Source organism: Chamaea fasciata, unplaced genomic scaffold (assembly GCF_029207755.1).
Source record: "Chamaea fasciata isolate MVZ Bird 193981 ecotype frontalis unplaced genomic scaffold, bChaFas1.0.hap1 SCAF_8, whole genome shotgun sequence".
Classification (NCBI taxonomy): domain Eukaryota; kingdom Metazoa; phylum Chordata; class Aves; order Passeriformes; family Sylviidae; genus Chamaea; species Chamaea fasciata.
The window spans coordinates 25,437,501-25,539,885 of record NW_027094093.1 but is presented as its reverse complement, the minus strand read 5'-3'; the positions used below and the strand labels follow the sequence as shown (position 1 = coordinate 25,539,885).

The 102,385-nt window shown below is 38.9% G+C and overlaps 1 protein-coding gene across 1 annotated transcript; it reads left to right on the top strand.

Moving 5' to 3' along the window:
- The first annotated feature begins 53,488 nt into the window (after positions 1-53,488).
- Positions 53,489-87,427, top strand: GYPC (glycophorin C (Gerbich blood group)). The gene is made up of 3 exons (XM_066190218.1): positions 53,489-53,726; positions 79,221-79,271; positions 81,556-87,427. The coding sequence occupies exons 1-3, from the start codon at positions 53,693-53,695 to the stop codon at positions 81,750-81,752; spliced, it is 282 nt and encodes a 93-aa protein (XP_066046315.1). The 5' UTR covers positions 53,489-53,692; the 3' UTR covers positions 81,753-87,427.
- The last annotated feature ends 14,958 nt before the right edge of the window (positions 87,428-102,385 follow it).

Genomic DNA, 102,385 nt, shown 5'->3' with positions numbered 1-102,385 from the left:
ATTTTGCATTTTTTTTATTGATGCCCCTAGTACGTATCAATAAATATATTTGCATAGTAAATTTATATTTTCCTGAAATACAAGTCTACTTCAGAAACAATGCTTGAACCAATTGTAAATAATCTGCTTTGAAAACACCAAATACTTACTTCTGTAATTTCCATAAAATTTCAGTTAAAATATGAAGAAAAAAAGCCTAGGGGGAGCGGAGAGGGATTTGGGGGAAAAGAAAGATTATTAAAATTCAGAACTCTGTTTAAGGGGTTTTTAACTTCTTTTCTTGCCACCCCTAATTATCTGCAGTTTTGGCTGAGATCTATGAAAGTATCTGTATGTTTAAAATAAATATGCATCCATATCTAGCTGATTCATATGCTCTTTCAGAACAGCTTTATTCTTTATTCTTCCCCATCTGTTTCAGGGATGAAAGGAACAAGAACACAAAGTCCATACAATGGCTTAAAAAACATGTATTTTACTTTCTTTCACTTCAGTCTAGTTCTGCCTCTGATGTCAATTCTTTAAGATAAATACTAAGGTAAAAATCGTAAAAACTCTGAAGAATTTTCCTATAGTTCTTGCCACTCTCAGTGGTGCTACAGCCTTCTGTTGAAGATTTTATAGTAATAAATTCCTCTTTTAATTATTGAAATTGCTTTAATTATTTTTTTCTCTGGAGATAACTATGTAAAATAAAACAAAAGAATTATAATTGATCAGGAGATGCAATCCAACCTAACATGAGATTTAAGATTGTCTCTAATGTAGTCAAATGAAAATCTATTTCCGTTCCACTGTGACCTAATGCCAAAGAAGCATATAATTGGAATTAGAGTGAACATAAGATTCACAAAATTATCAGAGTTGTGATACTTATTGTACTGAACATCATGGTATTTGTCTTGACGAACTACAAAAGAATATGAACACTTCCATCAGAGACATTTCAGAAATCATGACAGGCAGTTTCCTTGCACGGATTTAATCCTACATGGCCCAGTGTCCATGATAGAATAGGCTGGAGTCTAGACTATAATCCTTGGCTGCTTTTTTTGAATTTAGAAATGAGAAATATAAATGAAAAACTAAGATCTTGTAGCAGGTCCACTGTGAATATAAATCAGTAAAGCTCAGCCAAAGCAGAGTGAGCTGTTTTGATTTACAGCTGGGAGGACTGTACCAACAAATTATATATATGGCAGAACATGGGAAAAGAAAATCAGAGAAAAGAAAATAATTTGGTTTTAAATACAAAAATATGTTAATTAGAAATATTCAAGTCTGTCAGTTAAAATTTACAGAAATCCTTTTGGGAGGAGGCTGGCGAGCAGTGATGCAGCAAATAGCTGTTTTCCATCACTCGCTTGCCTCTTAACTGCCCAGAAATCTGGGAATTATCCTTATCTTCACCTCATGAAGGGACGGATAAAATGCTCCATCATTCACTGATCATGAGTAGTGCATGGGCTGTAAAGACACCACCTAGAACACACCTTCAGTTATGAGGATAAACCTGATGTGGCTCATAAGGCAAAAATGTAATAAAGTAAAATAACTGCTGCATTAAAGCTAAATAAACAAATGTTGTTTCACACGCTTGATGTAGTTCCAAGATAATAAGACTGAGGAATCAGCTGGCAAAAAGGTATTTATTCTTTATATTCACTTCAATGGTATAAAGAGAGGTCTTTTATTTGTCACATTTTCATTTCTTTCCAGCAGGTTTTCCATGAGTAATAAACCCTTGACTTACTTACAGTTCAATAGCACTTTGTAAATTAGAGCAAATCAAGTTTTACCTAAATTATAAGAATGGTTGTACAGGATATATGAGGAGTGAAAGTGTGCAAAATCCCAGAAGCAGGCTAGTACTTGTCATGCCACTGTTAATCAGTTTTGTGAGGTAATTTTTGTATTTTCTTAAAATTTAAAGAGATTTCTTCTGTTTTCACTAGTTTATGAGATTTCTGAAGCTGGCTTAAGAAATTATAGCTTACAATTTTCCTTCCAGTTCACTGGAAAAGAAAAGCGACTTTACACTGTCTGATCATCCAATTCTAAAATAGCCAAGCAGAGCCTTTTGACATTAAATAGCTTTGATTAATTCATCAGCTGATCAATTTTTCCATACATACAATGGCACTATACTATACTACACACATATTCAAGATTTTAAAATAATTTATCTTTAAGTTGGTGCCAGGAATCTCTGTGCCTCTCTGCCGGATTGATTTTTGCCAGGCCACGTCCAGTGGTGGCAGCTGTGCGCAGGAGGGCAGGTGGGCAGGATGAGTGGGGAGAGATGCAGGGTGAAGTATCTGTTTGATTCAGACTTGGACTGTTTCACACAATTTCACAAAACAACAAAAAAAAGTTTGTTTCTGTTCTATGGTAGAATGAGAACAAATGTGAAAGTTTATGGGCAGAATGGACCCGGTTATATCCATGCCACCTCTGCTGCTCACAGCTCCTGCTGGATGGAAGCTGAAGTGATTCCTCAGAGAAAAGGGGGATGTTGCTGAATCTGTCAAAGGTACTTCAGATTATAGATATACTATCTCAAAAGATTGCAATTTTTAAAAGAGCCACTTGCATGTTTACAGTTCTTTTTTACCCATTACTTTAAATAACTTACTAATACCTCGCTGTTGGTGTAAAATAAAATTGCTGTTTAAAAAATTAATGACTCTTGAAAAGTGTGCAGCACAGATTTAAAGATATTCTTTCAGAGATAAAATCCTCTGAGTGTCTGTCAATGGTCAGAAGACACAATGCATTAGAGACTTAAGCATTAACAAAGCATTTAATAAATTATGCACAGTCAGTTCCAAAATTATTTTTAAAACCATTTAAAATGAAAATGCTTCATAAAATAATTTAAAAATGCACACCTTCAGCATATTGTCCTGCATGGTTTAGACATGTTTTTACTTCCTAGTCACATCTAAGGCCATTGTCTAAATTTCTCACATAGACTCATATTGTGGAGTGAAAGATAAAAAAACCCTCACTTTTTCTGAACTGTGATTCTTTTTCACTTTAATACTTCTCGATTTGAAAAAAAAAAAGCAAATAAAAAAACCCCAAAATCCAGGAACACATTTCTGCAAAATTTTAGTAATTACTGTCAATCCAAAATTTGCTGAATTCTCAAATGTCTTTTTCAAGAACCAAGAGCAAAGATAATTTTTGCACTCCATATATATCTGCTTGATTTTCTTAGAATTCTATCAGGTTGCAATTGTTGATGAAAACCAGAATTGTCTCTGTCTTGCACTAAAATGGGGCTTATAGGAACAAACAACAAAAGAAAAAAAAGTTGCAGAGACACTGTGTTTCCAGTCACTTCATGTGGGAGGTAGGTTGTAATCACCATCATATTGCAGTTTTCACATGGCAAGCAGAACTTGGTTCAATCACAGATGCTTGAAAGACAATCTTGGATATCGAAAAGAAGTAAACAGGGAAAAGAAAAATTTTGATAACTTCCATGTGTTCACATTTGGTTCCAATTTTTGTCTTTCCACTGTGGATATCTTTCTACAGCATCTAGTGTGGGCTGAGGGAAGTGTGTGTGTCTAGAATTACCCTTACCAATTTGTTTAATTGGGATTGCAAAGTAAATGGAAATGTAAAGGTTGTAATAACACAAAGAACATCAATAGCAAGTTCTTATAGTAGCACAGCAACTGTCCTTTAACAGAGTTGCAGAAAAAAGGGTTGCTGAGAAATGAGACTCAGTCTGGGACATGTAGGGAATCAAGCTGCTGGGAAATTCAATGCAACCTGGTCAGAAAATCACTCTATTCAGTTTTACACCAAGCAGCAGTGCCAACGAGGAGGGCTTCAACAAGCTAAAGTAAGTCTTTGCTTCTGCTTCTCCATCACCTTTCAAAACAGTAAACGTGATCTCTGGTGTGTTTCTACACCATATCACAACACACACCATAGAAGTCTCTGTCTTCATCTAGTCCTCTAAATTCTAGTGTACAACATTTGCTTCATTAAAATGAGACCAAATCTATGTAGAGCAACACAGATTCAGTCCTTCTCAGGCAGAAGTGTCAGCGAGGCAGTGGAGTTGGTTCACAAGTGAGGCCTGAAGGGGACAGGTGAGATTCTGTGGTGTAAAAGGGACTTGTTTTGCTGCTTATGGTATGGCCCAGCCTATCAATGGCCAAACACAACACAAACACAAAGGATGGTCCAAGTGCTTACTGCAGAGACTGTTCCAGGCAAAAAGGACATCTATTTATTCATTTCCCACTAGCCTGCTCCTGTCAAAGTAGATAACGCTTGCCTTTAACAGGAGATGAAATTTGCCTGCTGGTTGGTAGGTTATTGAATTGACCTTTGATTTGCAGGGATACATTTGGAAATTTTGCTTCTTGAATGGGATTTCTCCTAAAAGATATAAGAAATGCCTCCGAGGGTATTTACAGTGACTGGTTATCTGGTGTTGACATTAATTGTGCTGGCATATTTTGCTGAACAGCCTCAAGTGTAACATTAGCTGAACTGTAAGACCCTTCCATATATAACAGTCTAACTTAATATACTTCATAGATGTAACCCCTGCCTTGTGCCTATCTCTCAGCTGAAAGAATCAGGGCAGTTTTATACAGATATCTCGTGGGCTGAGCCCCGTAGGTGCATTCATAATGATTAACGATGTGCTTTTATTTGCTGCATATCTGTACACAACATCAGCTTCTTTTTTTTTTTTTTTTTAATAAATCTGGTCTCCAAAGAGAATAAATAACTTTTCAGCAAATATATCATAAAAGCAAAATTTCTAACATCCTATAGCAGAGCTCAAAACTTTCCATGTTACAGATTACACATGGACACAGTCCTTTCTGAATCATGTTTATATAGTTTTTTTGTGGTATTTTATCTATTACCAGTATTTAGTTAATCACTTAGAATGCTATCAATCAAAAGTGTTTGGCATGAATTCTGATGTAAAATGAAACAATACTTTGGCCACATTTTTTTCAGTTTTGACCAATTTAATATCTTCTTTTTCTGTGGTATGGGATTGTACTCTTTCAACTCTAACTTACAACTGCAGAGAGCTCAGGGTGCTGCCACTGTAAAGAGTAATGTCAATCTCCTTGTGTGGAGGTGAATGTGGATCAGCACAGTCGAGTGTGACCACAACGGCATCATGTCACAGCAGGCCATTCCTGTCCTGGGTGGTGTGATGGGGTGGGGAGATAACTGTAAAGTTACGACCTGCAAGTTGTAAGTGCTGGAGCTTTTGTGTTAACACTCACTACCAGATGGATTGCCCCTTCTGCAGATTCCCTTTTCCTGTGTCTGGTAAAAGTTGATTGAGCTCTATTAACCTGGTAACATGACAATTTTATAAGGCATTGGTGATAATACATTATAAATTTATGGAGTTATTGGTATTGGCATGTTAACTGAATAAATGGAATATTTGTCATTAAAAGGTTGAGCATCTACCACTATCAGCAAAAAGAGACACTGCAGTTAAATAGGAGAACACTGTGGATTCCCAGTCTCTTATGATTTTTTCCTGGGCATTCACTAACTGCTCTGTGAGACAGAAACTGCAAATGCTGGTGATGTGTGGGTTTGACAGCGAATAAAGTTATTTTCCTCATTTCTTATAAACAACAACTAGATAATAGGACACAACTGACACCAAACATTCTCTGTTGTAATCTGTCACTCAAACAAAATAATAGCCACATATCACACAAGGAGACATGAGCATGGCAGGTCATTAATATCATCTACCATGCAGCAAATTGCTTGTCATGCTTCCTTTATACTCATTTATGACTAAAGAGGACTGTTTGAAATGAGAAACAATAAATATTTTTCATACAGCTTCATTGGTTAATAAAGATGAATTCCCTAAGTTTCTTACAGCGCTGACTAGTAGCATCAAAGAGAAAAAAATTAGGGATATAAAAGAAGGTCATATACAAATTTATGATCAAGGAAGCTTCATAGACTTTGACAATTTAATATTTGCTTTAAAAATTTGTATGCATCTTATATCATTTATTTCCATTCAGAGTTGGATGATGTCATAAAAGAAATTAATCATAATCTTTGATATCCATGTCAAAAAGTAGCACATGTCTAATTAAAGGTAGACATTAATATTTTTGCCACTCCAAAAACTTCATACCATTACAAAAAAAGAAGAGAGAACTGTACAACTCAGGAATGACATTAGGATAACTCACTTGTTTTTCTTCAGCTGCTCTTTTTTTTTTTTTTTTTGAGAGAACTTCATGTGTGGCAATACTACAGAGTCAAATTTGGATATTCTCCTGATGAAAATGAATAAGTAATATTGTAGCAATAATTATATGTTAAAATTTTAAAGAAGTGCAGAGACCACACAATACACTGAGGGTGGAACAGATCATTGTACTTGCTAAAGCAAAAACACAAGAAAAATGTGTCATGAAAAAGTGTTTTCTTTACAACCTGATGTGTTTCTTCCTCACCAGTCTTTCTTTCCCTCTGTCATTAAGACATTTCATGTTTTCATCTCTGAAGTATCAGAACATACTATGGGTTGGGTTGGATTGGTTTCCGCCAAGTTCTCCAAGAATGGTTATCAATAGGAAGTAGGCTGGATTTAGTTTAAACTCTCTCCATGGTCAAGACACTCAGCTTGACAAGGAATGCTCACTAGCTGCCAGTACCTTTCACTCATATAATGTTGGAGACATTTTAAAGTACTTTCATGATGAAAGGATGTATATTAACCAGCTCTATCCCTCTAAGACTACCAGATCATTTTGTTGGATATAACTTCATGCAATATTCTGTAATACAAATAAATATACTGTGAGTTCAGTGCAGGAGCAATTTCAGAGAAGTAATTAGACTGCTGTATAATTCTCAATTTTTCTGAATTTTCCTCCTTCCTTGCTGCTTCTACCTTTTTTTAGTCCTTTCATTCTCTATTTTGTGAAAATTCTTTTCTTTGCTTTCTACAATAATATTATTCCCACTGGTTTTTTTTTTCCCTGGGAGCTCTACTTTTAACATAAATCTCATGTGGTTCCTGGCAGTTTGTTGTGGTCAGTTGTAATGTCAGAGTGCTTTTGATGGCATCTTGAGTGGAAAGTCTTAATGCTCAGATCTAAGGAGGTATAATTCTTTTCCTCCTTTCTGGGGCTTGCCACCATCACTGTAATCATAAAAGGTTCCAAAAAGAATAAAAACAAAGACATGGTGATCCATCAACAATTGCTACCTATTAGGCTAAGGGAAGTGTACCTAATTAGCAAACTCCCCAAACTCTTAATCCTCATTCTCCAAAAGTTTAAACTGCTTCCAAGTTATACAAATCTGAAATGCAATGACTGCTTCATCCTACGAAACTGGAATTTTCTTTGAGTTTAAAAGGAGTATTGTGAGTGTGACAGGTTCCCAAGCATCCTAAAATTGATGTACCAGACACTCTGCTGTTGCAATTGATCCTGTTTCATTGATTTCACTAACAATATTCCAGTTTAATGATGAAAAAACAGGTATAAGGTATGTTACTTATGTTATAGTCTCTGATGGATTGATTGGTGTCTATTGATGTTACTGGAATTTGTGAGGAACAACATCAATAACCTAACTCCCAGAATTGAGATAAACAGTATCTTGTAGTCCTGGCTCTACCTTAATGAACTTCTATAAATAACAATTTTCTCCTTTGATTTTTTTCTTAGAAATATGCCTCAGAATATTGTTGGAATAAAGTATGTATGATACTGGTGTTTGAGTTTCTAAGAGAGATTATAATGAAGAAGCACGGATGCAAGATTAAGTTATAAAATTATGTCAATAAAGTTTTGCTATATTGTGCCCTTTTTTTCAGAAAAAAAGATCTCCCATTACTTTAGTAAGCTACAGATCTAAAAGAAATCCTTGTTTCAAGGACTGTTTTAAAAATATAGATTCTTTGACTGAGTCATCATCCTCATAGACCTAAAGCAGCATATTAATATTATGGCCTAGGTTGAGCAGAGGTTGTTGGGGATTTTACAAGACTATCTCCAACAACCTCTTCCTTTAAAAAATCAGTATGTGATTCTATTTTCTTCCATTTTCCACAAAATTAATTATTATTAGAAATATCTAATATTTCTATTAAGTTCTCTGAGTGAGTTCTCTGCTATGTCTCTTCCAAAAATGTCCATCATGTGTAGGAACTGGGGGTGAGGGGGTGTAGAATGCCTCAAAATCTAACAATTTTAACACACACAAAAAAATAGGTACTCCATACACTTTAGACCAACTTAATTTTTAATAGATGAACATAAAATAAACTCCAGCAGTGGCATGAGGTATAAGTTTACTGGAATGACAGTGTAAGACACAGCATGGACTACTTATATGCACTGAGAACAGGCACTTTCTGAGGCATGAACAAAGTGGCAGGACAGTTCAGGGTACCATTCTCCCTGACATCCACTGAGAAAGCATCCACTTTACAGTCAATAATTACCTGATACATCTCCTTGGCTCACTACCATTCCCGTAAGAAGAATATAGCCTGGCCCTGAGTGACCCTGGCACAGCCACACACCATAGTCCTACACCACACAGGGATTATAGCTTATTTTTAGACAAAGTGATGTACACTGGATGTAGTTCTCAGTGGGAGCAAGTTGGACAAGCACAGCACTGCACTGATACAACTGTACTTCTTCCAGTCCTTGAATAAGCTCACTGAGCTCTGACAAGGCTTCTCTGATGTAGACATGCTCCCAAGTCAAAAAGAAGTTTCTACAGTTGTGCATGCACATACACACCTGTAGTTATATAAATATATGTATAAAAGAAATGCATTTTTATTCAGACTTTTCTTTAAGTCGCATTGAACTACTATTCAGAAGAAAAAAATGGCTTTCATAAAATACTACATGACCAGTAATAATCTTTTTATTCATCATCATTTGCCTTGGGTCTAGAAATGTGGTGCTGACACACTTCTGTCAAAACATCCTCTGGAAACTAAATCAAAAACCCAACAGGAATTCTATTTAGCAGTAGCTCGCCTCACCACAATGTACTGGTCTGACTTGTTTGATAGTTTTCTTTTTCTATTCACAGTGAGGACATGGACAATTCTCAATTTATTTCCATAAGGACAGCTAAGTGTGCTTTGGAGAAGGGTGGTAGGACATACTGATAAGCATGAGATTTGAAAAGAAGGGCTGGTGAGGTTTTATTGATTCTCTTTTTTTTTTTTTTTAATTAAAATTTTATGGAATTCAAGAGCACAGCAAAAGAGAGAGCTTACACTGAGCATTTCAATTTAAAGCCACAGCTTCTAAAGAGGTCACTTTTCTTTTAGAGTATCATGGCCTGTCACAACCAGGATCTCATTTGGCTCGTTGATGTTTTCAATATTTTGTATGAAGGTACCAAATAAAGGTACCAAATACCTTCATAAAAAACATCATTCAAAAAAATCTCAGTGTAGATGATCATGTCTTGAGGAGGTATCAGTTTTCTAAATTCATTAACAGGACAAACATCCTACCACTTCCCAAAATGTACAGAACTGTACAGAATAAAAGACTGAGAAACAAAGAAAACAGCATACAGCCAAAACAATACAAACAGAATTTATTGATCATGTGCCCAATTTAAGTCAAGATGACTTTGCTACCAATAAAATGTGACCATCTCCTCCATATTTTTGCTCCTAATCAAGGAAACAATAATGTTTTGCACTCAATACTGTTTCTTTTGGAGTTTATTCCTTGGGGCATTATTCTTCATGCTGGAGACTATTAAAGCAGCACATCATAGAAGGAAACATGTGCCTAACACCAAGTAGACAAATCTCACCTTCAGAAGTATTGCATCAAAAAGGCTCAATTTTAAAATGAAAGCAGAAGCAAAATAAACCCAAACCCCAACAATCTGGATTTACTGAGATCATGAGTCAGATTTCTGATTTTTTCCCTTTCTTATTAATTTAATCTACTATTCACTGCTCTACTCTTTCTTCACTAGACAATTTCATATTTCAGAGTTAAATCCTTAGATCATAGTGCTGACAGCTGCTTTCTATCAATGGCTGTGATCCAGTAAAGAAGTCAGGTTTCTAACCAGGGAATATTTCCTAAACACTTCTAAGGAAAAGCGATAAGTAGATTATATAAGTCTGGCAGTCAAGCCTCAGTTCTAGCTCTGAAAAACTCCTCAGTACATTCAGAAATCTTCAGACATGAAAATTAAAGGCAATGAAAGTGAGAATAGTTTACACTTGGCAGGTGCTGATTTTGGGATGAGACATGTTGCACAGCAGGATGATGGATTTTGACTGAATGAAATAGATAATTATAGAATGGTAGAAAACGACTGAGGATACCACTAAATTGAGATCTTAAAAGGACAGGTAAAATATATGTTTGCATTAATTTTTTTCCTCCACTTATTCCTTGTTCTACTATTTTATCCATCCTCAAAGGCATAGTTATAGCTTAATTATCCTTTCAATTTCTGTTGCTGAAAAGCCAAATGCCTTGTCTCAGTTAATCATTTTGTATGGTTTAAACCACAACACTGATTAAACCACCCTAGAGAAAGAGAGATTGGATACCACAAAAGCCAAATGGATCACCCTTTAGATTTACCTCTTTTTCCTCTTTGACAAAACAGAGAACCTTTAAACTGGATATCTCACACAGAGTTAAGGTGAGATGTATCGTATTCACAGTAGTTATTCATGAACATGCTCTTTTTCTCAATCAAGATAACATAATCTATCCCTCAGGTGAAAAGTATAAAAATCAGGAGTGCAAACCTTTCCAGATTTGGAATAGTGTCACTGTTAAATATAGCTTTCACTATCAAGGTAATTCTCATATGAAGAGCAGCCATATTATACCCTGCTATGGAAGAAGAATTGCCCTTGAATATGAAACTAGTATTTAATGAGTCATCATTATAAATCACTTTACAGAAGGTGGTGAAAAGCCATTCATGAAACTGATATAATATATGTACATGCTTCTGAACATGCACAGCAGGCAAATTTCCTGTTTGATATTCACACAGACACCTAGAAGTGGCATCTTGCCTTTTCCTCTCCCATAAGCAGCAGACACAAAACTTTCTCCAATTCAAAGCTGGCTTTAACCATTTCTTGGAAAGGGACAAAGACTCCGTCTAACATATAATCCTGAGGTTGGAATTTACGCAACCTCTTAGATGGACAGCCCTGAGAAAGTCTAGATTTTTCATTGGATGATATACAGACAGAAAGGGAGAATAGATTTCATTAAACAGATTAATGAGTTAAGGTTTCTAGAATCCAAAGAAACTTGATCACATTCCTGTCTTCTGCAAGCCATTATCCATTATGAGGCATGTTGCTACGGAGATTTTGAGTGTTTATTTATTTGCTAGTTTTATTTTGGGCTTAAAAGTGAATTTCAGGACTGACTACCTTTCCTGGCCTCTGTATGTGTGAGCAGCTCTAAGAGAGTACAGTGTTATTTCTGTTCCCTTTAGTAGATGGACAACAAATGAGAGTAGCACAAATGCTTTCCAACTCCCGCTTAACCAAATTCATGTGACCAGAATCTGTGGTTTAGAAGTGAAGAAAAACATGCACCCAGCCCCAACAGCAGAGGAACCACTTCAGTAGGGCCCCTGTGTCCATCAGTTATTCTATCTGTAGTTCTGGAGCCAGCTGGGTGTCAGTTACCATAGGTCACTCTTCATCAAAGTGCAGTGTCATGTCAACTGCTCCACACAGGCTTCCATGTCCTACACACCTGATGAGAGTTGGCCTCTGAGGGTGGGATCTCTGGCTCTATTTTAAATTACACAGGGTTTTTCTGTCCAAAGATAACACTATAGACACTCCAGGTCAATCATTCAAAAGTGCACCAACTCACTTTGAATTGAAGATGAGGCTTTTGGAAAAGCTGTGACCACACGTTTTTAAAAGTGTATTTCTTACACTATGAATGTAGCACTTCACAGTGTACTGGAGTTGTTTTCTACCGTTTTTTTTCCAGAAAACTCGGACCAAGTACTTTCTAAGTCAAGGTATTCATGATAGTTTTTCATACATATTTTTTTCATCCTATCACTAGTAGCTATCAGCATATATAAGGAGCTAAGAAAAGATCTAGAGATCAAAAGGATTTTAAATAATGGGATTACTATTATGCAAACTGTAGGGTTGTTTTTTTTATTAAAATAAAGAAAAAAAAACAAAAACCCAACCCCCCAAACCTTGTAAAACTGAACCCTTAATCCCTTAATGGAACTTTGTGTTTTTCTATTTCTACTTCAGAGAAATCTTACAAATATAATAGACTGATGGACTCTAGAGACGTTGTTCTGAAAAACAGAAATTAAATCTGAGGTTTCAGCAATAGTGTTGCAAATGAGTCCAGGTTGCTTTGTCTTTTTACGGGAGAGAGCAAAGAAATAAAGCAGTCTGTATAGAACAGAGCAGGTTCAGCCTGCCACTGGCAGGATAAATATAAAAGATTTCATAGTGAAGATTGTGACTGCCAAGAACACTTGATGGCTGTTGGAAACAGGGCAAGTGGCACTGACTCCTTCTAAATGAGATGGACACAAGCAATCATTTATCCTGTCCAAAGGTGTTTGGGAGGCATCTTTGGAGAGGGGATATCCATTCCCTCTGATGGCCATCTTAAATTAAATGCCTATTTTTAGGAAGACTAAAACTAGCTGAAATTAAATCAACATGTCTATGAAAGCATCCCTGGGACAGTATGGGTTACTGTTGATACAGGTTAGTGATGAGATCAAATGAGGAGGAAAAGGGCATGCTACTTAATAAAAGATGTTTTTGTGTATATTTAGTTCTCAGAAGTCCAGTTCATTACAGTTGTTTTAAAACCTGAGCTTTATGATAGTGCTGCCCCACAATGCCTATGGCATTTAAACTCTCCTCTTGCATTGATCTGTCCAACAGTACCCTTCATTCACACACAAAAAATGACTGAATCATTATCTTGCCATCAAAAGAAGTATTTCAATGACTTTCCTTCAGACATGAGCTACCCTTTGTAAAAGAAGTTGTCAAAAGGCCAAGGCCAAATGGCACAATTTGTAAATAAAGCTGTCACTCAGTCCATGGGGTCACAAGAGAATTGCTGCAAACAAATTGTTTGCTTTCCACTCAGTTGTGGCAGAAATTGTTATCTTAAAGGATACTAAACACTTGGGACAGGGACATGTGCCACCTGTGACCCCAAGAGATCCAACTCTGTCCTGTCCTACTTTGTCATTTTTCCATTCACAAACCCAGAGACAGACTCCAGCCAAGCATCTTTTCTGGCTATGAAAAGTGCTGCTGGACATCTGTGTCTGTGACCCAGCAACTGAGAAGAGAATAGGAAGCCATACCAAGAGCAGTACTTTCAGGGACAACAGAGTTTCCTGTCTTTTTTTTTTTCTTTCCCTGTACTAAATATGGAGGAAGGTTGGCTGAGTCCAGAAAGAAAGCTGGATGTATAAAGAAGAAAACGCTAATTGTTCCTAGCCCTTCAAATAATCAGTGAGAATAAACGCTGATTTTTTATCCTCTGCTCAAATCCATCTTTTAATGGATCTGTTTTTCTGTCTGTAATTCTCTTTATATTTATTTTGTGATTTTTTTTTTTAAGGCTCATCAAAACTAGAATGAATAAATGGAGCTGGGAATCACAGAACATGAAAAACATATAATCAATGAGTACAGAGCAGGTAGACACTGGTACATTGTAAGGGGACAGAGGTAATGGTTTCATTCTTTCCTAGCAGGTGTCTTCAGCCTTTTGCTATCTGATTAAATTGCCTTCCTGTTTTTTAATGCGTGTATATATTTGTCAAATTGCTGATCAGTGAGGTGCTCGGAATTCCTACGAGCATCCTGAAAAGCTCATGACTTTTAACATTAGAAAGAAAACATAACACCAAGGTTTCATTTTCCCATAGTGCTGGTTCACAGCTCCAGATTTGACCACAATATCTCCACTTTTTTTTTTTTTTTTTTTTTTTTTTTTTTTTTTTTTTTTTAATTGCTAGGTACATCTGAAGGGTTTGGAATATCATACTGGAAAGAAATGTTAGAAACAAAATTTAGCCTGGACTTCAGCAGTTTCCCAAAACACAAATTGCATTTCAAAGTGCAGCCTGCATGAAACACATATTGCATGGTGGAGCTGCTATCTGAACATACTCAGGTTGAGATCTCAGTCTTCTTGGTGAGCAGTAAATCCTGCAACCCTCAGATTCTACGAATGATATCATTTAAAGAGTGCGATTTTATTTACCCAACAACTACCTGTTTGGAAAAGTCAAAAGCTTACAGTAATTAAAATGAAAAATAGGTTTGAAACCTGATAACTTTTCAAAACCTGAAAGTTTTAATCTCTGTTTTGCTTTCTTAGTAAGAAAAACAATATTAATGGTTGTTTAAAACTAGTATTGAGTTCTTGATTCATGCTAATTCTGAATGGATTTGACAACCTTATGTAATTCAGGACTGCAAGTTTATAAAGACTAAAGTTGCATCTTGTTGATTTGATAATTTTCAAGTCTAATATTGTCTGCTGCCTTATTCTGAAAGTTAACTTTGTTACCTGAGGGAAAGGTGAATAATCCATTAGAAATCCCATTTAGTGCGGGTGCACTCTAAGTGTGGAAGAAAAAGTAGAATTATCAAAAGTCACTATATATAATAAATTGAAATTATTCCTACAGGCAAATGGATATACAGCTAAGAGCACAGTACACATAATCCAGTTATAAATATAAATGTGACTTTCTGCTTTACGGTTAAAAAAGCAATGTTGATATTAATTCTGAAGACACCCTTTTTATACTCATAAAAAATATAGCAAGTCTTCAGTAGGATTTAATAAATAATAAACAGACAGCAGTCTAGTGGATGGAGGTGATTAATAACCAAAAGGAAGAGACTAAATACAATATTTGTGTATAATTAAAACACTGAGCTACTGCTGGCTGATTTGATTAATGGCACCTTCTTAATTATAAAGTGTCTTTACTTATAATTTAAGACTACGACGGAACGTCTCTTGTTCATCCAGAAGCATGATGCAGTGGAAAGATGAAGTATTTTATTATTTTTCTTGCATAAAGATGAGTTCTAATATAAGGCAAGCACAGCAACGCCAAAGTGCATGGGAGGTTAAGGAATCTACAGGATAGGACTCACAACCAGTAGATGGCACTCATTTTATTTAATTCCATTCTACAAAACTAGAGCAAACTTCCTTTCTCTTCTGCAATTATTTAATTTTATTTTTTAAGATAGAGAGCTAGTTTTACTGAAGAAAAATAGAGTTTCAGATAAAATATTTAAAGATCTGATCTCAGAGTAGTTATTAAAGGGGGCAAGCAGGAAGGTTCAAAGTGCATCACAACTTCCAAAACGAAATTTTTAGTTGCAAAACCAGACAAGGAAAAACAATATTAATAACTTCATTTCATTATCCTCAGCCATGTATGCTACTGCTTCTCCCTCTTCTTCCTGAAATCTACTAAAACGGCAATGGCACCTGGAATGTCAGAGAAACAACAAGCTAAAAGCCTGTGTTTCCTAGAAATGTGTAAAGATCTCGAATGCAATGAAGGAGATCCTGGGTTTGATGCTGATCCACACTGTGCATGCACCTAGTTGAGCAGTCCAGTGCCTCCCAGCCTGGAAATCATTGTGAATTTCAGGTTAGTGATGGTGTGGTAGTGAGGACTCTACCTCATTAGAGGTGATCCATTTGACTGATTATATTAATATTGAAGTAGTTCGGTAAATTAATATTTTGTTCTCTGATCTCTTGAGACTTACAAAGACAACAAGATTAAATAAGCCACCTAACACAGAATTAACTCTCTGGTCACCAAAGCAGTGTAGGTTTTAAGCAGTGTGTGAAAAACATTTGCACTGCTATTTCTTTCCCATCCTTTCCTGTATTTCACAGAGGACTGCATCTGTTTGGATAAAAGTGGGTAAGAATTTTGCTGCCTCTCTTAGGGAACTTGGTTGGGTGCTTCTGTCTTACGCAATATGAAATACTACTGAGATGACCAAACTACTCCTAAAATCTTATTTCCCAGATGATTTGCCCAACGGAACTCTGTGCTACCACCAGTGAATTGCTCCAAGCAAGCAAGCTTGGCCATCTTGAGGCAAGTTTCCTAAATGTAGAGCAGAAACCACCACAACTACTAAACCTTCCCATTCCAGGACTGATGGGTGATGAGTGTCAAAAGCCAGTCAAGGCTATACTGTGAGAGCATTAGAAAAGAGTTTTCAGAGCAATGATTCAGATTATTTCTTCTTAGTGTCACGTGGGAAACAATTATTGATTACTGAAGGTTTTATAAACAAGCCCACATATTGTCACTGTGGGTGGCATATTAATTATTAAGCAAACAAGAGAAAATAAATGTGTGCACAGTATTGTTATTACAAGCAGTAAGAGCCATTTATCATGGTGCCATATGAAATCAAACTGAACAGAAGTGATAATTGAATCCCCTAGTGAATACCATTCCTCTGGCAGAGGATCCCTGGGAAGCAAGACCATTAATTGATTGCCTTGTACAATTAAAAATGCAGAAATAAACCTCAGCATTTTTTCACCTATTTCAGTGAAATGTATCAATTAATTTATATCAGTAGTGTTATTTGGTCCAGATTAATAAAATAGATAGTGGTATTTTAATATTATATGTGGTTTCTTCATAGCAAAATATTTTCTTTGTTCTAGACAGCATCAGTTCAAGACCAGAAAGAAACCCAACTTCTTTGTCACAAGATCGCCCTCCTTTTTGCATCAGCATTACCTGGTGCTGAGTAATGGAAACTAAGAGATTGTCAAGGAGGCTGGGAATCCAGCACCCAAAAACTCAGACCAGGGCTGCTCAGACAGGATTGCCCACAGCTGAAGAAAAATACAGAGGTAACAGTTGCTGCACAATAAATTCATCTCAAATGCTTTTGCCATTTCAGAAATAACATTTCATCACTGCATTTAGAAGAAGTGAAAAATATGACTCAATAACTGCAAACCACGTGAAAACTTTTCAAACACAACTTGTATTTACAGGCATTAGAGTGAGATTATCTTAACAGCTCAATGGCCCTCCATCAGCCTAGATGATCATTGAAATAGAAATCTTAATGAGTCAGCTAACATGCAATGACAAGCTGTCTCCTTCACAACATTTAAAATGCGTCTGTTTATTCTTCAGGCTCTGACAGAAGATAGGATGTGTTATATGGGAAAGGAAAGGCCCTGAATCCCAATTTAAACTTAGTTGCAAAGTGCTATTGTAATCACGTTTCAATTGATAATATTTTATGAGCATGAAAAAAGTAGGGACTTTTCTTCAAATCTTCAGGAAAGACTGCTAAGAAAAAACTGACTCTAGAAATCTTGCAAAGGTCATCAGGTCAGGAAACAGAAATAATGTAATGTGACTTCTCAGAGCAATTTCCCATAATCAATAAAGTGAAATTTTTTTCACTGTCTTAAATACTTCTTTCTTGTTGAACCAAGGCCTGAGCCACACTATTTGTGCCTTCTAAGAAACTACATCTTCCACATCTCTCAGACCCTGGAGTGAGGTTTCCACAAGAATATGGTCTTTTCCTTCAGACTCTTGTCTGATTCTTTGGCTGTATGTAACTGTGTTTTGACCAATGTCATATTACCATCTTTATCTGCTTCTGAGAAATTTTGGTATTTACTAACTCCAGAGGAATACCACTGTGTAAAACAGATAAAGCCTAGTCAATGAGTATGTGTTCCCTCCATGCTATTCTCAACTCCTTCTGCTGGATAACTTCACTTTCTGCCCCAGAACAAGGAATTATCCCTTTCTTGTTCAAAGTGCTGGCACAGTTTATCTCCCTGAGAATCTTCTTCTTAATGTCAGCAGAGTTAAATGCTCCCTCATGTCCCCTCTATATATTGTTACAGCTTGAAAATTTCTTCTCACTCTTCCACAGAAAAGGTTGTCCTTGCCATCTCCCTTCCTCTTTGGGCTCCTAGATTTTTGTTCTTCTCTAAGATCCTCCATTTATTACTCATTCTTCCTGACACCATTTACCCTGAATTGCTTTGACTCAAGAAACCAGATGTGTTAATTATTTACTTGTCTCAGTTACCTTTTTTTTTCTGTTGAAGAAACATATATATTTCAGGATTACATCATACTCCTGAAATGCTTAGAAATTAAAGGAATTCCATGGACAGAAGAAAAGAAGATAATTCTCTAGATCATCAAAGTTATTTTAAACAAAAATGTTCATTGTATGTGTCTGATAAATTTGTATAATTTAGATTTTGTAAAAGTATTTATGTACATAAGCATTTAAGTGGCTTACTGGACTGCAGGCATGTCATAGCAATGAATTCTTGTGGAAAGTAGTCCTACAGCTCTAGTTGCCACCTTAAAAGAACTCTCAGTCTCAGGTTTCCAGAATAATCCTACTTGGAATTTTTTTTTTCAGCAGAGCTCTACTTGCAGATAAAACACTGAAAATAAAATAAAGCACAGCCAAGTAGGCTAAATTATATATTTTTGTGTGAAAGACAACAAATTCTAGGCTATCACTTCTTTTTGTCTCAGAATGAAAATCACTTTGACATAGATGATTGCTTAAGAGCTTTGAATCTGGATCTCAAATTTTGAGGAAGAACAGAAGGAGATGGATTGGACAAAGGGAATGGTTTCCATAAACCCTGTGCTACATTTCAAAAGACTGTTCTGAGAATATGGACTTCCCCACCACAAAGATATTCATGGAGTGAAAGGGGTCCATCCTAAAAATGTGCCTGTTACTTAGCCCTGTAAAAAATCTGGACCCAAATCTTTGAAAACAAACTCACTGCAAGATTAAGTCTTTTTAAGGGATCCAAAGTGGTCATCATGGCACACATTACAAAAGGTCAGCCTAGTTTTACTAACTCCTGTGTCAAATTTACTGCGGCAAACTTAGCACCTTTGTTAAGCTGAACCAAAGAAAGTGAATTGCTGGCAATTAGCCAAAATGAAGTGAGAACTACTTAGTTTCTCCATCATTTTAATACTTGTATTTTATTGCTGGTGTAAATAGGTTTATAACCTTCCGTTATGAAGCGCAGACATCTGTTCAGATTAGCACTAAACATCTGGTTATTCCAACAAAGCATATAATTATATTTAATGGATGAGAAGTGTTTGATGGATTGCATCCAAGTATCTGAATAAGACAGTTATGCATAAAGACTATTTGCATGGATTAACTTGACAGGCTAACAAGACACCGTAGAATATTATTTTATCCGATAGTTACATTGATTTCAACTGATGTTATGCATTGCAGGGGCTGGCGACATTTATTTTACATACAATCACAATTTCTTTTACTTTTCTTTGAATTGCCACAAAATGCAGAAATTTTTATTTGCTTGGTGCAACCCCCTAACACTGCAAGACTCTTCTGTGTTGTGCTTTGACTATGGGTTGTGTTTTCCAAAGTTAGCATTAAAGATTGGAAGAAAGAATCCCTCTACTTCTTGCCCTCACATTCTATTGTTATCCCCTAGAAGATGTTTCTGCCAGGAAATATTCCTTGCACGTAAAAAAGTTGGATGTTTTCCAGCTAGTTGATGTGAGCAAGTAGCTCACCAAAAGTGATACAACAGATTGTCTTAAAATGATAGCTATAGTTCTAGAAACATTAGTAGTGTAATTCCTCCAGGATTACTTATTTTCGTTAAGAATCATGGCACAAAAGTGGGAGTGCTCTCGTTACATTGCAAAGCATCATTAATAGAGGATGATCTAAACAGGAAGAGCTGGATGACCTTGAAAATGCTAGGAGAACTGGGATAGAAAGTAATTAGAGTACAAGCTTGCTTTCTTGGAGACTGACAACAGGTTATGGACATGAGGTCAGGAATGGGAAATCACAGAGAGCAAGAAAGACACTGGGTGTCGTGGACAACATTTCAAATTACATCAAAACTTCAGACAAAATCCTGGCTGGCAATCAGGCAAAATTCTTCTGTTATGAACTGAGAGATCTGAACTGCATGATAAGAGGAGTTTGTCTTTAAAGTTGGGTGCTGTTCTGGTCACCTGAATTCAAGGAGTACAGGATCCAACAGGAGACATAAGAGAACAATAGGTTGACTGGGGGCATGGAAGGCTTATCTTGTCACACACAGATAGAACATTTTGTCCCTTTTGCAATAATACAAGACAATTTGGGAGATTACAGAATTGATCCCTATAAACACATCATGGGGAGAAAATAAATCTCCAAAGAGAGAGAAGAGCCAAAGGAGCTCTTCAAACTGAGTGATAATTTGGAGCCATTAAAACTCATTGATAGAAGCTTGCCTTGAATACATTAAACTTGTAAATTAGCAGAATTTTCCTACCCATTCACTAGGTTAGCGAGATTGTAAAATTGGCTTTCAGGAAAATCAGTGGGTAAACAATTTTAAGACAGATGCTAGTAATTTTTAAGGGAATTACATGGCATTGCTCTCTATAATAACACAGGCTGGGTTCAGTGGCAGAAGATGTCTTTGTAAGCCACATGTCTTGTGTCCCAGTGAAAGCAATAATGAATGGAAGTGCATTACTCCTGAATCACCACAGCACTATCACCTCCAACCACTGCTTGGTTATTGACATTGAAGAGATAAATTGAGTAATTCAATGAGTGTTTGGCAAATATCTTTAGAAAACTGCATGTCACTGTTTAATAATACAGTGCTTTATATGTTAGATATTTTTAAACCAGAGGTAAAGAAAAATATTGTGGGCACTTTTCTAAAGGGAGGGATTATAAATGTGATTTACCTTGTGAGATCAATTGAATGACGGACTTACCCCATGACACTGTGGACTGTATGTCTGGAAATAACTTCTGCAAATGGTGTCAGTCTCAGCTAGGTACAAGGACTTGCTGAGATTAATTTTTTCCCATTTCTTCCTCTGAGATAGGGTATCTACTTGCTGCCCTTTATTCAATACACATGCTCAAGCTATATTAGTTCATCTTTTACAGAGGAAGGAAGAAACAGAACAGGCTCCAAACCCACAAACATTTGAGAAATAAATCTTGCATAATATGTTTTCCTTCAGCAATGTTAGTTCATCGAGATAGATAAAAACATTAGGTGGGGATGTATCCATGTTGATAGGAATATCTTCCAAAAAAACAAGCACCAAACCCAACCAAACCAAATTAAAACCAAGTGAAACCCCTCCCAAAACCCACCATACTTAAAATGTGTCAAGTTAAAAAGTGATTTACAAAAACTTAGTTGATCCTGAACTAACATTTTCCTCCCTAAGAAACATCAATATCTGAACCTTATTTGAAGCAAAAAAAAATTCTGAATTGCATAATGTACTTTCACATTAAAATTCCAGTTCCCTTATAGTACCAATTAAAGCATAAAACCCAGTGCACATGAGCTCAGATGTTCATGGAAAATTCCTGTCTGCTACAAAGACACAAAGTCCTGGATTTCCCATCCCAATTTAGAAAACTTCATTTTTCTCATCAGTATTTATGTGTGATGAATGAACAAGTGATCTCTTTACTTTTGGTGACTCACAATTACTTTCCATCATAGCTGATGTAATACAGACAACCGCTTAGGTTATCCTCATCTGTCATAGTTGATTAAGAAACCTGTGTCTTTGCTTGAAAATTACAGGCCCATCTCATTTTTTTGAAGTCATGAATTTCATAGGTCTTTCCTACTTTCTCAGGCAAATTACTTTCTTCTTTTTTTTTTTTTTTTTTTTTTTAAGATAATGTTAACAACCTACTGGTCTTTGGCAATCAGTCTTTTGAGGAACAAATACAGTTCAGAGAGGTATGATGTGTAATACAAACTGGAATTTAACAGTTAAAAGTTTAAGGTTGGCCAAAGTTTCTTGTCAAAGTACTTCAGTACAAAATCAGAAAGTTGAGTCATAAATTGATTAGCTTTGAAGTTGATATGTTTCTAGAGACAAACCACTGATGATTAAAACTTTTTGGCCAATTGTCTTGCAATAATTTGTGTCAAAGCTCGAGCCATAAGCCCAGTTTCCCAACAAAGAAGTCATTAACTAGTCCAGTCTTTACAACTGGAGGGAAAAACAGGTTACAAAAAGAATGCAGAAACAATACAGCTCAGACAGACAAAGTGGCATAAGAGAGCTACTGCTATAAGGTATTTTAACTGAGGTAACCCAGCTCCTATGACACTTTAAAAATTAAAAGTTCAGTCCTGGCTCTGTTTGCATGCTAAAGATCTTCATGAACTGAAGGGAAGCCAGAATGAGGCAATCTGAACAGTTTGGATTTCCATCCTGACTCCATCACAGTTTCCTTCTGTTTCCCAGCAAATAATATGGTTTCCTTATGCTATTGCTCCTACCCATGTAAAAAAAGGACAATGGCAATTCATATTTTCCATTGCTGCAGCAATCCAGGGCATACCTATCTTGAGCCTAGGGCTATTTTTTACCGTCTTTTTAAGACACACATTACAAAAGTATTTCCATGGGTTTGGTGTTTCTTGGTACTGAAATGATGCAGATTATATGTTCACCATTTTCCTGAAGTTCCTTCATTTGGTTCTGAAACAGGCGCTTCTTAAAATACAAGATTTTTTCAAAAAGTGCTCTAAGATACCTGCTCATGGCAGGGTGGTTGGAACTAGATGACCTCTAAGGTTCCTTCCAACCCAAAACCTTCTATAATTCTATGAAATATTTTTAGTCATTTACCACAGGAAACGAATTCCAAAGAGCTGTTATTGCCAGTCTACTCTTCTTTAGAATAGGACTGAAAAGTTATTGTTTGTTTACTTTTTTCTTTTGATCTGATGGTGCCATTAAATATATTTAATGCACTACATTTAAATGTTTCTGTGCTCGTCTGCATTGTGTGTGTTTAATAAAAAGAAAAAGAAAGAAAATTTGCATAAATTCAAGCTTTCAGTCAAGTCTTCAATCCTCCCAGTGCTCAGTATTTGTACTTGGCTGTCTCCACAGGCATAAGACTGCCAGTGCTCATTGTTTTCTCAACTCAATCCAAATCATTTCCTAACAGACACCAGCTTCAAATGGCCAATTCTCAATGCATTTTTGTTTGTGATAGTCATTTTTGCCATATACTGATAAAGATAAGTGTCCTACATGCACCCTGCACACAATCATAAGTACTTTTTTTTGTATTCCATCTACCAAAATATCTACACAAATTTTCTATCAGCTTTTGTATCTGTGCAGTTTTAACTACCCACCTCAAATTGCACCATCTTTCTAATAACTTTGTATGCCAAGACAGCACTTGAGATAATGGTAGCAAATCATTCAAGAATGCAAGATGAACAGACAGTTCTGCTACAGCCCCGTTGGAAATGAAAATGAAATAATTTGCATGGATGACATTATAGAGGCTGCTTAATACAATAGTCATACTAAGTGAACCTTTGATAGAGGAACTCAGTCTTTTAAGTGTCTAATGCAAATCTGGTGAAGTAAAAACATTCAACCGTTAAGTGACTTACTGAAGTTATCATATAAGGAGCTGGAACTGTGCTTGCACAGAGATGTTAGACTGAAATGAGGTAAAAATCTGAATTCTATCCTAATTGTGGAATGTCTTTAGGTAAGTGGTTTCAGTCCAGGTCAGCAAATGTATTTCTGTTATTGTCTTCCCAGTGCTACTTATTTAACTATTTTCACACTGATGCCTAAAGAGGCCATCTGGAACAGAGGCTGAACAGAGTTAGACGAATAAAGTAAGTATTTATAAAATAATATTTATCCCTAGGATCAGCATCCACTACAAGCAAAGATATAAGAAATGCCTTGCTGATTTAGCATCAGGGTGTCTCTATCCAGAATCCAACACTAAACTCATGTGAACTCGGGACAAGGAAAAAACAAAACAAAACAAAAAGGTGATACTTCCTTCCTAATACTTTCCTCATCTCCAATTTAAAATTGTTGGAGGAAATGAAGAGTCATCAAGCATGAGATTAGAAAGAAGTGTAAAAAAAGAACAAAATGGCATTTGTTATGATATCTGTGCAAGACTTTGAAAATCTATCTCAAAATACGGTAATTTTCAGAACAGTTTCATCAGAGACACCTCTTTTATTTCAATACTGTTCCAGCCCTTCAGAAGCCAACCAATCTAATCTTTAAATTCAAAAATTAAGGTCACATAGACACTGATACCTGTCCAGGACACTGTGACATGTATTCTAGTAATAGTAACAGGAATAGGTTGGGAACTATAATGTGCTTTATTTGGTAAATTGGAGATCTTCCTGAGAGCAACTGACCCTTGCAACACCCCTGCAATGGCTAGGGCAGATCTGCAGTAACTCACCTTTCTAAAATGTTGGTCATCTAAACAATGATTTAATCCCAGGCAATTCAATGATCTGTGTTATTGCGGAGGTCATACTACACAATAACCTCTTCTACAGGCCTGTGACTTTTTCAGATGCATATTCACTGATAATATGGGGACCCTTTTTTAAAAAACAGAACAGGATATTGTCCTGTGGGACTGACCTGGCTTAGCAAATGTTAAAGATCCATTGTTATAAAATTTAAATATAAATATACAATAATTGAAACCAGCAGAAGAACTGCTTCTCTGTTTCTGGATAAAATAAGGGATGAAAGAGTAGATAAAAGTGCATCTCTCTCTTTGTCAATGGGTCTGTAACTGTGAAAGAGTTTCCTTTCAGAATAATTAAGATATGAACATTTGTTTCCTGGAATGGAATTGTATACACTTCTCTAACTTCAGTAAAAGCTAGCAACAAGCTTGTCCGTGATGCTCTGTAGCCATGCTTAAGGTCATGGAACTTTCAAGAACTTTGCAGCGGGATTCATGCAGCACCCATGGCAGAGGATGACAAGGCAAACCAAACAATCACATAAGTTGCAGGACTGGGTGTGGGTAGTGGTGATAACAATCCTCACTTCCCCTTGCACACAGAGGCAGCTCCCAGCAGACTTCGTTAAATAAATGAGAGACCTGAACCCTAACTCTTGAGGTGAATACCCCAAGCACATGGGAAAGGGAGACCTGTACTGGAAGGAGTATTTGCCCTTGGCAAACTGATTTATCCCTGCCATGCAACAAAATCAGTGCCCAGGCACAGATCATGCCTTGGGTGACCTCCCTCCCGCCTTGTGTAACCTCCCTTCTCTGCCACAATGCACAGGGCAGTGCATCCTCTCTGTATGCAAAGCAGTTTAAATTTCAGGTGTCCTGTGCTAACCCACAGCTGCCCTCATGGCATAATCTAGAAAGTTCTGTCTGGGCAAGTACCCTACTTGTCTTTGTCAATATTCACACATTGCAAAAGCAAATGAGCTATATGGTGGTAGGCACAGAGCAAAAAGAAAACACAGAGGTTTTACTTCTGTGTTCACACTCTTACCTCAGTGCTGGCTCACCCTAAGATATGCTTAAGCCTGTGTCTGAATAGAGATTTGCAGCTACACAGAGTAGGTGTGAGATAAGCTGGGGGAGAATGGAGGCAGTCAAAGCATGTCTACCACATCATGCAATAAAAAGAGTATGAGAAAATGTAACTAAGGATTCACCAGCAAAGCCATATGTCCTGTGAAACAGCTCTTCTTACATATAATTCCGACAAAGTCTGATACAAGCCCTTTGCAGTTTCTGGGGGACACAAAATCCTTATTGTCATGGCCTGAACCACTTTTTCTGTGAGACACAGCTGTCTCATTCCAATAGTTCACACAGCTGCCCCTGTGGTATCTGTGGGAATAATCCTGTGGAAGTGCTTTGTGTTCCACACCAGTAACTTCACAGCTCCTTTCAATCCCTCCACTGGCTTTGAGTTTGTTTTATTGAGGCAGTACCTCCCAAAATTATTAGAGCAGCACAAGAAGAACACATAGAAGCCGTGAAACCCTGAAATCAAGTGCAGGCGAAAGTAAGGAAGAAAAGTGGGTGGGGGTAAGGGGTATATGTGTGCATGCATGGAATGGGTAACAGAATTCATCATAAATAAAAAGAAAAGATTTTAAAATGCAACACCGTAACTGTAATGCCACCTGTCTGCTTGAGGTGCCCACTTCTCTCAGGGCCACAGCTTCAGTGAGCAGCTGTTTTCCAATTACAAAAGGAGACCACACTAAGAAAAAGCATTCTCTGCAGAAGCAGCATGAGTTGAAGGTTGTTACTCACCAATGTGTATGATAGGCCAAATATCCAGCCATGGTGCAAAGGCTTTTTGCAGTGAGCAAATACGTATGTGTTGGCATGTGGGAAGAAAAATGAATGAAGATCCATTTTCTGACTTCATTGGTTTTCTACCTGAATCTAAATATTTTATGCGACTGCATGGACTCTACCAGTTGACCACAATCTGAAAGCAGTTTGGGGGTTCCCTTGCTCTCTCTCTCAGGTGCTTTTTCTCTTGAATTTCTTCAAATAAGTGGAAAACTAAACTTCTTCAGAACAAGCTAAAGTCTTAACCTTAATTATATTAGAGATAAAAGATGTGCTTTTAGTGATCCCAACATCTAAAAAAGTATAATGGAATAAATTTGTCATCATCACTGAGGTAATCTAACATTTTTCCCCAAACAGTATTATCAGGACAATGAACTACATTTTCTGGAAACCAGAATGAGCAGTTCCCACCCTGGAAAGCTTAGATAACAAGGACCAAGGCACATCCAAGGGGGATTGAGATGCCTCAGACCCAAATTCTCTGCAAGAGTATTGTATGTACTGAGAGATGCCTCATAAAAAATTGAGTGTGAAGCATGGAACTTGCTCAGGGGATAATCATGGCTAGAAGGAAAATGCCTGGGGAAGATACAAGTGGAGATTAAAGAGACAGGCAGAGGCTGAAGTGTAAGAATCTTTGCTATGGGGGACATGCACTATCCTAGTGTAAAAATGAGAGATGCCTTTTCATTTGGAACTAGAACTTACCTGCACTCGACAGAGTCATTTTAAGGATTGTTTCATCATAAGAGAACATACACCCATGAGGAAAAACCCGTGGAGGAGGTGGAAAAGCTTCTAGTAAGAACAGAAGGATCTGAGAATCAGAGGTGATAAAGAAGTAGAAAAGAGTCACTATTCTTCTAGCTCCCTGGATAACTGAAGTTGGGAAATACATAATTTGAAAACCATTTTATTCATTGAAGACTATCATAATTTTAAAAGCTTCTAAGCATGACAATAAGTACACTACATTTTTGAAGGAACAGAAGATTTTGCAGTTTATTAAGAGAGTTATTGAACTCCAACATTAATTACTTAACTGGTAAGACTAAGTTCAACAACTTATTAAAAGAATACAGGTATTGGGCTGTCCATGCAAGACAAATAGGAAAGAAGTATTACATCAAATAGGAGAGAAGTGGCATGTCTAATACAACTTTACATTAGTAATCCTTTCGATAAATTGTCACTAAAATTTTAGAAAAAAATTGTACTTTGAAATAAATTGAAATGTGATAAAACTATACCACAAAGCAAGTACCATATTTTTTTTAAGAGAAGAATATATTGTGTGAGGTTCTCCAGGAGTCTCACAGCCTGAGTTATGAAGAACCTGGATGATGGAACGAAGAATAGATCTCGAGGTAATGTCATACTGGAGGCAGGTTTAGTTTAGATGTTAGGAAGTTATTCTTTACTGAGTGATGAGACACTGGAACAGTTTGCCCAGAGAACTGTGGCTGCCCCATCCCTGGCAGTGTTCAAGGCCAGGTTGGATGGAGCCCTGAGCAACCTGGTCTAGTGGAAAGCATCCCTGCCCATGGCAGCGGGGCTAGAACTAGATGAACTTTAAGGTGTCTTCCAACCCAAGACATTTTATGATTATATGGTTCAAATGGTTACATGTCAAGAGCTGGAAATTGTTAGCGGCTTCTTCATGTCTCTGATAATACTGTGCAAGCTTGGAGATTCAGTGCATGAGGGGATTTTCCCTTGTCCTGTTTTGCTTTGGAAATTATTTATTTAATATGTATATTTTCTTGAAGGGCAAAAATATTTGTTTTGTTTTATTTTGTTTTCATGGGAGAATATGATTTTAACTGTATTAGCAAAGATTCAAAATCTTGATTTTTGAATAAGCAAGGACAATTATTGAAAATATTGGTATATAATAAGAAGCACATTCATGCCAATTGGTATATAATAAGAAACACATTCATGCCAATGGAGAAATAAACTATCAGCTTACTGTTCCCTACAATCATGTAAATTTTTTTCCAGGCCTTGTATCTTTTTAAAAGATATATGGTTGACAGATTAAAAGAGAACTAACAATATTCTGTGTTTCTTTTCCACCACAAAAAAAAAAAAATAAATTGATCTGAACCCATTGGCTAAAATCAGAATGGCCATTTACAATGAGAACAGTTTCTGTCTCTCTATGTTTAGCTTTATTTTAAGAAGAGCTCTCTGTGATTTGCACTTTAAGGTTATTTCTCTCAAATCAGTGAGATTATAGGCAGCATATTTCATTGACTCCTTCTATTCATTAGGTTTAGGTCTGATGAGTGAGGAGGAAATTTTAACTTGCGGACATAGATTTTGGTTCCTTTCATCCTTCTGCTGAACACAAATGTTTTTTTGTTAAAGGGTTTGTTTTTTTTTTTTTAATTAGTACCACAACTGAGACCCTTGAATAAGTGCACCACTGGCTGTGACAGTTCTGAAGTCCTGACTGCTGGATGCACCCCTTGGCCATCTCCCAGCTGGACACAGTGACAAAATTCTATGTTTAATTCCCTGGATTCCTCTAGAAGGACATACCACAGACAAGACCAGGCGACAGAGACTACCCAAGCTGCAGTGTAGACATAGTCATGGTCCCCACATAACTGCCCTGAGTCCCAGCACCACTGAAGCACCACCACATCACTCAGACAGGAAGGTGATGTCCATCTTTGGCACCCTGAAACACCACCTGGGAACACCCACAATCCTCTCCCTGTGACTGTGTACTTCATAAAGGCCACAGGATCAGGTTTAAAAACTCTGTTTATGTTGCTCAATGTGGGGTCCAAATGTTTGGTACTTGCCAGGATTGCTCTCTGCAAACAGCTCTCGAGCCTTCACATTGTGACTTTATGAACTTTTCTGTATTTCTTTTCATTTTTCTTTGAAGTGCAATTTACATCACAGACAGCAGTGGGAAGCTAAGAACTCACAGATCCCACAGATTTAATGTTAGTTTGCTTAGGAAAAGGATGGAGGAAAAATTGCCTAAAAACTAAATAAGCACTTTCAGATTAATAAATATTAATAGAAAAGCTTTCTGCTTATAGAGCAGCTTCCATCTGGAGGTCTTGCCTGGCTTCATAAATATTAACAATCCAGTCCTATCAAAATCTATCAGGATATTTCCACTGGGAGTCTATGAAAATGGGTCTTGGTGTTAAGTTTTTATGGTGATTATCTTTTTTTATCACTTCTGATTTAGTAATCCTGTTCCTTCTTGGATTTTGTCAGGCATTGGAGCATGTTCTCTGAACAGGCCTCAGCTGGAACATGTATCTTTGATTTGGGAACTTAAATATCCCTGAAATTATATTTTTTCAAGAGGGGGTGGCTTCCCATGTGTCTGTTTTTCCCTTCCTTTTCAAGCACGACGTAAAGCTGGTCAGAAAAGTGTTATCAGGAACAAGCATATCTGCCTCAGATGGAAATACAGGCTACTTCTGAATAAAGGATGCAAAGTTCTTCTTTTATTTCTTGAAGTCCCTGTCCCTTAAGTATTTCTCTGTTGCCAGTGGTTCCTGTGCTGCAGAAGGGCTCTGATCAGCAGCAGCATTGATGCGAATAGGGGACAGACCTTAATTAAAAAGTGCTCAGAATGAGAAGGTAGAAGGTGTTGAAACACTTTAAAGGGATCATATTTGTCAAAATTGGGTTTTCTCTTCTCAAGGATTTTTTTCCTTGACTTTGCCCAAAAGCAGCTCTTCTGTGAAGAGCCAAAGCCCTGCAGCGTGAGGTGGCTGGATGTGGACCTCTGGGACAGTCACAAGATCCTGGATAGTTCCAGAAGCAGAACATGTGTTTCCCATGACACAAGGTAACATTTGGGTTGTGAAGTCACCAAGAGCCCAGAGTTGCCACCCCATACAGAAAACAAATATAGTCATTCAAATAACGTGTTTTCACATTAAGGTACATTTTGTTTGCTTGTGCAGGTTATTTTCTTCTTCTATTCTCTCTTGCCTTTCTTCTTGCTTCCTCAAATATTAAGTCATTGAATAATTTCTCTCAGGGCATCCACAGTGCCAAAAGAAAGACTAACATAACTCTGTGGAGCAGGAATTTTCTGCACTCTGGCTGGCTGTTGATGAAGGGTTTACTTTGTTTTCATTTCATGGACGCGAGGACTACTCTAGAGTGTGACACACTGCTGGACACTTTCCTGTTTTTGCAGTTTCCAGTGGAAAGTATCTGGGTTTAAAGTATTTTTTTAAGACTTTTGAGGGTTTTGCTACTAATTTTAAACAATTTTGTCCTTTCATGCTTGATTTACTTTATAGCAAAACAAATATTTGAGACTGGATGTTAGCAGGGAAGACTGTGAGATTGTTTTCACTTTTCCCACTTCCTTCATCCCTAAATGAACAAACACATGGTCAAGTAACAAGTTCACAGAAGGACTTGGCAGTTATTTTGGAAAAGAGGGCAATAATGAACAAAGTAGCATATTGATTAAAAAGGTCAAACAAATCATGACTTGTGCATTCAAACAGGAATCTAAGAGTCAACATTGTTTTAAACAAACACGTTAAAAAATGTTCTGAAGTAGTCTGATTCATCATGCTTTTAAAACAGAAAAACTCAGAGAAATTTAATAAAGATCTTTTTAGAAAACCACTTCTTCACCACAAAAGCCAGAAGGTTCATGTTGTCTGCAAGGTATCCAAATTTGGAATCTGGATCAGAAGCCAATATCCTTGCTAGTAGGCAGGGAGTGCGACAATCATTTCAGTTGCCTTTTACTCAGTGCTTTGCGTTATTATTTTGTCCTGAATAAATGGTTCCACAAGTGAGCTGGTGAAGTAAATTGCCTTTAATTGACACAAAAAATGAATTGAGAACAAAAGGACCTTTGAAGTTTAAAGGAGAAACGTTAGGTTCTGGTCTTTCCTTCCTGTATCTGGAAGTCCTGAATATCTTGTAGAAAAACATACACACAATATAAATGCTGCAGCAGCTTTGTTTGCTCAGAGAATTTGCAGACTGACTCAGTATAAAGTGAATCCCTTCTCAGCTAATACTCCAGCTGAGCCCAGGGGGTGAAATTATGTGATAACTTTGTAAAGTGCCTTCCATGGATGAGGCTTACCTTCAAAATCTAAGTATTTTGCTATCATGTATCAGAAATTATTCTTTTATTTTATGAAGTGGTAGCTAAAACCAAGCCACATGTGGCTCCCAGAACAGTGACCTGAAGCACATAATGTTCAAAGGGGGGTTAAAGGATTTGTGTCTGTTTAGTGAAGCAGGAGTAAGGCTAAGATTCTTGCTGGCAGTGGCTGCTGTCTGCTCTTATGATACCTGTGCTGTGTCTTTTGAACCAGGGACCAGCAGCACAGACTGGGACCGGGGGCCAATTGCTCAGGTAAGTGTCAGAGATCCAGAGTCACAGACAACACAACTCAGCCAACTGACCTCTTTGCTGCTTCTGCTGACTGAAACTGCCAACTTTAATTCAGCCACAGAGCAGCTAGAGCAAGGAGGTCATTGCACAGAGACTGGCCATCAGCTGCCAGGCCCTAGCAGTGCTTGATTCCTGCCCGACCCGACTCATTTCCTAGATGTGAAAGAGCTTGCACTACACTGACTCTTCTATGGGTAAGCCAGTCCTGCCTTACAAGCCTGCCTAGAAATATAAAAGGCTTTAAAATAACATTGTCTAACTGCTCGGGATTTGACCTCTGACAGTAATAAGAGAGGCAACCTTACATGAAAGTAAACAGCCTGAACCTTATGAAGAGCGAATTCAGCACTGAAATTTCACCGTCAGGTTTCATACCACAAAGAAAAAAACAGCTTACCTACCTCCCTACGCTCTCAGAAGAACATTTTCCTCATCCTACCCCAGTGTCCTGGTCATTTGGTAGGGTTTCCTCCTCAATAATCACTTTTTTCTATTTTTTTTAACTTTCTCCTTTTTCTTAATTTTTTATTTCAGAAGAAAGCAAAGAAAACACAAACCAGCTGAATGGCATTCAGAATCCAGGACCTCTCCTTTAGTCCCCCAGTGGGACATTTATACCAACATTCCTCCCTGGACTTCCTTTTTCTGCATCTTTGAAGATTCATTAACTCCAATAAAAACATTGTGTCCCAAAGCATTAGGTGAAGCAGCACAAACATCTGCCCCTGGCACTCGGGATATCCTTCCCTCCCAATCAGGGCTACTGAGAGCAGAGTGCTGTGGCGTTGAAGAGTTGTGACAGAAAATTCTCCCAAGAAGGCAAAGAGAAAAAAGAGGGTGTCAGAACCAGGATTTTGTTGGAATGTATTCCTTGCTCTAACACAGCTCCTCAAGACCAGGGCTTGTGGTGTTTGACGTTTCACATCCTCCTCCTCCGATGTGTTTATGTAGGGTTGACTCAGCTCTATGGACAAAAAGTGAAATCTCCCCTCACAAGACTTTGTGGTGAGCCACCCACCTACTCAGATGTGCAGCCCAGGCAGCCTGAAAGTCTCTCATGTAATGCAGAGATGAGTTTATTTTCTGTTTCTGGCCTTTGGGCTGTGAAGAGTACCTTATGCTACAGCACAGTGTCAGAGGGATGTGCTTCTCCCAGCACACCTCTGGCTCGTGAGACATCAGTCCTTGTGACAGAAGCTCAGGGCTGGAGCAATCTCCTTTCCCTTGCTGGTGACCAGAGCTCTTGTTCTTAATACCACTTATGGATAGTGTCTTATCTTTAATCCATAAAGAAGACTGTTTGAGCTGCATCTGGGAGTTGTGGAGATGAATAGATGTTTATCTGAGTCTTTCTCTTTCAGGATGCCTTGGTTCAAAGATAGGGGATGGATGCTAAATGTTTTGTTTGTTTTCTGTGGAAAAAAAAAAAAGGCTCTGGGGGGTTTGAGAGACTTTAAACAAGAAGTAAGGAGGCTTGAGTCTTTACATTTTTCTTGAAAGTAAGAAATCAGGAGGGCAAGAAGTGAAGCAGGGTGAAAAGAGTAAACAGCTATGCCAGGCAATGGAGAGAAGTAATAAAGAACACCAAACTGGACATTAAGAAAGGGGAAAACTAATAGTTTTCCAAAATGGAAACACAGTTCTACATTCTTCAAGCCATTATCTCTTTCTCAAGGGAAATATTTAAACAGTAAACAGAAAACAAAGATACTGTGATATCTCAGGATATCTTCCAGCAGATGACTGCATGGGGCTCCATCAGTAGTGGGTAGTTGTCCTACATGGACAGGGATTTGTCTGTGCAGGATGTCCAGGCCATCCCTAGGAAGGGAGGATGACTGCCCATCTCCTCACCCTGGGGTTTTGGCCCTCGTACAAGCTGGGGTCCCAGAGCTGCATAGGGAAGAAATTGGGATGACAAAATTATTAGGATATTTTTGGTTGCCTGTCTTGCTGGTTATCCAGGCATTGCTCTATCCTTCCTCTTGCTCTTCCTGGAAATCAGGAGCAAAGCAGTGGCTGCCAAATTCTCCAATCACTTTGCCTCAGTGATTGCAAAGCTCCTCTCAGTGGAATCTAAGAGGAAAGGAAAAAGCCAGTGCAAGTGTTAGGGATCCCAGGACATCATCCTGACCCCTTCCTTTCCTTTCCCATGGAAATTATTCCAGCTGCTGTTTTTGTGTTTTAGCTTCAGGGTCTTTGTGTTTGGGCCTCACCATGATGAAAATTAGCTCTTCAAGTACAAAGAAGAGAAGGGGAAGATAGCAATACTAGCAATACTAACAACAACAACAACAATAACAATAATAATAATTTGGAATATGTTATATTGCAGAATTATTCAGAGATAAGACAGCTGGCAATGGAAAAAAGGGCAGGAAAATATTCTGGTGTTCTTTTAAATACCAAGGCCTAAGATAATCAGAGTTTTTCCCAGGGAAGAAAAAAACTTTCTACTTAAGTTGCATTGTGTTTTCTTCTCAATGCAAATAAAAAACCCCAGAGCTCCTGCTGACATCAAGAGATTCTTCACAACAAATGCTAATACAACGTTCCTCACCTTCCAGAGACGGGCTTTAATTTTGAACAGAGTTTGTGAGTGTTCCCAGTTTCACCCCCTCAAACTCCATAAGAAACTAATCCAAGCTACAGCCTGGAAAGGCAAACACCCACTTTAAATTAAGGTTTTAAAATCCTCTTTATGACTACTCAAAAAAGAAACAGAGGATTTGTGTTATTGTCATTATATGACTTGAAACATAGCTGGAGAATCTAATCTGCCACCCTGCCTTGCAATGCTAAAGTCCATTAAACCAAATTAATTAACCAAGGGGAATTAATTAATTCCTTTTGATACTACCAAGTCTGAGAATAAGTCTTTTGAGTTGTTTTTAAACTTTCAAGTGGGCAGCTGTGAGAAATTATTTCTTTTAAACAAACATGAAATTTAAAAAATATGCACGCTGAAAATAATGTTTTCTGTGTATTGATCTAAGACTACTTAGGTTTCCTCCTCATGTTGTGATTTTTCCTACTATGATCTTTTTTCCTCTCTACCATTCCTGATGTTGGGGTAGAATATAAACATTATTTTATTGCCTTGGCCCAATGCAAGCCAAGGCAATAAAATGTTTAGAAGAGAACCTAGGAATGGAAGCACGTATGGAGGCAGTGAACTAAGGAGCCCTTTTCTTCTCCATTAACACTGACCGATATAAGACTACCTTTACAGCATTTTGCTTCTGTTACTTCTTGTCTTGGCTCTGCAACCACAAAAAACAGCATCTTTCTATAAATTAGTATATTTGTGATCATATCTGCACTTAGGTGTCTTTTCCTTAGGCCAAGGGCATAAACCACTTTTTTTTTTTCTACCAGCATTTTATTACAGGCCATGTTAATTAGAGTAATGATCATTCACTCAATCTCCCCTGAAGTTTTCAGCTGCTTCACATTTTTTCTATAGTGTAGTGTAGAAAGCTCTGCATTGCAGTTCATGTGAAGCCTTGTCAATGCTCAGATAACTTTCTGCATTTTATGGGTGATATTTCTGCTTCTGTGCTTGCTTTTCCCATGACATCATGAATATGACATGATTTGTTCAATTGTTGTAACTTCTCATCTGTCTGAAGAACTATTACTTATTCTTCACCTTATCTTTGGGCTCTTAATTTTTCCTATCTTTCTTTCTCTTTTTATGTTATGCGATTAGAGTTTTTTCCCAACCATGTCACCAATGTACCAGAATTAGTTTTAATTCTTATCTTCTTCTCTGGTATCTTTGCAAGTGCCTCTACAGTTTTAATAAACATAAATTCTATTGCACTAGGAAGGTTATTCATGAAAATGTTAAAAGAATTGGGTGATATGCCTTCAGAATTACAGGCAAAATATTATTCTTTTTGAAGATAGAATCACTGAAACACTACTTTTTCTTTCAGTTGATATCCACTGGATATATGATTTCATCATATAAGCCTCCTTCTCTCCCTTCATTTTCTTTTGCTGTCTCACAAAGTCCCTGTGCATCCCTTTCCCTCTCTCATGTGGGTTTTTTTTTTTTTTTTGGGGGGGTGGGGGGGTTGTTTGGGGTTTTTTTGTTTGTTTGATTGGTTTTTGGGGTGGTTTTTTTGTTGTTTTTGTTTATGTTTTGTTGTGGGGTTTTTTGTTTGGTTTTTTTTTCACAACTGAGGACAGAGGACAGGAACAGGAAAATTCCCTTTGAGGTTTGACTGTTCAGTGTTTCTCACTGCCTGACTCTAAGTCTGCTGGACCCCATTTCTCCTGCTTCTTTGCTTTGCTGCTAAGCTGATACAAAGTGCACAAAGCAGCATCTCATTTTTTTCCTGGGGCCTGGTAAAATGCATTTTCTTATTAAAGAACATAAATAGTTTCCTACTATTGTCCCACCAATGATGAACCCAGTCATTTCCTCTTTCCTGGATGAACAAAGTAATTTGTCCAGCCATGCCAGACTCCCCTTGCCTTATTATTCAGAGATAATGGGAACAAGGTACTTGAGGGGTAGAACAAACCAAAAATCTAGTCCAGATATATTAGTAGAATTGAGCCAAATAAAGAACTGAAGTCTAGGCTATTCAAAAACACCTAATGCAGTAAAATCCCTTTTCTGTTGTTGTTGTTGTTGTGTGCCATTCACTGTGGTTTTATTGTGACTATTACATTTGTATATACATACTTGCAAATCCTAGCTAACCTTTCCAGGCCACATTTAGACCACCTACTGCAGACGCAGTCTATATTATTACATCTATCGCCAAAAACAACAAGCAGTATAAACACAGAAGATAAGAGTCTCTTCACAGATGAGATGCACATCATCTAACTTGTAGTCTTCAGGGTTAGAATCCATATCTGAGGTTTTCTAGAATCCCCTTAGAGACAGTGAACAGAAATAGGAATCTCTCAGTGGTGTTTTGTCACAGTCTAAATTACATGTTGCAAAAGGACTAGATGAATCATGGCTTGCAAACACTTCTTGCTTTCCCTTAGTCATAAAATGAATCAACATGATTGGTATATCCACCAATATCCAGACCCTTCCTCAGCTTCACTGCCCTTCTTTGGACCTGCTCCAACACCTGAGTGTCCTCCTTCTAGTGAGGGGCCCAAAACTGAACTCAGTGTCTGAGTCACATCTTGTCCCACTTTTCTTTGCTGACCTGATGGGAATAAACACAGCCCCTGGAAGTGTCACCATTCCCTGGAGGCTGTATTAAGTGCTCAAACCCCTTCTCTTCGTGCTAAATGTCAGCAGAGGGGTAAGACCCAGCTGGATAATGTCGGATAACTCTGACTTTCAAAACTGGGTCACAGAGGACAAAACATTAATTAAAGTTCATTCGACTAACTTTACTGTGAGAGGCAGCCTTCTGTAAGTTGCCGCAATGTTTTACCAGGAAAGTGAAGACATTTATCAGGCAAGGAACTTTCAGAGTAAATCACTTTAAAATAACATAAAGCATGTCTTTGAAGGTATAATACAGCACCCTTGGAAATTCAGGGGAGTGGATGTGACTTACACAGATTTCAGTAGGATTTAATACATCACTGTGCATGGGCAGGTGGTGAATGAGGTCAGTGAAGGCAGAGAAAAGAACCAGGGCGCTTGGTATGAAGAAGACCAAAGATGTAACATTAAAGCATTGCAAGTACACAGAAATCATTGCTGGTAAACACAGCATGAGAATCTAAAGAAAGGAAGGGTCTGTTGTTATTTATCCATGCTTTTCTTGGGCTTAGTTCTGGATTGGTACAATAAATGGTAGCTCTGGAAAAAATGATGTTTGGTCAGGATACACAGGCTCAGAGCCTCAGTTGGAAGCAGTCAGACCTTAATTGTACTAGTTGAAACAATTTAAATATTAGAAAATTGCAAATAGTATTCGCTAGCTGGGGAATAACAAACTGATGAGGTGACAGATTTCCAAGATTTCAGAAAGATGAAAAATAAACCCTCAATTAAGCAAGACTCCTCAATTTCTTTTAAAGGAACTGGTGGGGCTGTGAATGAGCAATACAGTAATTACATCCATGTATATTACTCAATATTTATGTGTTACATACATACAGAACCATTAACAGAATCCAACACAGAGCCAGGCCTCAATAACACAGCCCCTTGTAGATGAATGGATGGAGGGTGAACAGCCTTATGATCTGAAATGAGGAGAGGCCACAAAAACCTCAGGAGAATAAATACTCTGAATACAGGGAAGGAAACTGCAAGGTGATTTCACTACCTTTTCAGATACCTTAAGAGAAAGTGCACCTCTTTAGAGTGACCCAGCTGGTTTGCCTCTGAGAATCCTCTTAAACATTTGCTTTCCATGGATCAACTCCAAAAATAGAATGGGAAGGAAAGATCTGCTGTTTTGAAATAGGAAAAAGCTGTGAGATGGTCTCTCATTTCCAAGGACAACCTGAAAGCAAGCAGCAAGCACTCAGCTTGCTTCACAAAGTGGAAAAACACATCAGAGAGCCCAGAAGAGGCATAAAAGAAACTCCTGTCATTTTGGGACATTTTGTTTAGAACTATTTCCCTTCTGATCAGACATTTAACATTGTTCTATATCGAGTGGCTGCATATTCTGCTGTGTTAAGGGGCACAGACTCTACAGCTTCTGTAAACTTTAATGGCTATTAGCATGGTCTAAGCCAGCACAGTGCAAATGTGTCACTGAAGACATGATCACTTTGCAGCCAGTCACATGAGATACAACTGGGCAGATTACACCAGTCTTCAGCACTTAGAGGGGTTGAACTGTGTGAAACTTGCTGATTGAGGCTGGTTTCTCTTCTGGCCTCTAGATTATGACACCACAAGAGAGAACAAGTGCCCCAGAACTGGGATTGGTCCCACTGTGAATGTGGTGTGCTGGACCTACACATGCTGAAAAGAGAAATATTTGGGTGGCTGATGTACAAATGACACCATTATTTGCATGCATTAAGTGCGTAATTTTTTAGTGCACTCACTTTTTTCCACATTATATCCTAGTTGACTAGTGTATCAGCAAACCTCACAGATAAGAATTTCTGCCATAATCTTCACCTCAAAGTTTTCAGTTATTTGGGATCTTATTATTTATTTCTTTTGCCTTCAGATATTTCTGCACAGACAGGAATTACACGAATTTCCATGTTTGATATAGAATTATCTAGACACATGAGTTTTAAAATTATGAAAAATATTCATCATAGGAAAAGGAGTAATAAAAGACATCTCAAAAGGCGAATTATGGTTCAAGCTTTTTGCCAAGACAGTTTTTACTGATACACTTAGATAAGCAATGGCATATCTATATATGAAAAACTATAGCAAGTTCCTCTGCATAAAGGAATAATAAAATACCTGCCCAGACATCAACCAAGCAGCCTTTTTCAAGTGAAAACATCCACCAGCACTAGTCTGGAAAATGAATACTAAGATACATCATTGATATTGCTGGTTTGGAACCCTTCTTTCGGCCAAAAGGCTTCCAGCGACATCAGCATTGGTCTCCATGTTTTTCTTCATTGTGTCCCAAGGATATATTCCCTTTCTGATGAAATGCACACAGACCTTTTTTTCCAGAGTCTTCAGCCTCATCCTGTGACATATGGACCCACTTTGACACAAGTTCCTTCCAGAAACTTCAGTGGAATTGCACATCATTTAATTCAAACAGGAAATTTTGGAACAGGTGCTCTCAGCTTTGAAAAGAGACGCCTCATAAATAGCATTCAGACATTAGAAAACCCACAGACTCCAGAGGATATCATAAAGCATAAAAGGAAGAAACATTAATACATTGTTTGGAGAAATCTGGTGTCAAAAAAAAGGAGTAGATATTAAAAGCAAACATGAAAAAGAAATAAGGGTTGTTTTGAAGAGTTGCTACAGTGTTAAGCACTGGGAAGCTGTAAAACCTCCTCAGTCATTCTTGCTGCTTCATTTTCCTCCTTTGTTACTAATATCCAAGCTACTTCAGTGATTTAATTTTACTTTATTGCACTGCTTTTCCAGCCCTTCTAATGAGATAAACATTTCTGACAGTGTTGAAAATTGAGGTGACAACCATTTTCAAGACAGACCAGACACAGAATATGAACTACGCAAGTTATAAACAAAAAAGGAGGAGGGGAGAAAAGAAGTATATTCTGCATTCCTTGGAGGCAGACCAGGGAAGAAAGACTCCAGCTCTCGATGCTGAGAAGCATTTGAGGCAGTGGGGAGTTGGCTCAGTACATGACTATCCATAAATTTGGTTACAACACAAAACTGACTTTCTGATTACATTAAACAAGGGGATGGATGCCTTTGTGGTTTATGTCCTCAAACTCTGCTCAGGAGGATGACTGGTCTGAACGTCCTGGTCGACCTTTACAGGGCACATAGAAAGGGCCTGCTCTGTGTGGGGAGGGCATGCCGTGAAAAGCTGGTTTATTCAGTGGAGCTATGTCCAGCAGCAATACAACTGCAGGAGTGTAGAGTTCTGCCAGAGCTGCTTTCCTTTCAAGAACTCCACACGGTACTGGCACACCTACGCCGGTTCCTGAATGCTGAAGGACAGAGACAGACAGATCATCTCATTCAGAGGTAGCTTGGTGTGCTTTATTACACTCCTACACCCAACAGAATAGGCTCAGTCTCTCTCTACTCCTCCTTTGCCTGTTGCTAAAAGGAGAATTTCTTCTCCACTCCTTTTTTTCCCCCCTTTGCATCTTCTTCTGAATCAGTTTACAACAATATCACATGCTAAAATTCTTCAGCTACTACTATTTTTATCATGTTATCTTCCACTAAATCTCCTATTTCTCACTTTCAGGCACCAAACTGCCCCCGACCCCCTCGTTTGCCATATATTCTGTCAGCATAACCTTTGGTGGTAACACCACATCCTTCTGAGAGCATTTTGGGAAAGGAACAACAAACAGGTTATTTTTGGTAGAGCACATTTCGTCACACCAGGGAAGAAGAGGTTACACTGCAAGGACAAATATTTCATGATTTCCAGGGGACACCAATCTGTTTAGGAGCTGTAAATGCAGGTGCAAAGAGAGCTCACGGCATCATCCACAGCAGGGTAGCAGAGAAATCCTGTAGTGAACTAGTCTGTAGTGAGAAACTTTGATGGCTTGGTCTCAAGCTGAGAAAAGTAGTTGTACTGAAATCACAGAATAAAGTAAAAAACAATATATCTTCCTACTCAATTGTTCTCTCTGGGTAGTTCCTAAGTATTCTGAATACCAGGTCAGAATCTCTTTTATTTGCAAGTGAGTCCCTATTGCTTTACATTAGCAGAGAATTTGGCCTTCTCTTTCACACAGGGATGGGTGATATTAAATCTAATACCTAATATCACTCTTGGTTGCACAGTGATAAATCTGAAGTTACTCTACTCTTTTGAGCTTAGAGTACTGAGTGCAAATCCAACAGGATTGTCCCACTTCTACAGAGAGATAACAGAAAATAAGCTGTGCTTTGGTACAGTAAGAACAGAAGAAAAATACAGCAAAATTACTAACTTTGGACATAAATTACTTGGATTATACAAATATAAGAAATTAAAATCTTCAGAAGCAAGGAGAGAAGAGTTAAGACACTCTGCCTGGAATTGCAATCTATTTTCTTTTCCCAGTAGAAGCTGCCCTGGACCTGATATGCCAGCTGCTGTCTGATATATGTCTCCTGCCTCCCCATATGCTTCATGTATATGCTTACATATCACTTTGCAGTCAGCCAGCAGCTTGGAAATATCACAATGATGGCTTGCTTGGTGACACCCCACACCCTCTGTGCTCATGACTGAATGTGTAGGTCCCAAATCTACTTACATGCACAAAAAAGCAGAACAAAGAGGGTGGTTTACAGTGAGATTCTTGAGCAGTGCTACAACAGTGAGCTCTGGAGTGAGCCAATAGAGATGTGTTCACCTGCCTGGGGCCTGTAGGGACTGAAGAGACATCGCAGTTGTGTTGTTGGATACTCTGCCCTTTACAGGCCATAGATTTTCACTGGCTGATTCACAGATTAATATCTTCAAGGCCACTCAGGCCACAGACTGATATTGAACTAATAACTTACATTTGACTCATAAATCTTTCAGGAAGGTGTCTGCAAATTTCAAGAAATAGAAAAATTCACCCATTTTCTCACTGCTTACTTCCAAATCTTGGTTGCTAAAAAATTGTCTCATTTTTATCACTTGCATTGTTACAGAGCAATTGCACAATTGTTAATACTCATTAAAATTTACTCCACTAGATCAAAAACCTCTTTTAGATTTTTTGCTTCTCATTGAGATCTTTGTGAGCAATAAACTTATTGCTTCTTTCTGATAAGCTAAACAGGCATTTCTGCAGCAAGGCCTTGGCCTTGTATGAATCATGAGCCCAATATACTATAAGATATTTATCTGCCATGCTTTAAAGATGGAAAAGCGAGAGGTCTTCCATGCTGTTGCTTCTTGTTCTTCAGCTGTAGACAAGATCACAGAAGCTGGCTCAAGCCACCAATTTCCAAAATAGATGAGGTCAGCCATGGGTTTATCATCACAGACTTTTTACAAAGAACTACAGCTGATGAGACATTTTTGTGGAAGTGGTAAGACACATTCAGTTTCAAGGAGTCAAAAGGCCTACCCAGGAATTTCAGCCAGTATATGAAAGGGAGCTAAAGTCCCTGTACAGTCAACAGAGGAAAATTAAATGACACCAAAAGGCAAGTTAGTAAGGCTAAGAGACATATTCCTGTGCTCTCCTTCAACAGGTAACCTCTGTTTCTCCATAAGGTGATCAGACCTTCTCACACTCAGTGGGTTCCCACATGGATCTCCCAGCCTGGAAACTGTGGGGCTCAGGAAAACTCCAAATGTGAATCCAAGGAAATCCTGTATAACAAACATTCTGCCTTCACAAAGATTAATGCACTACTCAAAACAGATGCCTGGTAGTGGAAAAATCAACGAAGAATGAGCTCTAACCACAGCACTATGCCATGACCCCAGTGGAAGGTTAACTTCTCAGTAGAGTTATCAATATCTGTCTGAGGCAATGACATCAGCTAAGAGTAAAGTGGACGTGAGCTTAATTCTCATTGTACTTGTGTATATTTACAAGGAGACAGACCATGTTGATATCATTTTTATTCTGACATAAAATTTTTTACTTAATTCATGTCAAACTAATGTGACTTCTAAATGAAGGAAAGCCCCTAATAGCTCAATATTGTTAGGTGTATTTCTCTTTATAGATAATATTTGCAGTGCAAGATGCTTTTAAATCTTTTTTCCCCAGTGATCAAAAAACTCAGCATTTCCAACCTTTTCTGGCAGTTCATTTTAGATTATGTTCTATTCCTCTAAGGAATCCAAATAATAGGTCTGTGCCAGAAAATGGCAATTTTGCAATATCAGCTCACTGGCAGAGTACAGAGAATTGTTAGAAACACATGATCACAGAATCACAGAATAGTTGGGGCTGGAAGGAACCTCTGGAGATCATCCAGTCCAAGCTTCCTGCCAAGGCAGAGTCACCTAGAGCAGATTACACATGGACCTCATCCAGGTAGGTTTTGAACGTCTCCAGAAAGGAGGCTTTACAACCTCCCTGGGCAGCCTGTTCCAGGGATTATCCACCTTCAATGTGAGAAAGTTCTTTCTCATGTTGAGGTGGAACTTGCTTACTTGTGTCTGAGTTCATGGTCATTACTCCTCATCCCGTTGCTGGACACCACTGAAAAGAGTCTGGCACCACTCTTGACATCCAGTTCTGAGATATTCATACGCATTGATGAGATCCTCTCTCCTCTTCTCCAGACTAAACAGGCCCAGCTCCTGCAGCCTCTCCTCTGATCCCACACTGGAGCAGGGGAAAGGTGTGAGGAGCCCTCCCCTGAGGAGGAAGGAGCAGCAGTTATAGCATGTGATGGATTGACACCATTCCCTGTCCCCTTGTGCCACTGGTGGGGAAGAGAGAGAAAAAATCAGAAGTGAAGTTGCACCCTGGGAAGAAGGGAGGTGTGAGTAGAAGGTTGTTTAAGATTTGGGTTTCTTTCTTATTATCCTACTCTGATCTGATTGGCAAATTTTTTTTTCTTTTCCTAAGTGAGGCCTGTTTTGCGCATAACAGTAACTGCTGAGTGATCCCTCCCTGCCCTTTTCTTGATGCACAAACCTTTGTTGGGGGTTAGGTTTGTTCCTTCTTTCTCTAAAGAATTTTTTCCCCATAAGTTACCAAGGAGACCAAGTGTTGGATACTTGAGAGTACTTAACCGAAACAAAGGGGTGAACAAAGTTGGAAGGGGGAGATAACGCAGGTAAAAGACAAAGCTTGAGGCAGCTGCGCTGCGAGCTCTTCTTTTTCCGGCGTTCGGGGAGAGAGAGAACGGCTGTTGCTGGCTGGAAGAGTTTCACTGTGGCCAAAGGGATCCAGTCCTGGGAAATCTACTATCACCAGTTCGGCCTGAATCCAGAGTTTTCTCTGCCACCCGCGGGAGCTGGGCCGGCCCTGCCTCGCCTTCAGCTTCTTCGGCGCTGCTCCTCTTGCTACAGCGTGACCCTGCACCCCCTGCGCTGCCGGGACATCCTGCCCCTGCCTGCCTGGACACCCTGCCATCCCAGCTACCAGCCCAGGACTTTTCCACTGTTTCAGCTTGGTGCTCTGAGGATCCTGCAGGGACACCGAAACCAAACTGCCCTGGGTTTTGTGAAACAAAGCCCTCAAGGTTCTTGGTACTGTTTTCATTTGTATTTTCTGTCCCCTGACCAGCTGAGAAGAGGAGGGTTGGGTCAGGTTTGCTGGGCACCTGGAGTCCATCCAGTGCAAACCCACCACAGCAGGACATTTCAGAGGACATCTGAAAATTAGTTTTTGAAGTTAAAAAAAACCCAGAAGATTGTGGCAGGTGAAAATTCAAATGGTGGAATATTGATAGAGAGTGTTAATTAACACAGGGTGTTTATTCGTGCTACATAGTGCATGTAATCAGTTACACTTACTAAATGAGGATTTGATTGCCCACTGTTCCAAAGAATAACAGCACTTTCACATCATAAAGACAGGGACTCTGTCCATTTGTATTTGCTAAGTACAAGCAGAATGGCCTCTGGGAGGAGCACAAAACAGTACCAGAATAGAAATAGCAATTTTAAATATTCGTAGAAATGCTACAACATCCTTTATGTCTGGATCACAGGAAAGAAGGGTGTTGTTTTTTTTCTTAGGGGGGAGAAAAATTTTTGAATGTGATGTCGTTTTGAATGTGATGTAGTCCATTGCATCTAATTTTAGCCACAGAATGAATCATTTCTCTGGAAACTTCTATCTCCTCCTTTGACTCCAGAGGGTATGCAGAAGACTAGGATAAATTATGTGACTGATATTTCAAACACAAAAGTTACATAAAATGACACAAATCCCTTATCTTTAGAAAGTTTCTTCAATAGACTGCCTCATTGTAGAGTCTAATTAGGAAATTTAATTTGAGTGATGTTGTAGAGGAAGAGTCCATATATGAATATTTATAGGAAGCCTTCAGTAATCAGAAAAATCTTTCAGCATGCTTTCAACTTGTAACAAGACCTAATAGTGTGCTTAAAATTAAGAGGAATCTTTGTGCTTTCTTCAATCTTGGTAGCCATAAGGGCATTCTTCAGTGCTTCCCCAATACAAGTTTGAGCTCCAGAGATGAATCAGCAGTGTAGCATTGTGCTACACAGCATTACTCCAGCTTTTATTTCAATGTTTGAAAAAAACTGACAAGATGCAGGGATCCTAAAGATTTCTGAACTAAGTTTTCTCTCCAAACTTCCTGATATAAACCAATTCCATTCCTGAACTCTCCCTGTAACATTTTTTCAGCCTGACTTCACAAAAGAGAATTCATATTTATCTGCCTCATAGAGAAAAGATATGTTTAGATTATTCAGATATTTTCCCTGTAGTTATGTTTATTGTTCTGAATTATAACTTCCTGGGCAGCTCTTTGATTTAAAAAGGAAGAAAACTATTTCCAAATAAAGCATTGTGTATTTCATAGTACTGAGTTTGCTTGTAGCTCACTTCAAGAAAGGAATAATCTCTATACTTACATATAATATACATACTCCCTTTCAGCACCTCACCTTTCCCTTGCAGCTTAATGCCCACCATGTCTAACACGAACACAAGGACAATAAAAAAGTAGATCTGCTTGAGTGTTGCCTAATTGACAGCTGAAATCTTCAACCACGTTCACACATGTCATTTAAATAAGGTTTGAGGAAGTCCATGACATTGTACCCAAAGGGAAACATTTGGACTTTGCATTAAACAAGAACAAAACTTATTGTGCAATTTCCCCAGCAAAAGCATTCTTTGTGTGTCCCAGTGCCCGAGTCACTGTGAGCGTGAGCTGTTGCAGTTGGGCTTGTTGCCATCCCAGCATGTGCATTTTGAGAGTTTTTAGCCTTGTTTTGTTTCTTGCAGCTGTATAAGCTCCTGCTGAACATCAAAAATCTTGAACTAGTGCCAATCAGATACAGCTGAATTGCCTGCACTGCAGTAAGAAAAATTATCAGCATGCAATTTATTATTAGAATAGACCATTCTAAATTTTTACTTCCATCACAGCAGATAGCTATATCCATTTTTGTATAAAAAACTCACTCAGCACAAATAAAAGGAACAGCAGATTAGCTGGCTTTAAAACCATATCCTATTTTCAGCTGGACTCACTGGAGAGTGGACCTCAAGGATAGCCATGTCCAGGGCATTTAGTTGCACTTGGGGAACTCTTTCTCTCCCACACCATGTATAAAACCAATAAAAACAAACTTCTGAGGAGGAACCTCACTTCAGTGAGATTAATATTTTATTATTTGAGAGAACTACAACCACCCATTTAGCAGGGGTAAGCAGAAAACAAAAAATTATTTTTACTGTAGCTGTAAGTTTACCCCAGGGCTCCCCTGGATCCTATACCAATGGTGTTTTACGAGTTGTTTAAAATAAAGTTTAAAAGACAACAAAACAAACAAAAAACATCCACCACAAAAAAAAAAAAAAAAAAAAAAAAAAAAAAACCAAACAAAAAAAAAAAAAAAAACGCCAAACACTACCAACATAAAGGCATTAATGCTTTGCATGCAGGATATAGTAACCACTTGCCACTTTGGGAATTATCTCCAAGAGCCTAAGAATTTGCAAGTGTTACAGTGTAACAGTCAGGAATCAGAGAACACACCCTGAGGGACCTTGGGAGGACTAAGGTCTGTACTAATCCCTTGTAAGACCTTTCCTCCCCTCACAGTGCCATGTTATTAGTGGGAGTCTAGTGAACTCCATTAGGATTGCTGACTGCATCCTCACTTAACAAAGGAAGCAACCTAAGTCTGTAAACGCAAATATCCTCACGATAGTTCAAACAACTTGCAGAACTAAAGAAAAAATTATTGAGGTTTAAGGTTCCTTTAAAATAAAACCAACTCAAGTCACATTACGTATGAGAAAAATGAAGTTCAAGCCTCCCTTGGGCTAAAAATTTTGAGGAGTTATTTTTAAAGCAGTGATAGGGGCAGTGCTAAGCAACAAAGTCCTTGGGTCATCACACACGTCCTTATGGAGCCCTAGTTTCATTCAGTGTAACTGTGACTTTACCACATGTCAGCTTTGTGCTCAGATAGTGGGTCGAAACACTAAACTTCACTGAAGTATCTCTGAAGAGAAGGGAAGCACAAGATTTTTGTTCTTGCACTTATAGAAGAGAGTAATCTTAAGCTGTTGCCTTTTTCTCTGGAGAGAATAGTACATGGAAGCTAAAAGAGCAAATGCCTCAGTGTTACTATATTTTAGGAAATATCATCAGCCAGTCTGGCTGAGTCGTTTGGCCAAGTGCTGTTGCAAGGCGGGAAGCAGACTCAGGAATGGATTTTAAGCACACAAACTTATCCAACACCTTGGATGTAACCCAGTTACTGCTTTGGCCAAAGCATTCACACTGTGATTAGAAAGATCTCTGCTTTGGATGTGTCACCTCAGTGCCTGATACATCCGGGCTGGAAAAGGGTAGAACAGGCTGTAGCACTTGCTAAAGTACGGGAGATCCGGTCTCCCAGAGGGCTCAGGCTGGGACAAGCCCATCATTATGTTACACAAGGACAGGCCAGATGCTATTCTAGCAACCTTTGAGAGGATTTTCACCTGCACTTAAATAGCCACAAAAGCAAAATTTAATACTTGGGTTACAAAACACAGCAGGCTCCACAATCATCAGAATTCCTGACTTTCGATTTTCTGTCCACATCGGAGTTATCACAGAACCACAGAGCATGCTGAGTTGGAAAGATCATCAAGACCAACTCCTGACCCTGCACATCACCATCCCCAAGAGTCACACCATGTGCCCAAGAACATTGTCCAAATGCTTCTTGAACTCTGCCAGGCTTGGTGCTGTGACTGCTTCCCTGGGGAGCCTGTTCCAGTGCCCAGCCACCCTCTAGGTGAAGAAATTTTCTCTAATATCCAACCTAAAACTCCCCTGATACAACTTCAGGCCATTCCCTTGGGTTCTGTCACAGGTGACTACAGAGTGATCAGTGCCTGCCCCTCCTTGTCCCCTCACGAGGAAGTCATGGCTGCAGTGAGGCCTCCTCTCAGTCTCCTCCTCTCCAGGCTGAACAGACCAAGTGACCTCGGCCACTCCTCACACAACTTCCCCTCAAGGCCCTTCACCATCTTTGCTGCTCTCCTTTGGACACTCTCTAACATGCAGCAACTAAAAAACCCAACTTATGGAAATTATGCTACAGTAACACAGTCCCATCTGTGTAAGGAAGAGTAAACGTTTTCAGTCAAACTGAAGGTCCAACTACACCAGATCTTCCAGGAATTATGACTTCCAGTGTTTAATTCTGCTTTGTGGGAGCAAGTCTTCCCTTTTGTTTTATACTGCAGAATTATTCACTTTATTTATCATTCTGTTCTTTTGTTACGAGAAATCTCTGTGCCAAGGCCTGCTCTGATTTCTTGAACTCAGCAAGAGCTGATAGTATGATTCACCCTCTCCACATCTACCCAGATGACATTACCACTGTTCCAAATATGCACTATCAAACTGCATGTCAACATCCTGTTGACTGCTCTAGAGTGTGAGCATATGTGCTTTCCAGTGGTGTTGGAAATTAGATTGGAGAGGAGCAGTGGCTCTAAGACATTCTGTCTGATTTTGGACATGACAACACTATAGAGTTACATAGACTCTGCACCACTGTCCACTGAACTCTTGCCCTTACACGTCTTCCCACCATGGTGTCATTAAATGCATCAAAGTTCATGGAAAGACAAGCTCCAGGCTACACAGCAGGTGTAGAGCCTCCTTATATTTCCATTTCACAGAGAGATGGCACATTTTGAGAAGTATTTGCATTGTAGTGACACTGGAGGCTCCCCTGAGTCCAGACACAAACGGAAAAGAGTTTAGCCCAAATAAACTAACAGATTAAGTGGGGACCTTAAACAAACAGGCACACTACGTCCTTTAACTGCAAATAATTGTGCGATAAGGCCAAGAAGGGACTATACGTGTTCCAGGGATAAGAATATATTCCAAAGGTTCAAGCAGAAGTCAGAGGAGTGGTAAAAATAAAGATAAATGCCTGAGATGCAAAGTAGGAAGGAGAGTTGATCTCTTATCTCCAGGGTAAACTCTTCTCTTTTGGCCTTGTATGAGGGTCAAGAACTTGTTGAGTGTTATGAATGCAGACAAAAATTTCCTTCTCTGTGTTCCAAGGATTTCACAATCCTGTTGCACTTAAAGTCACAAGCTGCATAGGCAGCACATAAAATATGAGTTATACCAGCATCATAGTCCATCATGGCTAAGTCCATATTGACCCCTTTTGCATCACAAAGGTTTCAGTCTCCATGACTTTACACCAGACCTGAGATGGTCCACAGAGTCCATGGCAAATATTCATTGCCCTTTCAGCACAAAAATAAATGGGAAACAGAAAGGAAACAAGTCAGGAGGGAGAATCCACCACACAAGGTAACAAATAAATAAACTGTAATTCCTTCCTGAGATGGAGAGGAAGATAATCAGTAGAAAATAGTATTTAATGGGATGTCCAGAGCCAAATGCATTCCTGTGAAGAATCCCTCCTTCAGGTTTCAGCCTAGCAGCCAAATATCTGCTTGTCCTTGACCTCCACAAAGTCTTCAAAATTTGGGATTCCACCCAACCTCACACAGCTCAGCAGCTTGGCATGTTTAAGACAGCCTGGAGTGTGTAGCCAGCAAAGGAGAGGAGAAAGCAAACAGAACCTCTCCGGCCAGCTGGCCAGGTGACCATGGCACACAGCCCAGTGGGACACTGAGCCACTGGTTCATCTGAATGTGCCCACCAATGCTGTCACAAGGCCCATCTTGGACTCACAGCCAGGCACAGCTGCTGCTACATGCTCTCCTCAAACATCTGGGTGATGGATCCAAACACCTTCTCTGAAGCTTGCAGGCTGTGCAGGGTGGGCAGTGAAGGACATCACTGATAGCTTTCACTCAGCCTCCTTCAGTCTTAATATTGCCTTTATAGGATGAGATTACAGATTTTGCATTATGTTTTGTCATGAAAATCCATCAGAGAGAGGGATTTCTAGTGGGATGTCCTGCTGTTATAAAGCATAACTTCCTGACGAGAGCCTCTTTCCTTTGTTTTATTTATTTATTATCCTCCTAGCACAGCCTAAACCCTCCCTTCCTGTTGGGAACAACAGCTGCAGCATACAGCATCAGCTTGCCAAGCCTGAATGACTGTGAAATATCATTTATCTTGGAGCAAGATAGCATCAAAGAGAACAACCATGTGGGCCTGACCATGCATTCATTACATAGTTGTGCTTAGGAGGAGTAGGATAAATTGCAGTATCAGAGGCAAAAGAGGTCCCACTTCTGAGCTAACAGTCTTGGACCTGAAAGCACTGTCACATCTGAAAGCACTACTGAGGGGAAAAAAAAAAAGGATTTTTCATTTCTTTACTCAGAAAAAGAGTCTTCCAAAGGCTGGAAATGCAAAAGTATTTACCAGGGCAGGTAAAGCAACACTTCTGTAGGTTAATGGGAACACCACGGGCTCAAGATGAAGTAATTGGCTGATGAAAACTACAGAGCTGACACACACATTTCCTAGCATACCTATTATCCCACAGACCTGGTGAATCCTGTATGAACACCACAATCCTGAGATAAAAATTACTTTTAAATATCTTTCTGTTATCTTCTCCCTTTTGGGGAGCTTTTGTTTTTTTTGCCAAAAGCAACTGCTATTTAAAGATTAGGACAGAGTTCAGTCAAATTGAAAATTAATGAGTAATCACACATTTTCCCTACCAGCACTCCACTCCCATCTTTTGATCTGGGTTCCTTTGGTGCCTCCTGTCCCTCATGATCAGATGGCTGTGAGCATTGAGATGCTTTTTGTTCAGTGCCCAGTCTCAGGCTCCCCCGGAAGCATGCTGGGCTACATGGCGTTTCCCTTGTCAACATCACATATTTTCTATTAATGATGAGTGGAAAAGGTCAGGCAGGTCTCTTTAATGGACTTTCTGAGAGCAAATGGCTTTGGGAAATGGCGCTCTGATTTCTGGGAACCCCAGTCTATTCAATGAGCAAAGAAAGCAGTCCCAAGAAAAATGAAGATAATGAAGACAACAACAGGGGACTTTGCCTTGTGAGTTCAGATCTGCCGGAATCCTCCTACATAAACCTGGGTATAACTCTTCCAGTGATTTTGGTGGTGGGCGGAGTAGTTTTAATAAGAACACAGACGGATGCAGGAAGTGTTGCACACATGCAGAGGAGTTAAGAACCAGGACCTAATCGTGCATGCCATTTTGAGTAGTTTGCCACAAAATTCCTGAGACGGTCCAGGCCACTGGCTCTAACACAATAAAGCCACCACTACCACCCCCTTCACATCACCTGCAGCAGCTAGGGAATCTTTTCTCAATAGACATTCTGAAAATTCTTAAGGATCACAGAATCATAGAATCATTCAATGGTTTGGGTTAGATCATGTAGTTACAACCCTCCTGACATCTTACACTTGACCAGGTTGCTCAAAGGCCTCCCAACATTTCCTTGATCTTGATGATGAAAGATTTAAATGTAAAAACTTCACATGACAACAATTCTCATGCCTCAGAAGAGAAAGACGCAATTTTTACCTGTGCACATTGTGTTTCTTACACAGAAGAAGCAGTAACCAAAAACATGCCCATCAGTATTTTCATAGAGAAGCTATCAGGTGTAAATGAATGTCACGCTATAGAGCTGAAGCCAGTGCAGGAATGTCAGCACTTTTTCCTATTATTTCCCTGTCTTTGTTTTGTGCCTTGCTTTGCTCTATCATTCAGTGTTCCAGAGCTCTCTACCATGAGCCCAGAGTATGGAAATGCTGACCGAAGTCGTTTACTGCATCCGTGTTCACAAACAAGCTGTTAGTTGCCGTTGACATGCAAATAAGTCACTGTTCTTTCCATCCTATAGCTCTTAAATAAATACTCCAAGCCAAGTTCACAGCACGGATTTCTTGTAGGAGGTCACTGAGATGATTTCACAGAAATATCCTGTGACAATTTTGCAAAACAGGATGGTCCCAGCCTGAATTTCATTACTCTGTTTTTTCCACTTCCATCCCGATGGTTACTGTGTTTCTGCTGTCACAGGCAGGCTGTTAATTCAACCTGACTCCATAACAGACACCAGGAAAATGGAAACTTTTTCCGCTCTTCATAGTGTTTAAGGCACATGCGTTAAGAATTACTAGTATTCTGGTATAACCTAGTCCATGTCAGCTATGTACAGGCTGTGTATGAACACTAACAGTGACTACATGACACTGACTGCAGCACAGCATGCAGACAGCCAAACAGCTAGTTTTAAATGGCAGCTATATAAACAAGGCAGCTGGCACTCTAGTCCAGGCTGAAAAACTAGCAGTGGAGTATGCAAATCAGCCACTGTAGCTAAATATAATATAAAGTACGATATAATATATGTAAATATAATATGTATAATATAAAGTACAATATATAAAAAGTATAATGTATAATATAAAGTATATATGTATAATATAAAGTATAATACAATATATGTAAATATAAGTATAAATACATCTTATTTATAAATACCACCTGCCTGTACATTAAATTAAAAATACCAGGACTAGAGAGAAACCAGGTGTCTCATCTTTATTCTACCAAAGGCAAACCTTGGGGCAGAGATTAAAAGTTTGCCAAAGGTGCCATGGGAAGCCTGTGTCAGAGCCATGGCTGGAGTTACTTGTGCCTCAGCCTGTGCTGTAGCCAGAGGTTCCTCCTTGTTTTGAGCACAGTGTAGATTCATGATATATGCTGATGTAACTACTTTGACCCAGTAAATTCCATCCTGAATTTTTACCTGTTGGAAGGACAGAATCAGTCAGACTGTGAGTGTTAAGGGGGATGATGAGCAACGAAAATTGAAAGTCCTACTTTCAATCTTACCTACTAATGGTAGACATTTTAGGAAAGGGAGTCAGCAGCAAGTTTTGCACTTAAATAACATCCACAGAAGTGGACAGGGTTTTGGGAAGTGTATTTAATAGGTGCGTCTAGATTTGGCTAAGAATGAAAAGAGCATTTTCTTTCCACTGGTTGCTGGCTAATAAAAGCAAAGGGGTGGAATACATCCAACTTGCAAAACTTGAATACAGTTACTGCTATCTGCAAATGGGTGCCCCTCCCCGCTCATGTGAGCTACACAGGCAAAAGAGAATGACACATGTGCTGTTTCCTTTTCCAGTTGTAAAGGGGTCAGGAGCCAGGCAAGGAGAGCCCGAACAAGAGGAGCATTTTCCTGGGTTCTTCCAGCTGTTCTGTTCAATCCCGCCGTCACTTCTGAGCAGGGAAGAGAGACTGTCAACACAAATAAGGCATTTTTCAAAGGCGTAAATTATGAGTTCCCAAAACAATGCGACATCTCAACCACGTGAGTACCAGTACCCCCCCCCCTTACAGTAAGAGTGGATTTATCAGCCCGTCGCTTAAGGAAAAGATTGTCTAATGCAGCTCGTATGGAGGTGAAAAAAAAAAAAAAAAAAAAAAAGGAATGCCTGAGACTAATCCTGAAGGGGAAAAGTTGTGAAGGAGGTTTTCTTTCTTAATTCTTTGTGTTTGTGTGTGTGTGTGCGTGTGTGAGGGAAGAAAATAAACAGGCTCTGCAAACTCTGGCTCCCGAACAGGACCAAGCAAAGTTAGTAACGTTTCTGCCTCAACCCCAGCTTAGAAAAGTTTCATTTGGATGTTTTCCCCTACCCCCGCCTTCAGGAATGAAGTTATAGAGCATTTTGAAAGCGTGCTGACGCTCTCCTTAGATAGTAATGGGGCTGCCCAACTTGCGTTTAGAGTCTCAAGCTGTCTGTGTGTAACATGAGACTCAAGCCACAAACTGACAGTCTATATTTAAAGCCACAATGTGCTTCTGCTCCTAGAAATTTAGAAACATGGGCTTAAGGACAAACAATTTGGTTTTTCAGCAAGAGAGGGTACAGGAGGGCAATAACTGCTTGCATAACTATGCATATTTCAGTAAATTTTAAAAGAGAGAATTTGGCCCGAACAGTCAAGTGAGCACAGAAGCTCAGCTGCAGTATGGTAGTGTTCATTTTAGGACAGTATTAAAAAGAAAGGTGAAGGAAAGGGGGTGAATTATAATTTGATAAGTTGCAAAAAAACCTCGTGAGTTTTTGGTACTGCAATATGTCTTTTTTTTATGGCTTTAGTGTGATCTTTCTTGCTTTAATTCAAGAAAGTACTTTTGTTTTATTTTTAATAAATAAACTGCCAAAGCAGAATTGTTTATCATACCATAGTATCAGTAATAAAGGCAGAAAGTACAGACAGCACTGCTGGCAGCAGCCTCCAATTCAGGGTTTGCTTCAGATACTGGTGTAAGGGTATTTGTTCTGTATGGCTGTAGACACTGACAATATTTCCCAAGCTTTGAATGAGGCAGGCTGATCCAGCAGAAAAGACACAGCAAGCAGAATCTCTGGAATCCCAACCACCAATTTCTAATTACTCTTTAATCCTTTTTGCAGATTCTAATGAACAAGAAAGATTAGATGTTACCTTTATATTTTATTCTACTTTGTTCTGCAGTTTAGAAATTACAGCTTGTTTTCTATTGCTTGTTTTCTGTTATAGCCAGGAAAGATACAGGCAGGCTAATTCAGCCTTCTGAGAGCTTGGGTTTGTCAAAACTTGTGTAAATTACTGCTGTTGGTGCTCTCCAAGCATGTCCAGGAGGGTGATCATGACTCACCGAGGTTCTTCTTGTGTATTGTGAAATATCAACAAGGGTCCCGACCTAATCTTGTATATTTAGTGACAGGCTTGGCCAAGTGACAGATCCAGGACCAGCTCTACAGTCCTGAATACATTACAAACAACTTCTCTGGCAGACCCAGGTTGTCAAACCCCACAGAAGGCCCTAGGGGGAAACTGGATGATGAGGAGTTAGTGCCCCATGGGGCCTTTTGTCTGCTCATAATAAAGAAGATGCATCAGATTCTCTTGGGTTTTTTTTCCAAAATGTGGACAGGAATTCTCAACTTGAACTATTTTAATATCATATGATTCTCTCCAGGAAAATAAAATGCTTGCAATCCAGCTAGAAGTATTCTGGCGGAAAAAAAGTCACAATGTATTTGGTTTGGTTGGGGTTTTTTTGGTTTGGTTCTGTTTTGTTTTAATTAGATGGATCAAATTTATAGAATAGGAACAAAAGTTAGAGGGAAGTCTAATAATACCATATCTCTGTACAATACAAGTTTGGTGCATTGAAAATGGTTGAGGTTTTGAGGGAAGATCTTTTGGAAAAGGGTCTTATTTCCTAGTAAAATTCCTGCAATTTTGGCAAGGAGCAAGACAAGGAACAATTGAAAGTTCAGTGTATTGACAGGCACTGAGCAGCATGGACAGCAGATGTTTGCCAGAGAGGCAGAATAATTGGGAAAACAAATTTGCTTCATAGCCACAGTGAAAATCTTTGAGATGGGTGTGAAAATGCATTAAAAAAATCATGAAAAGCTTTTGACTATACTGAACATATTAATTCTTTGCTGGATACCTGCAGGTGAGACCACAGAGCAGCTGCCAACTGATGTAAACTGAACAGTGTTAAGTTACCTAATTGCTCATGTACTTCGCTTATCTCCTTGTCTTCACCCACAGCTGATAAGGAATTTTTATTCATTCTATAAATGCAGTATGATCCTGTCAATCCAGGTTGGAGCATGCTCTGTTTCAGATTTTAAATATTCGGCACTGTGAATGCCTCTATATGGGGATGCCCCACCATCTCATGTTGGGCACTTCCCATGCCCAGCTCAGATATCCACCACTCAGATAACTGAGTGGGCTCTCTGTACAGAAATGAGGGAGAGAATAACTCTGTGATGCATTTGCTTCCTGCTCAGATGTACGAGCAGTAGCTGCCTGACTTAACTATGAAACCTGAGGAACTCCACAGGTTTGACAATCTCAATTCAGCTGGCAGTTTTTGCCCTCTTCCTTTTAGGCTGCAGTGACCCTATTTTGAGGCAGTGGGACAGCTCAAGTGAGGTGAAGGATTAGGACAATAAACGTCATCAAGTCAAAGATTCAACCTGGTGAGGCTGTGATCCGTGCAAAGCCATCTTTACGGGTCAAAGGTGTTCACTCCTTTGGAGAACATGCTCTGCAATTTCCAGGATTTCATCTGTACCCAGCAGGCTGGGAATGTTTATCTGAGGTCTCTTATACTCCAAATGCCAGCTGTCAACGGAGTAAGTGGTTAAGGAGAGCAGTTTGTGGAGGCTTCTCCTCCTCATCACCCATCAACAGATAATGTCCTCTTCCTGGGGGGATAGGGAAGCAGTGTGGTGTGTGCAACACAGAAGAATTGGCCCAAAAGGAAGACAAGAAGCAAGGCTGGTCCTCAGGCAATGCCCCAGCTGCAGAGGGAGGAAAAGGGGGAGGAAGAGAGTGAAGCAAAGCCAGTTTCCTGAGCTGTGTGCACTCTCTCTGCATTGCAAGCTGTCCTCCAGTAGTGACCCATGCACTGCCCTGCTTAGGGGAGCAGAGTCTGGTGCTGCCTCTGTTTTACAAGCAGGAGGTCTTGGCTCTATCAGCCCAAGCTTCTCCACCTGCCCCCATGACAGAGCTTCTGGCAAAATGAGCCATGTCTGTGTGGGCTGTCCCCTTACAGAGGCTGAGACCTTGCATAGGTGGTCTCAGTTAATGGCAGAGTGACTTCTGGCTGGGAATGGGGCATGTGGTTCTGAGAACAGCCTTGCTACATCTTTAACTCATAATGAGATATATTTTGGAGCTGCAAACTGGTTCTTTTATATGTTCCTGGAGCAATACCACTTGTCTTTCCCACAGGGACTGTGAAAAGCCTTGAATGAACCCTTTAGGTTTTTAATTGTGTTAGTCACACCTTGGCAATATATGTGATTTCACTGCCCTAAATCAACAGAAGTGCTTGCCTGTGACAGTAAGTGATAAACAAAAACAGAGGCTATTGATTATGGAAATCTGGTCTTCACTGGTAATCCTGTGAGCATTTATGTACAAGGAAACCTACAGATTTTAATAACCTCTCATTTTTAGCACAGAAATCTCAAAACATATCCTACAAGCATTTATGTAAATTGAATGTCTCTGCTTGTATGTTTGTTTCCCACCACTGTGCATATGAATTGGAAAATTTGGCTTTATACCCCAGGGCTCTCCTGACACCCTCATTGTCTGACATATTTATGTGAAAGTATGGCAATTGAAAGGCTCAGAATGCACCTGAAATTTCAGTAATTAACAGCAGAAATGTCAGCAAACCACTGAGTTGGAGAGAATAGGGAGGATGTCGACCCAAATAGGAGTCTGCTGTTTTAAAATACACAATTTTCAGCATTGCTGGGTGTCATTAAAAAAAAATTACACAGTCGATGTTAAAGATTCAGGTTATGGCTAGTTGTGTGCTTAAGCCTGTTAATATTACAGAATTATGCAGCGACTGCATCTCATTTCTGATACTTCTGCACCTTTCTTTCTAGGCTCTTGTGCAATATACCCCGTATCCCATCACTGTTCAAATGACTGAGTCCAATCAGCAAAGTCTTTTGTAAAACATGCTTTCAGGACTGCATTGTCTATTGAAAGTCTGTTTGTGTGTGTGCTCTGTGCAGTGCCTGTCTCTATTGTTGGGGAGGGATTAGTATTCCTATAGCATAGAGAACTTCAAGCCAACAGAGGGATCTGATTGTGCTAGGTGCTGTACAGTCACCTCTTCTTCAAAAGGCTGGTAAAGAGGAGAGATTACAGGTGGGAGAGAAATGACTACTCTCCACAGACACTGCTGGTGAGGCAGCTTTTAGCTCGAAAAAGCTGGGGAGGTAGGAGTTGGTTTGTTTCCAGTAGATTCACTGGGGCAACAGCTCTTTGCTTCCCACTCCCTAATTTTGTAATGCATGCTCAGGAAACAAACATAGCTTAGAAGTCATTTAGCAACTGGCCTGCTTGTTTCCCACAGAAACACCAGTAAACTTTTGAAAACAGCATTTAGCATAAGTAGAAACTTTGTTTACAATTTTTTTGCTTCACATACAAGTTGTGTTAGAAAATGCATGAAAACCCAGATGCCACAGTGACAAGAATATAGGAACACCTTAGGAGGGCAAGTATTGGGGCAGCAGACAATTACTTACATAATTTTCTGAGTCAGATGAATCTGACAGCATTACCCCAGTAATGAGTAGATGAAAAATTCACCAGCTGCTAAGCATTTTGAAAAACTACTTGGAGAATGGAGAAAAGTGTCACTTAGAGAAATCGGGCTTTGTTTGCCAACAATTTATGAACACAAATGGAGGAAAGGCCTCTCTTCTCTGGATAATTTATTTCTAACTGATAACTCGACTGCATCAAGTACCAACACTGCAATGCTATAACAACAGACATGCAGCTCATAATTTGAGGCTGAAATAGGATCTAGACTCCTCTGTTTCTCAAAAAGTAAGCACAATCTAAACACACCAGATTCCTCCTATCTCTGCTATGTTAGCATGGAAATCAAATTCACTGCCTGTGCTATACTGCTCCACTATTGCAGATGTACCTTGCACATGTAGTTTCACCAATGAGACAGCTGGCTAAGTGATTTTCCTCTTAATTAATCATCTCATATGCAAAGGAGGCCAGTTTCTCATATCTTCTTCTCTTCTGACATATGTTTCACCACAGGGTTCTTCCTGATGAAGCAGAAAACTTCACTTAAAATCTCAATGGGTTAAACTTGTTCTGCTGCATTGGAGTTTTAAAGTGATTTTTCTTTACTTTCCTCTGCCTCTCTTTTTCATCTTAAGGTGGAAAAAAATTCAGTTATTTCGTGAGGGTCTCTACCTCTTTTTTCTCCAGATAAGCCCTGAAACAGAGTTAAGCTTTTTATCAGTAAGTTGCAGGGGGGCTTTTGAACACACCCTGAGACAGTTCTTTGTTATTGTGAGTGATAAATGCCTATTTTACTGGGGACTACATGTTTAAAATATCTAGTTTTATGAGGCTGTCCGCACCAGAAAGAACATGTGTGACAAGGTCACAGCCATGCAGAATCAGACATCAAATCCTTACAGATGTGCAGGTGTTTAGAGTTGAGAGCAGAGACTCTTTTAGTAACACCAAACCTAGAAAACAGGTTTGAATTCTGTCTATACACACATAAATACACACCCAGAATGTATGTATATACAATATACCCTATATCTGTATGCATACGTATACAAAGACACACCCTTTCCAGTACTCATGTGGCTTTATTTGTTCAGATTTATATTCCTCTTCTACCTCATCTGTGCTGGAAGAATTTGGTAGTTGCATCTTTGTGACAGTTTTCTAGAAACACTGACCATATTAATATAGTCATACTGAAATTAGAGTTATTCTTTAAAAAAAAACCCTTCTTTGGAAACAAAATACTTATTCAAGAATCAATTCAATCATATGACATAATTCTGTGTCCCCCTCAAACAGCTGAGAAGATTAATTTATACTGGAAGAGATCTTACAGAACTGTTATTCCAGTTTAACTTTTTTTTTTTGGATAGGCAAACTTCTGTTGTTCATCTCATTTTCTTTGAAAAGTGTTTTTACTAAGACAAAAGCAAGATGCTTCTTCTCTGCTAATTGGATGTTTCAAAAATTTCAGTCACTTAAGAAGGAATGAAATAGCAGGGCTTCATGGCTGACTTTACATAAACCAAATGATGCTTAGGTGAGAGAAATAGACCACAAATCACTTAAACACAAGTGATTAAAGAGTTACATGTATGAATGAGTAGAGGGAGAACATATTTCTAGTGGATTGTGAGGAATTACCATAAAAATGTAGTCATCCAAGAGTTCAGGAAACTTGTGTACATTTCCAAAAATTCTGATGTTTAAAGTGACATGCTGGATTTTTATATTTTATTTCTATCTTCTGGAATATGTTGTTGAATTCTGCTTTCAAGATTTTCTTAGCATGTATTAGGGCTAGGAGTTTACCAATTTATTATGAGACAGCCTAGCCTTTTATTCCCAAAACTTTATAACCAGCACTCATGAGCTAGCTGAGGTTGTTCTTCTATTGATGGTTCACGCAAGCGTAATGAGCACAGTCCCAGCCCCATCCAACAAAGCAAGCAGGAAATTAAATCCTTGATGCATCTGTGGCCTCTCTCACGCCTGCCCTCTCATGTTGTCCAGTTCAGATATCCTCTGCACCTCCTAATCCTACCTGTCTGTCCCTTTCTTAGCCCACAATAAGTGGTCATAGCTGAACATGGGAGACACGCAGGTCCCAGCTGTTAAATGCCATTTCCCCCTTCTCTCAAGGACCTTCCACAGTGCAGCCAGTGGGAAGGAAAAAAAGAACAGGACAGGAAGACATAGATCTTTCCCTGTCAGCGTCTGGGCTGAAGCTTTGTTTCCTTTGAGAGTTGGCCTCTCTTCCACTCTCCCTCTTCTCTGTTGATTTCTCTTTGCTCTCTCATCTTCACAGCTTACTATGAAACAACACCTCCCCTCTCCAGATCTTTCCTGTCATCACATAGCAATTTTTATTTACAACTGGGACATGGTTTTTACATTCTGAATCGCATGATTGGGAGAGATGATTATTGTCTGTCTCTCTTGAATTTCCATAATTATGTCAACAGCCTTTGATTTTTGGACTCTACTGCATAAAAACCTAGTTTTTCCCACACTGAACTTATAGGGACGTTTTTTAGTTTAAAGAAGCTATGCTACCAGTTGCTGGTGGAAATTAAGCCCTTGGTGGAGAGAGGGGCTACACAGAATTAGGCTGTATCTCTCTCTACAGAAAACCTTGCATAAAGTGTTGAGTACACCAGGAAAGAAATCTGCAGTTGGGAACCAAGTTCCAGCTTCCCCTTTGCTTTGGGAAAAAAAGGGTTTTTTCATTCTTTTGCAAAACCACTCAGTGTGCTCTGAACACTGTCACTTTTCTAGTTACTCAACCTATCTATGCTCCAGTCATGAAGAATGGAGTGAACAACTTCTGCTAACATCACCAAAGCCAAGAAGAGCACCACCAGGTCAGGGAGAAGGCCAGGCTGGCTGGGACTTTGAGCAACGTGGTCTAGTGGAAGATGTTACTGACCATGGGGATATGGTTGGAAACAGATGGTCTTTAAGGCCCCTTCCAACCCAACCCATTCCATGATTATATTATCCAAAGGGTTCTTGGTCGGTCCTTCTTGTGAAGGCTGTGTCCACCTAATGTGAAGAAATGAATTCTTTTGAAACCTTGCTGATTGCCTTTGGCACTTTACCATCTCCCACTCAGAGCTGTCATACCTACAGCTCAAGCAATGGGTAGTGACTGGACCTATGAACACGCTTTAAAAAGTGAGAAATACCCTTCTATCTTACCTTCTTTATAACTGAATGAATCTGGCTCCTCAAAACACCTCTTCCCAAGTTAACCATCCCACACCCTGACCCAAGAACCCATATCTGATTTGTACTTGCTGTTCAGGGGATAATTTGTAGTTACTACAAATCCAAGCTATTACCACAAGGGTAGTGAGACATGGTGACTTGGTATGGCAAGAGATGGAAAGGATGGTATTGTACAGCCCCCAAAAGAAGCTGTTTTTTTCACACCCTTGGTTTTCTGAGTCTTTCCTCTGTTTCCAGCTCTAAAATTAATGTCTCCTTCCTACTCATGATTAATAGCAAGCTTTCCACTCACATCCTTCCCATTTCTTCTTGACAAAATACAGTCTTCTTCATTGCAAAAGTGTATCCCTTTTACTTTGTTTAGTCTGTAAATTTCTCAGGGCTGAATCATCTCTCCCTCCATCTCCTTTCTAAACAAGAATCACCAAATAATTATTTGACACTTTGGTGATCATGTGGTTCTGACCACATCTGTCTTCCCAAGTTACCTCATCAAGCTGCTGATGCTGGATAGAGATTTCAGCCTCCTGAAGCATGAAGATAAAATGCAAAAAACAACCTTAAGTATGACATCAACTGGTAATGCATATAAAGCTGGAAAGACTTTAGGGGTTTCTCCTTGAAAATATTTTTTCCCTAAACACATTTATTTGTATTCTCTGAGATAGTCTCTAGACTGTGGAGATCAAAGAGAGCTGAAAATCCAGCAGGGTTTTTAAGTGCATTAAAGGTATACCCTGTTTCAAAGCCACATGCCCGAACATTTAAGCACCATGGCAGAAATGAAGTAGCAGGTGGTAAAACATGTAAACATGATTGTTCTAATCTTAATACTTTTCAATTTGTCAAAGCCTAACTGTGTGACAAGGAGCCAAAATAAAGGATGCTGTGGGCACATGCAGACACACACGAGAGCATAAAACCCAAGGACACCAGCCAGCTTTGGGTTTTCCCTTTCAGCCACATTTCTGATCTATCCTTGTATTTATGATCTACATAAATACAAGGATATGTATTTACCAGACTTATGTGGAACCTGGCAAATCTAAGCATGGAGTGCTTCTTGGGAGATTTGAATATAGAAATTTAATTCCCTGCTGCACTTCTTTTTTGCTGAGGTAAAGTATATAAAATACCATCCACCATAAAACGGCAGCATATTGTAAATGTCTGCATATTGTGAAAATATATAGAGAGACACAGTCTATAACATTCCTCACTAAGCAACTTAGCAATATAGAAGAATTTTCAGGTGCTTTCACAGAGTCAAAGTGAGACAAAATGAGACTGTTTTTCTTTTTGCTACTCCTAAAGAAATGAGAAAATATTAACAAGTGGTGTCCACCAGATCTAACCCCTCTCCTACCATAAGTTTTGGTGCATGTTTTCTGTACAGCTCTAAGTAGAAAACTTCATCACCTGAGATCACCTGAGGTCCTGGCCTGTAAACAGATAGTCTACTATTTCACTGTCCTTCCGATTTCTGCAGAGTTTCTCAGGAAACACCTTACTTATTGCAAGCTGCCATTGCAGAGCTGAAATCAGTGTTGTTGAGATACTTGTACCCTGGAACTTGAGATTGCTCATATTGATTTTATTGGACTTTGTATCAGAATTTGCTGATTTCAGATCTTAAGTTTTTAATACTACTCTGCTTCAAATGCTTTGGTTTAGCTCACAGCAGTCTTGTCTACTATCACCGAAGATTTTAATGAAGGCAAGGTGATGTATTAATGGTAACTAGAACTCTTGTAGGAAACACTGTTGAAGACTGGGGTAGTGGGGAGCAAATAAAGATAAACTGATCCTGTATGCTCCCAAATAAAACTCCCCGCTGATTCAAGGTTCTTACACATTAAGAAGAGATGTCTGTGGCTCCTGAGCTCATTCCCCCTGTGGATTAATGATCCAAAAGGAGACTCTTTGTACCAAGGAGGAGTAAATCACCCTCCTGCTTTTGGCAGGCAGGAATATAACTGGGGAGATAAATGCTTTTACATTTCTCAGAACTTTGCTGTTGCTCCTGGGTAAAAGATTTCTCCTTCTGGAATCCATTAAAATCTGTGAATCTCAGACAAAGACTCTTCTTCCTCCTCCCACCTTCTGTGTGAGATGCTTAATCTCTGCATCCTGGGGACATAACCATTTGTGAGCTGGAAACAGAGCACAAGCTGAGCCCTTCTGCTCTCGAGGTACCTCCTCTGGCTTCCTTTGCTTGCAGTGAATGAAACCTTTCATTTTGACAGCCTCTGACTTGTGTCAGAAGGTTCATGACTGACTGAAGCAACAATGGGTTGATAGAGAGGTATGAAACCCTTTAAAATGTGGCATTGCTAAATAAATAAAGATCAGCTTTAAAGAGGGGAATAAATGAGATGAGGTACAGCTGCATGACTGTTTTTAAGAAAAAAATGCAGCCTGGACTTTTCCTCCCTATTCCTCTCCACGAATTGCATTTCCTTTAAGGAAAAGGTCATGCCTTCTTTCCCAGGCTGCTGCAAGCCTGCCCCAGACAGGAAGCATATCCTGTGTCCTGTTTTCTCCAGAGTCCAGTAGCAGAGCAGACAGGAGTGTAACTTCCATGCTGCTGCTCCCACTGTGCTGTTTTTAAGGGACCTGAGAACCAAATCTCTGGGTGAATCTTCCCCCCTCTCAATCGTGGTGCAGCCCCAGGGCTTTGCAGAGCTGGCAGCTGCTGAAGATGGTCACAGGGAGAAAGGCAAGCTCCCTTTGGAGGTCTGGATAGCTATTTTTGTCAGATATGAAACTGCAGCAGTCATTGGGGGAGATGTGGGAGGGGGAAAAGCACATGTTCTGTAATTGAAGATTGTGTCTGTGGTTTATTCCAGAAGAGAGGGGTATATTTTTCCTCATTGAATTAGAAAAAGAGACTTGGAAACTGTAACAGGCTGTAACACGCCATTTTCCACCCAAGTGATTTCCTTCACAGCTCACACCTGAGAAGAAGCTGAGGATCAGCCCTCCCCAGTCATTCCCTGCTGCCTGCAGCATACAGCAAGGTCCAGGACTTGTGGGTGGCTGAGGGAAGTTCACCAGTGAAATATGCATAAATGTGGGTGTTCTGCTTTGCAATTGATTTTGTTTTCCACTACTTGGCACTTCAGGGCACCAGCTTGCTGTCTGTGGACATGAGCATCCGTATCCCTTAGAGGATAATTTTCTCCCACGCCCCCTTCCACTGAAAATATCCTTGGTGAGATGTAGCAAGAAATGCAAACTCCATCCCTTAACAGACACAAAGCCATAGCATGTCACCTGTCTCTCCAGACTCCCAAGGCCACACACATCTGTCTTTTCCATTCCCCAACCTTGCTGGGATATTTCCAACCCATCTTCTAGCTAATGGGATTTTCCCTGTCCTTTGTTTCACTGCCATTGCACGATGAAGTGGTGTCGTAGCATGACCAGAGCTGCCTGTGTGTCTCCTTTATCCCTCACCAGCTGTTAGGTTATACCAGCATTAAGGAAAAGAGGCTTCCTTTCCCAGGGACAATGCCACCTCTTCTCATCTGCCACAGAATCCGTGACAAGTGATGGCCAATGTGGGTTTGATCCTGATGATGCTGGGTTTTCTTGACTAACCAGGACTTAAAAGCTTTTTCATCTCTGCCCATGGAAGTGCTGCACTGAGCATGGAACTGATGGGCTGTTTTACCCACTAGAGCCAGCAGCAGATGCTTAATGGAGAGTTAAAGCACAGGCCAACCATCAAGGGATCTGAGGAATGGGAAAGTTTTGAGCCAGAATTAGTAATTCAGTGTTTAAATGGTTGCCTTGGGGTATAAAAGCTCTTGCATTTCCCAGAGTTTCTCATATGAAACACTTTAACCTCCTGCTCACATCCAGACTCGGCGCTTGGCGGGACTGAGCCTTGTCTGCCACTCCTCTTGAATGAGGTCTTTTAACTTGTACTTGAAAGAATTCAACCTTTGAATCTCAGCATTACTGAATGTGCAGCTGGTGACAGGGAGCAGGGAACTCCTCTGTCCAGTTCTCCCAGGTAACTCCAGTGCCTCCAGGAGCGTGTGACCATGACTTTATCATTTTGTCCCCTCCATCTGTGCAGCAGCTTCCCACCCCAGCAATGATAAATAAAGGCTTTTGTCTAAAGTCAGCTCTGCAACCCAGCACAGCAGCACAAAAGTGCTGGTAAACCTAGCCCCTGTCTTGGAATGCAGCCAGGGTAGGGAACATCTCTGCTACCCCTTCTTCCCTCCTCATTAAGTGGACCTCCTACTTCTCAGGCAAAAATATCTGGTGTAAGGTCAAAGCCAGAGTGCTGTGTATGACCCTTCTTTAAAAAGCATGTGCATCTCCTAGGGAGCATTTCTTGCTGACTGTCTCCTAAATGGACTCTCAAGAGCAAAGAAGCTAGAACAGCAACCCTTAGAGCTCCTGCCTGTGTGTTTAACATTTGTGGGTGTAACAGAGAAACAGGGAAAGACCCCCACATTTAACGTTGTGAAAGAAGCCTAGTTGATTTAGAAAGACAGATATTCAGGTCTTGTGGAAGAAGGAACTAAATTTCACAGAGAGGCCCTGTAAAGCTGGGACCTATGGCCCGTTTTATCTACTTCTTTAAGTTTTCTATTTCATCTATACAGACAGAACAAAAAAAAAAAAAAAATGCAAAAAGGAAGTGGGCTTTACTCCTCTCTTGTAACAGATATATACTTGTGTCCAAACCTTGCCATGGCATGAAGTACAGCACAGCTCCCCCTGAAATAAACTGCAGCTCACACATATCTCAGGGTGGAACTTGGCTCTTAAACAAAATTTAATGGGTGTCTGCTCTGGCTGAACTCTACTTATGACTTCATATTTTCCAGGGCTGTGCTACTGCTGTTGGTTTGTTCATTTTTCTTTTTTTTTTTTTTTCTTCATTCTCTTTATACTAATAGGTGTTTCAGTGGGATAACTTGACCTTATGAGACTGTTCCAAGGCATACTTCTCTGGAGGCAGTGATAAATAGTTTTGGTATATTATGAAAGTGCTTTGAGAAATTTGCAAGGCTGTCTCAAGACTGCTTGAGAAGGCAGACTTTTGCAACCTGTTAGGCAGCATCAACGGGGGAATTAAACTGGGAAGCTGGAAAGCAGAGAAGGTGGACAGAGGCTATACATTATGTTTCTGGCTTGATTTTATCATGTTTCTCGTGCTCATAAAATGTAGTTATCAAAACTTTCACCATCGGCCCAACTGAGCAGGTGGAATGTGTGGGAGAGCCGATTCCAAAGGAAGCAGAAGCAGTTTAGCAGTTAGAGCTCTTGCAAATCCCACCTTGTATGTGAACCACTTGGTGTTTCACTTTGTGTGTTGGAAAAGTGCCCTGCCTTGAGCCAGCAGGGCTAGCAGTCACTGCTGCTGCTGCTTGGCCACAGAGCCCCATCACTGCCTGTGGAGGAGCAGTAGCCCTGAAGGGAGGATGGCACAGGGTAACAGCTCTTCCCTGAGGTCCCAATTTGACAGCTGAGTGAGGGAATGAGAATTATCTTAGTGCATTCCAATATAATCTTACCTAGGAAATACCAAGCCCAACTTTTCCATGGCCTTCTAGAGCTACTGTGGTTCAAAGGATTCACTGGACTCTGAATGTCTGGAGTTCTCTGCTCTGCTCAAAGCACTCTAGAAAAGAAGTCTCCACATTTCAACAGCTGCTTTTCTCTTTATGCTTTTCTTATAAGGAACTTGCTTTCCCTGCGTGTAGATTTATGATGTATTTCAACCACACAAAGGACCATTCCTGCTTTTTGCCCTCTCTGTCTGCACCTAGCAAACCTCTCCCTGTTAATGGATCAACTGACAGTCAGACTGCAGGTTGACTTGGATCAATTTGCTAATGAGTAAATAACCCTCTAAGTAAACAGTAAATATGAGTAAATAAATAAATAAATATTAAATGGGGGAAGGGGCTTTCCTTTCCGTGAACTGTTTTTCTGCTTGGAAGGAAAATGTTTAGGAACAAGAATGCCCTTTGCTGCAGGAATGTAGCAGCCAGCTCAAATCACAACAATTCACTGTCAGCTTTCCTGCATGGACATTTCATACACTTAGGAACAGCCCAAAGGCTTTACAGTAAGTGAAAAATATGTTGATCAGAGAAGTACCATAGCAAGCATTTGTTGCTATTGAAAACTACCAGACCATATTTCTTTGCTTAATGACACACATTAATCCTCCATTGAAATTTCCAGGGCTGTCCAAGCTGAATCTGGCTTTAAAGGTTTAAAATACAGTCCAAACTATAAAAAAGCATTCTGACCAAAAAAATAAAAAAATAAAAATAAATAAAAAATAAAAAAAAATAAATAAAAAAAGGAGCTGGAAAAAAATCTCAGCAATGTTCCTTTTTTTTTCCTTTGCTGTTCAGAGCACTAAGGATGTCATCTACAAGCTTTGAAACAGTTTCAAAAACATGGCATTTTTTAAATTAGTGACCAGAATATGAATATTATCCAAGTACCCACTGCTACTTCTGTTTTCAGTCCAGTTTCCTAATGAAATGAGTCTTATGTGTTCCTGCTGTCTATCTGTCTGCCTAATCATCTGTTCATCCATCTGTCAGTTCTCATCAAGAACTTTTGGGTCCACTGACCAGTCTCAACCAGATTTGAAAGATAAACAAGAGCCTCAGAAATTATCATCATTTTCCAGGTAGCATGAAAGTCAACACTGTCTACAGAGAATGATTCACATGAAAAGTAACACAAAAAGTACTCCTTATTAGGAGATTACACTAAATTAAGTTCTTTTCTATTTAAGAATGTAGTAGCATCAAGATTTGGCATGATTAGTTTCCTTCCATAAACATGACTCCAACTTCACAGGCAAAACAGAGGGTAAGACCCCATTTAAGCACCTACAGGAAGGTATCAAGCCCTTCTGACCAGGGCATGTTGAAAGCTCTGCAAAAAAAAATTTGGGTCTCACTACCTCATAGCAAGGTTAAGCCCTCAGCACAAGATTTGGAAAGGGATGGTTAAGTAGTGCTAACAATAATGTTTGGGATTTATTTTCCCTAATTATAGACTCTAGAAATCTAGGCTTCTTTAAGCTATTTTAAATTTGCTTATTGGTTGATGGGAAGGAAATTCCCACACCATGCTCCAGGATTCTCTACACTGTGTGGAGGCTGAATAGATCTTGCAAGAAGGCGTGTCAGAACAGGACAGAACAGAATAGCTCCAGTTCGGAGAGACACACAGCTATCATCTCGGCCAACTAGCTATTAGTATCCTCCTGCAGCACCTGTGGAGACAGCTGAGATCACACAGACTCCTTTCCAGCAGTCAAACATCTAGTCAAGCTGGTTATTAGCCTCCCACCTACATGGTCATTGACATTTGTGTTGCATTAGGAGAAAGGAACATTAGCAATAAACTGTTAATGAGTTTCACAACAATATAAGCCTGTGCTGAAAAACATTCAGTATATGGCTTCAGTGCAGGTCTTTTCATGCTTAGCCCCGTTAATGCGTTCAACATGCTATTTTTCAAATAGTGCCAGAGAGTTGTCCAAAAATAATACACAAATGATCCTTTTTCCTTTTTTTCCCAACAATTATTGCACAGTCTGTCTAGAATTATTCAGATGAATGATAGATGGTAAAGAAGTTTTGCTGAAATTCCTCAACTCTGTTCAGACAGCTTGAACTGATACATAATTGCTTTTCAGGTAATAATGTGGCCTTTGTCTTTAGAGCAAAAACACAAAAGAAACCTACATATTCATTGAAGAAACCTTGGGAAATAAGAAATGTTGTTGCCCTGAGCTACTATTTGCCTTGCAAGTTTCTAAGGTGTTTCAATATGTTTTATTTGCTTTGTTTAATATGCTCAATATTCAAAGCATTTGGAAGATTGTTTCCACCACAGATATCTCCATTAATAATATTAATCTCGTCTGTGCTCCAGGAAAGATCTCTGTGTCCCCCAAGAGCATATGCTAAACATCCTGACATTTCCACTTGCAACACACAGTAGACAGTGCCTTAGGCAAGCACTGGTGTATGAGCTGGATGGAGCTGAATACAATTCATATCAAATAAGCCAGGGGACAGAGCACAGACACCTCCCATTTCCAAGAATTATCACCTGTTGGACCGCTTTGCTACAAAATATTGACAGTGGGAATGAGCATAAATGAAGAAACCTACCCATGTTGGGAAAATTATTATACTTTTCTGAGTATAGGAGCCTGGTGCTACATTCTTTGAACTCTTAGAATGTTATCAGGCTTTCACCAGTTTCCAGGTGGTTTCTAGGTGACATTATGTGTAGTTTGATCATATCATCTCTAGTTTAAGCACAAGGTCACGCTTTTTCATCTCAATGAGAAATAGACATTTATCAGCCTCAATAGAATAATGGCCCTGTTTCTATCTCAGCATGTCTGTCTTCATTAAAATGAGTTTTCTGCCAGCAACAGAGTCAGTGAAACACTCTTGCTTTTGGATCTATGTCTCTGCCCCCTAAATCTCACCCCCAGTACACAGAGTCTCCCTCCCTCAGCAGCTCCCCATGGGGAGGGGGAGCAGCAGGGCCTCTGGATCTATGTGCCTGATGGCTGGAAAGCTCGTGGTTACTGCACAACTGACTGCTGCTAAACAGAGCTAAAAAATGCTGAGTCTCCCTTTTCTCTCCAGTCCGCAGTTTTCATGAAAATTGCAGCAGACCTTATCTTTGCCTACTTCTCCTTTAAAAACAGTTGGAGTTGAATAATGGAGTCAAAATTTGTGAAGGATAAAAGGACAGTCAGGCAGATAGCAGGAACAGAGAAAATCAGTGCAACAATGCTGTTAAATATATTTGATGAAAATGTTTAAAATTCTAACAAGCAGTTCTGACTGCCTTAGTTAAGGGGAATAATTTTAACTAATGTTTGTCTGAGTGCCAAATCTATAAATGCTTAGTGCCATGTCCATAAAGAGAGTATGTTTCAAACGTAAACCAAACCCTAATCTTTAGAAGTTATTTCAGTCATAAAATCAAGCACAACAACATTAAGACACAGAGATCACCTTATCCTCTTATGACACAATCAAAAAGCTTGAGAGTCATGTCTGAGGCTGGTAGATCTGTTATGTACAAATTAAAAGCTTGTCTTGGTAAATAATTACAAGCAGTTTAGCAGTTAAGTTGTCTTACTGCTTTTTGTAATCACTTACACAAGGGATTGGGAAGGAATAAACACCTACTCCCAGATCTTTTGGCCTCTGACTTTTCACTGAAAACTAAAAAAAAATCTGACTCAAATTTTTATGCTTATGTTTTTAACATGAAAAGTTTAGATCAGTGGCGTATGCTGTTTTCATGAACTGCTTCTTAAGAATTATAAGATAAATATCAGTTACAGGTTGTGAGATGGGCTTTCACTGTGTCCATGGTCAGCTGCTTTGATTACCTATGATCATCTGCAACATTTGCAATGATTAATCAGTTAAGCCAGCAACTCCTGTCTATTCAGCTTTGACCTCAGTGAAGCAGCAAATGGCTGGTTTGTTCCCATTTTAATTCGACAAAAAATGAACAGAACTTAAAATTGTTGACTTTGGAGGAAAGTCGGTCAGAAATTAGCAAGAATCATCAGATTCACTGGATATTTAGTGTTTCTTTCAAAACCTCCCCAGTTATAAAGCCTTCAAAATGAGTACTCTGCTCTGATGAAGAGGAAAAAGGTGGGAGGAGGAGAGGCAAAGGCAGGAAAATGTTCTGATTGTGGACTGTACATGACAGATTGATTCATACTCCATTTGTCACTCCCTCAATGAAACAATTCCAGGTCAATTTATCTTCCCCAGGAAGATGTTGTATATGAGCTGGCTTTGACGGCTATAGAGAAAAAATGTAAATGATGGCCTGGTTACATTAACCTGTTTCCATGGAAAAGTAAGGAAATTTTGTAGTGATATAACTATACATATGAAACAGACAAAACAGTCAGAACAGTCAGGCAACTTCCAAATTGCCACATGCAGCATTTTTTTAATAGATTGGACCTTATTCCAGGTTCTCACACTTCAGGCACCTTTGTATGATAAGAAGGCAACATTTGGTCTTCAGACATTGAGCAGCTTTCTCATAGGAGCACAGCAAAAACTGGTCACTACAACATTTATAGTACTTCTAAGAGGGAATTGCCGTTTTAATGCTCTTACTAGATGGACTTAACTGCCATCAGAATCGGTGGTAGGTATTCAGCAACCCTGAGCAATGAATTAAAGTCTCCAGTAACTTCAAACTAAAAAAAAAAACAGCATGTGGTTCAAACTGAGAGGGGAATTTGAGGGCACTGTCAGTTCTTTTTCAGTTCTTTTGGGGGATAAATAGAAAAGTTAGTTTAAAAAATCTGTGTGGTTTTAATTTATATAATCCTTTAAAACATTTTTTTCTTTTTTTAAATTTGATATGTGTTTTTTATTTCAAAATATAGAATACCTGTTCCCTTTTAAAAGATGTGTATAATTTTTACCCTAAAATAGCTTCCCACATTTCATAAATGTTTTCTCCTTTTGCCTCTTATCAATGAGGGATATTATATGATTACTTACTGACAAGATGACCTTTAGTGTATCTCTCCATCTCTGATTTTCCCCTAGACCCAATGGCAATTCAGCTTCACAAAAGAAGGAGAAACTGTGAGTGAAGCCATTACTTCCACAAACAGTGTAAAACATATTTTATCTTCTTCATAACGTTCTAGAATGGTGAAAAACTATTTTGCTAACACTGTATACTAGAATCAAATGCAATTATAATTATGTGACAATCCCAACCTAATTAAACTAATTTGATAATTGCTTTTTATCCTTTTTATATTATAAAGTGTCAAAAATCTTGAACAGACCTTTATTTGAATGAAACTGAACTTTGTTTGTTTAGAATTAATGAGTACTTGTTAGCTGGGATGACAAGAGAATTGGGCCCAGAGCATTTTGATTTTGTAGGTATTTTTAATCTGCATGATGTAACTTACGTTTTCAACACAATCCATTTACTTGCCCAAAAGATCATGTGATTGTTGTTGTTGTATGACACCATTATTTTCCTTATAATAATTTAGTATACAAATGGCAGCCAAATTATTCTGTCTCTTTTCCAGATTGACAGATGAGAAACTGTTCCTTAATTTTGAAAGAGCAGCCTTAATGTGTTTCATAGTCTAATGGGAGATGGTGATGACTTTTTCAGCCGAATATGTCAAATTGATGGGTTCAGGCTGGTGACCCTTCGGGAAAAGAGATGCCAGCTCTGGCAGGGCACTGCACACTCACTGGCAAATATTAAAATAGGTAATGACCTTTTTCATTCAGAGTGGCCTCAGTGTGATGCATCTGATATTGTAACGGGCCAGAGAGCAGCTTGAGCAATTAACATATTTCTAACATGAAGTTTTCAGAAGTTGGTTCAACTCATTTTTACAGATGCAGCTGCAGTGAACCAGTTCTAACTATAGCTTGTAAATTAAATCAGTGTGCTAAGGTTAATAGATTAATGATTTTCTCATGAATGCAGTGTGTTGGCAAGGCACAAATATAAACCAAAGGGCAAGGAGGACATACCACAGTTGCATAAACAATGGAGGTGTTAAGACTTCATTAGTTTTTCTATACTGAGTGTGTGATAAGAAAAGTCTTGCATCAGTGGAGAAAACAGGGACACATTAGAACTTGCTTTTCCAGTCAGGAGGAACAATGACTGCAGACGAGCATACAAAGAACAAATAAGACCCCCTGGGAAAGGTACAGTTATGCTAAATACGTTTTTATATAAAGAATATTTTTTAAAAAATTTAATTGCAGTAGTTATAGAAGGGGTTTTTAACAACTGCAAAAGCTGCCTGGTAGACTCCATATACTCCTCAGTGCTTTCAGAAGTTTGTAATGTTTTACTGAACCCAGTCAAATGCCTTAGTATCATCTTTAGTGAGGCAACTAGAACCTCACTTAAGTTCTTTATGTAAAAAGGGAGTCTTCTTTTTAAATTACAACTTTTTAAAAATAAGGAAAGATTAGTATGGTATGTTGGGCTAGGTAAGTAGATACAAGCCAAAAAAATAGACAAAAATCTACTAGACTCTGTATTACTGTGTAAACTGTATTTCATTCATCTTGTTATAGGCAAAATTCTCTTTCAAAGGTATGGAAGAAAGGAAGAAAAATCAGTACTGAGGTAAAAGCTTCCTCTGGATTCCATCTCTTTCTGGCCTGAATCATGAACTGGATTCATGAACTATCATTCAGTTTGAACATCTCCCTTGTTTACTGGACAGGCATGGATAGATAGTACGAATAGATGAATAGATAGTACAAAACCATTAAACATTTAATAGCCAAATTCTAAAGACACATTTCGGCCTACAGATAGAGACTGCATACACACCACTGCCTGCAACAACTCGGTCAGTATTTGGGGTGGTCCTGCAAAGCAGATCCCTGGATACACTGAGATAAGGTTGGGTTGTTCCCATTAGCAACAGTTTTTCATAAGTGATTAGGTGATCTGATTCCAGATGAAATCTTCCTTTGTGTTTCCTAGTCTGCATGCCTAGGAAAGCCCTGAGAAGGAAATGTCTGCCTTAAGGAGTTCGACCCATCCCATCATTCATGTGGATTGAATGAATTTCATGGGCTTCGTATGCAATGAACGGGCACATCGAGAGAGAATGGGTTGCCCAAGAAAGCACTTAAAGACCTCCTTGAGTGTAATTTAACAGCCAAGGCTTTGTCTGAGATTGTAACCTAGCAGTCAGTAATGGGGCATCGTGATAAGAGATGCTGGGGTTGATAAGAATCAAAAGCACAAGCTTGTGGAGGAAAATCCTGAAAAACAGGAGCAGGAGCAGCGCTTCCTGACTGGCTTTGAGTGGCCAGTGCTGCTGAGTCGCTTTGATATCTACACATAGATACCTGTATATTCACTTAGCCTGACAAACTCCAAAATGCAGGACCACCCACAGCTGCATGGGAATCATGACATGTGGTGTAATCTCGGGCTTTCCATTCTCTACTCAACACCACCAGCTTTAGTCTGGAACTTTATTTTAGGAAATTAGAGAGGCCTTATGAAATTTGGGGTAAGGTCTAGGTTATACCGTCAAATTGCCCTTGTGGATTGAACGGTAGAGATTTGGCAGTTCACACCAGTAGATCAGATCTATCCTGTAGGGTCATTACCGTGCATTCCTGTCAGATGTGCTAAGTGGGGATCCCTTTGCAGGTATGGTTTTCCTTTCATGCTTTTCCCATGTGTAAATCTACAGTAATCAAACATGTAGGTGCTTAAATTGTTAACTAAAGTCCTGACTGCAAAACCACCAAGAGTGCAAATACTGGATTTTTTTTTTTCTGGAAACTAATTTAGCAGACAAAAATTATGCCTGAAAATTAGAAAGCTTGAAGCTTTCTACAGGTTTATTCCATGTGTTACTGATAGTAGCCACAGAATCACTTAAAAGTATTGTTTCCTGCAAGGAGCAAATCTAAACTGTGAGCTTTCTATGCTGAATGGGGAAAGTATGTGGAGGACAAATATGCCCTTTCCCATCACCATATAAGTTGAACAGTTTGTCAGTTGGAATGTCTTAACATGTTTAGGCTTCTAAAGTAGCTCGCTGATAAGTCTTGCATCTTTATCAGGACTGTCATAATATCGTGTGTCTTAAAGACTTGTTTTCTGGTGTCACAAAATCATGCCAAAACCTCACTTTACAAAGCAAATTTAATCCTCAGCATTGTAAAGAAGAACTGGAAAGATCTACTTGAATATAGATCTCAGAAATAAAGAGATTTAATCTCAGATATAAAATAAAGTGTAAATAAAACAAAAATTCTTTTAAAGCCAAAGAATTTTGGGACAGAAAGTGATTTATGACTTTTGCTGGTTCCGATTTGCAATTTATGGAACAAAAGAAATCATTACAACTGTCAGGAAAGTGCATAATAAGAATAGAGGAGTGCTGAACCTTAAGCAAAGATTTTCACTGCTGGACCTGCCTGCTTCAAAAAAGTGTTCCTCAGCCAAAAGCGAAGAGGATAGTTTAAAATTAGGAGGGGGAACCTACTAAAATTCCTTAAAAATCAAATTTTATTGGAAAATTTCACCTGGAAGAGGTAGTTTAACAAATTTACCAACAAATTTAGCATGAATAAGTCATCACTAGCTCTGTTAACATACAAGTCAGTTGTACTGTGTGTGCTGCCTGTGAAGCACAAAGCCAGAGGTCTGCTTGCAGTATTTAAGTCAGGAGTATTTCTGGGACTTTCACAGGCTGCTGCTTTCTCAGCAGGATGTGATTGTTCAGAATGAGACAGGTTGCAATTGTCATTCTATTGCAAAAATTCCTTATCTGTAAGTTTATGAGCAAAACTGGAATTTGATGAATTTCAGGTCATGACACTAAAGCATTTCTTTCCCATCGCTCTGGCTTTTAGAAACATACCTTCTGACAACAGACAATTTGATTTGTGTGTTCTAGTCTTGATTTAGTCAACTTATTCTGATGGCCAGAAATTTTATGAAAAACATGTTTCCCCACAATCCTTTGATTTCTGTTTGTCATGGTAACCAGTGGCAGTAAATAACAACGGTATTTAAACACTTTCAGAACCAGATTGTAGCTGGACAAGGATAGCAGAGAGAGGAAGTTTTGCAAGGACAATTTAGCAACAGAAAACACAAAAGATGTCCTTGAAACATAGGGAAACAATCAAAACAGGTGCAACATCATTTATTGAAACACAGCACTCTGCACGTGAAGAAGAGCAGAATAAATAAGGTACAAGAAGGCCAAAGCCATTGCTGAGGTAAAAATTCCTTCAGTAGGCTGGATGTCTTTTTTTTGCCTCAGAAAGTGAAGATTCAGTCCTACCATAATGCATGGTATTTCTGACACAGGCTGAGTTTAGAGAGGCCATGCTGAGGTTCGTGGCTAAGCATGGATTCCCTCCTGGACAGCATTGCTGTTCCACACCTGCTCAGGGAAGGTGGTCTCATTCCATCAGATACGCCTTGCATGTTCCACAGTCGTATTTCAGGAAGGACCAGACTGCTTGAACCTTGAACAATGCCAATACTTTCACACTTGCCTAGCAATACTGTAATATTGCCATGAATCACATAGATATTTTCGGACAAAGTGAAATTTCAGAGAGATTGAAAGAGGGATAAAGGGAGCCTCTGTGCCCTCCATCAACATTACCCCAAAACTGATCTGGGGAGCAGACCTTGACCATCTGGTTATAGCTGCAATGTTCTGGCACTCTGATTGAGGCAATAAAAGGCTGCCTGGGAGGACAGCAAACCTGTTCTGCGGTCAAAAGGGGACATTCAAAGGAGTAGTCAGGCCCTGGTTCTTGTAGCAAAATGGGAACTGTGGTGAGAGAAGCCACATCACTGTGTCAGCTGGTTGCTGAAGGGCACAGCACTGCCAGCTTAACAGAGCAGTGCCAGCTATACCATAGCTCAAGACGAGCCCTGCTTTCTGTTGCAAGCTTAGAAAGATGGCAATGAAAACCTTTCTGCAAAGTGATGATACTGTAATCCATTATCAAAAAGCTCTGTGATGGCAAGTACTAGAGATAAGGCACCTGCTTATTATCTGAATCTAAGAGGCACCTGAGAATGCCAGGTACGAGCAGAGAGTTACTCATAAACCTTTTTTAAATTAAGGGGATAATAATTTGATCTGGAATTAATGTTTGGCAGCAAGCTGTGTGGCTTGGGAAGCACTTTGGAATTCACACCTTCGAGTATTTGATTGCTGTAGAGGAGCCTGCTTTTTTGGCACGCAGCATGTATTTGGTGTTTAAAGAAATACAGAGCATTTTGACCTTGAGGCAATTAATCTCTTCTGAGCACGTGAGTTTTGAACAGACATAATAACAGTATTTAAATTACAGAAGATGTACTCAATCTTTCTATCAGTATATAGATGGAAGAAAATAAGCGAAGGATCTTTGGGGGAGAGAAAAGTACTCTTACTTTCTAGAAAAAGCACTTCCCATGTTTGAGAAGAGGTGAACCCTTTGAATCTCAGCTCTCCTCGTTTTGTTGCAAACTGATGTTAAGAGACTGGATATGAGCAAGGAGAAAACTACTGATAGTGTTTTGTCCTTGAATCATATATACAGATATAGCAAAAGGCATCCCAGGTGTCAGCCATAGTGGTACTCTGGAGTTTATAGAAGGATCTGGAGTCACATTTTCACCTTTTCCAGAGAACTTTTCTATGTACTGCATTTACCAAAGAGAAATTTAAAAAAAAAAAAAAATCACATAAAGCCTTTTTTCTTGTTCCAAAGCCAGTATAATTTAGAATTATATAAATCATACAAAACTAAACAAAGACATGAGTGTCCTGTCATTAACCTAGCATAGCATAGAACTCAAGGAGTTTATCACCCTCTCAGATGTCCGCATAACTAGGTGGGCTGATATTGGTGGCATGAAATAAGGAGCAGAGTTCTGCTCAGAATTAGGAGTCCTGATCAACTAAGTAGAAGTCAGTGAAGAAATGCTTGTCTTTATTTTTTACTTTTACTTGAGGTCTATATCAAAAAAATTGAGAGAAATATACTCACTGGTTTTTGGGAAAATTTTTCATCTCCCCTTTAAAAAGCTTTGGCTATTCATTAGTTGTTTTGGGTATTCTTATTAAGTGCTATAAGTAAGACCAAAGTGCAACTCAAATTCTAGTTGCTCTTTCATCAGCTTATATTTCAGACCAGTTTCTTACTTCTCAAAAAAACGTGGTCAGGTACTTCTCTTTTGCATTTATATTGTAAGGGTTTTTTATTTGTTTGTTTTTTGTGGGTTTTTTAATAAATTATAATGCAAATGATGTCATTTGATTTATCAGCACTGAATTCAGACTTACTCTAAGTGGGGACTGTGTTTTATACCACACACATGAGAGGCTTGCTGTGATTTCAAATGTTAGCTGAAAAGAAAACAAATGCAAAGATTAAAAACAGGACATTGCAGATAAATATATATTAATTGAAATCAATACACACAGCATAATTTGCACCAAATCAAGATCCAGACCATACTCTGAAGAGCCATAAATGGGAAAATAAATAGACATCAACCTTTTTTTTTTTCCCAAAACTACCTTTCAGAGAGTAATCACAGTACCTAAATGCTCCTAATTTAAGCATTCACTGGAGGATGTTACAGGTAAGTGATCATAACAAACAGTAGGTGTTTCCCTGAGGGCCATAATGATTTGCATAATGTGCTAGCTATTTCTTTTCCAGTGTTATGATGGTAGAAAACTGTTACTGTAAGGCCAACTCTAATATGAAGTTTCATAAATGTCTTTTGCTAACAAGAAATATTAAGTTCTGAGTTTCACAGGTTAAAATAATACAACACCACCAGTGCAGTCACTGCTCCTCCAATACGATCCAATTTCTTTCTTAAAATTAACTTTTTTTACGTTCTATTCTATTTATAGATGGAGAGGTGGAGAGCCCCACAGCTGGAGCAGATGTGGCTGTTATTGGAGGTGAGTAGCAGACCGTACTAAGCAGAACCATAAGAATTAAAACTGCAGGTTTGTTGATTTCTTGCATTTTGCAAAACCCCTACTTTGCTGACAAGACAACAGGAGCAGCACAATTAGAGTTAATTAGGCCAGTGGGAAATCTGCTCCCAGAGGGGCTATTGGCAAGATAACAAGATGAGATAATGAGCATAAACCATATACTGAGCAGTACCACTCTCATCCGTTCCTCATTTTAAGACAAAACACCAAACAGTCCAACAGAAAAGTCAGTCTCTGATTTCCTTCAGTATTCACTGGGTCAAGCTTGTCCTTTAGTACAGAACTGGTGTAGCACATTTGATTTGAGCCATGTTAGTTTATACCAGTTGACCCTTTATCGTTACAAAATTCACCACACTGTGTTTCCTGGTGTTCCATTAAAACTCTCTCATGCATTTAAACTAAATACAGTTGTCAGAATAAATGAGGAAAGCTATGTTCACGGAGTGAACCTGTCTTTTTATTTTTATTGTGTTTGTTCATTTCCATGCTAACACACTAATTTCAGTCATTCACAAGGGGCTATACCAATCATTAGTGCAAATTGGTGAGGTTCTGCTATATTTCCCTCAGGTCCCATCTCCTGTAACTTTAATTTCAGCTTTCTATGAACAAGTAGCAGGTAAATTGATTTGTACTTAGTCCCCTAGGCTTATTAATACTGTGCTACATCTAAAGCCTATTAGAGCCTCTTGTGTCAAGGGATACCAGTAAGGTCCTAAAAACTGATGAAGCCCACATTGCAACCATGATATTATTTTAAACTTGAAGTTCTTTGTATAAGGAATTTCATTTTTGCTAGCAGTAACTTCTCACTCCAGAACCGAGCACCATGAAGTCTGGAGGTTAATGTTAAGGCAAATCTTAAAAGACAGAGTTATAATCTTTATTTAACCTGCTGATATTCTGTCTATTCCTATGTTTTATGCCAGTAGGGTATCCCCACTCAGTTTATTGATGCTGATATATCTAAAGCTTTGGAGATACCTACTCTTGCCACTTATCTTGAATATAAGATGCAAAAAAGAGGAACTCTCTTTTCTTCTCCTCATTGTCTCTGCAGAGTAGTAGGCCTTTTCAGGGAGCAATTCTTCTGACAAAACATAAAATTCACTTCTAAAAGAAATGACCACACACACACCCCCCCTTCACTGACAGCAGGGGAAGCCCTAGGAGTGTTCTGTTCTAGTTCATTTTATTGTGTATTTCTTTAATGTTTGGCTTATTCCTGGATTCATATGAATATAGAATCAGCTCAGTATCATGTACTCACTCATACAGAATCACAGCAAAAACATTTATAAGCACATCCTGGATCCATGAAAAAAGTTATGTTTAAAAAAATACAAAAGTCACACAAGTTGGATAAACTTCAAAATACTTCATTTTTTTCAATATTTATGAGTGAATCATTTGATCTGGGAGGAAAGGGATAAAGTTTGTAGGTTTTTTAAGAATGGACTTGTCATGGACTTGTCATTCTTTGGACTTGTCAGGACTTGTCTCTTTTATGGACTTCTACCTTTCACAACGGAAAAGGATCTTGAATTTACTTTCTTTCACTAGGTGTGTTTCCATTCACCGTTTAGTCCTATGCACATTGGGGTCATCCATAGAAATTTTTGTCCACTCAACACATAGCTGGAAATTAGCCTTAGTCCAGGAGACAAGAAAGATCTACCCAGAATCCCTTCCTTCTGCCAGGTGTGACTTCCAAATTCATTACAATCAAACTTTCTTAATTAGAGCACAGAATGAAATTGAAATGGCAGCTTGCAAATAGAGATTCACGCAACTCCTGCTATTTGTTGAATGTCTACTATGAAATACTCAGTGCCCTGAACATTTCCTGACATTGAGAACACTTGAGAAGGCAGGGTTGGGTTGTCTGCAACACTCCCCACCCTGGGTGTATGCCAGCAGAAGAATGAGAGAAACCCATTGGTTTTCCTTTATGTTGTTTTATTTCTCCTCGTTTTGTAGTGAACTTTTAGCTCCAATATGTTCAACCAAATCAAGCAATTGATTTGAGAGGAATCTAGTGAGAATTTTTCCTGTATTCCTGCAGTATCTACATCCTATCTTGTTTTTTGCCGCGTGTTCTGACTCTGGCCGCTGCATCACGCAAACCCCTTATGACACATGGGCTTTTCCCCAACAAGCAGCTCAAGTCATCACATCTGGCTGTGAGACACTTGTTGTATTTTGTCACTGGTGATACATTTAGGTGGTCTCTCTCCTCTAGGTGTGATTGCTGCCGTGGTATTCGTCCTCATTTGCCTGCTGGTGGTGATGGTCAGGTACATGTACAGGCACAAGGGCACCTACCACACCAACGAGGCCAAGGGAACTGAGTTCGCCGAGAGCGCGGATGCCGCACTGAAAAACGACCCCGCTCTTCAGGAAGCAGTGGATGACAGCAAAAAGGAATATTTCATCTGAGAGTCAAGGATTTCCGTGGAGACTTCCCCAAGGGAATCAATCAGAAATATAACATCAACAGAAGTACTAAGAGATGGATAATATGAGGATACAGGCGAGCATCCTAATTGAAAAGTATCTCTTTACATTTTTTGTCACTGAGTTGTTTCTTTTCCTCTAGCAGTGAAGAACTAAATGCCAGATACTTGCCTGTTGATTTTATTAGAAACACAGCTGGTCACAGTTGAAATCAATACCAGATAAGAAGAAACAAAATCTCGGTATGAGTGATACACCAAAACCTGATAAAGATAGCAAATGTCAAGCCTTGACATTTGGTGAAAATAGCAGATGCCAAATGAAAACATCCTCTTAGAGTTAATGATGCATCCTCTTCTGATATGATGAAGAACTACCTGAAACTGAATTTCAAATGGTAACAGAACAAACATTAAACTAGATAAAGGTAATCTAGCTTGAAAAAAATACATCTATAGCCCAGATATCCCCTCCGCCTCCTCAAATGTGCATTTTTATTGGCACAGGGGAGTTTATTTTGTTTGTTTGGGGATTTACACTGGGATTTCTTTGATTTTTGAATTTATATATATATAAAAATCGAAGACACTTCAAAGAAATAAAATTCTTGGAAAACATGGAAAGGGTAAGAGTGAAGGATTTATTACTAACTTTCTCTGCATGGCAGCTTGAGAACTTTAAAATGTTGGAATTTACAGTGTAGTATATAATAGTCAGTAAATGTACAAATATGATTCCAATTAGTCTGTGAGTTTTCTGCACACATGCATAGATAGATACTAAAAGGTAAAGAATCCTGGTTTGAGCAGGCCCTTTGAAACAATGGGGCTCAGCTCCATTTTTTTTCATGTAAGATATTTTTGCCTGAAGATTTATTTATTTATTTTGCATTAGAAAATTCTCTGAGTACTCGCCAGCATGACTGTGGATTTTTTTGCAGGGAGAGGAATTCAGTTCTGATGCAGATATGAGTACATCTTTCACAAATGCAACCCTATGACTGTCACTATAAAGAGGCTTGCTCATCTGCATCCCACTGGCTTTATTTCTCACTCTGTATGGCTTCTGTGCAGTGTGCTAGACCAGAGAATTACACTGACATCAATGCTTTATTATAAATAAATAAATAAATAAATAAATAAATAAATAAATAAATAAATAAATGTGGGTCACATAAAAAAGATCTTATTCCTCACCTAAGAATCAACAATGATGAGTTTCTTTACCCCAGTAAGTTGGCTTCCTAATTGAAGTGCACAGTTACCTCCAGAAATAGGATAATTGTTCTTTGCACCTGCTCATCCACAGCTGTCATGGTGCCCTGGACTACTGAAAATAGAGGTGGAGAAATACAAGATAACAAATAAGATACTGATGAGCTCTGTTCAAGCTCATATATTTTTTCCTGTGCTTTGATTCATATATGTATGTACATATATATAAAGTCATCTACAGCTGTGCTTTCACAACACTGTTGCTGATCACTTGCGCTCACTTCTTGGCACCAAAGCTTGGAAAGCTCCTGGACTCTGGTGTTCTTTACTGACATTGTTCTCAGAAATGCTGTAAGAGATCTGAGCAAGGCAAGACTCTGAGGACCCTACCAAAGAAACAAGACATTTTTGTCTTTCAATCACAATCTGTCTTTTGTCAGTACTTGAGGAAGATGGACTCTGAATTATTTTTAGAATCCCAATATCTTCAATTTTGATTCTTAAATCTGCATGTGTCAGCATTTTAACCAAAGAATGTGAAACTTATGCCAAATTTATTAAATGCTTAAGATACTTTCTGTAACATACCATTGCAAACCATATTGTATTCAGTGGCTAGTGCAGTATAAAATGCACAAAACACAGTACTGACAGAGTTCAAATGTTTTGATATTATGGGCCTGACTGTCTCCTTTTTAGACCCCTTAATATATTAATCATTTTACTACTCTTGAAATAGGAACTACTTTATTTCCCCAGGACAAGTGTTGGAAAAAATCACTGATCTTAACTGTAAGATGAGTTTATAAAACTGAAGACACTTGACCCTCCAGTTCAATAAAAATGTAAATATTTCCTCTGAGAAAAGGATAATGGGGGTGGCTTGAACTCTGCTGCTTCTCCCACACAAAGTGTGGGAACACCAAAGAATTTTCCTCCAGCCCTAGCAGGACCTAGAGAGGACTACCAGCCTTTTATCCCCTTTCATACATTCAGAATATGTAACCTTATTATAACTCTTAAAGAAAATTGACTTTAGAGAAAATTATGATGGACATAGGAAATAACTTCCTGCCTCTTTCCCCAGTCATGAAATTCTGGCAAGTTGAGCCTGCAGATTTTAATTAGACACCTGTGTCGTACCTGTTACACACAGGAACCTGACTTAGTGTTTCTTTTGGTGTGGGTGTGAGTTTTTTAATTATGAGATTATTATAATGCTTTAGACAAAGTGCCACACAGGAACTGTAGAGGCCAGATTTTCTGGTAGTGTAGCATGAGTTCAGAGGAGCTCAGCCAATTCTTACTATTTCAGTTAACTTCAGACTTTGTGTCATTGCTTCCCTTAAATCTCAACTGAATGCAACTTCTGGTCTCTGACTACATCTCCTCTTAGTAGCTTAATTAACAATCTTTATCCTATTTTCCCTATTTATGTAGGCTGACAAACAGTCCAGCTACTCAAGAATAGCTTTCCTATTGGTAACGAGCCACTTTGAATAGCTGGGCAGCAGCACTTCCATCATGAGCTGTGGTTTCAGTTAATTTATTTCTTTATTGTGTCCTTCTGGGTTTCAGAGCCTCATGTATTTAGAAATTACTCAAGCACACTCAACAGAAAAAATGCTTTGTGGAGATTTTCTGTTTCTTTGTTTTCTTGGGGAAAAACTTCTTTGTAATGAAGAAAGCTCATGATATCTGGTGACAGACAGATTCTAATGGCCTCATCCTGCTGGTTTTTACTTATACAATAACTCTACTGTCTTGAGTCATTCAATTTAGTTTAAAAAGGAGTGCATTACAAACTTCCTATAACTTGTACAACTAATTAGCAAAACATCCTTCTGCAAGCAGCATGCTGTGCTAAAACAAACATTGTGTACAATGCTGAGACATCTCGGTTGGCAGATGTAGTTTTCCATCAATGATGATTAAATTATTTTTAAAATTTATTTCCTGAACAGAATAATTAATGAAACAGGTTCTTCTTCCCCCCCCATACTTTTATGTGGTGTCCCTCTAATGCTGTGGCCTGTTGTCCTGCAGCTCTTCGGTGCTCCATCTTCTCTGCTGTGGCTGCTGTTCTTGCTTGCAGTCCCCCAGTTCCCATCTGGATCTCTATTGCCTTCTCTATGGCAAAGGATTAGCCATTTACTTATGTATTTATTTATTTATCTATTTTTATAGATGAAGGCCTCTCTCTGCTAACAATTAAAATTTTTCAAAATGGTTTTAGGTTTGGATTGCCAATCCTGTGTCAAATTTGAGCAAACCTGACCGATCTGAACTGAGACAGATTTACAGAGTGATCACATATGCCACATTTTTACAGATAACAGGTCTAAATATAGCACTGCAAGTTCTGTAGTTGTTTAATTTAGTGCTATATATCTCCAGTGTTTCTCCCTAAACAAGGGAGCATTATGATGATCCCTCAAGCCACTTGATTTTGTCGTCATGCCTTAATGCCCTGTGAAAACTTGTCGAATCCCACTTTGCATAGGAAGTCGCAGGTCCACATTTACAAGTATAAGTAAGTCATTTTTCAATGATGTATGGGAAAGCAGTGCACCAAAATGACCAATATTTGCTGAAGTTGGCAGACAGAAAATAAATATGATCCTGTATCCTGTAGGAACATAGGATATTTTTTTAAGATATATGGAAATTACAAGAATTAAACGTAGTATTTCTGGTGACATTAGTGAGCTTTAAGAGTGGGTTCATGAAGCTTTCAAATTCTTTCACTGATAAAAATAATCCCTTGCAAAGGGAAATTAATCTCCTTTTAAACCATTTCTTTTTGTCAGTCTTTGAAAAAAGTATTCACAGATTCAATATTCTGACATTCTGCCTTAATATCTGGAACTCAATTTCTTCTAATTTTATGAGCATAACTGACAGTCCTCCCCTGCACTAAAATGGCTGCTTGTCTATCTCAGCCTCTGAAGCATCATTACAGCTCAGCAGAGTAATTCTGTGTGAAAGAAGTTAGTTCCAATTGTGCATCTGGCCAACCAGACCATGGACCTGGCATGCATTTTTTTTCTGGAGCTTGGCCTCTATTGTTCCATGTTTTCCCCAGGTCCAATATGCCATTGCACATTAATACAGACCTGAGGAGAATTTAGTCAGCCACTTGTCAAGGAAATGAGACATATAGATGTACAAATATGTAGTTTTCTTCTTTTTAGAATACCAAGACCAAATCACTTTTGGATACTATTAACAATAGGACTATGGGATTTCTCAGAATATCAAGTTTCCTCTTAAATTAAATGTTGGGATCACGAGGGTACATCAGTACATGGAAATAAAATGGACTATTTTCTTTCAACAAGGAATGCAGACAAAGTGCTGACATACTTATAGTTTCAGGATAAGCAGGAAAGGACCGAACTATTTAAGGCCTGCAAGAATCCCTCACAGAACAGAGGAAACACTGAGACAAGATGCTGAGAAAATCAGTAAAAAGGTGCAGAGCAAGAGAAGGTAATCTGATGCAATGGAGAGAAGTTTTTCTTCAAACAAAATAGATTTTCCTGTTCGGAGAAATCAGTGTATCTGCTCACTGTAACTGCTGACAAGTTTCTTTGAATTATATGAGATGTTTTCTTTGAATTAAATGTTTGGATTCCTTGTGTGTGCAAGTCCAATCAAGAAATGATGGTACATACACACCAACAGAACACTCACATTAAATCTATTAAAAGCTGTTAATTGCATTTTCTAAAATCTCTCTTCACATGAGAAAGCTTTGTATGTTTAGAAAGTGCAGAAACCTCACAGCAGCAGTTCATTCAGGACAGAATACTAAATACCTGAACAAGCAATGGACCCACATCTGATGTATGGAAATTTGGGTAAATAAAGGAAGATAACAATATCAAAATAAAACATAGATGGTGAGCAAAATTTCCAACCATATTACAAAGTTAAATACTTGTCATAGTAGAGATCCTTCTCTAATTCAGGACAGGAGTATTATAAGTGACTGAAAATAAGGAATCCTTATTCAGTGTGCCTATTCTCTGTGTGGTCGGGACAAAATCCCACTGAATTCAGTGGGACAAGCATTTTATTGATCATATTTATCCTTCCTGCAAAAAAAATTGTATTTCCACACATGTCAGGAAGAAACACATTAAATTAAGATAGAATCTTTCTAAGTGCTGATCTTTCAGTATAACTTCTTGCCTTCACACCTTTTCTGTTGTTTTGAACTGTTTGTAATGGAAAGTATCTGATATGTTGTACTAAAGTCTATTTGGATTGCAGCATTGCTGCGAAAAGAACAGAGAAAAAGAGCATCCAAAGCTTATTGCTGATTTTATGTTAAAACTGACTATAATGTTTGTATTTGCCAAAGCTATGGTTTTACACTGATGGTGTAAATCTACTATATTTTGAATGGAAAAAATATGAAGAAATTAATAACTTTATAATTAAAGTTGTAATTTTCAGCATTTAAAAGGCTCTTCCCATATTTTTCTTCTTTTTTCAAAACATCAAAAACTTTTAGAATCGCAAATTATGTTGCTTTCATGAGAATGTAGATCAAAAAAGAGTAGTCAGCTAGAATTTTTCTTAATAGAGCACAAAACCCCTAAAAGATATACTGCTGGTGTTTGCATTAAAAAGCAAGAGAGGCTTTTGATAGATCTAAGAAGGAGTCAATCTTCAAATGAGAACTCAAACAACTATTCTCTCTGAAGAAACATTACTCTGTGGATGCTGGTGTGGACCTGTGCACTGCTCTATGATCTAAGGCATGGTATTCTTAAAAATTCTGGGCAGATTATAAACATCTAATGGCTATTTGCTGTTGGATGACCTGCCTTCCACCCAGCTGGTACCAAATGTGAATACTTCTGCTTTGTTCTTCATTCTTTCTGTACACTTTTTTTTTTTTTTAATCTTAATACATCCCCAGTTAAAGAGTATCGAGAGGATATGCCGGGTATAACAAATATTGTAATAGAGCCATAGAATAGTTAAGGTTGAAAAAAACCCTGTAGGATCATCCAGTCCAAACATTAATAATCTTGCCACTGCCAAGCCCTTTTTCAAAGATCATTCCTGTCAGTGAGAAAAGGTCTTCCAGTAATATGTCATGGGGTCAAAATGGTGAAACCTGGAGGGTCCAGAAGGGCAGCAGATCACCTAAGTTTTGATATCTGTAGAGAAACTGTTCCAATGGGCCTTCAGTGTGCCACAGGACTTTGATGTGTGGACTGTTTGGAGGCCAGCACCAGCCAAAGGGTTCATCAACAATGTTCTAATAATGAAGCAAAGATAAGCAAAGAGGAAAGGCTACAGAAGACTACAAACCAGATCCTTTATTAGCCAGCACATTGTGTAAACTGTACCTGTACTTCATACCCCATCAGACAGCAGGGTTCAGTGTCATTGGATGTGCTTCCACTTCAAGCAGCCCAAATCTGTGATAGCTTTTCATGTTACCAGGGGCACTGCATGGCAAGTCCATGGAGACTGGCCACGGGCTAATTGCCAAGGATTGCTCACGCCAAATGAATCCCTTATGGATGGCTAGTAGCTGAAAGGCTTACAGCAGAAACACAGAGGTGAATAAAGAAAAGATTACCAAAGAAAAGGCAGTACATGGAAATAAGAGCTTTTAGAATGAAGTGTCATCACATAGCATGACCTTATGCAAACAGATGATTCATTTCATACCTATTCTATCAACCTAAAGCTTCAGCACAAGATATTTTTACTACACTGAGAAAGAAAAGGGTTCAGACCTTGAAGTAATAAATCTGTTTTGCAGGAAATATTTTGATTAACATTTCCATTTCATCTTCAAAAGAAAGGTTTCCCACCTTAGCAACTCATCTTGCTAGAACTATGCATAGAGATGTTTCTTAATTTCTGATGTTTGCTTAATGACCAGGAACACCAGAATGGTCACTCAGTTTCCAGTACCTTGAAAAGAAAGTATTTAATCTTGCTGAGGGATTGCTACCAAATTCACTTGGAAGGACCTCTCAGTGTGACATATGGGTATGTTGATAAAATGCAACGCAGCATCACATTCTTAGTTACTGGGAACAATCATCTTTATTCATTCTAACACCTAATGGAGTGATCAATACTATTTTAATAAAGCCCCCTGTTATTCATATTTAACATAAATAAGATTTTATATTGTATTTCAATTAAATTACACTTTCTGCCATTCTTTACTGACAATTTTTGCTTTCTTCTCCATTCATAAGTTTTTGTTTCACAAAGGCGTGTGAGACCCTCAGGGCTCCCTATACCTTTTCTCATATTCCCGTAATGTTCTGCATAAATAGAGCCTTGTGCTCAGACTTTCTGCCGTAGAGCAGAAATACCTCTATTCCCTTCTGTTCAGCAGCAGCACAACTTACCTAGCAGAACAAAAGTTGAAGAATCAGAGATTATTACATCTCCCAGTTTTTTGGTAAAGGGATAAAGACGATTGTTCCAACAAGAGAGCTCAGAACTCTCTCAGTCTTTCTTCATGCATGACATGAGTGATGCTTCTGACACCAGGATGCAAGAAAGCAAAATGAAAAATGGAAGGCACAGCACAGAATCAGGAACAAGTGGATTCCCCTTAACAGCAAGATGCTGAACACTTGCATCCACAGAATTATTTTTCTTTGTCTTCTCATTCAATACCTCTCTCACCTTATTCCCTGCAAAGAAACATCTGGCAGCTGTGTTTAACTCTAACCAGATCTCTCATCTCGGCAACTTCACTGACTGCAATGAAAAATGGATTACAGGCACAAGGATAAGAGCAAATAGTTCAGGATCAGATTACTTCAAACCTTATCAGACCTACCAAGTCTGCTTACTCCTAGCTCCACTCACAGGTATAAGTCACATGGGTTTTGAAAGTCTGTCCTTGTTTTTTTCATTTTTTCCAGCCCTCAAGTCCTGTTTTCATCCTCTCCTGCTGTAAGACTGGGAATTTTCTTATTAGACTCTGGCTGATCTTTTAATGGATGCACTCTTCAGGAGAGAAAAGGGACTGTTGTATTGGTTGTGGTGTTTTTTTTTTTTTCCCTGTACAAAAAAAAACCCTTAAAACTTGACAAAACTGTTTTTTTTAAAAAAAAAGCCAGTTGGTCAGGCTTTTTGGTAAGGAAGATAATGGAACAGTTGTGTGTCTTGGTTTGGGGAAATAGGGGCATTGAAGATTTAAAAGAAAGTACTAGAACATTTTTCTTACATGGATCAAACAATATCTTTTCTATAAACCAAATTCTTGGCCAAAGTTGAATTGTTTTGGAAAAAAAAAATCTCTGAACTCCTCATAATTGTCTCCTCTCTGATATAAAGAGTAAATAAACAATCAGCTTAAAGAGAAAGCATTTTTAATCAACCAGATGAATAAGAGGTCATTATTCACTAAAACAATTTCTTTTCCAGCAGTTCTGTGTTGTACTGTAAAATTTGTTAAGACTGCACAAAGAAAATAATATTTTGTTTCATCTTCCCTCTGCAGGAACATTCATGAAATGTGTTTGTGTCATTTTAGCCAACATAACTTTTTTTTTTCTTTTTTTCTTTTTTTTTTTTGTGCAGTGTCTTTCAGGGTCTTGCCCTCTCTCTATGCGAATTGTATTTAAGGCGGAGATGGGAAAATATATATAATCGTTCATTGTCTAGCTCTGAGTTCAGGTAAAAGTTCCCATCTTCCAAGTGCTCTTTTTCATTTTATTGATATTATTATGGGAAATTAAACTGCTGAGAAAATGCTATACACTTTCCTAAAATTGTATATTTAGCATGTATCTCTCTCAAGTTGGAATTCCCAGCCAAAAAGACAACAGATTCTACAGTGAATTGGAAAAGTAGGAATGAGAGACTTCGTTAGTCCCATGAGGAATGCTTCTGCATGTGCCTTGATTTGCTCTGGGATTTCAATAAAAAGGGGGAGGTTATGGGGTTTTTTTGCTTGTTTCTTTGTTGTTTTCTGGAGGATTTTCCTAAAAGCGGTATAGCCCAGCCAGCAAAATTCCTGATACGAGTAAAACAAAATAATCCCTCCAAAGATATGTAGCTTTCTCCTCCAGCTGCTGGGATGCAGAATATACACATGTCCATTCTTAAGGTCTAATGCTAAGCCCATATAGAGAAAGCTAAGCTTTGCTCCGCTGTACTCATTAACACCATTCTGAACAAGATCAGGGAATTATTTTTATCCCAGGTGTGCGTGCCCTAATTTTGGATCATGTGAGAGACAGAAGCTCTGTAACAGAGCAGCTGCTTCATCCCATCTCTATCACAAGGAGCTCTGATGTTTCATAAGTCTCAGATATCAATAACCTCCACACCAACATCTGCCTCCAACTTGAGAGCCATCAGCTACTGACAAAATGCTTTCCAGAGGGTCTTATACTTGCAATTGAAACAGCAAAAATGGACTCTGCATTAACTTTGGCAACAGCTGAAAGAGGCCACAGATGCTGGGGATAACTTGTAGGAGCAATTGGTTCAGATGCAGCAGAACCAGAGCAACCTGATTTTGAAATGCTGCGTTGGTGGGTGAACACACAAACACATGGACCTGGGAAAGCAATGAATTCTCCCCTGGTACCTTGGGAATGGTGAGAAGTAAATTCATACTGCCTAGCACCTCACTGTATAAACACAGCTACATACCTGCATTCAAGAGCAGCATGGCCACAAAGACAGGCTGAATTAACCCAGCCCCACCTATCTGTGGTTGTTCAAACTCAGCTACAGCAATATCTAAGAGAAATCTCTTCTGACAGCTGAGTCAGAAAGCAGCAGGAATTGATGGTAGTCACTCGCTGTGAAGATCAAGCTGTGGTTCTCACAAATATTTTATCATGACATAGCACAGAAAACCTCTCCATTAAATTCTCTGCACCTGCAAACTGACAAGCAAAATCCAAGCAAGATCTCCCTGTAAAAGCTGTTTTCTTATTTGTATCCAGAGGGTTGACTCAGCCCACAAGCAGCTTGTATAAATTAACACAGATCCCTTCACTTCAATGCCATTCACTTCAGCTACTTTGATTCAAAAACAACCCCACAGACAATAAAACCAAAACCAAAACCAACCAAAAAAAAAAAAAATTTAAAAAAAAAAAAAAAAAAACCCCTTAGCAGTGTAAGTTTTTCAAGGACCAATGAACACATTGAAAAATGAGATCTGTAAGTTATGAAAAGGCCTGAATCCAACACTTAGGACTAAAGTGTACTTTTTGTTAGGCTTCCAGAAAAAAATTAATGTTGCAATAGGTAAACTGTGGAATGAAAATTACCTTAACAGAGCAAAAAAAAACAGCATCTTTGAAAGCAGAGGGTTCTGATGCTTTCTAAATTATGTTGGCAAAGTCTTAATTTTGCAGAACTGATGGCTTTTTTTTAATCTCAGCACAGTTAGTCTGACAATGTGTTACTGTAATTATAAGCCAAGGCAAACTTGGATGCATTCTAGGGAGAGTATCACATTAAAAAAAAAAAAAAAAAAAAGGAAGAAATATGCTATCGTGTATTAATGACTTCATTAAACAAAATTTTCAGGATTTTGTGATGGAGGACTGAAATGATGGGCAAGAATTATCTTCTTTAAACATCTGGGAGCAGAGCACAGCTGGCTCTCTATCGGAGCTTGGCACTCAGCATGCTATGAGACATACTTCAGTACATAAGAGAGCCTCTTATAAAGCTGAATCATTTGGGCAATTAACACTCAAAGCAATTTTCACACAAGCTCTTGATACATGAAATTTGAGTTTTCCACAAGTGACAGGCAGGCTGCTGTATGCAGACAGTGCCAGCTTTGCTGTAGCACTTCAAGGTTTATGAGGGGGAAAATGCGTTCAAAGATGGAAGGTGCTTTAAACAAGTTTTTCTGCTCATTTGAAAAGGAAGACTTACTTACAATGTTTTACTATTATGGGCCTGTCTAAAGTTAGCTACCTCACAGGAATATTCAGATCAAGGGAAAAATTTTGAAAGTTTTACGTCACAAGACTATAAGGTCTTAGAGGACCAAAAAAAAAAAAATTCATTGATTTTTCACCTCTTGCACAAAATCTTGCATTGGGTGTAAGCTGGAGAGTCTCTTTAAAGAAGGCAACTGTTCACATTTTCTGTGAAGAGCAACAGCATAAGTTAGTGGCAAGAAATTGAAACAGATGAGAAAAAAATGGATTTTATAAGTGCAATTACTCTTGATCAAAATTCCTGGAAAGTCATTGATTTAGAAGGAATACATTTTAAAAAGCCAACTATATCTAAGTTTCCTCTTACTGTTAAAAGGCCACATACAATGTAGTTTCTGACTCAGAATCCCTAGCAATCTGGGAATTGACTGATGGATTTATCATGCTTCAAATGGTTAATCCTGTTCATATGGCTGCCAGGAATTACCACAGACAGAAAAAGGCAGTAAAACTTGGAGTTAGTCATAGATAAAATTAGAAATTTGAAATAGAATTTGTTCTACCATCATACATAACCCAAGCACTTTGCAAAGATATCACCCTTAAATTTAAAGGATAAAATTAGAGGAAAATCAACATTCTTCTCCCACACCAATCTGTGAACTGCAAGTGAAAGTCCAATGTTCACTAAATTAGTTTTGTTTATTTTTGAATGATTAGGTTATTTTTACTTCTTTTTTTTTTTCCTTCTTTTTAATTAAGTGCAGGATTGAGTGAAACAGAATCCAGAAGAATCCTCTAAATTATGCTGCTCGGTTGGTTCTGCAGAGTAGTGATTTCAGGTACTCTTTGAACTGGAATATAGTGATTTAGTAGCAGTACAAGGAAGGTTATTTAGAAGACAAAGTTACATAGAGCAGTTGCTGCCCACCATTCTGCTCCTAAACTATCAGCTGGTTTTGATAAAGCTGCTCAATTTCCACAGAGATAACTGAGAACAGAAGCTGCCTGAAGACCCCTGACTTGATTAGAGTTTTTAAGTCAGAGTTGAACCCTATCTTCAGAAGCAGCCTTCCTATCAGTAGCTGCTTCAGAGTAAGCAATAGAGATACACAGCTGGATCCTTTAGACCTAAGAGAAAATTGAGCAGAGGTGCATTTGAGAAGTAAACCTCTGCAGCTGAGGTATCTCAGAAGCCTGGATTTACTGACAAGTAGGGTCAATACCAAAGACTATTTATGCATTGCTGCTAAGACTGACAATAGCACTTTGCCATTAAGTGCCTCAAACTCATTTCGCCTAAACTCATATTCCACCAAAGCTATTTTAGGCTTCAACGACCAAAAGCATTTTATCAATGACTCAGAACTCCCAGCACACCTTCCTTCTTAACACTGACCCAATTGCTGCACACCTAGACTTCATTCCCCAAAATACTGCTATTATCCAAGAGTCATGAATCCTACCAGTCACCTAGGGTTTGCAATCTAGCACAGCAACTAGGTGGAGTTAAATTTCTGTGCTTACTTCCACTAGGGAGAAAATCCTCTCTTATTTAGCAAATAGTCACAGCTGGGAAAAAGATTTTATGAGGAAGTTTTTCAGTCATCCTTTGATTTGACTAGAGGGGTGCAAAACAGCATGGTTTTCATTTGGGTTTCAGAATGTATTTGTAGCAAAAAAATGTAGTATGGAGAAAAGTTTGAAGGAAGAAAAACTGCTGTGTGAAAATACAGTGATGTTTAGTGAAGAGCACTTAAAAATAGCTCTTGGAGAACAGGACACTCTGAATTAAAAGAGCAGGCCCATATTTCTGTATAATTCTCAATGGCTTTTCTATGTAAGGCTGATTTTCTGGTAGAGTGGGATACTTAGAGGGGGGAAAATTTCTTCCAAGCACCTTTTCTCTCCCCACTCACCTCATCCAGTGTGGACTGGACTTTTCAGTCAGACCTCAGCGTTGCAACATTCCCCTTGAAGAATGAACTACACCAAGCACAGCCCACACACTCTGGTCTGCTGGGCAGTGCCTCTTCTACTCTGCTGTCCTGTTGTTATCCTGCTACCAATGTCTTGATTTTGTCCAGCCCTTGCTCTTTGCTGCTAGAGTGGTTGCTTCCCACCAGTTGATACTAAGTCTGCTTCCCTGTGTGGTGAGCTTTTCTTTCAGCTTATTTTGTCTCTAGTGACTCAGGTCAACAAATCTCTCTCACCTTCCTCATCATGACATCTGAGTGTAAACTTCAGAAGCAGTTAGAGGCTGACTCTGGTAATGTAGGGAATGTGTGCTGCTCTTAAGAGAGCTGTAGTGGGACAGAAGAAAGGCCCATGTAACCTGGTACCTCATCTTCAAATCTTTACTGATAGTAGGTCTATAAGGGGAGGCTACAAGAACAGAGGAAACTTTCAGTGCAATTTCTCTAAAATACACTCTGAATATTTATGATTTAGAGATTTCTCACATCATAAAAAGGCTTTATTTTCAGACTGTAAGGTTTTTCCTCCATTAATTTTTAGTTCACATATAATAGGTTATATTTTGAATTAGCATAATTCTTTTTTGTGTCTCAGACTCACTGAAACAAAAAACTACACAATTTTATTTATTTAATAAACAGTACTTTCTTTTCTTTGTTCTGAACCTGTCCCTGAGTTTCTCAGCACACTACTGATAGTCTTTGCATCAGAACAGACGAAGAGTTATTTCCATTAACTTCCTTGGTGGTCGTTATATCACTAGGAAGCCCTGTCCACCCTCTGCAAAGTTATTTAAAACAGCAGCAGTAACATGACCTGTCTTGTGTGAGGAAAACTACAGCAGCAGTTTCAAAAAATGTTAAATTAGCTGGAAAGGTACATTCTTTAGAATTTTTTTTTGTATCCTCTCAACTTCTGTTCAATGAGTATTTTAAAGCTTGACATCCATTCTCTGCATAATATAGTCAGCAAGACACTACCTTTGTGGCAGCAGCTTTATTCAAGAAGATAACACTCTGCAATCCATGGCTTCTATGCAACAGACAGCCTTTTAATCTTCATGTTATTATAGACCACTAGAGGGTTTTCAGGACTGTCTTCATGTGCAGTTTTGATAGTAAAAAAAAAAAAAAAATTAGCTTCCACACTTTGTAGTAAAGCTGTTCTCTTCCCAGATAACGAACAGAACTCATTGGACTGAACAAAGATAATTTGCAAGGCAAAGCACTGATGGGTACATAAGAGACCTAAGGCCTAAGTTTGTCTTATTTTGGGTGGACTTGGTTATGGTATCCAGATAAATTTGTGGCAGGAATCTCTGCTAACAGAGAACAGCTGCAGGCTGCAGATGAGGTAAATTCTAGTTATGGAGGTAGCAAATTTCTCACTAGTGGACAGCATGGGAACATTATCAGAATGTTTCACCCATCAGAGTTGCACACAACACTCTCCAGTTTCTTTTCACAATCATAAAGCTATTCTTTACCAATGCTAAATGGGATTTCTCTTGTCTTTCCATGAAACATAAATCAGCGCTGCATTAGTACCAGGGAATTACAAGTCTGTAGAAGTCCTAGTCCGTAGTCCACCTTCCCAATGGGGTATCACATCAGTGGGCTGGAGGTAAATATAGAACTGACCTCATCAGTCATTTGATGAATAAAGATCAGTGAGGGTAGTTATAGGTTTTGCACTGAAAGTTTGCCCATCTCACAAAGTCTATTTTCATTAAGTGAAATGTAACATTACTGATCTAAAGTGAGGAACAGACCGCTGATAACCACTATGACATATTTATAGTTCATAACAACAAACAACATACTTTGCAAGGGTGATATAATGGGTGAACACCTTCCTTGGATGCACCAGCAGATGAGAACCGCAGTGATTTTTTTTTCCCCTATTTGGCTCTGCTCACCTGATGCTGACACATTTCCTGCATAGTGGAATGACATGTCCAGTTCTGGTGTTGACATTTTACAGAGGATGTTGAAAAACTACAGAGTGTATAAGGAGGAGTCACAAACATAGCTCAAGGGATGGAGAAAAACATTTATGGGAAGTGAATTTGATCTTATCTCAAAGAGGACCTGAGACAACCATGATTGCATGGTTGCATTAGTAACCTTCCTCAAGAGAAAAGAGAATATACAAAATCGTCTTTTAATCTTGCAAAGAAAAGCATGACAGAAAATTTATGGAAATTGAAACTGAGAAAATTCATACTAAAGTATTTTAATGAGCATGATTAACCATTGGAATGCATAGAATCAGAGCATAGCAAGTCCTTGATCTCTGTGCTTGTGTCTGTGTCAATACTTTAAAAAAAACAGACTCTCATCAGCAAAGTTATAGTCTTTCAGCCTAGATGTGGGCCTAAGTGGATCACAGTCACACTTTTAAGGATTCAGATCAAGACTAGCTGTCTTACTCATTTCTGAAGTAATACGTAAGCCAAAACACAGTAGAGGCTGTTTGACTCCATCCAGGAATAAAAGAGTGTGATCAACTGGCCAAGCACTTGGTCTTTTCCATGGCAAGGGTGATGTTTTGTTAACAGATCTACAAATCTACACAGCCTTCCCTGTTCACAAAACATCTTGAATACCCACACTTCCCAAAGCAAGCCTGATTGCAAAATTCACCCTCACAGAGAGCAAGTACTGCAAGAAGTAATACAACAGCATCACAGCTGTGCCTCATGAATGAGTGAAGCCTGTAGCTATTGCATCCTGGAAATAAAAGTGCAGGAGGCCTATCAGCTTCTCAGGTGCCGTTTAACCTGCAGGTATTGTTGTTTGTGTTGCTTAACACAAAAACGTGTTACAGTGTTATCGCTCACTCCAGCAGATATAGCATTGCTAATTATCCCATCATGTACTACTTTGCAGAGATATAAATAGCCCAGTTAGTGTCATCTTACATTATCTCGCAAAGAGCCTCCGTAGTCTGTGTAAGGAACAGAATTGCTTGGAAAGAAAAGCAGGTCACTTCAAAGACAGATGCTGTAATTTCTCTGCACATGCTTCAGACACTACTTTGCTTAAATCAATTCGGTAGAGAAGGAAAATGGGAATGACTAATAGGGGGATGAAAGAGATTAATTAATGAATAGTCTTATTGTTGAGAATTCACCTAAAGCAGAGATGTAGAAGCTGATGCAAATACTATTTGCCTCAGATTCTCCTAGATACAATATTTCACAGATCCCCCCTCCAAATTAAATCTATAACTTGGATCCCTTTCCCCTCCCTGCAAAAGGTCATGTTTCATTGTTGGCAACAAAATGGATTCTTCTAGAGCCCTGCCCTAGGTGCCTCTTGTGTCTACACCTGAGCTCTACCCTATAGCTGAGAAATTTTGCTGTATCTGGTCTGGGCTGCTTACTCAGCCTTGGTGCAATGGCATGGGAGATTATGCCTGATGAATTGGAGTCTCAAATTTCAAGCTGATATTTCCAGGCTATAAATAAATAAAATCAGGAAGAAACTGTGAAACACAGGATGGTTTGGGTCATTTGTGCTCATGCATATGTACGGAGCAGCTAGAAATTTGGGACAAATGTCCTACACCCTCAAATTCTGCCTAGGTAAGGCTTCTAGGCAGTAAGTATATCTAAATGAGAAAATGTGTTTAAAAGAGTATCATTATTAATCTAAGCATCTGTAAGAAAATATTAGAAAAACTAGGAAGTGTATACCTATGTCCTGGAGAGAGAATTGACAGAGAAAGTTATCAAACCAAGCTTAGGAAAGGAAAATTTATTCTTAATGAAAATTTACTGATAGTGAGATATTGTGCTACATAGGTGAATCACTGAAAGGAGGCAGTGTGGGCCTCATTTCACAGCTGAAGAATGAAGAGCATAAACCCAGTTAGATATTGGGAAAAAGAGGTGACACAGGGCTCTGAAAATTTGTTTCATCTTTTTCCAAGTTCCATAATCATTGTTGGCATCACAGTCATTTATCTGCAGTGTGTCTAGTATGCAAGGAGAAATTATTTACTGGGAGCCACATGGATTATTACCATAGTCAACTTGGTTCCAGGAACACCATTTGGCTACCTTATGGCAAAAGGCTGGAAGTTCTTTCAGGCAGGATGTCATACATGAACATAGGTAGCACAGGTTACTGAAATGAGTTCTGTGATCTTCCAAGGATACTTCATTCTGAGATTGGCTCCTGCATGTTCTCAGGTAGCTAATTTTGCTTTAAGACATTGAAAGAATAAATATTTTCCTGGTGTTTCTTTTCCAGTTGAACAGCCATATGGATTGCCACAAGGAGAGCTGGCTGACAGCAGGCGAGATGACAGTCCAGCTCAGAGTGCATCAAAGGGTGGTTCCTCTCCTCCAGGGTGTCATCCACACTCTGAGACCTTCCGTCCAATGGCAGCCACAGGAATTAGTCAGAATGCAATAGAGGGTCTTGACAATGGGGTGTGGAGTCACTAATTAAGTGGATTTAGGGGAATCTGAATGAACAGCTCTTCAAATGTACTTATGACAAGGACAACACTTTCATAGTAGGAAGCACTTCCATACAGGAATAAAATTTCACTAGTGTTGGATATGAAGATTTTCCCCAAATTTGCACTGAAGTTACATACACTTTGTGTCATAAATTGTTTAAGCTGAGGAAGCTCCAAAACAACCTTAGCATATTATTTTTTGAGCAAACATCTCTAAAAGGAATGCTGCAAATCTCATCCATTTCTTGAGACAACACTCAGTCACCTGCATGTCTCAAGGCAGACCCAAAGTTTCAAAGACCTTGTGTGCAGTTGTCCCGGAAGTTTTTCATGCATGTCCCAGCCTCTATTTCCTATGCAAATTGAATAGCAGCACACCCAAAATAACTTACATGTGTCTGCCTATTTGCAAATTGAACTAAGTTAATAGGCAGGAGAAAACTGGGTCCCCACAGTAAAGTACAGAGATCTACAACTTATAAATCAGCAGGACCTCTCTGTTGCTGTCTCATAACTCAGTTGCCCAATGAAATAACCTCCCATCTTAGATACCTCTAGTAAATTTGGTTTTCATCTGCCAGTCTTTCTAACACCACCATTTGCAAGTATGTCACCCCTGCATAGGCTGGCTCCAGAGCCTGAGGATGTCAATAGAAAATCTATAATTTATTTCAGGAGCCTTTAGAGTAGGCAGCAAATAAATGGGTCTATTGCACACATTGTCCTAATGAGGCTTCTCTTCCTACCAAATTATTCCAGGTACGTTTGTGAGTCCAAAAGTGTTTTGATGAAAATGAGTATGTGTCCTGAAAAATCAAGAGAGCTGGCTATGAAGTCCAGGAACTCAGAATGTAGCATGTACTATGTCGGGTTTTTTCTAAAGATTAATTTACAGCACTTTTCAGGGGACTCAGCCTAAGTAGTTGTGACAGATCAGACAGAATAACCCTTTTATGCACATTACCTCGACTTCTAGCAACACTGCTGTGATGTTCTTCTTAAGTTTTTTGGTGTTTTAAAGGGAGATGGAAATTCTATCACCAAATATTTTTAGCTTTCAAAAAAATGCTTGTGTCTTTGGAAGCAAAACTTTCACAAGAGGTAGTCTATCTAGATGAAACCTCTACATGAAAAGCATTTTTCGTTGAAAAAAAAAAAAAGTTGAAATTACCTATTTTGATGTGCCTGACTTGAAGTTTTATCATCCATTCCATCAAAATTCTATCTGCAGATTGGCTTTTAGCAAAATAAATAAAACTGAACTAACTGAAAATGTTTTGAAATTACAGTGGTGAATTTTTTCTCACACCAATTCACAATCATAATTGTTTCTATTAAAAGGATTTTGCACCTCTCACCTGATTTGTGCACTGAAAACATGACAGGATTATCCTTCCTTCCCACCTCCTGCTGATCTTTCTGGAGTTAGGAGACCGGGGTTTTTACCACTTGTGTTAGCAGTTCATCACTGATAGCTTCTTTTGTTCTGTTTGTGTCCATGCAGACTGCTGCATTTGAAATCCTTTAGCCAAGAACCTCTCATCTATCCTCGATCAGTGTTGCCTAGAGGAATGCTACAATGGATCCCTGCCCTTGTCTTGGATGAAGTGCTCACTGCAGCACTGGGAGCTCTCATCTAAACGTGCATCATGCCTTGGACACAAAGCATTCTAAGCATTTTGCAACCCTAAATTTAGCATTTGCTAGGCTATGAACTCAGCCCAATGGGCAGTACATGCCAGAAGTCCTGGCACATTTCCTGCAAGGTAACACTATAGTAGAAATAAATGAAGGAGAAGGTACTTCTGTACCTCCTCTGCGTAATTTTTCAGAAGTTTTTGTTCAGCATGAGTGCAAACAGGAGGACACAGACTCTGGGGTGACTTTTGCAGCCATTCCCCCCCTTCCCAGCATAAATAAGTTTCTATTTATCTCAGTGTGGCTTTGTGAAAACTGAGCCATTAAGATTCAAATGACTGAAAGGTGATAGAAATAGCACAGGCCATGTGTATCAACATAATCATACTTTAGACCTGCAGACCTCCCTCCTGCAAGGCAATTAAATGCAATTGCCTGCTACCTGATCATTAAATTTTATTCCAGGATAGCAGGATTGCTCTTATTTATTTCATAAAGTACTTATGATCATAAGATTCTTGGTAAAATATAGATGAACTGCTCTGAAGTAGGCACCTACAGACAGCTGGATTTTGGGAAGCCCAGGAGGTCTTACCTCTCTCTCTGAAAACTCTTACTTCTTCTTTTCAATGGGATTTTGAAAGAAGAATAAAAGGAGTGAGCTTTCAACCACCCCCAGTCTAAATCAGCATCTTTCCTTTTGCTGCTGGGAGCTCATGTTGTGACAGGTCATTGTAAGATCTGTAAACACAAAGATGAAAGTAATTGGACCTCTTGAGGGAAAGGCAGCCAGGTTAAAGCTGGAGGTAGCAGCAGGATGCCACAGGGTGGGAGGAGAAGTCTAAAAAGAAACCTTGAGATTTACTTTTCCCTGCATGGCAGGGTTTGAGCTGCTCTTGTCTCCCCTAGAAAGGCTTTCTGTTTCTGTAATGGGGTTGTTTTAATTTGAAGACTAATTGTCCTTCGCTGAAAAAACAGACAAAACTGGAAGTGTTGAGAGAGGAGGAAGCTCTAACAAAGTGAAACCTGGCAGGGACATGTGACAGAGTCCCTCCCCATTCTGTTCAAAACCACAAATCTGAAGAGAGTCTCCGGTTCTATTAGAGAAGAGAGATGCCACAGTCCTGTATTACCCTTATCTGAATTGCTATTTTCCAGCTTTTGATGTTCTCTAAGCATGTAGCTCTCTAAGCTGTTTGTAGATGAGCATGCACTGAGCTGATCACCACTCTCTGACTTTCAGACTGAGTTTTACTAAAATTCAAAGCAGTATGGGCTTAGGACAGGGGAGAATAATTTTGGTTCTTTCATCTGGGATGATTCATAACCAATACAGGAAAAATACTCAATTAAAAACTCTTTCAGAAGAAAAAAAAATGGGTTTGCATAAATATAA

Coding starts and splice junctions, on each gene's coding strand:
- GYPC (XM_066190218.1), top strand. CDS start 53,693: ATGAGTTCCCAAAACAATGCGACATCTCAACCAC. Junction 53,727..79,220: donor CAATGCGACATCTCAACCAC/GTGAGTACCAGT, acceptor TTCTATTTATAG/ATGGAGAGGTGGAGAGCCCC. Junction 79,272..81,555: donor AGATGTGGCTGTTATTGGAG/GTGAGTAGCAGA, acceptor TCTCTCCTCTAG/GTGTGATTGCTGCCGTGGTA.